General features: G+C 44.0%; 7 protein-coding genes and 2 non-coding genes across 14 annotated transcripts in view; 7 read left to right on the top strand and 2 right to left on the bottom strand.

Moving 5' to 3' along the window:
• Window positions 1-43646, top strand: part of zmiz2 (zinc finger, MIZ-type containing 2) — a 48605-nt gene extending 4959 nt beyond the window's left edge. Inside the window, 22 exon segments of the mRNA XM_046290298.1 lie at window positions 4118-4206; window positions 6989-7103; window positions 7504-7694; window positions 12089-12260; window positions 12579-12830; window positions 12930-12959; window positions 12961-13002; window positions 13005-13118; window positions 13957-14034; window positions 14644-14685; window positions 14687-14859; window positions 15124-15270; window positions 15425-15503; window positions 16497-16649; window positions 17059-17164; window positions 17306-17463; window positions 17609-17676; window positions 17761-17829; window positions 22725-22966; window positions 33875-33990; window positions 42083-42301; window positions 43091-43646. Of these exon segments, the coding sequence (XP_046146254.1) occupies window positions 4157-4206; window positions 6989-7103; window positions 7504-7694; window positions 12089-12260; window positions 12579-12830; window positions 12930-12959; window positions 12961-13002; window positions 13005-13118; window positions 13957-14034; window positions 14644-14685; window positions 14687-14859; window positions 15124-15270; window positions 15425-15503; window positions 16497-16649; window positions 17059-17164; window positions 17306-17463; window positions 17609-17676; window positions 17761-17829; window positions 22725-22966; window positions 33875-33990; window positions 42083-42301; window positions 43091-43198 (2724 nt within the window). The 5' untranslated portion in view covers window positions 4118-4156 and the 3' untranslated portion in view covers window positions 43199-43646.
• Window positions 43647-46618: 2972 nt separating this feature from the next.
• ppiab (peptidylprolyl isomerase Ab (cyclophilin A)) lies at window positions 46619-51829 on the top strand. The gene is made up of 5 exons (XM_046290297.1): window positions 46619-46788; window positions 49230-49260; window positions 49951-50039; window positions 50401-50573; window positions 51404-51829. Exons 1-5 carry the CDS (start codon window positions 46720-46722, stop codon window positions 51534-51536), a joined length of 495 nt encoding a protein of 164 aa, XP_046146253.1. The 5' UTR covers window positions 46619-46719; the 3' UTR covers window positions 51537-51829.
• On the top strand, window positions 49310-49391 carry LOC123989641. The gene has a single exon (XR_006830597.1). It is a non-coding gene; the product is annotated as a small nucleolar RNA SNORD35 (small nucleolar RNA).
• LOC123989642 lies at window positions 50638-50719 on the top strand. Its single transcript, XR_006830598.1, has one exon. It is a non-coding gene; the product is annotated as a small nucleolar RNA SNORD35 (small nucleolar RNA).
• A 3857-nt stretch (window positions 51830-55686) lies between the features above and the next one.
• LOC123989351 (RING finger protein 122) lies at window positions 55687-70245 on the bottom strand. Of its 3 annotated transcripts, none has more exons than XM_046290300.1 (6): window positions 70058-70245; window positions 67869-68058; window positions 59065-59110; window positions 58718-58759; window positions 58528-58610; window positions 55687-57003 (listed from the first exon to the last, which is right to left on the bottom strand). In XM_046290300.1, exons 2-6 carry the CDS (start codon window positions 67976-67978, stop codon window positions 56889-56891), a joined length of 396 nt encoding a protein of 131 aa, XP_046146256.1. In that variant the 5' UTR covers window positions 67979-68058; window positions 70058-70245; the 3' UTR covers window positions 55687-56888. The 3 variants fall into 3 exon arrangements, with proteins under 3 accessions (XP_046146256.1, XP_046146257.1, XP_046146255.1); XM_046290301.1 differs by lacking the exon at window positions 70058-70245 and adding an exon at window positions 69544-70039 and having other exon boundaries at window positions 58528-58607; XM_046290299.1 differs by lacking the exon at window positions 70058-70245 and adding an exon at window positions 69544-70037.
• A 13103-nt stretch (window positions 70246-83348) lies between these two features.
• On the bottom strand, window positions 83349-85984 carry LOC124047944 (dual specificity protein phosphatase 26-like). 3 transcript variants are annotated; one of them, XM_046368295.1, is made up of 4 exons: window positions 85868-85984; window positions 85087-85277; window positions 84701-84912; window positions 83349-84243 (listed from the first exon to the last, which is right to left on the bottom strand). In XM_046368295.1, exons 2-4 carry the CDS (start codon window positions 85263-85265, stop codon window positions 84005-84007), a joined length of 630 nt encoding a protein of 209 aa, XP_046224251.1. In that variant the 5' UTR covers window positions 85266-85277; window positions 85868-85984; the 3' UTR covers window positions 83349-84004. The 3 variants fall into 3 exon arrangements, with proteins under 3 accessions (XP_046224251.1, XP_046224250.1, XP_046224253.1); XM_046368294.1 differs by having other exon boundaries at window positions 85087-85280; window positions 85868-85978; XM_046368297.1 differs by lacking the exon at window positions 85868-85984 and adding an exon at window positions 85810-85862 and having other exon boundaries at window positions 85087-85280.
• Window positions 85119-93137, top strand: LOC124047943 (CMRF35-like molecule 1). Of its 2 annotated transcripts, XR_006841145.1 has the most exons (8): window positions 85119-85283; window positions 89391-89552; window positions 89977-89984; window positions 90928-91239; window positions 91606-91725; window positions 91873-91981; window positions 92060-92571; window positions 92635-93137. XR_006841145.1 is itself a non-coding variant. In XM_046368293.1 (7 exons), the coding sequence occupies exons 1-7, from the start codon at window positions 85255-85257 to the stop codon at window positions 92181-92183; spliced, it is 864 nt and encodes a 287-aa protein (XP_046224249.1). In that variant the 5' UTR covers window positions 85119-85254; the 3' UTR covers window positions 92184-92610. The 2 variants fall into 2 exon arrangements, 1 of the variants encoding a protein (XP_046224249.1); XM_046368293.1 differs by lacking the exon at window positions 92635-93137 and having other exon boundaries at window positions 92060-92610.
• A 7027-nt stretch (window positions 93138-100164) lies between these two features.
• LOC124047945 (U6 snRNA-associated Sm-like protein LSm1) lies at window positions 100165-104852 on the top strand. Its single transcript, XM_046368298.1, has 4 exons — window positions 100165-100372; window positions 100819-100887; window positions 100981-101096; window positions 104249-104852. The coding sequence occupies exons 1-4, from the start codon at window positions 100303-100305 to the stop codon at window positions 104435-104437; spliced, it is 444 nt and encodes a 147-aa protein (XP_046224254.1). The 5' UTR covers window positions 100165-100302; the 3' UTR covers window positions 104438-104852.
• Window positions 104853-113862: 9010 nt separating this feature from the next.
• LOC123989352 (carboxyl-terminal PDZ ligand of neuronal nitric oxide synthase protein-like) lies at window positions 113863-115656 on the top strand. Its single transcript, XM_046290302.1, has 2 exons — window positions 113863-114537; window positions 115360-115656. Exons 1-2 carry the CDS (start codon window positions 114433-114435, stop codon window positions 115534-115536), a joined length of 282 nt encoding a protein of 93 aa, XP_046146258.1. The 5' UTR covers window positions 113863-114432; the 3' UTR covers window positions 115537-115656.
• The last annotated feature ends 15211 nt before the right edge of the window (window positions 115657-130867 follow it).

Genomic DNA, 130867 nt, shown 5'->3' on the forward strand with positions numbered 1-130867 from the left:
CCAAACTGCAAATAATTCTAGACTAAAACTGATGTTTTTGGTTCTTCCCGATTGTTTAAGTGAAATACTGACAATTTATGGCATTTCTGTGTCTTCGGCTATTTTCACATTTTCGGGCAAGTGACCATAATTTTCTGGCAACCTGAAAAAATGATCCTGACTACCCCGATGGGCAATTGCCTTTCAGGCCTAAATGTCAATCCACACACAATTATGGGTTAAGTCCATATGACAATGTGTGTATCTGTGTCTAGAATGATGATAATGTTTACAATGGTACCTCTGGTGATTGACAGTATGATCGATGGCACTGGACTCATTTCCCTCTTCACTTGTTTCTCTTCACCTTTTCCACACCCCTCCTCCAGATATCCTTCTCAGTGAGTGGGTCAGCAGCATACCACCCTGCATCCCACTGCTTGCTTGTCTCTGAAGCTAAGCAGGATAGGTCCTGGTCAGTCCATAGATGGGAGACAAGATGCTGCTAGAAGTGGTGTTGGAGGGCCAATAGGAGGCACTCTTTCATTTGGCCTAGAATAAAATATCCCAATGCCCCAGGGCAGTAATAGGGAACGTTGCCCTGTGTATGGTGCCGTCTTTCAGATGGGATGTTAAACGGGTGTCCTGAATGTAGGGTTGTTAACCCCGCTGTCTTGGCTAAATTCCCTATCTGGCCCTCATACCATCATGGTCACCTAATCATCCCCAGCTTCCAATTGGCTTATTTGTCTCCCCTGTAACTATTCCCCAGGTTCTTGCTGTAAATGAGAATGTGTTCTCAATCAACTTACCTGGTCAAGTAAGGGTTAAAAGTGAAAGGGTGAAAGCCACCTAATCCTGGACTGCTGGTCTGGTATGTGAGTCATTGGAGTCCATTCATCTGGCTGTGAGTCTGCCATGCAGGCACACAGACAAACAGTCACAGGGATTGAGGACACACAACCTTCTCCAAGGTCTTTTGTTCCAGCCCCACGGAAACACAACTGATTCAACTAATTAAATGAGACATCACTATACTGAGAAATGGAGCCTTTGTTCATGTTTTTTCAGGGCCCCCATACTATACAATGAGGATGAGGAAGTGATTTGCTGTTTGGGGTAAGTTTCTCAAAAACAAGTTAAATTACAAAAAAGGTATCAAGATCCTTCCTTAACGTGCCATTTACATAAAAAATAAAAGATTTGGTTGAAAAAAAGCCAACTTTTCCATTAAGGTCTTGATGATCAGTTGATTATTTAAATCATGTGTTAGTGCTGGGCCGAAACAATAGCCTGCACACTCTGTAGCCCTCCAGGACTAGGGTTGAAGACCAGCCAGGGCTTGTTCTTACAAAGCATCTGAGTAAGAGTGCTGATCTAGGATCAGTTTTGCCTTTTAGATCATAATTATAAGGAGGGAATGTGTGGATCCTAGATCAGTACTCTACTCTGTGAATGTGGGCCCACACCACTGCTCTGGGTGGTTTGGTCTCTTGGGTGGTATGTAAGTGTGTGTTTGTACTGTTATTACACAACAACATCAATTAGCAAGTCATGAGCCAGAGCCAAGTTTCCATGTACATTCAGCAGAGCAGTAAGGGAATCCATCAGTGTGTTTCTCAGCCCTGGGTCCTATTCATTAGGTACGAAACGGAAGGAAACTGGGAAGTACTATCTGAACTTGTCCAATAAGAAGCCAGTGTCCTAATTAATACAACCCTGCTGGTGACAAGCAGTAAACACTGTGACCTTGGAATGGAGAGGGTGAGAGTGAGAGAGAACATTGGTTTACTGTAGTAGAGGTGTAAACAGGGGCTATGCAGAACAAACTGGAGCTTCACTTCAGATGTTTGAAGTCTTTATGTTGAGATCCGCTATAAAGCACTATTATATAAAAAAATAAAAAATATTTTCAAACATTCATTTAGCAGACGCTCTTATCCAGAGCCACTTACAGTATGACTGCATACATTTCCATACCTTTTCTTACTGGTCCCCTGTGGGAATAGAACCCGCAACCCTGGAGTTGCAAGCACCATGCTCTACCAACTGAACCAAACGGGACTATCTCATCTGAAGTCAGGCTGGGGACAGGGGTCATAGTTCAGCCTATGATAATGCCTGATTCACACCAATTAGTGGTGCGCAGTGTGACTGCACGTCAGTTATCTTTTCATCAGATGCCTCCATCACCCAACCTGCTGTCACAGTACGTTTTCCATGGAGAACCATGAATCGCAGTAGTATAAATTGCTTTTCGGCCCACGTGTGGGAAAAACTCCTAGCCTGTGTTTACACAGTCACCCCAATTCTAATGTATTGGCATATCTGATACCAATCTGATCTTTTCCCCATTGTCTAACCAGCAGAAACCACATGGAAACGGATCATTGGAGTTCTGATTTCAATCTGATCTTTTCCCCATTGTCTAACCAGCAGAAACCACATGGAAACGGATCATTGGAGTTCTGATTTCAATCCTGATACAATTCTGGTTCATATGTGACGATCATTTTTTTGTTGCTCTGAAGTGTTTTGTCGTTTTTTTTGTGTGTTTTTTTTGCACATGACCTGTTGTTGCATGACAACCACCCAAAAATGTAAAGGAACAGTGATAGGAAATTATAATTGCATCTGTGTGCTATTTCAAAGGTCATGCACAAATCTTAGTAATGCAATATCTGATATGGGCCACATATATAAAACTGATTGTAGACAGTTAGAAAAATTATAATCTGAATTTGGTTCTTAGCTTGCATTTACACAGCCATCCTAAGTCGTGTATTTAGATTCAGCTTTATGTGAGCGGTATCTGGAGGTCTCAGTGTTTAATGACATAAGGTGCCTCATCTAAATACTCCCGGCGAGTGACAGTGTGACTGCTCCTAGTGGCTCGCAGTGGGTGACAGACAGACAGGATATGATAGATATGCAAACCTGTGTGTCAGACCGTGTGAGTCAGAGATGTGGGTGGGACTCCCTCTCTAACACACTTAACTGTTGTTCGACTCCATGAAACCCCCTCAGACAGCAGGGACGCAACACACATGTTGGCTATATAGGAGGCAAAACGGGGTGGTGGCTGTACAGTCGGATGGTGTTTTTGTCTGAGAGAGATGGGAGGAGGATGGGGTGAGGGAATGAGAAATGGAAGAGAGGGAGAATTGGGAAGAGAGTGAGGGAAGGAGAACACCCACACTCGCGCACACAAGGTTGAAGGGAACTAATATCCATAGAGAAGGTTTCTGTCTGGTAACTGTCACTCTATATACCCCCCCCCCACACACACACACCCCTCTTCAATCTGCAGGGTGTCTGACCCAATTCTGTGAGGAGAGGAGACGAAGAAGAAAGAGATGGCTCTAATGTTGGCAACAAATTAGCCTGTCAGTTAGCGGAGCTTACCCTGGAATGAAGAGTAATTTACAGATAAAGAGAGGCAGAAAGGGAGGGTGAAGAAGAGAGACTGGGATGGAGGGAAGGGAACGGTGATGGAGGGAAAGTTATATTGAAGGCGTGTGATCCTAAAACTGAGAAATGGCAGTGCAAGAGAAGCCCCCTCTCTCTCTCTCTCTCTCTCTCTCTCTCTCTCTCAGCCCTTAACGAGCTGTGTGTGTGTAGGCAGCCTCTTCATGGCTGGTCTCTTCAATTCCTGCTGCTGCCCCTCCCTTCTATGAGAAGCTTTATGCCAGGCAGTGATAGGCTACCGCTCTGAGACACAAACACACGGATATGCACACGTAGAGACAGAGGCTAAAAGGGAGAGGAGGGTAACTTGTGTGGGCTATGATTGTGAAATCACTGCTTCAGTTCAATGCTATGAGACTAATTTTGCTCTCAATTCATTTCAATTAAATTCAATTGACATGATATTGGTGATGACAAGGAAACGATAATACATGGAATAATAAATTATCACAAAATAATTAGGCCTATTCAGAATACGAATGAAACACAAATGACACACCATTTCAATACTCTCTCTCTCTGTCTCTCTGTCTCTCTCTCTCTCTCTCTCTCTCTCTCTCTCTCTCTCTCTCTCTCTCTCTCTCTCTCTCTCTCTCTCTCTCTCTCTCTCTGTCTCTCTCTCTCTCTCTCTCTCTCTCTCTCTCTCTCTGTCTCTCTCTCTCTCTCTCAGGCTGCCTGTCAGGGTCTTGTTGACCTCCCCGTTCCTCCGATGAACCCCCTCAACTCCATGAAACCCGGTCTGCCTCCCACTCCGCACAGGTACACACACAGACAGAGTGACTCATAGAGGGAGTGCTGAGCTGATTGTCAGTTGGCTTCTGGTTGGCTTTGACCTCTCACCTATCCTGCTATTGGCTGATCTCTGGGATCTGACTGCCGATTTGCTGCTGCTGGCCCGAGTGCTAGTTTCCTGTTTAAGAGTTCACTTCCTGTGGTTTCAGGGGGGGAAGTGGTTTCGAGAGCGTAACCTTATCCGCACACACACACACACACACAAGGGTTGGGCTCAGTTCAATTTAATGTCTCATAAATTCCAATTCAATTCTTTCATTTTAATTAGTAAACAGGATACGTAATTGAAATTTGAATTAAAGGAAATATAATTGAATTCAGTGAAATTCAATGGCATTAAAATGCCTGTTCTATTATATATTAAGTGTGGTCTTTATAAATATACCAGTCAAAAGTTTGGACACACCTACTCATTCAAGGGTTTTTCTTTATTTTTTTACTATTTTCTACATTGTAGAATAATAGTGAAAACATCAGAACTATGAAATAACACACATGGGATCTGTGGTAACCAAAAAAGTGTTTTCTTTGTGGTTTCTTTGCAGCAATTTGGCCATGAAACCTGATTCCCGCAGTCTCACATGAACAGTTGAGGTTGAGGTATTTGTTCATTGAACACAGTTAAGCATTTTATTTGGGCTGCAATTTCTAAGGCTGGTAACTCTAATGAACCTATCCTCTGCAGCAGAGGTAACTCTGGGTCTTCCATTCCTGTAGTGGTCTTCATGAGAGCCAGTTTCATCATAGTGCTTGATAGTTTGATTGACCTTCATAGCTTAAAATAATGATTAACTGTCATTTCACTTTGCTTATTTGAGCTGTTCTTGCCATAATATGGACTTGTTCTTTTACCATATAGGGTTATCTTCTGTATACCACCCCTACCTTGTCACAGTAGAACTGATTGTCTCAAACACATTAAGAAGGAAAGAAATTCCACAAATGAAGTTTTAGCAAGGCACTCCTGTTAATTGGAATGCATTCGAGGTGACTACCTCATGAAGCTGGTTGAGAAAAGTGTTCTGGTTTTGGTTACTACATGATTCCTTATATGTTTTGATGTCTTATTATTATTCTACAATGTATAAAGAAAGAAAAAAACCTGTCATGAGTAGGTGTCCAACATTTTGACTGGTACTGTACATAAAACATCAAACATGTTATATACATATCATTTTGGGGGGAAATAATTGATTTGCAGAACAAACTCTTAAAATGAACAATATCTGTATGCAAATATTCTATTTCATTAATAATTTAAATATGGGGAAAATACATTTCCCAGAATGCATTAGCCTAACCTTAAAGTTGACCCAAAGCCTTCAAGAAGAAGCAAAACAAATGAAATAGTTGGTAGACATTTTATTGGCTATTCTATGCACCAAGTGTCACGCCTTGGTCTTAGTATTTTGTGTTTTCTTTAATTCATTGTTCAGGCCAGGGTGTGACATGGGGTTATTGTATTTTCGTATTGGGGTTTGTAGTATTTGGGATCGCGGCTGAGTAGGGGTGTTGTATAGGCTTGGCTGCCTGAGGCGGTTCTCAATCAGAGTCAGGTGATTCTCGTTGTCTCTGATTGGGAACCTTATTTAGGTAGCCGGGGTTTCACTGTGTATTTCGTGGGTGACTGTTCCTGTCTCTGTGTAGTTTCACCAGATAGGCTGTAATTAGGTTTCACGTTCCGTTTGTTGTTTTGTATTTTGTATAGTTATTTCATGTGTCACTTTTTCCATTAAAGTCATGAGTAACCACCACGCTGCATTTCGGTCCGACTCTCTTTCTACAAACGAAGAACAACGTTACACCAAGGTTAGAGTACATGAACACAGTTTCAGAGAAAAGTGATATATATATTCTTTGGTATCTGGAAGTGTTACGTGTCACATTCAATTAAACTAGTGTTATTATTTATTTATAAATATATTTTACCCCCTTTTTTTCCTCCCAATTTCAATTATGATCTTGTCACATCGCTGCAACTTCCCAACGGGCTCGGGAGAGGCGACGGTTGAGCCATGCGTCCTCCAAAACATGACCCGTCAAACCGCTCTCCTTAATTAACATCCGCCCTCTTAACCCGGAAGCCACATGGGAGGCTGAAACTCTTATGCTTTGACTGAGTGGAATTACACTTACACTCCTGCCATTGGTGTGGCCAATTTTGAATTTTAATTCATGAGTTGAATAGGAGTCAATTCCAAATTTATGAATTGAGCCCAACTCTGACACACACACACTCTCAGGAGCCTCCTCTCCCTCGGAAGGGCTGCTCATACTGGTTTCTAAGTAACTGCTTTGTTGTTGTTATGGAAACGTTGTTGAGTGCCTCTTGAGGATGTGATGTGGTACAAGCCATTCAACTCCTACAAATACACCCACTTGTCTTTCTCTTCAACAAACTAACAATAACTGCTTCCTCTCCTTCATCTGCACAGATCTGACAAATTATGATAGGTGAGAGAGCATTATGGTGGTGTACAGTTACCTACCAGGTATTGCTTTCACCTGTCCAGGTTCCATATGTAGCAAGCGTCTCAGAGTAGGAGTGCTGATCTAGGATCACATCCCCTTTCCATGTTCATTTTTTAAAATCTGAAACGTAAGACTGATACTAAATTGGCAACCCTACTCTGAGATGTTTGATGCACATTACAGACCCAGGTCTTGATGCACATTACAGACCCAGGTCTGTAAGCCGTGCCCGTACATGACTCCATACCATAATATCCCTGCTTCCTGTCTCCCTTAGTGACGGTAACTTCCTGTATGACTCTGCCTCCTGGCAACAAGGCACCAATCAGCAGCCAGGCGCCCTCTCTGTGGTAACCACTGTCTGGGGCGTGACCAATCCCTCGCACAGCCAGGTAACAGACCAGGCCAATTATGTCTCCTTCCTCACCACCCCACCCCCCTTCTCTCATCCATCCTGCTATGATTATCATCTTTTCCATCCATCAGCCAACCCTCTTCCATCCCCCACTCCTACGTCCATGTATTTAACCTTGTTTGAAGGAGAGCAAATATCTTTGGCAGCATTCCAGGCCGCCTACATAGCAGTTGTTCACCAAATCTGACAAGGCCTGGATTGTGTTTTAACATGTTAGTAACCGCATCAGTGATATTCCAATCCTGCTACAATGTAGATGACACAGCTTTTCATTATTTGTTCATTTGTATAGTATATGTGCCTTGCAGACTGTATGGAATGTCAATTTCTTTTACCTGTATCCACTACCTATCCACTTCCTGTGTTACCCCGTCTAGGTGTTTGGCGCGCCCATGGGTCCGGGCGGGAACTCTGGAGGTCACATGATGCAGGGTAGCGGTGGCGGTGGGGGGATGAGTCCCGGTGTGAACCACCAGTACCAGAGCTATGGAGATAAGGGCTACGGACAACCAGGTCTCTACGGACGCCCCAACACCGCCTATAACCAAGCACCACCATATGGACAGAGGTAAACACCTTTTGACCTGTTTTTATGGTATATGTTCACCAGGGTCGTGTTCATTAGGCATCAAATGGAAGAAAACGGAGTACTACCTAGGGTATTCACTAGGCATGAAATGGAAGGAAAGAATTGACTGAAATAGGGAAGGACTACCTGGAACATTGCACCGAATACATCTGTTTAACCTATAGCTATTGTAAGCAGTAATCATGAGCCTATAAACCAGAGTGGTGGTGTGCAATAGTAGGATGACCACTTAGTGCAGGGTGAGTTGCATAATCAGCTCCAATGTAAATAACATGAGTACGTCTGATAAGCTTCCCAGTAAATAATTAAAAACAATCAACGCAGAAAGGTGCTTAAAAATAGCCCATTTTAATATATGTAGTCTAAGAAACAAGATCCAGGAAGTCAATAACTTGCTTGTAACAGATGACATTCATATTCTCTGAAATCTCTGAAACTCACTTAGATAATACCTTTGATGTTACAGTGGTAGCAATACATGGTTATAACAAAAAAAAGACAGAAATGCCAACGGAGGTGGTGTTGCTGTCGATATTCAGAACCACATTCCTGTAACGCTTAGAGACAATCTAATGTTAAATACTGTTGAAGTAATATGGCTACAGGTTCATCTGCCTCATCTAAAGCCCATTATTGTGGGAAGCTGCTATAGATGACCAAGTGTTAACAGTCAGTATCTAGATAATATGTGTGAAATGCTTGATAATGTATGTGATATCAACAGAGAGGTATATTTTCTGGGTAATTTTTAAATATTGACTGGCCTGCAACCTGGATCAGGTTGTCCGTCAACCTACCAGGGTAGTTACAAACAGCACAGGAATTAAATCATCAACATCTATTGATCACATTTTTACTAATGCTGCAGATATTTGCTTTAAAGGAGTATCCAAATCCATAGGATGTAGTGATCACAATATAATAGCCATATCTAGGAAAACCAAAGTTCCAAAGGCTGGGCTTAATATAGTGAATAAGAGGTCATACAATAAGTTTTTTAGTGATTCATATGTTGATGACGTAAAGAATATTTGCTGGTTTGTGGTGTGTAATGAGGAGCAACCAGACGGTGCACATTTATGAAACGACTTATTCCAGTTAATAATAAGCACGCGGTGGTCTAAGGCACTGCATCGCAGTGCTAGCTGTGCCACCAGAGACTCTGGGTTCGAGCCCAGGCTCTGTCGCAGCCGACCGGGAGGTCCATGGGGCGACGCACAATTGGCCTAGCATTGTCCGGGTTAATGAGGGTTTGGACGGTAGGGATATCCTTGTCTCATCGTGCACTAGCGACTCCTGCGGCGGGCTGGGCGCAGTGCACGCTGACCAGGTCGCTAGGTGCACGGTGTTTCCTCTGACACATTGGTGCGGCTGGCTTCCGGGTTGGATGCGCGCTGTATTAAGAAGCAGTGCTGCTTGGTTGGGTTGTGTTTCGGAGGACACATGGCTCTTGACCTTCGTCTCTCCCGAGCCCGTACGGGAGTTGTAGCGATGAGACAAGACAGTAACTACTAACAATTGGATACTATGAAATTGGGGAGCAAAGGGGGGTAAAAAAATAAATAATAATAAGCACCCATTAAGAAAATGACTGTTAAAAAATGTTAAATCCCCTTGGCTTGATGAGGAATTGAATTGTATGGTTGAAAGGGACCAACTGATTGGCAAACATACTGCAAATAAAGAAATCATGTGACTAACCTAAATAAACTAGACTAGGAAACTAGTCTAGTTTAAAGATAAATTATATAAAGAATGATAGTAAAAAGCCAACTTGGCTCCATTTATTGAATAAGATGGCTCATTCATCACAAAGCCCACTGATATCGCAAACTACTTTAATTACTTTTTCATTGGCAAGAGAAGCAAACTTAGGGATGACATGCCAGCAACAAACTCTGAAGCTACACATCCAAGTATATCAGACCAAATTATGAAAGACGAGAATTGTACTTTTGAATTCCGTATGGAAGACAAGCCACCAGGGTCTGACAATCTGGATGGAAAATTACTGAGGACAATAGCAGACTATATTGCCACTCCTATTTGCCACATCTTTAATTTAACCCTACTAGAGAGGGTGTACCCTCAGGCCTGGAGGGAAGCTAAAGTCATTACGCTACCCAAGAAAAGTAAAAACCCCTTTACTGTCTCAAATAGTCGACCAATCAGCCTGTTACCAACCCTTAGTAAACTTATGGAAAAAATTGTGTTTGACCAGATACAATGCTATTTTACAGTAAACAAACAGACAGCAGAATTTCGGCATGCTTATAGGGAAAGGACATTCAACAAGCACAGCACTTACACAAATGACTGATTGGCTGAGAGAAATTGATGATAAAATGATTGTTGGGGCTGTCTTGTTAGACTTCAGTGCAGCTTTTGACATTATCAATCATAGTCTGCTGCTGGAAAAACGTATGTGTTATGGCTTTTCACCCCCTGCTATAATGTGGATAAAGAGTTACTTGTCTAACAGAACACAGAGGAATTCTTTAATGGAAGCCTATAAAATATAATAGAGTTAGAATCAGGAATTCCCCAGGGTAGCTGTTTAGGCCCCTTTTTTCAATTTTTACTAACGACATGCCACTGACTTTGAGTAAAGCCAGAGTTTCTATATATATGCGGATGACTCAACACTATACACGTCAGCTACTACAGTGACTGAAATGACTGCAATACTCAACAAAGAGCTGCAGTTAGTTTCAGAGTGGGTGGCAAGGAATAAGTTAGCCCTAAATATTTCTATAACTAAAAGCATTGTATTTGGAACAAAACACTCACTAAACCCTAAACCTCAACTAAATCTTGTAATAGATCATGTGGAAATTGAGCAAATTGAGATGACCAAACTGCTTGGAGTAACACTAGATTGTAAACTGTCATGGTAAAAACATATTGATGCAGTAGTAGCTAAGATGAGAAGTCTGTCTAGAATAAAGCGATGTTCTGCCTTAACAACACTCTACAAGGCAGGGTCCTACAGGCCCTAGTTTTGCGCAGCTTGACTACTGTTCAGTCGTGTGGTCAGATGCCATGAAAAGGAAAATTTAGGAAAATTGCATTTGGCTCAGAACATGGATGTACACAGAGAGCTAATATTAATAATATGCATGTCAATCTCTCCCGGCTGATGGTGGAGGAGAGATGGACTTCATCACTACTTGTATTTATGAGCGGTATTGACATGTTGAATGCACCGAGCTGTCTGGCAAACAGCTCAGACACCCATGCATACCCAACAAGACATGCCACAAGAGGTCTCTTCACAGTCCCCAAGTCCAGAACAGACTATGGGAGGCACACAATACTACATAGAGCCATGACTACATGGAACTCTATTATACATCAAGTAACTGACACCAGCAGTAAAATTAGATTTAAAAAACACCTTATGGAACAGCGGGGACTGTGAAGCAACACAAACATTGGCACAGACGCATGCATACACACACACACACACGCACTATACACACACACATCGATATATTACTGTAGATATGTGGTGGAGTAGGAGCCTGAGGGCGCACTGCGTTGTGAAATCTGTGAATGTAATGTTTTAAAATTATATAAACTGCCATAATTTTGCTGGACCCCAGGGAGAGTAGCTGCTGCTGCTTTTACAGCAGCTTATGGGGATCCATAATAAATACAAATACAATAAGGTTGTGCTAATGAATACAACCCTGAACTTTTCTTCTCCATTGCAGAATGTGTAAAGTTTCATTAGCCGAATGAACACAACCCAGGGCTCCAGTCAGTCAGACACAAGGGGAGAATTTGAATTGCATTTGATTTGGTTTCCTCTTCCTCTCAAAGCCCATTTGTTGAGAAGGACAGAGCAGAGGTCCCTAACCTCTGATCTTGTCATCCAATTGGTTTTGAGAAGGAATCAAGGAAATGCCATAGAGTTTCTCCCATGGAGACTCTACTGGTGGAGGAAGGTTTATTTATGCTGTGTGAGTCATAGTGCTATGGGAAGATCCACGTTCTCTCCTCGTCTGCTTCTCAATACCCATTGGATGAGAAAGACTGAGGTCCCTCCCCTCTGGCCTTGACCTCCAATGGGTTTTGAGAAAGAGAGGAGGAGAGGGGACGTGAGGAGTATGCAATTGAGATCTTCCCTATGTCGCTGTGTGTGTCTGTCAAAGCAGCAGGCTGCGTCACTGCTGTCTGGGGGGGGTTCTTCATCGAGTCAGAACAAGAGCTACGTGTATCAGAGAGGGAGTCCCACCCACATCTCTGAGCAAGACGCACGCACTCACACACACACAATCAACACTCATTGTGCTTGGCCACTATGGAGTGAGTTGCAAATAATTCACCCTTTCTCTCCCCCTCTCTCTCTCCCTCTCTCTGTATCTTAGTTACTCTAATAATGGTGGTGGTGGAGGGGGAATGGGCCAACGCCCCCCCTCTGACTTCACCCAGGCTGCCGCCGCTGCTGTTGCCGCCGCCGCTGCCACTGCAACCGCCACTGCCACGGCAACAGTTGCCGCCATCCAGGAGAAGCAGAACCAGGAAATGAACTACGGCCAGGTAAGAGGCTCCACCTTACCGTGTGTGTGTGAGCAGGAAACTGCTTACCTGGACAGCTTTCCTCTAAATAGTGGGCTATTTCTTAAACAATTTATTGGGGGGATATTGTTAGAGCTCGTTACACACCCTGCCTGAACTAGCTCTGCCACACCCACACACGCTCCAGACTCTTGATTAGAGGGAGAACATAAGTATTTTTTAGCAGACTGTTTACACGTCTACAGAATCTGTCTCTGAGGGGAAACCACACTGTAAGTCCTATCTCTTCATCGGTCTGTTTCTCTCCTTTTTTTCCACTTTTTTTGTTTCTGTCTTCAGATGGGCGGAGGACCCTCCTCCTACAGTACCCAGTTCCTGTCCCACCCGGGCCCCCAGCAGGGTGGGCCCCGGGGCCCCCCGGGGATGAGCCCCAGTGGGATGGTCCAGTCCCGGCCTGGACAGCACCCCTCAATGGGGGGCATGGGGTACCCCTCGCACCCCTCCCAGGGTCAGGGCCAGAGGATGTCCCAGCAGCACCAAGGCTACCCAGCAGGTCAACAACAGGGGCTCAAACGCCCCTACCAATCTGAGGTACACTTAGAATATACACAGAGCAAACACATGCAAGACGCTAACACGCGTCAACATGAGCTTACAAACTCCCCCTCCTCTCCCCCTGTCCCTCCCCAGGGTTTCCCAGGGCAGCAACAGTATGGTTCAGGGGGGCATGTCTCCGTACCATGGTGGCCAGCCCCTCCAGTACCCCCCCCCGGACCCCAGCAGCGCCCGCCCCAGTCCCCATCATACCACCCCAACCAGCGCATGCCCCCCATGGCACAGTACCAGCAAGGACCACCCAACCCGGCACAGTACTACAAGGTAAACTGTGAGATCACACTCCTGTGTTTAGGTTAACTTGTGAAAGGGGCTAGCAGCAATGCAGCCGACCCAAGATCACACACGTCCTCCATTTAATAGGGGTTCGATATCCGCTTACGCCTTATTTTACTTCCCTTTCATCTCTCACATTTTTGTTCACAAATAAAAGCTTTTAAAATATGAAAGTGGAATGGAATTCTGTTTTCCTTACTTTAAATACATATATTTTTATTAAGTATTTTATATTTTTATTAAGTATTTTACATCTGTCATTTAGCAGATGCTATTATCCGGAGCGAATTACATGAGCAATTAGGGTTAAGTGCCAACACCAACAGATTTTGCCACTTTCTCTGCTCAGGGTTTTGAACCAGTGACCTTTTCAATTACTGGCCAAATGCTCTTAATCGCTACATGTTACTGACCGCTACCTCTTAGTGTCTGTGGTGATGCCGATCTTGTGCTGATATTTTTTCATGTTTTATTTAACCCTTATTTTACCAGGTAAGTTGACTGAGAACAAATTCTCATTTACAGCAACGATCTGGGGAATAGTTACAGGGGAGAGGAAGGGGGATGAATGCACCAACTGGAAGCTGGGGATGATTAGGTGGCCATGATGATATGAGGGACAGATTGGGAATTTAGCCAGGACACCTAGGATAACACCCCTACTCTTACGATAAGTGCCATGGGATCTTTAGTGATGGCTCCATACACAGGGCAATGTCCCCAATCTCTGCCCTGGGGCATTGGGATATATATTTTTAGAATAGAGTTAAGAGTGCCTCCTACTGGCACTCCAACACAACTGATTATTGTGTGTGTGTTTAAACAGGAGCAGCAGTACAATGGGCAGCAGGGTAACATGCCACCAGGAGGCTACAATGCCTTCACACAGGCTGCTGTCAATGCGGTAAGCCACCTTGTGTGTGTAGCTTAGCGGTGTGGAGGAGATGGTCCTTTGCTTTGGAATGTTTGGGTCCTTTGCAAATGTAATTTTATAATATAATTGTAATTGGCGATCCAAATAAAGAACATGTTAGGCTGTGGCACATAGGGATTTTGTGTCAGCTATTAGATTGAGCTAAATGTTTTTTCAATGCAAGTCATACGTTGACATATGATGGACAATGGAGATGATTGTCTGTAAAAATAAATAAAAAATCACAATTGATGTATGCTACTCATCTAAAAATAGTTGACAATTAAATAATTAATATACAATTGAATCTGTGTTCATGCATGTCTTTATAGCCGTAGTGTTATACAGTAACTGATTCAGAGGGGTTGGGTTAAATGCGGAAGACAAATTTCAGTTGATTGCATTCAGTTGTACAACTGACAAGGTATCCACCTTTCATTCATTCGTACAACTGACAAGGTATCCACCTTTCATTCAGTTGTACAACTGACAAGGTATCCATCCACCTTTCATTCAGTTGTACAACTGACAAGGCATCCACCTTTCACTTTATGTATTGTAGCCTTATGATGATATCTTCTATTTAAAACTCTCCCTCAGCAGGGTGGCCGAGTGATGCCGGGGTACCCCAGTTCTCCTTTGGGGGGGTAACCCAACCCCTCCCATGACTCCAGGCAGCATGCCCCCCTACCTGTCACCCGGTGGGCCTGGACCGGACACCAAGCCCCCCTACCTCCCCCAAGGCCCTGACATCAAGCCCCCCTACCTCCCCCAAGGCCCTGACATCAAGCCCAACATCAACTCCCTACAGCCCCCCCACTGGTGAGATACTTACTGCAGCACACACTCCTTTATCATGTTATTGGACTAATGGAAATGTATTGAGAGAGACCTGGGTCGTGTTCATTAGACACCAAACCAGGAAAAAATGAAATGAAAAGAGACTGCCTGGACGTGTCCAGTAAGAAATGGACATTTTTGTTTTCCTTTGCAAAATGTTCCTTTGTGTTCCTTAATGAACATGACCCTGGGACCAATTCATAGGTTACGTACCTGTGCACTCTCATTCCCCTCCCCCTGTTTAGGTAACCCTAGCGACGACCTGCGGCTGACCTTCCCGGTGCGCGACGGCGTGGTGCTGGAGCCGTTCCGATTGGAGCACAACCTGGCAGTCAGCAACCATGCCTTCCAGCTGCGAGACTCTGTCTACAAAACCCTCATGATGAGGTCAGAGCCCACCGCCTCTCAACCAATCACTCAGCCGTTTCTGTGACGTGATCCAGTGTTTTTTAATACCGTGGAGTTTAGAGTTTTACCACATTATTAATTAATGACACTGGTGTGTGTGTGTGCGTGAATCTTTTGACTGTGTGTGTCCTAGGCCTGACCTGGAGCTGCAGTTTAAGTGTTATCACCATGAGGACCGGCAGATGAACACTAACTGGCCCGCTTCCGTACAGGTACAATCACACTTACAGGTACAATCACACGTACAGGTACAATTACATGTACAATCACACGTACAGGTACAGTCACATGTACAGGTATATTCAAATATATACACACACACAGACACACACAGAGAGAGAGAGAGAGCGATCAAAGCATAACAGACGTTTCCCATGATAGCAGGTTTTTTTTTCACATACAACTGGATCTATGTGCATGTACACACATCCAAATCAGAATGGGTTAGGCTGGGATTACGCTCCACTAAGCGCTCTCACTTATGGTTGCGTAAAGTTACAAATTCTGGCATGCACCGAAATCTCAAAGTTGTTGTGGAATCTCAGCAGAGTTCATCTAGTGCAAGGGTGGGCAGTTCCAGTCCTCAATGGCCTGATTGGTGTCACATGTTTGCCCCAGCGAAAACACCTGACTCCAATAATCACCTAATCATGATATTCAGTTTAGAATGCCATTTGATTAATCAGCTGTGTTTGCTAGGGACGGAGAAAGTGTGACACCAATCAAGCCCTCGAGGACTGGAATTGCCCACCCCTAATCTAGTGTTAATCCAGCCTTGGTTTCTGGGTTAACAAGTTGATGAAAGACAACTGTGAATTAGCTAGCCATTTGAGCCACAGGGTAGCATTCAGGGTAGCATTCAGTAGGGTACAAGGTACTGAACATTGTAGATAGAAATACATCAATGAAACTGATGATTCCTTACTCAATATCTCTACTCTGGATGTCTGTTCTACACAACATATTTCTGTTCAAGCGTTCCACAATGCTGCACCCTATACTGAAGGTGGCCCAAGGCCCATGTTCATAAATCGTCTCAGAGTAGGAGTGTTTCTCTAGGATCCGTTTGTCCTTTTAGCTCATAACGAATACGATCATATGGACAGCGGTTACCTGATCATAGATCAGCACTCCTGCTCTGAGGCCAGTGTGACGACTGTGACTAGCGTGTTAGCCGACCCTCCATTCACCTGTCTGTCATGTAGGTTTCTGGTCCTTGCTTACAGGTGAGTGTGAACGCCACACCGCTCACCATCGAGAGGGGCGACAACAAGACGTCCCACAAGCCCCTCTACCTCAAGCAGGTGTGTCAGCCGGGACGCAACACCATCCAGATCACCGTCACCGCTTGCTGCTGCGTAAGTGGGGGGTGCATGGGACATGTTTTGCATAGTGGGCAAAACTGTTTGCATTAATGACGTCATGGTTAGGTGGTATACTGGTTCTATAAGCATGTTTTGTTAACGTCTTTATAAAATCTTTATCTGGTCAGAAAACTAAAATATGAGGTCTTAGCAACAACGTCTTGATCTTGTCATGAAAAATCTTTCTTTACCTGGTTGTAACAGAGACAGGTTGGATGGAATCTGGTTTTATGATATCTTAACAACCAGTTTACAGCCAGAAAAGTACTTCACCTGGCAAATTTTGCATGCTGGATGTGCACATCTGTTGGTCTATAAGTGTTCTGCAGGATCCAAATGAACCTCCCCCTGTCTCTCTCTCTCCCCCATCCCTTTCTTCCCATCTCACTCTGTCTCCCTCCAGTCCCACCTGTTTGTGTTGCAGCTGGTCCACAGGCCATCAGTACGCTCAGTTCTGCAAGGTTTAATGAAGAAGAGATTACTGCCCGCAGAGCACTGTGTGTCTAAGAGTGAGTGGAACACACACACACACACACAAACACACACTTGATTGACTGCATGGTTGGTGCTCAGAAAGACAGACTTTGTCGCAATTCTCACCTATTTTCTGGCCTGCCTTGTCTCCTCCCCCGCCATGTCCCTCTCCTCAGTTAAGAGGAACTTCAATAGTGGGACCATCCCTGGAACCACAGGGCTGAACGGAGAGGATGGTGTGGAGCAGACAGCCATCAAAGTCTCTCTGAAATGTCCCATCACCTTCAGACGCATCCAGCTGCCCGCACGGGGACACGACTGTAGACATATCCAGGTGAGCGAGACACACGCACACTGGTGAAAACATACACATACTCCCACAAGAACTTACATACTATAACTCTAAACATCCAGGTGAGAGACTAGAGACACACACACACACACACCCTAAACGTCTGTCTGTCTCTCTCTCTCTGCAGTGTTTTGACCTGGAGTCGTACCTGCAGTTGAACTGTGAGAGAGGGACCTGGAGATGCCCTGTGTGCAAGTAGGTTAACACAACCATTTGCTGTTTTTCCCATAGGTAGACCTGTTGTTTCTTAGTTAACCTGACCGTGTCTCCACTCCACAGTAAGAGCGCTCTACTGGAGGGACTAGAAGTGGACCAGTACATTCTGGGGATTCTAATTTACATACAGAAGTAAGTGTGTGTGTGTGTGTGGGGGGGGGGGGGGGGGGGGTCATTCTATCCTTGTGGGGACCTAAAATCCCCCAAAGTCCCCACAAGAATAGTAAAACAAGGACAATTCTCCCTCATAGGGACATTTCCCACATCCCCATGAGGACAAATGCTAGCTTAAGCTTAGGGTTTAGAATTCCAGTAAGGGTGAGGGGTTCATGGTTAGGTCAGGTTAGGTTAGGGGTGAATGATAAGGGTCGGGTTAGGGGTGAATGGTAAGGGTTGGGTCGGGTTAGTGGTGAATGGTAAGGGTCGGGTTAGGGGTGAATGGTAAGGGTCGGGTTAGGGGTGAATGGTAAGGGTTGGGGTAGGGGTGAATGGTAAGGGTTGGGGTAGGGGTGAATGGTAAGGGTTGGGGTAGGGGTGAATGGTAAGGGTTGGGGTAGGGGTGAATGGTAAGGGTTGGGGTAGGGGTGAATGGTAAGGGTTGGGGTAGGGGTTGGGGGTTGGGGTAGGGGTGAATGGTAAGGGTTGGGGTAGGGGTGAATGGTAAGGGTTGGGGTAGGGGTGAATGGTAAGGGTTGGGGTAGGGGTGAATGGTAAGGGTTGGGGTAGGGGTGAATGGTAAGGGTTGGGGTAGGGGTGAATGGTAAGGGTTGGGGTAGGGGTGAATGGTAAGGGTTGGGGTAGGGGTGAATGGTAAGGGTTGGGGTAGGGGTGAATGGTAAGGGTTGGGGTAGGGGTGAATGGTAAGGGTTGGGGTAGGGGTGAATGGTAAGGGTTGGGGTAGGGGTGAATGGTAGGGGTGAATGGGTTGGGGTAGGGGTGAATGGTAAGGGTTGGGGTAGGGGTGAATGGTTGGGGTAGGGTTGGGGTAGGGGTGAATGGTAAGGGTTGGGGTAGGGGTGAATGGTTAGGGTAGGGTTGGGGTAGGGGTGAATGGTAAGGGTTGGGGTAGGGGTGAATGGTTGGGGTAGGGGTGAATGGTTGGGGTAGGGGTGAATGGTTGGGGTAGGGGTGAATGGTTAGGGTAGGGGTGAATGGTTAGGGTAGGGGTGAATGGTTGGGGTAGGGGTGAATGGTTGGGGTAGGGGTGAATGGTTGGGGTAGGGGTGAATGGTGAATGGGGTGAATGGTTGGGGTAGGGGTGAATGGTTGGGGTAGGGGTGAATGGTTGGGGTAGGGGTGAATGGTTGGGGTAGGGGTGAATGGTTGGGGTAGGGGTGAATGGTTGGGGTAGGGGTGAATGGTTGGGGTAGGGGTGAATGGTTGGGGTAGGGGTGAATGGTTGGGGTAGGGGTGAATGGTTGGGGTAGGGGTGAATGGTTGGGGTAGGGGTGAATGGTTGGGGTAGGGGTGAATGGTTGGGGTAGGGGTGAATGGTTGGGGTAGGGGTGAATGGTTGGGGTAGGGGTGAATGGTTGGGGTAGGGGTGAATGGTTGGGGTAGGGGTGAATGGTTGGGGTAGGGGTGAATGGTTGGGGTAGGGGTGAATTGGGGTAGGGGTGAATGGGGTTGGGGTAGGGTGAATGGTTGGGGTAGGGGTGAATGGTTGGGGTAGGGGTGAATGGTTGGGGTAGGGGTGAATGGTTGGGGTAGGGGTGAATGGTTGGGGTAGGGGTGAATGGTTGGGGTAGGGGTGAATGGTTGGGGTAGGGGTGAATGGTTGGGGTAGGGGTGAATGGTTGGGGTAGGGGTGAATGGTTGGGGTAGGGGTGAAATGGTTGGGGTAGGGGTGAATGGTTGGGGTAGGGGTGAATGGTTGGGGTAGGGGTGAATGGTTGGGGTAGGGGTGAATGGTTGGGGTAGGGGTGAATGGTAATGGGGGGTAGGGGTGAATGGTAGGGGTAGGGGTGAATGGTAGGGGTAGGGGTGAATGGTTGGGGTAGGGGTGAATGGTAGGGGTAGGGGTGAATGGTAGGGGTAGGGGTGAATGGTAAGGGTAGGGGTGAATGGTAAGGGTAGGGGTGAATGGTAAGGGTAGGGGTGAATGGTAAGGGTAGGGGTGAATGGTAAGGGTAGGGGTGAATGGTAAGGGTAGGGGTGAATGGTAAGGGTAGGGGTGAATGGTAAGGGTAGGGGTGAATGGTAAGGGTAGGGGTGAATGGTAAGGGTAGGGGTGAATGGTAGGGTTGGGGTGAATGGTAAGGGTTGGGGTGAATGGTAAGGGTTGGGGTGAATGGTAAGGGTTGGGGTGAATGGTAAGGGTTGGGGTGAATGGTAAGGGTTGGGGTGAATGGTAAGGGTTGGGGTGAATGGTAAGGGTTGGGGTGAATGGTAAGGGTTGGGGTGAATGGTAAGGGTTGGGGTGAATGGTAAGGGTAGGGGTGAATGGTAAGGGTAGGGGTGAATGGTAAGGGTTGGGGTGAATGGTAAGGGTTGGGGTGAATGGTAAGGGTTGGGGTGAATGGTAAGGGTTGGGGTGAATGGTAAGGGTTGGGGTGAATGGTAAGGGTTGGGGTGAATGGTAAGGGTTGGGGTGAATGGTAAGGGTTGGGGTGAATGGTAAGGGTTGGGGTGAATGGTAAGGGTTGGGGTGAATGGTAAGGGTTGGGGTGAATGGTAAGGGTTGGGGTGAATGGTAAGGGTTGGGGTGAATGGTAAGGGTTGGGGTGAATGGTAAGGGTTGGGGTGAATGGTAAGGGTTGGGGTGAATGGTAAGGGTTGGGGTGAATGGTAAGGGTTGGGGTGAATGGTAAGGGTTGGGGTGAATGAATGGTAAGGGTTGGGGTGAATGGTAAGGGTTGGGGTGAATGGTAAGGGTTGGGGTGAATGGTAAGGGTTGGGGTGAATGGTAAGGGTTGGGGTGAATGGTAAGGGTTGGGGTGAATGGTAAGGGTTGGGGTGAATGGTAAGGGTTGGGGTGAATGGTAAGGGTTGGGGTGAATGGTAAGGGTTGGGGTGAATGGTAAGGGTTGGGGTGAATGGTAAGGGTTGGGGTGAATGGTAAGGGTGGTAGGGTTGTGAATGGTAAGGGTTGGGGTGAATGGTAAGGGTAGGGGTGAATGGTAAGGGTGAATGGGGGTGAATGGTAAGGGGGGTAGGGTGAATGGTAAGGGTAGGGGTGAATGGTAAGGGTAGGGGTGAATGGTAAGGGTAGGGGTGAATGGTAAGGGTAGGGGTGAATGGGGTGAATGGTAAGGGTAGGGGTGAATGGTAAGGGTAGGGGTGAATGGTAAGGGTGAATGGTAGGGGTGAATGGTAAGGGTAGGGGTGAATGGTAAGGGTAGGGGTGAATGGTAAGGGTAGGGGTGAATGGTAAGGGTGAATGGGGTGAATGGTAAGGGTAGGGGTGAATGGTAAGGGTAGGGGTGAATGGTAAGGGTAGGGGTGAATGGTAAGGGTTGGGGTGAATGGTAAGGGTTGGGGTGAATGGTAAGGGTAGGGGTGAATGGTAAGGGTTGGGGTGAATGGTAAGGGTTGGGGTGAATGGTAAGGGTTGGGGTGAATGGTAAGGGTTGGGGTGAATGGTAAGGGTTGGGGTGAATGGTAAGGGTTGGGGTGAATGGTAAGGGTTGGGGTGAATGGTAAGGGTTGGGGTGAATGGTAAGGGTTGGGGTGAATGGTAAGGGTTGGGGTGAATGGTAAGGGTTGGGGTGAATGGTAAGGGTTGGGGTGAATGGTAAGGGTTGGGGTGAATGGTAAGGGTTGGGGTGAATGGTAAGGGTTGGGGTGAATGGTAAGGGTTGGGGTGAATGGTAAGGGTTGGGGTGAATGGTAAGGGTTGGGGTGAATGGTAAGGGTTGGGGTGAATGGTAAGGGTTGGGGTGAATGGTAAGGGTTGGGGTGAATGGTAAGGGTTGGGGTGAATGGTAAGGGTTGGGGTGAATGGTAAGGGTTGGGGTGAATGGTAAGGGTTGGGGTGAATGGTAAGGGTTGGGGTGAATGGTAAGGGTTGGGGTGAATGGTAAGGGTTGGGGTGAATGGTAAGGGTTGGGGTGAATGGTAAGGGTTGGGGTGAATGGTAAGGGTTGGGGTGAATGGTAAGGGTTGGGGTGAATGGTAAGGGTTGGGGTGAATGGTAAGGGTTGGGGTGAATGGTAAGGGTTGGGGTGAATGGTAATTGGGGTGAATGGTAAGGGTTGGGGTTGGGGTGAATGGTAAGGGTTGGGGTAGGGGTGAATGGTAAGGGTTGGGGTGAATGGGGGTGAATGGTAAGGGTTGGGGTAGGGGTGAATGGTAAGGGTTGGGGTGAGGGGTTGAATGGTAAGGGTTGGGGTAGGGGTGAATGGTAAGGGTTGGGGTAGGGGTGAATGGTAAGGGTTGGGGTAGGGGTGAATGGTAAGGGTTGGGGTAGGGGTGAATGGTAAGGGTTGGGGTAGGGGTGAATGGTAAGGGTTGGGGTAGGGGTGAATGGTAAGGGTTGGGGTAGGGGTGAATGGTAAGGGTTGGGGTAGGGGTGAATGGTAAGGGTTGGGGTAGGGGTGAATGGTAAGGGTTGGGGTAGGGGTGAATGGTAAGGGTTGGGGTAGGGGTGAACGGTAAGGGTTGGGGTAGGGGTGAACGGTAAGGGTCGGGGTCAGGTTAGGGGTTAGGAAAAATAGGATTTTGAATGGGAATCAGTTTTAGGTCCCCACAAGGATAGAAGAAAATAATGTGTGTCTGTGTACACATCCCCTACTACAGGGGTGTTCATATCTGGACCTGGAGGACCAGACTACTGCTGGTTTTCTGTTCTACCTGATAATGAATTACACCCACCTGGTGTCCATTTAAAAGGGAAGAATTAAAATACATCAGAAGTGGAACTAGCTTTGAGGTCTAGATCTGAATTTGCCTGTCCTATGCCCATTTTTAGTTCATTAACTTAGCCAGAATGAGGTCTAAAGTTAGGTGTCCTTGAAATGGGCCCTTCATCTTTCTCACCTTCTTTCTCTTCATCCACTAACCTTTCTCTCCTCCTCTTCCCTCCTCAGCTCGGACTATGAGGAGATCACCATTGACCCAGTGTGTGGCTGGAGGCCGGTGCCCATTAAACCAGACATCCACATAAAGGAGGAAGCAGACGGGCCTGTGTTGAAGCGCTGCCGGACGGTCAGCCCCAGTCACATGATGATGCCCAATGTCATGGAGATGATTGCTGCCCTGGGACCGGCCTCCTCGCCCTACCAGGGTCTACCACCTGGGGGCAGGAACACACCTGACTACAACAGCCAAGGTAGGGAGGAGACAGGCACACACATTCAGTACCAGTCAAAAGTTTACACACCTACTCATTACAGGGTTTTTCTTAAAACATCAAAGCAATTAAATAACATATGGAATCATGTAGTTACCAAAAAAGTGTTAAACAAATCAAAATATATTTTCTTTTTGAGATTCTTCAAATAGCCACCCTTTGCCTTGATGACAGATTTGCACACTCTTGACATTCTCTCAACCAGCTTCATGAGGTAGTCATCTGGAATGCATTTCAATTAACAGATGTGACTTGTTATAAGCTAATTTGTGTAATTTCTTTCCTTCTTAATGGTTTGAGCCAGTCAGTTGTGTTGTAACAAGGTAGGGGTGATATACAGAAGATAGCCCTGTTTGGTAAAATACCAAGCCCATATTATGGCAAGAACAGCTCAAATAAGCAAAGTCCATCATTACTTTAAGACAAGAAGGTCAGGCAATACGGAACATTTCAAGAACTTTGAAAGTTTCTTGAAGTGCAGTCGCAAGTGCTATGATGAAACTGGCTCTCATGAGGACCGCCGAAGGAAAGGAGGACGGTTACCTCTACTGCAGAGGATACGTTCATGAGATTTAACTGCACCTCAGATGGCAGCCCAAATACAGTGCCTTGCGAAAGTATTCGGCCCCCTTGAACTTTGCGACCTTTTGCCACATTTCAGGCTTCAAACATAAAGATATAAAACCGTATGTTTTTGTGAAGAATCAACAACAAGTGGGACACAATCATGAAGTGGAACGACATTTATTGGATATTTCAAACTTTTTTTAACAAATCAAAAACTGAAAAATTGGGCGTGCAAAATTATTCAGCCCCCTTAAGTTAATACTTTGTAGCGCAACCTTTTGCTGCGATTACAGCTGTAAGTCGCTTGGGGTATGTCTCTATCAGTTTTGCACATCGAGAGACTGACATTTTTTCCCATTCCTCCTTGCAAAACAGCTCGAGCTCAGTGAGGTTGGATGGAGAGCATTTTTCAGTTCTTTCCACAGATTCTCGATTGGATTCAAGTATGGACTTTGACTTGGCCATTCTAACACCTGGATATGTTTATTTTTGAACCATTCCATTGTAGATTTTGCTTTATGTTTTGGATCATTGTCTTGTTGGAAGACAAATCTCCGCCCCAGTCTCTTTTGCAGACTCCATCAGGTTTTCTTTCAGAATGGTCCTGTATTTGGCTCCATCCATCTTCCCATCAATTTTAACCATCTTCCCTGTCCCTGCTGAAGAAAAGCAGGCCCAAACCATGATGCTGCCACCACCATGTTTGACAGTGGGAATGGTGTGTTCAGGGTGATGAGCTGTGTTGCTTTTACGACAAACATAACATTTTGCATTGTTGCCAAAAAGTTCAATTTTGGTTTCATCTGACCAGAGCACCTTCTTCCACATGTTTGGTGTGTCTCCCAGGTGGCTTGTTTTAAACAACACTTTTTATGGATATCTTTAAGAAATGGCTTTCTTCATGCCACTCTTCCATAAAGGCCAGATTTGTGCAATATACGACTGATTGTTGTCCTGTGGACAGAGTCTCCCACCTCAGCTGTAGATCTCTGCAGTTCATCCAGAGTGATCATGGGCCTTTTGGCTGCATCTCTGATCAGTCTTCTCCTTGTATGAGCTGAAAGTTTAGAGGGACGGCCAGGTCTTTGTTGATTTGCAGTGGTCTGATACTCCTTCCATTTCAATATTATCGCTTGCACAGTGCTCCTTGGGATGTTTAAAGCTTGGGAAATCTTTTTGTATCCAAATCCGGCTTTAAACTTCTTCACAACAGTATCTCGGACCTGCCTGGTGTGTTCCTTGTTCTTCATGATGCTTTCTGCGCTTTTAACGGACCTCTGAGACTATCACAGTGCAGGTGCATTTATACGGAGACTTTATTACACACAGGTGGATTGTATTTATCATCATTAGTCATTTAGGTCAACATGGGATCATTCAGAGATCCTCACTGAACTTCTGGAGAGAGTTTGCTGCACTGAAAGTAAAGGGGCTGAATAATTTTGCACGCCCAATTTTTCAGTTTTTGATTTGTTAAAAAAGTTTGGAATATCCAATAAATGTCGTTCCACTTCATGATTGTGTCCCACTTGTTGTTGATTCTTCACAAAAAAATACAGTTTTATATCTTTGTTTGAAGCTTGAAATGTGGCAAAAGGTCGCAAAGTTCAAGGGGGCCGAATACTTTCGCAAGGCACTGTAAATGCTTCACAGAGTTCAAGTAACCGACACATCTCAACATCAGCTGTTCAGAGGAGACTGCGTGAATCAGGCCTTCATGGTTGAATTGCTGCAAAGGAACCACAACTAAAGGACACCAATAAGAAGAAGAGACTTTCTTGGGCCAAGAAACACGAGCAATGGACAGTAGACCATTGGAAAGCTGGTCTAATGGAAATTTGATATTTTTCGTTCCAACTGCTGTGTCTTTTTGAGACGCAGAATATGTGAACGGATGACTGCTGCATGTGTGGTTCCCACCGTGAAGCATGGAGGAGGAGGTGGAGGTGCTTTGCTGGTGACACTGATTTATTTAGAATTCAAGGCACACTTAACCAGCACAGCATTCTGCAGCGATACGCCATCCTAGCTGGTTTGTGCTTAGTGGGACTATCAATTGTTTTTCAACAGCACAATGACCCAACACACCTCCAGGCTGTGTAAGGGCTATTTGACCAAGAAGGAGAGTAATGAAGTGCTGCATCAGATGACCTGGCCTCCACAATCACCCGACCTCAACTGTAGAAAAGGCCCATGGAGTTGGTGGAATAATCCTTTAATGCATTGCCATTTACTCAGCTGGGCCAGAGGCGCTTTAATTAGGTCAGGTGGAAATGTCCGACAGATCTCAACTCCATGAAAGGAGGAAATTGCCATCGCCTGATCTCGCTGCTTTCACTTCCTTAACTCCATCTGATCCAGAAGTTCTGTGCGTCCATGAATCCACCACAGACTACTCAGTAAATATACCACGTTATGGTTAAAGGAATTCCTGCCTCAGTCTCATCCATTCCTCTGACACGTGACCACATGTTCACCTTCACTGTCAGTCATCCTACCTGTCCAGCTACCCACACAGATTCCACTAATCTTTCAATGGTCCTTCGAGCCGGATGATGACTGAACCAAAGACTGGTGAAATGGAGGCAGAGAGGGAAGAATTGTCTCCACTGGAAGGAAGAAGAGAGGAGAAGAGAGCAGCTGAGGGAAAGGTCTTGGAACAAAGGAAATATCCAGGAGCTAAGCCTAAAGCAACAAAGGCTTCATCCTCAACAACCAGCAGCACCAGAAGAACCAGGCAAGCACCTGGTTATGTTAAAGATTATGTGGTCGAGTTTCCGACATCAAAGAGCAAGCCCCCCAGAGCTCAAAGTGCTGCTGGATCAACTATACGTTTCAGCCATCAACCATCTCCTTTGAGCCAAGGACCGGAAACTGCTTTGGAGCAGGAAAGTGGTCTACATGACGAACCTATGGAGGAGATAACTCCCAGGTCGAACAGCTTCCTGAGGCAGGCTCCGCTCACCCCTTAACTAATGGGAAATCGTTGAAGCACTCCGGACGGGGTGGGAGTTCGACCAGTGGATACCCCTTTAGAAGTGGCCATGGCAGCCGCCATTCACTAGCCCTCAGTGATTCACAGACCGCTGTCCTACAAGAGAGGATGAAACTATTAGCTTTGGAGGAAATTGAGCGTCAGATTGAGGAGGAACGACAGGCTGATGAACGATGTCACCAATTGGATGTGCAGGCCCGTAGAGCTCTACAGGAACGGGAATTCATTGCCAAGGACCTGGCACAGCAGCGACGGCACCGTCAAGTCAGAAGGGAATTGGAGGAGGCACGGATGGTCTCATCCTTCCTGGAGAGGAACGAACAGGGAGTTGACCTGACTACCCCTCCACATGGACCTGACCTGTCTGCCCCTCTGGTACATTATGGCACACAGTCTCCGGAGGCTCCGGGATCAACAGCCAACACGGAGCACGGCTGCCACAAATAGAGGGTCTGGGACAGTAGGGGACCGGCCCAATGAGGCCACAGTGGGCTCATCAGAAGTCCCGGTTTTAACCTTCACGCAACCAGAAGAGGGAGCCAACATTATGAAACTTCTAGTGGCCTCAGCCTATGGAATTCCCAGACCCAAACTGCCATACTTTGAAAACGGAAAGGAGAGTGAATTTGTCCTTTTGGAAATTGCATTGGAGAGCCTACTGGGTATTCACAGTCATCTGTCAGAATGCTACAAATACCAAGTACTAATGGATCATTTGCGGTTTCCCACTGCATACAGGCTGGCCCAATCCTTTATGCACTCCACAACACCATACACTATATATAGCTCTCCAGGCCCTGAAGGCGAGATATGGTGAGCCACGTCAGCTAGTCCAGAATGAACTAAACAACATCCTGAACACGTCTCCAATTAAAATGGGAGACCATGCTGCCTTCCAAGAATTCTCCCTGGCTGTCCAATCCCTGACCTCGATGCTCCAATCCGTTGAAGGAGAAAACGGGAACGAGCTGAAATGTGGCTCCCACGTAGACAGACTTCTTAGCAAACTTCCAGTCTACCTCAGAGACAGTTTCATTGAACATTGTTTGAATAAGGGCATCCTGAAAGAGGGCTCGAGAAGCACCTATGCTCTTAGAGACCTGGCCGCATGGTTGGAGGTGAAGGCGTAGGCGAAGAGCATCGCTCACCAGGCCACAATCTCAGCCATAGCCACCGGGGGAAGGAAGGAGTTTGAAAGCCAGGAGGGACAGAAAAGGCCAAATCCCACTACCATGTACTTAAATAGTGAGGCCGGGGAGGAACCCGGGAAGAAGACCCCTCTCAAGAGCAAGAACATCAAATTCCAGCCTTACTGCCCATATTGCAATAGTGAGGGGCACATCCTTGGCTCATGCCCCAGGGTAAAAAAAACTCACTCAAACTCAATTGAAGGCCTGGATCACTTCAGGCGAGCGATGCTACAAGTGTGCCCGTAGCCATAAGGCGGAGACCTGCACATTGAGGAAACCCTGCAACCACTGTAAAGAAATCCATCTCACCGTGTTGCATGATCTAATTCCCCAAGCACAGAAGGAGCAGAGTATGCTCATGGTAGGAGCTGTACCTCGACCAGAAGAACCAGTCTCCAAGGGTCATGTTGAAGGTGGTCACGGTCACTCGGCAAAGTGAAGGGAGAAGCATTGATACATTCGCAATTCTAGATGATGGGTCAGAAAGAACAATCATTCTCACGGCGGCCACCCGTCAGCTTAACCTGGAGGGGACCCCGAGACCCTTAATCTCAGAACGGTGCGACATGATGTTATCCAAATGAAAGGCTCTGCTGTAACCTTTAGCATTTCACCTTCAGCAAACAGGGACGTGGCCTATAACATCACCAATTCCTTCACGGCAGATGGCTTGAATCTCACAGCGCACTTCTGCCCGGTAAGTGTTCTACAGAAACAATATCTTCATTTATGAGGATTGCCTCTTCCTAACCTGGCCAGAGTAGCGCCACTTATCCTGATTTGGGTCAGACCACCCACATCTCGTCACCCCGACTGAGCCTATACGAGCTGGACCAGAAGGAGGGCCCATTGCTGTCCATACATCCTTGGGTTGGGCTGTGCAAGGTCCATCCCATCTACTTCTCTCCACCCAAACTGTACAGTCACAGCAAGTTCTCTTCACCAGAAGCAATCCAGATGCAGCCACTGACCTCCTTCGGAATGTTGAGATGCTCTGGAAGATGGACACCTTCTCCAACCGGAAGCTACAGGAGGTCACTCGCTCGAAACATGACTCCTATGCATTGGACCTCCTGGAGAAGAGCACCACCACCACTGAAATGGATGGCCACTGCTACGGGTGCCCAACCATCCTCCTCTGGCAACCACGACACAGGCTGTACTCTCACTACTGCGTGGAACGGAGCGACGCCTGGTGAAGAATCCTGAGCTTGCAGAAGTTCATAACCGAGAGATTCATAACCTTGTGAAGGCAGGCTACGTCACGGAAGTGACAGCTCATGAAGAGGGAAACGCACTCCGTGAATCCTGGTATCTCCCTCACCATGTTATCCAGCAACATGGTGGGAAGTATAGATTTTTGTCTTCAACTGTTCATTCCAAGCTGCTGGTCAAATCCTGAATGACTGTCTACTCCCCGGACCAACCTTGGGTCCTTCCTTGCTCGGTGTCCTTCTCCGGTTCCGGCAGCACTCTACAGCCATCAGTGGAGACATCAAAGCCATGTTTCATCAGATTTGTTTACTGCCTTCCGACACCACACTGCTCCGGTTCATATGGCGAGATATGGAACGAGATGCAGAGCCCACAATCTATGAATGGCATTTGGCACCACCTGCAGTCCTTGCTGTGACATACGCTCTGCAGAGACACGCACGGAAGCATCCAAACAGTGACCCAGAAGTATTGGATTCAGTGGAAAATGCCTTCTATGTGGATAACTGCTTACAGAGCATCCCATCCACGGCTGAAGCGAAAGCACTCCTTGATAAAGTACGGAATCTCCTGTCCAAAGGGGGATTTGAGGTCCGACAGTGGGCTAGTAACTGAGCGGAGGTTATCCAGCACCTCCCGCCACAAGCTAGGTCCAGTAGCAGTGAACTATGGCTAACGCAGTCTGGTGCTAACCCAGAAGAGCCCACTTTAGGACTGAGGTGGAGCTGCATACCGGATACCCTGGGGTATAAGCACCGCTCATTCCCGAGTACCGAAACCCCCACTCTGCGCACCATCTATCGGACCCTGGCCAGTCAATATGATCCCCTTGGGTATATCCTGCCATACACAACATGGGCCAAAGTCTTAGTCCAGGTCCTGTGGCAGACCAAGAGGGACTGGGATGAACCAATCCACCCGGCTGACCTAGTGGAACGATGGATCTGTTGGGAAACTGAGTTAACGGAGCTCTCTGATGTCAAATCAAATCAAATTTATTTATATAGCCCTTCGTACATCAGCTGATATCTCAAAGTGCTGTACAGAAACCCAGCCTAAAACCCCAAACGGCAAACAATGCAGGTGTAAAAGCACGGTGGCTAGGAAAAACTCCCTAGAAAGGCCAAAACCTAGGAAGAAACCTAGAGAGGAACCGGGCTATGTGGGGTGGCCAGTCCTCTTCTGGCTGTGCCGGGTAGAGATTGTAACAGAACATGACCAAGATGTTCAAATGTTCATAAATGACCAGCATGGTCAAATAATAATAAGGCAGAACAGTTGAAACTGAAGCAGCAGCACAGTCAGGTGGACTGGGGACAGCAAGGAGCCATCATGTCAGGTAGTCCTGGGGCACGGTCCTAGGGCTCAGGTCCTCTGAGAGAGAGAAAGAAAGAGAGAATTAGAGAGAGCATATGTGGGGTGGCCAGTCCTCTTCTGGCTGTGCCGGGTGGAGATTATAACAGAACGTGGCCAAGATGTTCAAATGTTCATAAATGACCAGCATGGTTGAATAATAGTAAGGCAGAACAGTTGAAACTGGAGCAGGAGCATGGCCAGGTGGACTGGGGACAGCAAGCAGTCCTCATGTCAGGTAGTCCTGGGACATGGTCCTAGGGCCCAGGCCAGTTGAAACTGGAGCAGCAGCATGGCCAGGTGGACTGGGGACAGCAAGGAGTCATCATGTCAGGTAGTCCTGGGGCATGGTCCTAGGGCTCAGGTCCTCCGAGAGAGAGAAAGAAAGAGAGAAGGAGAGAATTAGAGAACGCACACTTAGATTCACACAGGACACCTGAATAGGACAGGAGAAGTACTCCAGATAAACAAACTGACCCTAGCCACCCGACACATAAACTACTGCAGCATAAATACTGGAGGCTGAGACAGGAGGGGTCAGGAGACACTGTGGCCCCATCCGAGGACACCCCCGGACAGGGCCAAACAGGAAGGATATAACCCCACCCACTTTGCCAAAGCACAGCCCCCACACCACTAGAGGGAAATCTTCAACCACCAACTTACCATCCTGAGACAAGGCCGTCCAAATGCCAAGATGTTATGTACCATCCTGTGCTGACCAACTGGGATCATGCCTGGAACTGCATGTGTTCTGTGACGCTTCGGAGTGAGCTTATGCGGCGGTTTCCTATCTTAGAGTTGAGGATAAGGCAGGCCACACCCATGTCTCCTTTGTCATGGCCAGGTCCAGGGTCGCACCCAAGAAGCAGTTGTCAATGCCTGGAACTCAGTGCTGCCCTTTCCGGAGCCCAGTTGGCCTCTACCTTGCGAGCCGAGCCCACCTTGCCAATCCAAAGGGTCATCTACTGGAGTGATTTGACCACTGTATTGACCTGGCTCAAGTCGGAGTCCTGCAGGTGTTCGTTGGAACTCTCATTGCGGAAATCCAAGACCGAACAGAAGTCCAGGACAGGAGGTATGTTGATGTCATCAGCAGGATTGTTTATGCTATTACTAGAGGTAAAACCCTTCAGGAACTGGCTCAACCCCATCGCTGGAGCTTGGGACCACCATTCTTGTCCCAACCAGAGAACGAGTGGCCGACAGCCCCCAGGCGTGCGGCCCCTCCGCAACCAACTGAAGCTCATGAGTTAAGGAAGTCCGCCCAATGCTACAGCATCTCTACGGAACCAACAACGGCTCTCCCTGACCTAACACGATCTCAAACACTGCCGGATCTGATCGCCGCCACAAACCAGACCTCAGACGGGGTGGCTTCTATACCCACCTCCCTCGCGGCAGATACACTACTCCTCCAGCAAGCACAAGCAGTTCGCTTTCCTGAGGTGTTAAAAGCTCTGAAAGCCGGTAGGGAAGTGGCTAAGGACAGCAGTCTTCTCTCTCTTGCCCCAGAATATGATCCAATCCTTGGAGTGATCAGTGTCGGAGGGAGGCTGTGCCAAGCAGAGGTTTTGGACCCAGATGCTATCCACCCAATTATGCTTGACTCCAGACACCCTCGAGTTATGATGAGCGGCTTCTCCACCCAGGGCCAGAGAGGGTCTATGGGGAGATGAGGCGGAAGTACTGGATAATTGGAGGATGAGGAGCCATTCGTAAGCACCAATACGCCTGCGTAGAATGTCAGAAATGGCGGGCCGGAGCTGCGGTGCCCAAAATGGCAGATTTACCCCCTGCTCGCTTGCGCCTCCTTAAACCACCCTTCTGGTCAACAGGAGTAGATTGCTTTGACCCCTTGATGATCAAGTTAGGTCGTTGTGTGGAAAAGCGCTGGAGCATTCTATTCAAGTGTTTGACAACCAGATGTGTCCACCTGGACCTACTGGAGAGTTTGGATACGGAAGCCTTCCTCATGGCCCTACGGCGGTTTATCTCCCGACGGGGGAAACCCTACGAGATCCTGGCTGACAGAGTTACGAACTTCAAGGCAGGAGAAGCCAGGTTGGAGGAAGCCTTCCAAGCCATAGAACCCAGCCTCCAGGATCAGCTGATGGACCAACAAATCTCATTCAAATTTAACCCTCCGGACGCTCCTCATTTTGGAGGAACGTGGGAGCGAGAGATCAAATCTGTAAAGACGTCCTTACGAGTCGTCCTGGGGGACCAAACTGTCTTGAGGACCGTCCTGATAGAGGTGGAAGGGATTCTGAACTCCAAACCCTTGGTAAATCTCTCTGCAGACATCGCTGACCCCGATCCGGTTACACCGAATATGCTCTTGATGGGATGCCGAGATGCGTCACTTCTTCAAGCCATGTATGCTGATACCAACCTCGTAGGCAGACGCCGTTGGCGACACAGCCAAATCTTAGCTGACCATTTTTGGGCCCGATTCATTCGGGATTACCTACAAAGTCTACAGCACAGAGGGAAATGGCGGAGAGAAATGGCCAGCCTGGAAACTGGCCAAGTAGTAATGATGGTGGACCCTCAGCTGCCTCGAGCCTCCTGGCCGGTGGTCCGTATAACTAAGACCATGCCTGGGACCGATGGTCGTGTTAGAGGAGTGGAGATCCAGGTGAAGAACCGGACATATATCCGGCCAGTTGCCCGACTAATTCCTCTCCCTGAGATGACAGAGGACGGGGAGCAATGAGCCTTTTTGAGGAGTGTGGAATTTAACAAATTCCCGGGGTGGCTGTAGAAAAAGCCCATGGAGTTGGTGGAATAATCCTTTAATGCATTGCAATTTACTCAGCTGGGCCAGGGGCGCTTTAATTAGGTCAGGTGGAAATGTCCGACAGATCTCAACTCCATAAAAGGAGGAAATTGCCATCGCCTGACCTCGCTGCTTTCACTTCCTTAATTCCATCTGATCCAAAAGTTATGTGCGTCCATGAATCCACCACAGACTACTCAGTAAATATACCACTTTATGGTTAAAGGAATTCCTGCCTCAGTCTCATCCATTCCTCTGTCACCTGACACGTGACCACCTGTTCACCTTCACTGTCAGTCATCCTACCTGTCCAGCTACCCACACATATTCCACTAATCTTTCATCAACCCAATTGAGATGTTTTGGGATGAGTTGGGCCGCAGCGTGAATGAAAAGAAGCCAACAAGTGCTCCGCATATGTGGGAAGTCCTTCAAGACTGTTGGAAAAGCATTCCAGGTGAAGCTGGTTGAGAGAATGCCAAGAGTGTAAAGCTGTCATCAAGGCAAAGGGTGGCTACTTTGAAGAGTCTCAAATATAAAATATATACATTTTTGGTTACTACATGATTTCATATGTGTTATTTCATAGTTTTGATATCTTCACTATTATTCTACAATGTGGACAATAGTCAAAAATAAAGGCAAACTTGTGAATGAGTAGGTGTGTCCTATATTTTGACTGGTACTGCACAGCAAATTAATTATATTGCCTCCTATTAGTTACAATTGAAATAGTTTTTTGCAACAGAAGACTTCCACCTGTCTGTCGTGTGTTGTTCATCCAGCAGGTCAAGGATACTCCAGCCAGTCAGGCTTCTCTGAGTTTCCCAACACCCCTGGAACTCCAACCCTGAGAGACTTCACCTCCCCTGGACCACCTAACATCTACCAGCAGGACCAGGTAAACACACACACACAGATCCCCTCAGGCTACAGTGATATGGTTCCGGGGTAGATTCCATTTCAAGGCAGTCAGGGTCTGAAAGTGAATGGCCTAATGTCTGACAGGGTTAGAAAGGCAGTGAAGAAACACACACAAACACAGGGTCAAAGTACACACTGATGTTCCTACATCACAGGCTCCAATTAGGTCACTTAATGGTTAACAGCAGAGCTGAACGAAATGGGTGAACATGAAAGTCCAAATGGACTCTGAAATACTTCGAAAGCATTGGCAAAAAATGTTATCCAGAAACGAGCACTTAATCTTCTAATTTATTTTCCATTATTTTTTCAGTTAATGGAATGAATTAGTTTGATTTGATATAATCGATATGCATATAAAGTTGTTTCAGTCCAGGAAAGCGAACTATACACATGATGTTTATCTGTTCGGAATGTGAACCACGCAATATTCTGGGTGCCGTGTCTTAATTAGACTTCCCATTATCTCCCTTGGATTTACTAAATGATGTGCACAGGGCTCTACAGTGTGACCATTTTACTCGCATATGCGCCTAAATATTTTGCTGTGTGACCTAGAATTTGTGTTTAGGAGCACCAGTGCGCCTAGAAAGATTGAAGGATTCTAGATGTAATATCTCAAATATTTTTCATTGTGCTCCTAAATTACTGTGCGCTTACATTATTCAGCTTTTTCACACATGTGCTACTTGTAAAAAGGGTCAGCGTAAGTGTGATACATCCACTAGAATAATATATTTAAGCAATATACAACGGGTGCGTCTAATCCTGAATTCTCATTGGTTAAACCGCATTCCAGCTGGTTTCTATTCCACAAGTAACCACTGGCTAAATCTATGACGTTAAAATGCCTATTTAATCTGTTCCATCAGACTGCGCAATCCACTGTCTCATCAACCCAGCCAAGCAATTTATCAACTTGATCTCCGCTATAAAAATAATCTAGACATTATCTCACATTTCTTCTAGACTAATATTTAGGTTTCAACAGCTGAAATATGTATAAACCTTGCTGTCTGTCACTCTGACATTTGCAAAATTGTTTCAATATTCAAATTCGGTCTCGAACAACAGTGTCCTGGCGAGCACATTTTCTATGCCAGGTGAAATCGTGTATCATTGGCTCATTGTTATGGATGTACAGTGCATTCGGAAAGCCTTCAGACTCCTTTTAATATACAGCTTTATTCAACAACAAAAAGTATGTTAAACCATTCTCATCAATCAACACACAATACCCCATACTGACAATGCGAAAACAGTTTTTATTTTTTTTATTTTACAAATGTATTAAAAATAAAAACAAACCTTATTTGCATAAGTATTCAGCCCCTTTGCTATGAGACTCAAAATTGAGTTCAGGTACATCCTGTTTCCATTGATCATCCTTGAGATGTTTCTACAACTTGATTGGAGTCCACCCGTGGTAAATTCAATTGATTGGACATGATTTGGAAAGGCACACACCTGTCCATATAAGGTCCCACAGTTGACAGTGCATGTCAGAGCAAAAACCAAGCCATGAGGTTGAAGGAATGGGGAAGGGTACCAAAAAATGTCTGCAGCATTGAAGTTCCCCAAGAACACAGTGGCCTCCATTTTTAAATGGAAGAAGTTTGGAACCACCAAGACTTTTCCTAGAGCTGGCCGCCCGGCCGAACTGAGCAATCGAGGGAGAAAGGCCTTGGTCAGAGAGGTGACCAAGAACCCGATGGTCACTCTGACAGAGCTCCAGAGTTCCTCTGTGGAGATGGTTGTCCTTCTGGAAAGTTCTCCCATCTCTGCAGCACTCCACCAATCAGGTCTTTATGGTAGTGGCCAGACGGAAGCCACTCCTCAGTAAAAGGAACATGACAGCCCGCTTGGAGTTTGCCAAAAGGCACCTAAAGGACTCTGACTATTTTTTTTATTTATCTCACCTTTATTTAACCAGGTAGGCTAGTTGAGAACAGGTTCTCATTTGCAACTGCGACCTGGCCAAGATAAAGCATAGCAGTATGAACAGACAACACAGAGTTACACATGGAGTAAACAATTAACAAGTCAATAACACAGAGAAAAAAAGGGGAGTCTATACAATGTGTGCAAAAGGCATGAGGAGGTAGGCGAATAATTACAATATTGCAGATTAACAATGGAGTGATAAATGATCATGTACAGGTAGAGATATTGGTGTGCAAAAGAGCAGAAAAGTAAATAAATAAAAACTGTGGGGATGAGGTAGGTGAAAATGGGTGTGCTATTTACCAATAGATTATGTACAGCTGCAGCGATCGGTTAGCTGCTCAGCTAGCTGATGTTTGAAGTTGGTGAGGGAGATAAGTCTCCAACTTCAGCGATTTTTGCAATTCGTTCCAGTCACAGGCAGCGGAGTACTGGAACGAAAGGCGGCCGAATGAGGTGTTGGCTTTAGGGATGATCAATGAGATACACCTGCTGGAGCGCGTGCTACGGATGGGTGTTGCCATCGTGACCAGTGAGCTGAGATAAGGCGGAGCTTTGCCTAGCATGGCCTTGTAGATGACCTGAAGCCAGTGGGTCTGGCGACAAATATGTAGCGAGGGCCAGCCGACTAGAGCATACAAGTCGCAGTGGTGGGTAGTATAAGGTGCTTTAGTGACAAAATGGATGGCACTGTGGTAAACTGCATCCAGTTTGCTGAGTAGAGTGTTGGAAGCAATTTTGTAGATGACGTCGCCGAAGTCGAGGATCGGTAGGATAGTCAGTTTTACTAGGGTAAGCTTGGCAGCGTGAGTGAAGGAGGCTTTGTTGCGGAATAGAAAGCCGATTCTTGATTTGATTTTCGATTGGAGATGTTTGATATGGGTCTGGAAGGAGAGTTTGCAGTCTAGCCAGACACCTAGGTACTTATAGGTGTCCACATATTCAAGGTCGGAGCCATCCAGTGTGGTGATGCTAGTCGGGCATGCGGGTGCAGGCAGCGATCGGTTGAAAAGCATGCATTTGGTTTTACTAGCGTTTAAGAGCAGTTGGAGGCCACGGAAGGAGTGTTGTATGGCATTGAAGCTCGATTGGAGGTTAGATAGCACAGTGTCCAATGACGGGCCGAAAGTGTATACAATGGTGTCGTCTGCGTAGAGGTGGATCAGGGAATCTCCCGCAGCAAGAGCAACATCATTGATATATACAGAGAAAAGAAACAAGATTCTCTGATCTGATGAAACCAAGATTGAACTCTTTGGCCTGAATGCTAAGCGTCATGCCCTTCAGCAAACCTGTCAACATTGCTACGGTGAAGCATGGGGGTGGCTGCATAATGCTGTAGGGATGTTGTTGTTTTTTAGCTGCAAGGAATGGGAGACTAGTCAGAATCGAGGAAAGGATGAACGAGGCAAAGAACAGAGAGATCATTGATGAAAACCTGTTCCAGGGCACGTAGGACCTCACTGGGGTGAAGGTTCACCTTCCAACAAGACAACAACCCTAAGCACACATCTAAGGCAATGCAGGAGTAGCTTCGGGACAAGTTTCTGAATGTCCTTGAGCGGCCCTGCCAGATCCCGGACTTGAACCTTATCGAACATCTCTGGAGAGACCTGAAAATAGCTGTGCAGCTATTTCAACCTGATGGAGCTTGAGAGGATCTGCAGAGAAGAATGGGAGAAACTCCCCAAATAAAGGTGTGCCAAGCTTGTGGTGTCATACCCAAGAAGACTTGAGGCTGTAATTGCTGCCAAAGGTGCTTCAACAAAGGCTGTAACGTAGCAAAATGTGTGAAAAGTCAAGGGGTCTGAATACTTTATGATGTTATGTTTGTATCCAAACAAATGTCACTAGAAAAGAGCTTATGCAAATTCAGCTACTTTGTTGTTATACTGGCTGCACTGTTTGACGTAACTAAGTTAGCTGTAGTTAGCCAATAGAACAAACGACCATCGGGCTTGGGTAGCAACCCTAGATTTGTGTCAGGACTGTATCTTGTGGAAAGTTTTTAAATAGTATGAATAAATTCATCAAAATATATTTTTTTAATGAAAATGTTAATCATTATTTGAACATGTTGATAACCGGTTGTATAAAAGTGATAGTGCCCTCGAAGCTGATGTTTGCTGGATATATTGGCATGTTTTGCCTGCCTTTGACTTAATCTCGGGCTGAACAACACCCATGCCAATATATTCTCCAAACACCGGCTTCTCAGGTATCATCACTAAAGTAAGGCCTGAGTGGGTATGCTATCTGTCCAATATACCACGGTTAAGGGCTGTTCTTTTGCACGACGCAACAGAGTGCCTTAATACAGCCCTTAGCCGTGATGTATTAGGTGCCTTAATGCTATTATAAACTGGTCACCAACGTAATTAGAGCAGTGAAAAAATATATTTTGTCTTACCCGTGGTATACGGTCTGATATACCACAGATGTCAGCCAATCAGCATTCAGGACTCGAATCACCCAAGTTTTTTAAATAATATCCTATATATTATTCTACCAGCCTGTACCATTGACACCAGGCAGGATGGGCCATGGATTCATGCTGCTTACGCCAAATCCTAACTCTACCATCAGCATGATGCAACAGGAACCGGGATTTGTAGTACCAGGCAACAGCAACAAATAATTCCACTCAATGAATTGTCCAGTGTTGGTCATTGTGTGCCCACTGGAGCCGCCACTTCCTGTTTTTAGCTGATAGGAGTGGAACCCGGTGTGGTCGTCTGCTGCCCAACCGTGACAAAGACTAACGAGTTGTGCATTCCGTGATGATGCTCTGCATACCATTGTTGTACTGTGCCGTCATTTGCCTGTTTGTGGCCCACTTGCACAATTCTTGCCATTCTCCTTCAACCTCTCATCAACACACTGTTTTCGCCCAAAGGACTGCCGCTGACTGGATTTTTTTTGTTTGTCACACCATTCTCTGAACACCCTACACAATGTCATTTGTGAAAAGCCCAGGAGGCTGGCTGTTTCTGAGATACTGGATCTGGCGCACCTGGCACCGACAATCATACCACACTCAAAGTTGCTTAGGCCACTTGTTTTGCCCATTCGTACGTTTAATCAAACAGTGACTGAATGCCTCGATGCCTGTCTACCTGCTTTATATAGCAAGCCGTGGCCACCACGTGACTCACTGTCTGTAGGAACGAACCATTTTTGTGAACAGGGTTGTATACCTTATGAACTGGCCACTGAGCTGCTTATTATTATTATAGTGTGTGTGTGTACATATGTATGTGGTATGTATGTATACACACACAGTGGGGAGAACAAGTATTTGATACACTGCCGATTTAGCAGGTTTTCCTACTTACAAAGCATGTAGAGGTCTAATTTTTATCATAGATTCACTTCAACTGTGAGAGACGTAATCTAAAACAAAAATCCAGAAAATCACATTGTATGATATTTAAGTAATTCATTTGCATTTTATTGCATGACATAAGTATTTGATACATCAGAAAAGCAGAACCTAGTATTTGGTACATAAAACTTTGTTTGCAATTACAGAGATCATACGTTTCCTGTAGTTCTTGACCAGGTTTGCACACACTGCAGCAGGGATTTTGGCCCACTCCTCCATACAGACCTTCTCCAGATCCTTCAGGTTTTGGGGCTGTCGCTGGGCAATACGGACTTTCAGCTCCCTCCAAAGATTTTCTATTGGGTTCAGGTCTGGAGACTGGCTAGGCCACTCCAGGACCTTGAGGTGCTTCTTACGGAGCCACTCTTTAGTTGCCCTGGCTGTGTGTTTCGGGTCGTTGTCATGCTGGAAGACCCAGCCACAACCCATCTTCATCTTACTGAGGAAAGGAGGTTGTTGGCCAAGATCTCGCTATACATGGCCCCATCCTTCCTCCCCTCAATTACGGTGCAGTCGTCCTGTCCCCTTTGCAGAAAAGCATCCCCAAAGAATGATGTTTCCACCTCCATGCTTCACATTTGGGAAGGTGTTCTTGGGGTTGTACTCATCCTTTCTCCTCCAAACACGGCGAGTGGAGTTCAGACCAAAAAGCTCTATTTTCGTTGCATCAGACCGCATGACCTTCTCCCATCCCTCCTCTGGATCATCCAGATGGTCATTGGCAAACTTCAGATGGGCCTGGACATGCGCTGGCTTGAGCAGGGGGACACTGCGTGCCCTGCAGGATTTTAATCCATGACGGCGTAGTATGTTACTAATGGGTTTCTTTGAGACTGTGGTCCCAGCTCTCTTTAGGGAATTGACCAGGTCCTGCCGTGTAGTTCTGGGCTGATCCCTCACCTTCCTCATGATCATTGATGCCCCACGATGTGAGATCTTGCATGGAGCCCCAGACCGAGTGTGATTGACCGTCATCTTGAACTTCTTCCATTTTCTAATAATTGCGCCAACAGTTGTTGCCTTCTCGCCAAGCTGCTTGCCTATTGTCCTGTAGCCCATCCCAGCCTTGTGCAGGTCTACAATTTTATCCCTGATGTCCTTACACAGCTCTCTGGTCTTGGCCATTGTGGAGAGGTTGGAGTCTGTTTGATTGAGTGTGGACAGGTGTCTTTTATACAGGTAATGAGTTCAAACAGGTGCAGTTAATACAGGTAATGAGTGGAGAACAGGAGTGCTTCTTAAAGAAAAACAGGACTGTGAGAGATTGAATTCTTACTGGTTGGTAGGTGATCAAATACTTATGTTATGCAATAAAATGCAAATGAATTACTAAAAATCATACAATGTGATTTTCTGGATTTTTGTTTTAGATTCCTTCTCTCACAGTTTAAGTGTACCTATGATAAAAATTACAGACGTCTACATGCTTTGTAAGTAGGAAAAGGGAATGAATATGAGAGTGTATGGGGTGAAGGAAAAGCAGCCAACAGGTGCTCAGCTTATGAGGGAACTCCTTCAAGACTGTTGGAGAAGCATTCGTCATGAAGCTGGATGAGGGAATGCCAAGAGTGTGCAAGCTGTCATCAATATATATATATTTTTTTTGGTTACTTACATGAATCCGTATTTGTTATTTTGTAGTTTGGATATCTTCACTATTATTCTACAATGTAGAAAATAGTAAAAAAAATAAAGAAAACACCTTGAATGAGTAGGTGTCCAAACTTTTGACTGGGACTGTATATTATGCTATATGTAATACTGCCGTTAACTTCAATGGAATGTGCCCTTATCCGATGCACACTTGTTAGGACTAAATTCTCTAATATATTATAATTGCAAAGCATACTTTTAAATATGTACATATTGGACATCTTAAAGTGTCTGACAGTCGGTGACTAAAAGTAGCAGTAGTATGGTAATGGAGTATCTCCTGAGAATGTGTCTAATATCAGATGACTATCTCGTGCTTCCAATTACACACATCGAGTACGTCCCAAATGGCACCCTATTCCCTATAGTACACTACATATGAACAGAGCCCTACCGCCCTGGTCAATAGTAGTGAACTATATAGGGAATTGGGTGCCATTTGAGATTCAACCATAGACTCTCCTTGACACAGTAGAGTAGTAAGTCAGAGACACACAAACTCTGCCTTGCTGTGGTTCCAATGGTGCAGTTGGTTAGAGAAGGGTGCTTGAAACAGCAGTTAGGTGGATCCTGAGTAGGGTGAATATCGTGTGTTTGTGTTCACCGTAAGTGGCTTTGAATAAAGGCATCAGCTGATTGACCATGTTACATTAGTTTAGCCTGAAGCTACTTTGTGTGCGTGCGCACGTTTATATAAAGTGATGTATTTATCTATGTTCTCTAAGAGTGACTGTCATGCCCTTCTGGCTTGTGTGTACAGTGAAGAGCCTTTTGACTGGGCCTGGAGGAGACAGCATTTACACACACACTCTTACAAACACACACACACACCTGCAGGCGCTCACGCCTGTCACAGACAGCTGCTCAGCTGTCCAAGAAAGTATTTTAGAGAGGGCACAAAGCATCCACCATTCCTCCTCTTCACTTCTCTCTCTCTTGTCACACACACAGACTGTGGAGAAAAAGTTGAAGGATTCATTCGCACCTGCCCTGAACGTAACCTCCAAATAACATCATACAATGTGAAACTCTGTTCTCTTTCTCCCTTCCTATCCCTCTCTTCCCCTTCTCTTTCGCTCTCCATCAGATGTCCCACTCTGGCCGTATGGACCCTTCCCATAATGCCCTGCAGCAACAACAGCAGCAGCACCAGCAGGGTGTCCACGGTAACCAGAGTATCGGAGGCGGCGTTGGCGGACAGATGCAGCAGCGGAACTCCAATACCCAGAATGCCCGGCTGCAGACGGAGGGTTCGTTCGGCCTGGGTGGAGCGGGAGGAGGAGAGGGAGCGGATCACACCCTGGACGTAAGTCACTACCTTAGCCCTGTCACACCCATATGGAAATGGTGTCCGATACCAATAACTGATATTTTCTAGACACAATGATAGCCGATACAGATATGGCAAAAACAAGTTTTCTCTTTGTGAGATTTGGGCAACGGCTGAGATAGACAACATCCACTTTGCAAATCTGTAAGGTACACATTGGTTTGAAAATGCAACACCAATGAGGAAGTGGTTATGATTCATGCAGGTTTAAGTTAAGTGTGTACATGTGATGCATGCGATGCCATTACCAAGTCCTATATTGGGCATAAATCCTAAGTGATATTGCTGGTGGGACATTGGATCTGGGCCCATGTGGGTGGTTTTATACTAACCCCCACCCTCCCTCTTTCACTGGGGACGGGGTGAACCGGTTGCAGGGGAGGAACTTCCACAGATCATTCTACTTCGACAACCGTAAGACAACCATAAGACAACCGTTAGACAACCGTAAGGCAACCACACAGAAAGCCAGCTAGCTGCTCGTTCAGCGATACTGTAGATTTGAGTTATATTGGGCATGTCGAACTGAAGCTATCTGAAGCTACCTTCACTCTTGGAAAGAGCTTGTTTTTTGCCACATCCATGTGCCACAAACAAACCTTTCTCTCTCTCTTTCTCTCTCTACCCCTTTCTCTCTGCTTTTTCAAAATCCATTTATTTTAATTCAAGACGCTTTATTGGCATGAAAAGCGAAGGAAAATGTTAAAGCAACAATAACAACAACACTTTCTCTCCCTTCTCTTTCTCTTTGTGCCCCCTCTCCAGCTTCTCCCTGAGCTGACCAATCCAGATGAGCTGTTGTCCTACCTAGGTCCTCCAGATCTACCTAGCAACAGCAACGATGACCTGCTCTCTCTGTTCGAGAACAACTGAAGACTCACTTTCTTCCTCGTTTAGGGACAGCTTCATCCTATTGAGAGGGGGGAGGGGACGGGACAGAGGGATTCATGTTTTTATACCCCATGCCTGCCCATCCCTACCCTCTGTGGACCAGACCAACAGGAAGGTGCAGAGGGTAGTGAGAGACAGACATGACTTTCTCTGTCTGGAAACTCTGTCAAGACTAGTGTTTTTAGACTCATTATAAAGCATCCCTTTGCACTCTGGATCCATCAAATAAATGAAAAACGAATAATCCAGTGAAAATGGGACTGCCTGCACTGGCCAGCCACTATAACTGTAATGTTCTTAAAAAATCACAAGCTGAAGGATTTTCAACTTTTTAAAGGACCTTTTTAGAAACCAGAAAAATTAAGTGTTATGTTGACTTTCCATTGTGTATTTATGATTGTGGAACTTGTCAATAAACGAGAAACAGACAGTGGATCTCTGACATGACATTACATTACTTAGTGTCATAAATAAAACTAAGAGTTGGTGTTGTTCATTCTAAATGGGAGTTATGAATGCTGAAATTAAGATATGTAGTGTTTACACCAGGGCCCGGTTTCCCAAAAACATCGAAGGCTAAATTAATCGTTAGAACCTTCATAGGAGGATAGTTAAATGTATTGAGCTTTTTCCCACCTGATTTATCGCCTGCCTCCGACCGCTAGTAGAACAGCTAAGTGCTTAGAATCTTTTTACCCTCCCGCGTCACTTTATTACACCGATCTCGCTAATCATAGAATCACATGGTTTATCCATCTCTATGACCGCCGAAAACTTCAGTACAAAGTTGAATACAAATACTAAGTTGCCAATGTCTTTGCAATTGATACAAACAAGCAACGTATGAAAATGTTTCAAATAAAACCGAGATGACTATTCAAATAAAAAGTAGGCTATAGACCTATTATAGTCATATTGAAATATATTTGTGATGTTCAATCGAGTTCTATTTTGCTACTTTTAGGCTAGGCTACTGTCTGTAATTAGTCAATATAATGCATGTGTAGCCTAACGTGCTTAATGATGTGCCAAATAGAATAAGCTGCGTCAATATTTGCAGCAGTAGGCGGTAATATTTCTCTAGGAGCTTATCCGTGGTCATTTTTGTGAAATAATTCTGTTAAGGTAAGATTTGGATGGAGAAAGCTGATCTGAGAGCAGCGCTCCCGTTCTTTCGATCCTATCGGTATCGACAAGTGCTCCAATGATTCATTTAGCGACCGTTCACTCTACGTTGTGTTTTGGGAAACGCGTTACCTATTCGATGTTGTAGGAAATGTGCATTATTTAACGCCTGGAACAGACCAACATTGCAGTTGCATCAACGCTACATAATACATTCTGCAGTCCAACTTTTTCATTATGTAATCCAAAGTTGTTACTTGGTATATGAGCAACAAATGTTTAACATTCATCTTTTGCTACTGTTTGTTCAAACGCGCTGCAGCATTCCATTGTAAATGAATGTACTTCTGGTGTACCAAAATGCAATGAAGCAGTTGGTCTGCTCCAGGCATAAAACCATTAAGCCAAGTTCCATTAGGAAACTGGGCCCTGGGTAATGCCAACAGTACACACCTTAATGTCTCTATACAGATGAGGTCATACAAAGCTAGCACACAAAAGGAGATGGGAGGGGTTTTTGAGACAGAGAGGTGTCTCATATCAGGCCAGTTGGTAAATAAGGAAACTACTAGATGTTTGAATAGTTTGTTTTTCCCTGAGAGGGAGTCAGAAGCCAGACATGGGGAACTCACCTTCAATCTGTCTCTGGCACTCCTCCCTTCTCACTCTGTCTCTCTTTTATAACTATACTGCAGAGACATTTAAACATGCACAAATATACACACACTTTCAAGACCATGGGAATGGATCGAAGCATCCCCAGTGAACTCCTGTGAATTGATGGAGGACAGGTGGACAAATTATGCTCACCATGTGTTTCCCATATGTCAAGGAGTGAATGTGTATTCTCCCTCCATTCCTTCTTCCCTCTCTTCCTCTCCAGTAACACACATTTAAAACCGCCTATTTCCAAGGTTTAAACAGCCTTTATGCTTCCTCTCTCTGGGTCCTTAGCCTGAGGGGACTATCTGTCTGTTCCCACCCCTCTGAGGTTGTCATTGGTTTGTAGGCCTAACTGTTTAGAGCACCAGATGTTGGATGTGCAATGTTTAGTTTAAGAACATCTGTATTCAATTCATTTTTTAAATAATCATGATAATATTGTTGTTATTAGAGTAATTAAAGTGTTGGTGAAGCTGTGCACATCTGTCCTATATGTGTTTAAACTAACCGAGGCTATGAGTTAGGAAATGTGTCATTCATGTCAGAAGACATATGGGGGGGGGCTGTAATTCACACATTTTCCGATCATAATTAGTAAAATTATATGGATTATATGGACCAGATCCTAGATAAGCATTCCTACCCTGAGATGCTTTGTGAATTATGGGCCATGGTTACTATATGAGACATGAACAGCACATGCTATGTAATCATTTTTTATGGTTTATTATTCTCTAGATGATGATGCTTAGAGGCTAATGTCAGCTAATAATACAGTTAATGAAATGTTGAATTGTCCTATTTAACTGCACACCAGTTTTTCTAAAGATGATTTCCATATTTTCCATCCGTTTTCTAAGTAAAAAATGTAACTTCTGAATGATTAAGTTTCCCTAGTTTTCTATTTACTGTATTCGGTCCCCGTAGCTGGTGTAGCAGGGTAGGCTACAGGAAAGAACACCCTGATGTCATTCCATGTTCAGCAGAACTCAGGCTCGAGTCAGCAACCCGATACAATCGATTCATCCGCAACATTTCAGGCGTGGCCCCCAACGCATGCTGTGGCATCACGCAGACACACACACACACAGCATTTTTTCAAATATGACAATCAGAAGATTATTCACAATGCAACATAAAAGCTTTGTATTTTATTAAAATCATTCGTGATGATGTCGCATACATTCCGTGAGCGTTTTTGTCCAGCGGTGATCGATAGAAACAGGCCATTCCCGACCCGTTGCACCATACAGATCCATTGATAACTCACATTTATATTTGAGCCATAATGGCGATTTTATTCGGCGGGAGACGCCCTGGAATCTACCAACGCGCCACCACCAGAACACACCCACATTTCCCCTGGCAGCGCATTGGGCAGAATGCGAGATCGTCATATGTATGAACCACAATGGGCCAATCGAGATGTAAATCACTAGTCCATCCCCTAAACCTTGCTGATCAAACGGGTGTGCAGGGGAAGTGACCATTGTTCTAATTTATTCACCCGCAAGACCTTTAATTGGTTAAATCCGATGTCACTCAGCAGCCCCAGTCTTCTTATTGGTTCTCATTGCCTCCGGGGGCTTCCCTTGGTGCGCATATATATCTCGTATAAACGGCAGCATTTCCGTTCCGATTCAGCTGCGGCACCGTCCTGTATCTACTGTCTGCACTCGTGTAGTTTCACAAAAAAATAAAGTTTAATCCCAATCATGCCTAACCCCAGAGTTTACTTCGACATCACTATCGGCGATACCCCCGCCGGAAGGATTGAAATGGAGGTAAGGAGGAAAGCAGATCTGCTTTTTGGACTCAATTAACTTTCTGCTCAACTTAACTTTTAAAATAATTTAATTTCTCGTTCGGTTTATTTTAACTCGCTGCCAGGTAGATGACTGCACCCGGGATGCTGTCAGACGTGGTCCACGTGTTCTAACATGTTAGCTACCTTACGAACAATTCAACTTTAACTTCATTGAAAGCTTAACACGTCTCATACTTAACGAACACTCACTCACCTCGCTTGATATGCCTACATTTTAAACTGTCAATTGATTGTGTTTTATTTGCTGTTAGCGTTGACTGGCCTTTAACGCGGTATGTGTTACATTTTCACACCGGTACTCTTAAGTAAATCGCATTTCTTTCGGAAGCAGAGTTTGAAAAACTTGCCGCCGTGGTGTAAAATATGTCCATCGCTTTCGTTAACTTAGTCACAGTTTGCCACAGTCTTAGCCATGTGAACATTATGTTGGAATTACGTTGATTCGATTAACATAACTAGCTAGGTAATGTGCTGTAGCTAACTAGTCACCGCACATGCTATTTTAGCCGGTCGCCATTTTCAGCATCCCCTTTTCGTCGCGCCAGATGCCATTTTGAAAAAGGAGGGGATGCAGGTTTGGAAGGGAACAACGTACCAGAAAGCATTGACCGCAGTCCATGCTTTGATTACGTAAAATCGTTAAATTGAATACATTTAGATTGATGCATCTGAATTATATTAATGCTGTCTACCAGCCATATTTGCACTGGCCCAAGGATTGTGGCCTATGCGCCCTCAGTATAACCGCAGCACATCAGATAACAATTGGTATTCATCGTTATTAAGTAAGCTGTATTTTGCTAAATACCAGACATTCAGTCATCTGGCCATGTGGTAAAATATCGCTGCTATTGCCATTGCGACTGGTTCAATTACATTCAAACAAGGCCCTGGTTCAAGGCCCGTGCATATCCCTAGTGCCCATTAATTTCACTGAGATCTCGTTTTACGTTACAATTTGTGACAGAATCTCCAGATTTCGTTGACTGAAGTTGTAGGTGCAGCGTTGGCACCAGATTGCACGCGTGTACCGGTTCTTGCCCCTTCCAGGAGCACGTGGACATGAAGACACGCTTGTCCACCCGCAAGGCCTCAGCGACATCCAGGAGAATAAAATGCCATTCCTACGTCAAATTCAACATTACCTTCCAAACGGCAAAAGTGACTAGTGGCGATTCTTGTAGCGCTGACTTCAGTGTTTTGTACAATTTGATCTCCCAGCCTTTTGTCATCCTTTGGGAGGGAGCACGTGTCCATGTAGCGGACTCCATTGTTTGACGCAGAGGCCATGCCGACGCCAGCAACAGGCATTGCCCGTTGGTGCTTGCCAAACTAACAAGTTGGCCAGAAAGCCCGGTAGAGCTCGGTCAATAAGATTCGGGATCATTTGTCCATGGGACACAACTGCCCTTAAATAAGCCTTTATGGTGCTTGGCCACTTGGTCCTACAGCATTGGTCAGCTCTAGCGGTGGAGTGGGTTGGCCTTATCACAGTCAATGGTCTATGATAGTGCAAATGTTTATTTTAATGAATCTATGGTCCTATTGTAAGATTGGACAAGGTCAGCAGTGGGATTAGGTTGTAAAAATCAAGCATTGGAAATAGGTGGGGTTTAGCCATTGATTTTGTGGCTGTGTTAACTGGTGACTTCCCTTTTCTGCATTGAACTTGTTCCTGAGTGGAAAAGTACTGGCTCCAGATGTGGGTGTGTCTGGGGCTAGGAGGGAGGAGAGCTGCTGTGTAGGCTGCCGCATGGTGTTCCATGCAGAGGCCCTCCCACCACTGTAGCTGCCCATTGGCAGTAAAGGCATGTTGTGAAGGGGCCTGTATGTTGCTGTTATCACTTCAGATGTTGACACTTGTCAGGATTATAATATAGATGTCTAGGTGCCAGTCACACTGTCTTCCCATCCCTCCTAATGCATTCAAAATGTGTTAACTGATCCTAGATTAGTGCCGTAAGGAAAAATATCATTTAAGCTTTTACTGTGAGTGGTTAGTTGATAGCGTGTTGTGAGCAGTTGTATTGTAAAAGGCAATATGAGATGGTGCACACTGCTCTGATTCTGACATCATTGCCTGAAGATGTTTGCTTGTCTGTTGCAATGGACTGTCACGTGATATGTTGGAAATGAACAGCTTCTGTAGCTTCACCTCAGCGTAACACCAATCTTGTTCTCACATGGGAGCTCTGGTGGATCTTAACAGAGTGAATCTAGAACACATCACCTTGAACCAAAGGTCTTGCCCATGTCTGCCTTGGTTCCTGTAGTCAATGCTTTAAGTCTTTCCCTTCCAGCCTTGCCTTGCCCGCATGTTCAGTGTCAGGCTTTCTCTGCATGCTGTTTTTGCTCCTCATTGATTGTGTACTAATGTAAAGCCATCTTTTCTTGCAGCTTTTTGCAGATGTTGTCCCCAAGACTGCAGGTAAGATCGCTTAAATGATTGCAATTTCTTGAATAATTCACACATTCTCTGCAAATGATGTTTCTCACGATGGTCTTCCAAGCCTTGTGGTGGTGACGACACTGCCTAATGGCAACAACTGATGCAGTCATCTTCCCAATGCTCCTCAGCCCCTTCCAAAGGTGCCTCTGTCATGCCCCCCCAGATATACAATGAACTGCTGATGCATGTAAATTCAAAAGGGCAGGTCTGCTTCCGATAAGTCAGCAGGAGCATTGTGTGGCCCGCTGTGCTGTGAATGGGTATACTCGGCAGAGTGTGGCCCCTGCCTATTGTTAGTCCTCGTGGCCTGGTTGACAGCCTGTGAATTAGGCCCTGCAGAGATGGCCTATTTGCTGCCTCTGCAATAGACTGGGGTTGTGATGCACACGTGGTTAGCTAGCGACAATATTCTAGGGATGTCAAACATATGGGCCAATCTGTTTGACTCAATGATTCTACTTTTCAGTAATTAATGTAGCTGCAATGCTTTATCACCCCAAAAGCATTGACTTCTACATCAAATCTGTTTCAAAGATATAATGAAGTGTACTTGAAACCAACCTTTTCAGTTTAATATTTCAATGATCAGAGAACCCCTGCATTTTGGCTTGATGCAGCCTTTAAGCTGCTATGCAGTCACTGATCGTGACGTTGCCTGTTTTCCCCCAGAGAACTTCCGTGCCCTGTGCACTGGGGACAAGGGGTTTGGCTACAAGGGCTCCAGCTTCCATCGCATCATCCCCGGTTTCATGTGCCAGGTGAGCGGGGTAGTATGACCTGAACCTAGATCAACGTGTATATTCCAAGATGCTTTCTGAATACAGGCTCTGATCTGACGACGTTGCCAAATGCAACACTGATGCAGTTCCAACACTCCAAAAAAATTTTTTAGAAAACAGGATCCTTTTAAAAAAGCGAGTTATACAAATAAAATTACCATGATCTCACTGACTGTCCTGATTGCTTAGCCTACATACAAGATTATGTAGGCTAGGCAATGTTTGTTATGATTTCCTTTTCTTGTGCAAAATTGTGTTTTTACTGCGTTGTTGGGGAAGGGCTTGTAAGTGAGCATGTTTCATGACATGTGACAATGTTAATTTCTTTCCTTACCTTCAGGGCGGAGACTTCACCAACCACAATGGAACTGGGGGCAAGTCCATCTACGGCAATAAGTTTGCTGACGAGAACTTCACCCTGAAGCACACAGGCATGGGCTGTCTTTCCATGGCCAACGCTGGCCCTAATACCAACGGGTCCCAGTTCTTTATCTGCACTGCCAACACTGACTGGTGAGGCATGCGGACACGCAGTTCACACTGACATGCAGTAGAAATTGAATGCACATTTACATTCTGCAAGTGATGTTTCTCACGATGGTCTTCCAAGCCTTGTGGTTGTGACGACACTGCCTAATGGCAACAACTGATGCAGTCCAACCTTCCAACACTCCTCAGCCCCTTCAATGGTGCCTCTGATACATGCGTGCACTACTCGTGCTGTCTAAACAGGCAAATTGGTTCTGATTTTTTTTAATCACTTGTTTTGATGATCAGATCTGAAAGGAATGGGTCAAAAGACCAATTGGTAGAAGGAAGTTGAGAATTGGGCTTGCCTGTGTAAACAGCCTAGTGCTCTGAAGTGACTGACAAACACCAACAATCAAACTGACTGGCAAGATACTTCCTCCACACTGGCAGCACACTAGTGTCCTTCAGGGAAATGCACCACTGCCTGAATGTTCATCAAGAAATATGGCTGTTATTGGAGTTCTATAATGATGTTACCAGTCATTATGGATGAAGACTAAAGATATGTTTATACTCTATTTATTTTCAGGATGTTATCGTTGATACATTAGCCCTGGTCCTGCTGTAGTTCCCACTGCTAGGGTAACATGCCAGGGAGAAGGTGCAAGAGAATGTCTATTTTGAGTAGTTGTACATTTACTTTCGTCAGGCAATCGTTAACCCCAATTCCAGATTTGTCACAGCCCTATGGCTACAAACATTCTATTTTGTTTGCCTTAAACCTCAGGAATCCTGTCTGCTAGTTCAGGAAGAACACTGCCATACCCCCTCAGCATTGGTGCCCACTGACTCTTACCTCTTTCCGTCTGTAGGCTGAACGGCAAGCACGTTGTGTTTGGCAAGGTGGTCGAGGGCCTCAACATCATCGCTAGCATGGAGAAGAAGGGTTCCAGCAGTGGCAAGTGTTCCGCCAAGGTCGCCATCGCTGACTGTGGAGAGCTCTGAGCGTCCCTCCCACCCCTCCTTCACATAGCTTTGAGCCTTTCCTCCCTTGTTCCCTCCATGCAGCTCTAATCATCAACCTCTCCTTACTTTCCCTTGATCTCTCCCTCCCCAGAATCAAAAATATTCCCTAATATTGATTAGTTTTTTTTACCATTCCTCTCCCTTAGGGAACGGTTTGTCCTGTGTCTGAACTTGTTTCATTTGTGGCTTGCCTTTATTTTGCATTTTGAATTGTCCCATGTGGACCACTTTTGTTTAACAAAATCAGAATAAAGTGGCAAAAGAATCCTTAACTGACTGCATAAGAGTGGATGTGTGAATTTGAAGTGTTTGGTATTTGGCACTACATACAAGTAGTCAATATTTGCTGTGGTAGTGGGTTTCTATCTGGTAATGTAATTTCAGTTATTCAACAACCAGCTCAATGTATGTTACTCTTGTATGCTTCCCTGTCTGGGAGTTCATTACCCAGTTAATATCCTACAAATTCTGAAATGGTTCTTTCAAACAATATCATCAACAGTAACTGGGGTATGGCACCCCTCATGTTCGTGTCTATCCCTGGCCCACCTGATTAGGTGACCTGGGTTGAGCCGATGTCAAGTCATGCTCTACCAATACAGCACACTTGCTTCAGTTATCAACTGCTTTGCTCTTTTACTCACCCTGGAGACTTAGTTGGTAATGTACTTAAATGTAAATGTAAAGTACCTTTTTCTAGAGGACATACAAAAACCTGTAGGCTAAAATTCCTGAGTGTTTGCTTTCATGCAATTCACATCTTTCACCACCGGAGGTGAGCCGAGTCTTACTATTTAGTACTATGCTTTAAAGGTCCAATGCAGCTCTTTGCTACTCATTTCACAATTAACTACATACTGTGATTTGTTTTCAATGTGAATGGTAAACAAAGCTTAGCAAGATTGAATTTATCAAGTTTGGATTTGATCAAAATTTCTTCCTGGTGAGAAATGGACTGAAAGGCTCGTACACTAAATGGGCGTTATTGCCATTTTCAGGGTGGAAATGGAACAAATCGTGCTGACTGGGCTGGAAATGTGAGTTATCTAGAACTGTAAGCACATGGTTACCCTCAAACATCCCTGCAGCTTTTCCACTTTACTGACAGTCTTTAGTAGATGCTAAAGACAAATGTGAAGCTTGATTACAAGCCCATGCTAAAATATTTCTCAGTTCTGTTTTAATACTGTTATTTGGTTTAAAATCACAGGTGTTGTGCAGCATGTCCTTTACAACAGACACTGAAGGGCAACCTGTTACTGTCGGCCAGGTAACATGCCACTCAGTGTCTTGACCCATATACCCGTTGTGACTTAAGTGTCAAACCCAACATTCCATTTTACCACCAAAGAAGTTTCCTTTTGAAAGCTGTTTTCTTAAATCGTTTAATGCTTTTGTCTTGTATATATTTTAAATAACTAGAAAATACACAACGCGCTGTCCTTTCAGTGCCACTACTTGGACTAAATACTGACACGTCAAGCATTATGCCCATATTCATACAAGCCAGTCACATATGCCCTTATGTCAGTAAGAGGGTGGTTTGTCCCGGTCCTCAGCAAGAGCGTATTGGGGTAGGTGCGTGGCAGACATCAATGTGTGCGCAATTACAGTAATGTAATACATTTCATATAACAATGTTGACGTGTAGCCTATGGTGTAATAGAATGATTTGTTTTGACGCTTGGTGGCTCCAGGAAGTATTCGGCCCATTTTGACCGTTTCCATATTTTACGTTCCATCCGTATCCTAAAATTGATTCAATAGTTTACACACAATACCCCATAATGACAAAGCAAAGAGCTTTTTAGAAATTCATGCTAACTGAAATAACACATTAACATAAGTATTCAGACTCGTTACTCAGTACTTTGTTGAAGCACGTTTGGCGTCGATTACAGCATGGAGTCTTGCGTATTGTGCTACAAGCTTGGCACACCTGTATTTGGGAAGTTTCTCCTATTCTTCTCTACAGATTCTCTCAAGCTCTGTCATGATGGATGGGGAGCGTTGCAGCACAGCTATTTTCAGGTCTCTCCGGAGATGTTTGATGGGGTTAAAATCTGGGCTCTGGCTGGGCCACTCAAGGATATTCAGAGACTTGTCCCGAAGCCACTCGTGTTGTTTTGGCTGTGTGCTTATGGTCATTGTCCTGTTGGAAGTTGAACCTTTACCCCAGTCTGGGGTCCTGAGAGCTCTGGAGCAGGATTTCATCAAGGATCTTTACTTTGCTCCATTCATCTTTGCCTCGATCCTGATAAGTCTGTCCCTTTTGCTGAAACACATCCCCACAGCATGAAACACATACCCACAGCATGAAACAGCCACCACAATGCTTCACCGTAGGGATGGTGCCAGGTTTTCTCCAAATGTGGCGCTTGGCATTCAGGCCAAAGAGTTAAATCTTGGGTTTCATCAGACCGGAGAATCTTGTGTAGGTGCCTATTGGCAAACTCCAAGGGGGCTTTCATGTGACTTACTGAGGAGTGATTCTGTCTTGCCACTACCATAAAGGCCTGATTGGTGGAGTGCTGCAGAAATGGTTGTCATTCTGGAAGGTTCTCCCATCTCCACAGAGGAACTCTAGAGCTCTGAGTGACCATCAGGTGGTTCCAAACATTTTGCATTTAAGAATGAGGGAGGCCACTGTTATTGGGGACCTTCAATGCTGCACATTTTTTGATACCCTTCCCCAGATCTGTGCCTCAACACAATCCTCTCGGAGCTCTACGGACGATTACTTTGACCTCATGGCTTAGTTTTTGCTCTGACATGCACTGTCAACTGTGGGACCATGTATAGACATGTCCAATCAATTGAATTTACCACAGGTGTGTCTACAACTTCATTGGAGTCCATCTCAAGGATGATCAATGGAATCGCGATGCACCTGAGCTCAATTTTGACTCTCATAGCAAAGGGGCTGAAAACTTTTAAGTTTTTGTTTTGTTTTAAATTTGCCCCCAAAAATACATGTTTTCACGGTCATTATGGGGTATTGTGTATAGACTGCTGAGGAAACACATTTATTGAATACATTTTAGAACGTGGCTGTAACGTACAAAATGTGGGAAAAGTCAAAGGGCCTGAATACTTTCTGAAGGCACTACATGTAGGTGTCATAAACAGCCATAAAATAACTACCGTGGTAGGTTATGTTGGTTTTTACATGCTTATGTAGGTCTCGTAACCAGCCCTAAAATGTGTCATGACAGTGTTATGACTATATTATAACTGGTTATGACAAGTTATGTCAGCTGTTATTACATTTACATTTAAGTCATTTAGCAGACGCTCTTATCCAGAGCGACTTACAAATTGGTGCATTCACTTATGACATGTTAAGACTGTCATAACGTGTTATGATGCTGTGTGTCAAGTCATGTGTTACCCAAAGCTGTATATTCTGTCATTGTTATGTGAGATGTGAAGCTCCTGTAGTCTATAGCTCACTATTGATCAACTTCATCTATTTTATCTGTTCTAGTTGTTTCAGAGGATCATATTACTGGGCCTATCGACTTATAGCTCGAGTTTTGTTTGTCCCTTAACCCTCAGGAATTAGGTCATTGCTTGATGACCATGGTAGAAAGAACCAAACTGTCCATATTGAGCCATCTATTTTAAATCTAGGGCTGGGATTAGGAGTGAGATTAAGAGTAAAGGTTAGGCCAAATAGTTAAAATCATTACGTTTGAAAAGTGCTCTGCTTCTGTCGTCTTCAGCATGGTCAGAAAGTGATATAGCCTACCTCAAGACTTGGGCTGTTTGAAATGGCATTCTATTTCTACTGCACCATGGGATTAGAGTGCCATTTTGGAAACAATCATATTAATTGATTTCTGGTGCGTAGTGTTCTGACCTAAACCCAGGAATGACATGACTCATACAGGCCACCGTCTGCATCAATGGGACTGTCCTCTAGTGACACTCCTGATAGCTACAGGAAGGTACGAGTCACTATCTGGTCATGGTAGAGAGGACGGAAGAGATTTCTAATCACAAAAATGATTTTAACCCCTAAAAGATTTGCTTGTCAGTTCTGACGATATTGTTGCTTTTGTTCGCTTTGTCAATTCAAGAAAAGCGACTTGTTCGTTCACACACCACAAACACGGTTGGACATGGATCAAAACAGGACACGTTGTATTTTCAGATATTTACAAAAGCAGATATTGTACACATGGGGAATGTTTACTTTGCCATTGGGCAGTACCTGTGCTTCAGTACACATCCCTAGACAGAAAGGAATTGTTCCAAATCTCCCTTCACTTTAAATATAATTAACTGGAAAGGCTTGTTTGGCAAGGAAATACTAGTCAGGATAAAAAAGTTGTTGGTCCCTCCTACAGTTCATAACAGGAGTATGTCACACCCACTTAATATAAGCAGGATGCAGACCTGACACACAGACACACACACAGACCTGACAGACAGACTAGACATGTGACACAGTCAGAAAAAAATGTATCACAATGATGATACCTGTATGTCATCATCCCCAGGGTGTAACATACTGGACATTGCAGATAGATATGCCATGAACAGAGCTGACAATTCCTCACTCCAGATTTCAGAAAGGCATGTCTGGTCTACATCATATATTTCTATCTGGGCATTCAGCAATACATCCCATGAGTTCTCAAGCTCTCTCTTCACAGATAGCCCCTCTTCCAGACAGTGACAGGGTTGAGAGCAGCGTTTTTGTCCCAGATTGTGTGGCTTTGTGAATCTGTTGTTCATGAAGAAGTCTGTTGAATAGTGGGTGTGCGTATTGTAGAGGCTCGGCAGTCACTCATTAAATGACTGATTCTACATGATAAGGTGTAGCATGACATACTACAGTACCCATAATGGTAATAATTGTGGGTGCTTATATTTGTCCTATTTCATTTGTTTTTTTTGCAGATCCCAACTCTCCCTGGGACACCCCCAGAGAGTGGGGTCACAGCCAGGGTCGGCCGTTATCAACAGCAACCCTGGAGTAATTAGGGTTGCTCCTTTTTCAAGGGCACGTCGACAGATTTACACCGTGGTCAGCTCGGGGATTCAAACAAGCAACCTGGCCCAACGCTCTAACTGATGGGCTACCTGCCGCCCGTGTGTCACATCTCCTTATCAATACATGGGAGTGTGAAGTCTGAAGATATGTTTCCCTATAGTTATGTTGTCATGTGGTTTCGTCAATGGTCCCTAATAATAGATTGTCAGGTCATTTTGCTTCAGCAATGTATAGTCTGTACCGGGACCTCTAAACCAGTCTGTTCCGGTCGTACCACCATAGCAACATCCTACACTAGTCCTTTCCAGCTGTATCGCCATAGCAACCCACTACACCAGTTCATCCAGTAGTGTGCCCAGGCTGTGGCGTTGTTCAGGTGGCCCAGCGATGTGCCGGTTACACATGGGACACACACAGCGCACCTCCAGCCACTTCACCAGGCATCTGCAGAGGCAGGCAAATAGTCAGTACAACACATACATACAGTACCAGTCAAAAGTTTGGACACACCTACTCATTCAAGGGTTTTTCTTTATTTTGACTATTTTCTACATTGTAGAATAATAGTGAAGACATCAAATCTATTAAATTACACATATGGAATCATGTAGTAAGCAAAAAAGTGTTAAACAATTACAGTATATATTTTATAGTATTCAAAGTAGCCACCCTTTGCCTTGATGACAGCTTTGCACACTCTTGGCATTCTCTTAACCAGCTTCATGAGGTAGTCTCCTGGAACGCATTTCAATTAACGGGTGTGCCTTGTTAAAAGTTCATTTATGGAATTTCTTTCCTTCTTAATGTGTTTGAGGCAATCAGTTGTGTTGTAACAAGGTAAGGGGGTTTATAGAATATAGCCCTATTTGGTAAAAGATCAAGTCCATATTATGTCAAGATCAGCTCAAATAAGCAAAGAGAAACAACAGTCCATCATTACTTTAAGACATGGTCAGTCAATACGGAACATTTCAAAAACTTTGAACGTTTCTTAAAGTGCAGTCGCAAAAACCATCAAGAGCTATGATGACACTGGCTCTTATGAGGACCACCACAGGAAAGGAAGACCCAGAGTTACCTCTGCTGCAGAGAATAAGTTCATTAGAGTTACTAGTCTCAGAAATTGCAGCCCAATTAAATGGACATTTGACTGGTGGAAATCTGTCCTTTGGTCTGATGAGTCCAAATTTGAGATTTTTGGTTCCAACCGCCGTGTCTTTGTGAACGTAGAGTAGGTGAACGGATGATCTCTGCCTGTGTGTTTCCCACAGTGAAGCATGGAGGAGGAGGTGGGGGTGCTATGCTGGTGACACTGATTTATTTAGAATTCAAGGCACACTTAACCAGCATGGCTACCACATCATCATGCAGTGATACGCCATCCCATCTGGTTTGGACTATCATTTGTTTTACAACAGGACAATGACCCAGCACACCTCCAGGCTGTGTAAGGGCTATTTGACCAAGAAGGAAAGTGATGGTGTGCTGGATCAGATGACCTGGCCTCCACAATCACCCGACCTCAACCCAATTGAGATGTTTTGGGATGAGTTGGACCGCAGAGGGAAGCCAAAAAGTGCTCAGCATATGATGGAACTCCTTCAAGACTATTGGAAAAGCATTCCAGGTGAAGATGGTTGAGAGCATGCCAAGAGTGTGTAAAGCTCCAATCAAGGCAAAAGGTGGCTATTTTGAAGAATCTAAAATATATTTTGATGTGTTAATTCATAGTTTTGATGTCTTCACTATTATTCTACAATGTAGAAAATAGTAAAAAAAAAAATTAAACTTGAATGATTAGGTACTGGTACTGTGTATGTACGCATGCACACACACACACCAAGCAATTTCACCAGGCACCTGTAGGACAAAAAACACCCCAGTAACACACAAGAAACACCCCAGTAACACACACACACACAGGCACATCATTTATATCTGCTTAGTGTGTGGTGAGGTGACACTTGCCTCCGGTGAAAGGCATGTTGGCATGGCAACACTCCTAGCTCATCTTTCACTCTGAAGTCCTCCAAGCACACTGCACATGTCTGCTGTGATTGAGAGAAGGGGAGGGAGAGCAATGGGGAGAGAGAAAAATAAACCAGGGGATGAGAGAGAGCGAGACAGAGAGAGAGACGAAACAGGTGACAGAACTAACCCCGTGTAGATTGAGTTTCTTTGTATCCCCTTTGAACACCACCTGTGAAAAAGCATAATTGATTAGAGCTATAATTGCGAGATAAACATAGAATGAAACACATTTTTAGTTCAAAAGATGAAGGGATGTTTGATGACTAAAATATAATTTGGATGTTTCTGCACTCATCACACGGGGGCCTGAGACACTGAGAATTGAGATGGCATTCCAGGCAGATTTTTTTGCAGTTACAATAGATTTCTCTAATGCATTCCTGAGATGTTAAAACACTTCTCCAGGTGCTTCTGAAGATCTGCACAGCACGACTGCACTAAAGGTGATTTTGAATTGACCCCGAGTTAGCTTACCGCTTTATATCCAAACCTCTCTCGTTGGGCCTGGTGTCTCAGTTTACTGGGAGGAGAGAGCAGAAATGGAGAGACTGTTAGTACAACTGAGTGAGAAGACAGACAGACAGACAGACACACACACACACACATACATATGAATCAACCTGTTTGAGTGACATCCGCTGACACTGGCAGCTTCCAAGATCAATATACACAGAGATAGTTATGATGACATTTGTCATCTCAGTCTTGGGATTGACCAAGTTCAATATTTTTTCATTAATTCTGTGTACAAATAACCATATACGGTACTACTTGTTTATCCAAAAGATAAATCTTAGTAAAGAGGCACGCGCTCACTGTGCCCACTCAGTTTCAGTGGGCCCCCTTTTCTCTCCTCTCTGCCACGGTGAAAGGACCACATTGTGGAGCAGAGAGGGTCATACCCTGGACACCGTGCTGTGTTGTGCACAGGTAGCCTAGTGGTTAGAGTGTTGGACTAGTAACTGAAAGGTTGCAAGGTCAAATCCCTAAGCTGACAAGGTAAAAACATGTCGTTCTGCCCCTGAACAAGGCAGTTAACCCACTGTTCCTAGGCAATCATTGAAAATAAGAATTTGTTGTTAACGGACTTGCCTAGTAAAAAAGTCTCAAGAGCTCTTCAGACACCAGAGCAGTCTCCAGCTCACAGTCATATATCCTCTTTGTCACAAGAGAAACACACCATACTTTTAGTTCCAGCCTGAGGCTGCTGCCTGAAGCCTTAAATAGACTCAAACTATGCTGATAAGCATTTGCAACTGATTGTTTGAGTTGGGAAGTACTTAAGGACAGAGAGAACCTAGGGAGGGGTGAGGAGGGGGTCAGAAGGGGATCTCCCATGCCAACAATTTTAGAGAAACCTTAGTCACAGTAACAGTAATAACAGTCTCACACACACACTCACATCCATAGATGGATTCTCATAACTCAGGTCCCATCACTTACAGTGCCTTCAGAATGTATTCAAACCCCATTACTTTTATACATTTTGTTACAGCCTGAATTTTAAATTGTTTAAATTGAGATTTTTGAATGAATTCATCTCCCAGTCTCTGGTGAAAAGCCGACTGAACCAGGTTTTCCTCTAGGATTTTGCCTGTGCTTAACTCCATTCCATTATTTTTTTATCCTGAATTTTTTTTATCCTTTTACTTACAAACATACCCATAACATGATGCAGCCACCACTACACTCTGGCATGCTGAAGAAGTGTGCACTTCACGGATGAATCCCGGTTTCAAATGTATGGGCCAGATGGCAGACAGTGTGTATGGCATTGTGTGGGCGAGCGGTTTGCTGATGTCAATGTTGTGAACAGAGTGGCCTATGGTGGAGGTGGGGTTATGGTATGAGCAGGCATAAGAAGTGGATAACAATCACGATTGCATTTTACCGATGGCAATTTGAATGCACAGAAATACCGTGACAAAATCTTGAAACCCATAGTCGTGCCATTCATCCACCCGCCATCACCTCATATACGCATGATAATGCACTGCCCCATGTCGCAAGGATCTGTACACAATTCCTGGAAACTGAAAATGTCCCAGTTCTTCCATGGCCTGCGTACCCACCAAACATGTCACCATTTGAGCATGTTTGGGATGCTCTGGAACAATGTGTAAAACAGCGTGTTCCAGTTCCCGCCAATATCCAGCAACATCGCACAGCCATTGAAGAGGAGTAGGACACCATTTCAGGCCACAATCAACAGCCTGATCAACTCTATGCGAAGGAGATGTGTCACGCTGAAGGAGGTAAATGGTGGTCACACCAGATACTGACTGGTTTTCTGATCCACGCCCCTACCTTTTTTAAAGTTCTGTGACCAACAGATGCATATCTGTATTCCCAGTCATATGAAATCCATAGATTAGGGCCTTTTGAATTTATTTAAATTGACTGATTTCCTTATGTAAACTGTAACTCAGTAAAATATTTAAAATAAAAACGTGTTTTTGCGTTAATTCCACGACGCGGTTAGCTTGCACTCACAGCCAATGTAAAAATCCACGATTCTAACATAGGTCTATTCAGGGAAAACAGGGTGATGAGGGAGTCGCTACTAGACATAGTTGTAACATGCGTGAAAATCTAATATTTTCTGGGATTCCTGAGGATGCATCCAATAATCCAGAGGGGGCGATCAGAGAGTTCATGCAATCCGCCTTGAAACTTCCTCTAGAGACTGTAAACAAGGTGTCTTTCCACCGAGTACACAGACTTGCAGCAACAAGACCAAGGGTCCCCGACCAATCATCGCAAAATTTGAACACTACCAACCAAAGGAACTGATCAAAAGCAGGGAAATGGAGCTTAAAGGGACCAAATTCGGTCTCAATGACCAATTTCCACGGAGATAAATGAACGTCGCAAGAGGCTGTTTCCTGAGCAGAGGCATCAGAGGGAGAGGGGTAAACTGCCTTTCCCATTGTGGATAAACTCTTTATAGATGGACAGCTATTCCGAGACAGCTCCATAACACAGTGGCTGTACTAAATCCTATAGGGACTTCAGGTTACGAAAAAAAGAAAGTATAGAAACTGTAAAAATATCTGAACACTATGAAGTGGATATGATCATACATGTACTCAATTACATGCTCACTTACACATGGATTTATACATGCACACTTGATCTCGCTCTCTTCTCTCACTCTCTCCTCTTCTCTCTCTATTGTCGAGAACTGGTCTATAATTGAATGTTTCTTGTTTGTTTATCTTTTCTATGTCTTTGTCTACATGTTTATATACGTTTACAACCAGCAAGGGGAAGATATCAGAATAGGGACATTGGGGAATGATAACATATTGTACGGGATACATGTGTACTGTAGTGAAGCCGTCTCTATAGTAATGCAAGGTCTCTTTCATGATCATGTGAAACATCAATTGCTATGGAAATGCTGGGATGTGTTTTTCAATGGTGTTAAATGTAATTATGAGGCAACTATGACGGTGATACAATTATCATCCTGAATATTAAGGCTATACGCACAGCATGCTACACACATAGACACTCAACCATGCAAATTGGCAGTTATTATTTATTTGGACATCACACATTATAGTCTTACTCTTATACAGATATTGTACACACTCTCACTAAATCACATCCAATACCATACACATCAACCTACTCAGATTTACTACATACATAATATCTTGTCTCAATGTTCTACCATCTGTGGTATTGGCTCACAGGCAAACAGGCAAGGGAATAAAACAAATATTGCTAGAACCTATTTTTTGAATTCTAAATATCAGACATTTGAAAGGTCTAATTTTGACCGTCATAATAACTTTTATGGCAATAACTTTACAAGCACTAATGATGGTCAATTTAGACTTGAGAATAGTATCTAGTTATGGTAAGGGGTGAAATAAGTATAGCCAGTTATAACTAACGGTTTAGCTGAGCATAATAAAAGAACATGAGTCTTTATGTAGCTAAAAGAAAAGGAATATAACATATACTGTTTACAGGAAACTCACTACATATTTAGATGAAGTTGCGTGGATAAAGGAATGGGGTGGTGAAATCATTAACAGTCATGGACAAAGGAACTCAAAAGGTGTGATGATATTAATTAACAAAAATGGCGATCTGAATCTGCAAATAGTCAGGAAAGATTCGCAAGGAAGGTGGATCTTTTTGAATATGAAAGTGGACAAAAAAAGAGATTTGTCTTATTAATCTATGGTTCAAATCAGGATGATCTATACTTCTATGAAAATATTTATACCAATTTATTGAAGTTACAGGCAACAAATTATCAAATCATTATGGTAGGAGACTATAACAGTGTTAAGTACCTCAATGGACCGTAAAGGAAATCCCTCTACAAACTATCATCACTGTGCCCTTAAGAAAATTTCTGGTGTCCTTTGACAGCTCTTTGGTCTTGGCCATAGTGGAGTGTGACTGATTGAGGTTGTGGACAGGTGTCTTTTAAACTGATAACAAGTTCAAACAGGTGCCATTAATACAGGTAACGAGTAGAGGACAGAGGAGCCTCTTAAAGAAGTTACAGGTCTGTGAGAGCCAGAAACCTTGCTTGTTTGTAGGTGACCAAATACTTATTTTCCACCATAATTCATTTAAAAAATCCTACAATGTGATTGTCTGGATTTTTTCCCCCTCATTTTGTCTGTCATAGTTGAAGTGTACCTATGGTGAAAATTACAGACCTCTCTCATCTTTTTAAGTGGGAGAACTTGCACAATTGGTGGCTGACTAAATACTTTTTTTGCCCCACTGTAGGTTCAACAAATCCCTTTATTGTTTGGGATACCTTTAAATGTACCTTCAGAGAAACTTATATTCAATATTCATCAATAAAAAGGCAGCTTCTGGCTAAAGAGACAGGACTAACAAGGGATCTCTGATACTACAGAGATAAAAAATAAGTGAGAGGAAAAACAAAAAGAACTTGAGGAACTTATTCAAGAACGATCTAATGTAATCTATTACAAAAATAGAGCAAAGTGAATGGAATATGGAGAAAAATGAACAAAATTCTTCCTGAATCTCCAACAAAGGAACGCTACCAAAAATAATTTGTAGAAACTCGTTACTGAATACAGACTCATCTATAATTCTCCAAATTATATTTTGAGAGGAAGCTAAGTATTTTAAGCAGATGTTCTCTTTTCCATCTCATCCTCTCCCACTGAATGAAGATTACGTTAAGGAATTCTTTCCAAATAATACAAAAAATTGAAAATTAACAAATGTACAGAAAGATCCGTGCGAAGGCCAAATTACAGAGGAAGAACTTTGAGGCTATTAAATCCTTTCAGTCTGGAAAAACCCCAGGGCTTGATGGCATACTGGTAGAGGTATATCATGCCTTTTTTATATACTAAAAGCTCAATTGTTAGATTGTTTTAACTACTCATATAGAAATGGTAGTCTGTCAGGTATTTAGCTGGAAGGTCTGATTTCACTATTATTAAAACAAGACTCAGACGGCAAAGATATAGACCCAGTAATATTAGCGAAATGCATAGCACTCAGAATTTTTTTTTTTTTACCAGGTATTGTTCATCCTGATCAGACAGTTTTTTTTACGTGGATGATACATTGGAGATTACTAGAACTACCGAGAAATAATAGATCATGAAACATCTAAGAAGCCAGGCCTGATATTTATAGCGGATTTTGAAAAGTTATTTGATAAAGTAAGACTGGATTTTATTTATGAATGCTAGGATTTTTTCAATTTCGGTGATTGTCTTATAAAATGGGTAAAAGTAATGTATAGCAACCCCAGGGGTAAAATAGTTAATAACGGCTACTTCTCAGAGTTTTGATTTGTCAAGAGGAGTGAAACAAGGGTGTCCGCTGTCACCATATCTATTCGTTATGAGCACCGAAATGCCACCGAAACATTAGAGGATTAGAAATCCAAGGCTTAAAAACAGAGGTGTGCATGTATGCCGATATCTCAACTTTTATATTAAGTGTGCAAGCTAGATCCCTGCAATGTCTAATTGTAGATCTAGATAACTTTTCTGGACTCAAATATAATTATGATAAGTGTACAATAAATACGTATTGGATCTTTAAAAAATACAACTTTTACATTACCCTGCAGTTTACTTATAAAATGGGCTGACGGTGAAGTAGACATACTTGGTATTCATATCACAAAATATATAAATAAGCTCTCCACAATGAATTTCAATACAAAACTTATAAAAATAGACAAGATCCTGCAAACATGGAGAGGTAAATACCTGTCTATTTATGGAAAAATTGCCCTGATTAACTCCTTAGTCATATCTCAGTTTACTCACTTATGTGTCACGCCCTGTTGGTAGAGATCCTTTAATTCTCTATGTTTTTTTGGTCAGGCTGTGATTCAGGTGGGAAAGTCTATGCTTTCTGGTTCTTTGTTTTTGGCCGGGTATGATTCTCAATCAGGGACAGCTGTCTATCGTTGTCTCTGATTGGGAATCATACTTAGGCAGCCTTTTTTCCTTTCTCATTTGTGGGTTGTTGTCTTCGTTTAATGCATGTATAGCCTTACGGAGCTTCACGTTAGTTTTTGTTGTTTTGTTGGCGATATTTAAAAATAAAGAAAAATGTAGGCTCACCACGCTGCACCTTGGTCCGGTCATTTTCATGATGATGTTCGTGACATTATGGCGCTGCCTACTCCTGATGATTTGTTTTTCAAATCATATGACAAAAAATATTTATCTTCATCTGGGACGCTAAACTAGACAAAATAAAGCATGCCTATCTATATAATGAATAGGGTGGGTTGAGATGATTAAATATAAAAGCACTAAACCTCTTTAAAGCGTCACTATTCAAAAGTTTTACTTAAACCCTAAATGGTTCTCAAGTAGATTACCAAGAAAAGCCATTGTTTAAAAATGGCCTTTTTGCATTTGTGCAGATTGCCATGTCTCATTTTCGATTCATTGAAAATTATACTTTTTTCAACGTATCTCTTTTTCAAACAAGCATTGCAGAGCTGGCTACAATTTCAATTTCATCTCCCTGAAAAGATAGAACAAATATTACAACAAATATTATGGCTGAACTCAAATGTGCTGGTTGACAAAATACCTGTCTTTATGGGAAAGATGTTTGAAATGTGTTTTTTGTTCTTAAATTATATTGTAAATTGGAATGGTAGAGTTAGGTCTTTCATGGAGTTATCAGAATTGTATGGGAATGTCTGCTCAATCCAAGAGTACAACCAATTGATTACAGCATTACCCCAAAAATGGAGGAGGCTGGTGGCAGTGTGAGGAGGTAGGGAACTGGTGTCTGCCCAATATAAAGTATCAAAACTGGCAGAGGAATAAAAATAGCATGAATTGGAAGATATATCAGTAACATTTGAGGACCAGGATGTTGACAACTGTGCCATACAGATTGAAAAATAGTTTGTAATAGATTTTTGATGTACCGATTCCATGGTACAGGGTCTATGAGTTGAGAAATTACGCAAGATTCAAAACTTCATGCTTTTCAGCTAAAATTATTTTATAGAATTCTTGCCACCAACAAAATGTTGAATATTTGGGGCACAAAATAATCAAAGCTCTGCAGATTTTGTTGTAAGGATACAGAATCAATAGAACATTTATTTTGGTATTGCCCTCAGATAGCCTGTTTCTGGTTTCAGGTTCAGGAAAGGCAAAAAATGAACAACATTGAACCAAAATTGACCCTAGAAATGGTACTGTTAGGAGATCTGGAGAGACCGGGTCAATCAATTACTAATATACTAATACTCTTAGTAAAAGTATTTATCTTCAACTCATAATCTATGGATTCTATTTGATTAGATAGATTGAAATCATACATTAAACATCACAGCATAGTTGAAAGATATCTTGCATAGAAATCCGAAGAGGGTGGCCAACAGAGACAGGTGGGATGGGCTGAGGAAAGCTGAGGGTTGTGATGTGGAATTGGAGACAGGTGGAAGTGGAGTTGCTGGCCGGAGGTAGAATGACAGCCAAAGATATAAGTATAAAAAATAAATTCAAACTAATAGATAATAAAACGTTTGTTTGAATAACACTGAGGGGCAGTTGTCTTTTTTGTGTTTTTTTTTTTTTTTTACAGCTAATGCCAGTTTGCCTGAGGCTATGCAGGTGTTTGTTAAACTAGGCAAGTCAGTTAAGAACAAATTCTTATTTACAATGGCAGCCTAGGAACAGTGGGTTAACTGCCTTGTTCAGGGGCACATTTTTACCTGGTCAACTCAGGGATTTAATCTAACAAACTTTGGGACACTGGCCCAATGCTCTAACCACTAGGCTACCTTCCGGTTACTGGCCCAATGCTCTAACCACTAGGCTACCTTCCGGTTACTGGTCCAATGCTCTATAACCACGAGGCTACCTTCCGGTTACTGGTCCAATGCTCTATAACCACTAGGCTACCTTCCGGTTACTGGTCCAATGCTCTATAACCACTAGGCTACCTTCCGGTTACTGGCCCAATGCTCTATAACCACTAGGCTACCTTCCGGTTACTGGTCCAATGCTCTATAACCACTAGGCTACCTTCCGGTTACTGGTCCAATGCTCTATAACCACTAGGCTACCTTCCGGTTACTGGTCCATTGCTCTATAACCACTAGGCTACCTTCCGGTTACTGGTCCAATGCTCTATAACCACTAGGCTACCTTCCGGTTACTGGTCCAATGCTCTATAACCACTAGGCTACCTTCCGGTTACTGGTCCAATGCTCTATAACCACTAGGCTACCTTCCGGTTACTGGTCCAATGCTCTATAACCACTAGGCTACCTTCCGGTTACTGGTCCAATGCTCTATAACCACTAGGCTACCTTCCGCATATACATACGCTTGCATTGTTGTTTTCTGTCTTCCTTTGTCTTTTTCTTTATTCTCTTTAGTTAATTTTCTTGGTTGTTGGTGCATTGGGGGGGTTCTTGGGGGTGGGAAATGTAATTAATTGTATTTTGTATTATCATTATTTATTTATTCTTGGGTTTGGGGAACTGTGGGGGACCTTGGAGGGTTCGGGTCCCCGTTTTTGGCCTTGTGGGAGATCTGTCGATGTGCCCTTGAGCAGGGCTTTGACCCTGGCTGCCTCTGTGTGTCACTCTGAATGGGAGTCTGTTGGATGACTGGTGTGGTGCAGTTGTTGAGCGGCTTCACTACAAGTATATTGTATGTTTTGGATATTCAATTAAAATAAAACATTTGTAAAAAGAAATGTTGAAATTGTTGCGTTTATATTTGTGTTCAGTGTAGATAGCTAGATAGGAGGGATATGTTTACCTGATGAAGTAGCAGCAGAAGATGAGGCTCAGGACGAAAACAAAGACTCCGGTCCCGAAGATGACCATATAAATGTTGAGAGGAAGGTTCTGGAATGCCACGGTAGACATGACCCCTGATCTCTTGCCTCCGACCTGCTGTGACCTCTGATCTTTCACCTCTGACGGTTAACCAGACACACACATACACCCTGGAGAGAGACACATTATTCATTTTTTATGTTCATCACAAATAATGAAAAGCACATACAGTAACCATAACACAAAAACACAGACACACACACAGAAACAGTATGTAACCCAGGCTGTCTCTGTTGGTGGGTGAGGGTTCAGGCAACAAGCCCTGGTAAAAGCAGGAAGTGATACAGTCTGGCTGTTGTGCAGTTGCCAGGATATAGACTCTGATGGTATAAGGATGCTCTTAGACACTGATGAAAGGTCAGTTAGTATCTAATGGAAAGTTAGTAAGGATTGGGGGAGGAATGATGATCATATATCTCTGATTGTTGTCTATCTATGGGCTTACTGATGCCCTAGTCCTATGTAAGACTTTACAGCACTAATGCCTCTAGAGATATTGTCAGGCAAGTACAACAACCTACACACACACACACACACTGACCTAGGCAGGCCATTGGCTACAGACACTGTTTACATGCCTAAGCTATATTAGTCAAGAGGCACATGGTCAGTTCATTGGCTAAGAGAACAGAGATCACAGGGGTGCACTCAGCCTCCAACCCAAAATGGTTTTATTTATTTCACCTTTATTTAACCAGATAGGCAAGTTGAGAATAAGTTATCATTTACAATTGCGACCTGGCAAATAAGGAAGGGGTTAACTATTAATGTCAATGTTATGCATTACCTCTCAGGCAGAGTATAAAAGCCCTCTGGGTGTGGGTGCGTACACACACACACACACACACACACACACACACACACACACACACACACACACACACACACACACACACACACACACACACACACACACACACACACACACACACACACACACACACACACACACACACACACACACACACACACACACACACACACACACACACACACACACCAGGTTTATGGTGTGTGTCTGCACACTAATGGGCAGATGTTGGTGTGGGTCACTGTTGGAAGAGAAACTGGATATGAGACTCATTTCGAAACATTTCATCCAGTTTCTTTGCTAAGAGTATCTGAAGATAAATGTATAGGTGTGTGTAATATAAAGGAGGTAATCATTCTGAAGAAAGTTTACTCTTATCGTAAACTTGCCATAAACACACTTGGATATCAAGAACTGTCTGCGCACAAAAGTTAAGTTGTGCACACTGCACATTCACGGTGACGTCAAGTCACCAAGGGACAATGACATGATAACATCATGAAGATCTTAGCCTATTATGTATTTATCAACGGAGGATATGTATCGTCGACGTTCCAATGTATTAGAAAATATAATATATACTGAATCCATGTAATTCTAGTGTTATCCGCTAAAATTGCGCATTATCATACAGTTTCTCATTAAAAAAAGTCAAATGTTGTCAGCTCATAAATCTTCTTGCATGGCCATCAAAAACATGTCATATCACACAGCGATTAAGTCAATCTTTTGAAAAACAAGAAACGTTCAGAGAAACAAATGTGTCCTATGCTTAAATGCTTACCGTTATAAATTAGAAAGCACATCAATAGCGCAGACTTTCCCTCGATGGTAGAACCTTTTCTATTCTTCATCAATAACACTGGATCGTCGTGTCTGGCTCGTCCGGCAGCGCGTCACATCTCACATCTGGACTATTCTCTGTCTTTCTTTCTTTCTCTCTCTTTCTCTCTCTCTCTCTCTCTCGCTCTCTCTCTCTGGCCCTCTTTTACAATGTCCCACCCCAAAAAGACAAACGATTAAAAAAAATATTCTTCCCACTGGGCAACAACTGGATGAATCAACGTGGTTTCCACGTCATTTCAAGGTTTGCAAAACGCCAACAACGTAAGGGAATTTATGTTCTCCCGTTGATTTCACGTCCAATGCACGTTAGTTGACAACTCAAGCAAATCGAAACTAGATGTTGAACTTATGTTTGTGCAAGTGGCTTGCCATGAGGTATTAAATGTGAGACAAAAAAAGATTTCGAAAAAAAGTTGACAGGCAAGTAATGAGTGATGTGTATCGTGTCTTACCACATCTGTGCTGGGTTGCATCTGTAGACAATTTGGCTTGAGGGTTATACATCTGTCGTTATTATCCTAAGGACACAAGTCCTGCCTTGGTATCGTCATACACATCATTACCGTTACAGCTACAATTGCTGCTAATGTGGATGAATGCGAGGATTGGAAACAATTCCTTTTCCTTGCCTCCGCTCTCCTTCCCCGCCCTTTCACAATGAGAGAGACGCGGGGAGGCGCGTACACTTCTGAGACAGAGCTTGAAGTTCAGACAGTGCATTATTTTCGGTGCTGCTAAGCTGATGATATGCATTATGATGCATATATTGAACATAGTACACAGCGTTGTACGAGATCTTCAGTTTCTTGACAATTTTTCGCATGGAATAGCCTTCATTTCTCAGAACAAGAATAGACTGACAAGTTTCAGAAGAAAGTTATTTGTTTCTGGCCATTTTGAGCCTGTAATCGAACCCACAAATGCTGATGCTCCAGATATTCAACTAGTCTAAAGGACAGTTTTATTGCTTCTTTAAATCAGGACAACAGTTTTCAGCTGTGCTAACATATTTGGAAAAGGGTTTTCTAATGATCAATTAGCCTTTTAAAATGATACACATGGATTAGCTAACACAAACTGTCATTGGAAAACAGCGGTGATGGTTGCTGATAACTGGCCTCTGTACACCTATGTAGATATTCCATTAAAAATCATCCTTTTCCAGCTACAATAGTAATGTTGTGAATTACTATTGTAGCTGGAAACGGCTGATTTTTAATGGAATATATACATAGGTGCACAGAGGCCCGTTATCAGCAACCATTGTCTACACTGTATTTCTGATACATTTTATGTTATTTTAATGGATAAAAAATGTGTTTTTCTTTCAAAAACAGGGACATTTCTAAGTGACCCCAAACTTTTGAACAGTAGTGTACCTATAAAACAGATACCATTTTATACTGTACAACAACATTTTACACCAGGTGAAAACGTTTTCACTAGTGGACAATGTTTCATCATCTCACTGTACTATGTACCAATCTGTACCAATCTCATCTAAGAACTTGTACCACGATGAAACACTGCTGTCAAGTCTCAACTATGTATATGAGCAGGAAATGACCCATGGCCTTGTACTGCTGTCTGCTACATGTCAGAAGAGGAACCCAAATACCACCACCAACATCTTAAACTGTCCTCAGGATGTTTGCGATATGCCAGTTTGGTTCCTGCATAGCTGAATGTTTTAGCCCAGTGGTTCCAAGACTGTTCAGTGCTGTTGAGCTAACATACACAGTCAAACAGACGTATGTGTCTAGAATGGAGTCTAAAGCCGTGGCCCTGACCTCCAGTCCATGCAGTATGAGACCCGTTTCAACATATCATATCATATTCTTCAATCAAGATTTCAGTTGAATCAGGCTTGGCGCCTATGTTCTTTCTACATGAAGAGCAAAAAGCCTGCAAAGTGATATACCCTTTACAATCCATCACTTGGTAAAAGAAGACGACAGCACCAGTGAACATATCTCACATACTGTCACGCCCTGACCTTAGAGATCCTTATTTATTCTCTATGTTTGGTTAGGTCAGGGTGCGACTCGGGTGGGAAAATCTATGTTTTCTATTTCTTTGTTGTTTTTTCCTAGTGTGGTTCCCAATCAGAGGCAGCTGTCTATCGTTGTCTCTGATTGGGGATCATATAATAGTTGTCATTTTCTGTTTGGGTTTTGTGGGGTGTTGTTTTCCGTTTAGTATCTGTGCCTGACGGAACTGTTTGCTTTCGTTTTTGTTTTCGTTATTTTTGTTTGAGTGATTCTTGACAATAAAAATCATGAACGCTTTCCACGCTGTGCTTTGGTCCACACTTCCTTACGACGCCGAGCGTTACATATACATTCAAGGCCTGATGGGGGATGGATGAAGACAAGTGGCTTTCAACCACCGTAGCAACTTGGGGAAGCTTATGGTTGATTGTCATGCAGCCAAATGATGATGATGAGGCTACATGACCTTGGAGCCAATAATAACCATGTGGCAATTATGGTAACTGTGTTCATTCTATAAAACACAAATTGCCTCTAAACACGCTCAGCTTTTAGTCTGGGGTAAAGCTGCATCCATCCAATACAAGCCAAGTCGCTCTGGATAAGAGCGTCTGCTAAATGACTTAAATGTAATGTAAATGTCTAATCATGGACAATAGAGCCATACACAGACAATAGAGTCATACAATAGAGTCTTACACATAGACAATAGAGTCATACAATAGAGTCTTACACATAGACAATAGAGTCATACAATATTGTGTGTAGTGGTGATGTCAGCACAGTGATCACATTTCATCCTGTGACAGGAAGGAGACAATTAGACAAAGATCTGCCATGTCCTCTGTTTCCTCTGACGAGGATATAAAAAATAATGACAGCAACACAATATGGCTCAACTCGCCACATCTGGATGTCAGTGGGCAGGGTTGTGACCAGGGCCAGTCCTGGCCATTCTGCCCTCCTAGGCCAGACAAAAAAAATTGCCACCCATACAAGAATAGTCCCAGTCTAAAATACTTATTTTTCCAGTCATTGAAGTTCGGTTCCATTTCGGTTCTGAACGAAATGTTGAAAATACGTATTTTCCTGACGTTGAAATCAGGTTAATTTTCAGTTCTGAATTAGAGTTGAAAAGACATAATTTATAGACATAATTTTACGTATGTTTGGGCCAAATCAAGGCTGGTCTCGACCAGACAAAATCTGAACTAATCATAGACGTCTGCACCAAAAAAAGACATCGGGTCTGGACAGGACCAAAAAAAGACATCGGGTCTGGACAGGACCAAAAAAAGACATACAGTCTGGACAGGACCAAAAAAAGAAATCGGGTCTGGACAGGACCAAAAAAAGACATCCAGTCTGGACAGGACCAAAAAAAGACATCCAGTCTGGACAGGACCAAAAAAAGACATACAGTCTGGACAGGACCAAAAAAAGAAATCGGGTCTGGACAGGACCAAAAAAAGACATCCAGTCTGGACAGGACCAAAAAAAGACATGCAGTCTGGACAGGACCAAAAAAAGACATCGGGTCTGGACAGGACCAAAAAAAGACATCGGGTCTGGACAGGACCAAAAAAAGACATCGGGTCTGGACAGGACCAAAAAAAGACATCGGGTCTGGACAGGACCAAAAAAAGACATCCAGTCTGGACAGGACCAAAAAAAGACATCGGGTCTGGACAGGACCAAAAAAAGACATCGGGTCTGGACAGGACCAAAAAAAGACATCCAGTCTGGACAGGACCAAAAAAAGACATCGGGTCTGGACAGGACTAAAAAAAGACATCCAGTCTGGACAGGACCAAAAAAAGACATCCAGTCTGGACAGGACCAAAAAAAGACATCCAAAATGCGTCAGTCCGTTCTTACTGAAGTATAGCCTACAGTGTCACCTGAAATTACATTTTAGGAATGGCCATCTATATCAAATAAAAGTTTATTTGTCACTGTCACGTGACTACGGTGGGCATTCTAGTTTCTTTATTTCTATGTTTTCTATTTCTTTGTGTTTGGCCAGGTGTGGTTCTCAATCAGAGGCAGCTCTCTATCGTTGTCTATGATTGAGAATCATACTTAGCTAGCCTTTTTCCCACCTGGGTTTGTGGGTAGTTGTTTTCTGTTTTGTGTCTGCACCAGACAGAACTGTTTTGTTTTGTTCCACTTTGTTATTTTGTGTCAGTGTTCAATTTGAATAAATTATCATGAACACGTACCACGCTGCGCTTTGGTCCTCTTCTTCAGATGAGCGTTACAGAACTACCCACCACCAAAGGACCAAGCAGCGTGGTAGAGAGGACTCCTGGACATGGGAGGAGATCCTGGATGGTAAGGGACCCTGGAGGCAGGCTGGGGAGTATCGCCGTCCAAGGGAGGAACTGGAGGCAGCAAAGGCAGAGCGGAAACGTTATGAGGAAACACGGCTAGCAAGGAAGCCCGAGAGGCAGCCCCAAAAAGCATTTTGGGGGGCACACGGGGAGTGTGGCAGAGTCAGGAATCAGACCTAAGCCAACTCCCCGTGCTTACCGTGGCGAGCATGGGACTGGTCAGGCCCCGTGCTATGGGGTGATGCGCACTGTGTCTCGGATGAGCATTCACAGGCCAGTGTGCTCGGTGCCAGCGTCCCGCATTTGCCAGGTGGAAGTGGGCTTCCAGCCAGAATGGGTTGTGCCAGCTCTGCCCTCGAGATCTCCAGTGCGCCTCCACGGCCCAGTGTATCCGGTGCCTCGGCCAAGGAAGAAGTCTACTGTATGTCTCCCCAGCCTGGTGAGTCCTGTGCCTGCTCCCAGAGCCAGGCCACCTTTGTGTCTCTCCACTCCAGAGATGGCCTCCAGTCCGGGGCCTCCAGAGACGGCCTCCAGTCCAGGGCCTCCAGAGATGGCCTCCAGTCCAGGGCCCGCAGCGAGAGTACCCAGTCCGGGGCCCGCAACGAGGGTTCCCAGGCGGGGCCCGCAACGAGGGTTCCCAGTCCGGGGCCTGCAACGAGGGTGCCCAGTCCTGGGCCCGCTACGAGGGTCCCCAGTCTGGGGTCGGCGGCGAGGGTCCCCACACTAGAGGCGCCACCAAAGTGGGGGGAGCCAGAGGCGGAGGGGGGCTACGTCCCGCACCAGAGCCGCCGCCATAAAGGAAGCCCACCCGGACCCTCCCCTTTAGAGTCAGGTTTTGCGGCCGGAGTCCGCACCTTTCGGGGAGGGAGGGGTACTGTCATGCCCTGGCCATAGAGAGGTTTTTATTCTCTATTTTGGTTAGGCCAGGGAGTGACTAGGATGGGCATTCTAGTTTCTTTATTTCTATGTTTTCTATTTCTTTGTGTTTGGCCAGGTGTGGTTCTCAATCAGAGACAGCTCTCTATCGTTGTCTATGATTGAGAATCATACTTAGGTAGCCTTTTTCCCACCTGGGTTTGTGGGTAGTTGTTTTCTGTTTTGTGTCTGCACCAGACAGAACTGTTTTGTTTTGTTCCACTTTGTTATTTTGTGTCAGTGTTCAATTTTAATAGATTATCATGAACACGTACCACGCTGTGCTTTGGTCCTCTTCTTCAGAAGAGCGTTATAGTCACGTGCGCCGAATACAACAGGTGTACACTTTACAGTGGTCCTAAAGGTCCTAAATGACATCATAACTGCCATTGATAAGAGACATTACTGTGCAGCCGTATTCATCAACCTGGCCAAGGCTTTCGACTCTGTCAATCAACACATTCTTATTGGCAGACTCGACAGCCTTGGTTTCTCAAATGATTGCCTCGCCTGGTCTACCAACTACTTCTCTGATAGAGTTCAGTGTGTCAAATCGGAGGGCTTGTTGTCCGGACCTCTGGCAGTCTCTATGGGGGTGCCACAGGGTTCAATCCTTGGGCCGTCTCTTCTCTGTATACATCAATGATGTTGCTCTTGCTGCTGGTCATTCTCTGGTACACCTCTTCGCAGACGACACCATTCTGTATACTTCTGCCCCTCTTTGGACACTGCGTTAACTAACCTCCAGACGAGCTTCCGTGGCCTCCAACTGCTCTTAAGTGCAGGGGAAACTAAATGCATGCTATTCAACCTATCCCTGCCCGCACCTGCTCGCCCATCCAGCACTACTCTGGACGGCTGTGACTTAGAATACGTGGACAACTACAAATACCTAGGTGTCTGGTTAGACTGTAAACTCTCCTTCCAGACTCACATTAAGCATCTCCAATCCAAAGTTAAATCTAGAATTGGCTTCCTATATCGCAACAAAGCATACTTCACTCATGCTGCCAAACATACCCTCGTAAAACTGACCATCCTACCGATCCTCAACTTCGGTGATGTCATCTATAAAATAACCTCCAATACTCTACTCAACAAACTGGATGCAGTCTATCACAGTGCCATCCGTTTTGTCACCAAAGCCCCATACACTACCCATCATTGCCTCCTGTACGCTCTTGTTGGTTGGCCCTCGCTTCATACTCATCGCCAAACCCACTGGCTACAGGTCATCTACAAGTCTCTGCTAGGTAAAGCCCCGCCTTATCTCAGCTCACTGGTCACCATAGCAGCACCCACTCGTAACACGCGCTCCAGCAGATATATCTCACTGGTCACTCCCAAAGCCAATTCCTCCTCTGGTCGTCTTTCCTTCCAGTTCTCTGCTGCCAATGACTGGAACAAACTGCAAAACTCTCTGAAGTTGGAGACTCATATCTCCCTCACTAGCTTTAAGCACCAGATGTCAGTGCAGCTCACAGATCACAGCACCTGTGCATAGCCCATCTGTAAACAGCCCATCTATCTACCTACCTCAACCCCATACAGTATTTATTTATTTATTTATCTTGCTCCTTTGCACCCCAGTATATCTACGTGTACATTCATCTTCTGCACATCTACCATTCCAGTGTTTCAATTGCTATATTGTAATTACTTCGCCACCATGGCCTATTTATTGCCTTAACTCCCTTAACTTACCTCATTTGCACTCACTGTATATAGACCTTTTGTTTTCTTTTGTTCTGCTGTATTATTGACTATGTTTTGTTTATTCCATGTGCAACTCTGTGTTGTTGTATGTGTCGAATTGCTACGTTTTCTCTTGGCCAGGTCGCAGTTGCAAATGAGAACTTGTTCTCAACTAGCCTACCTGGTTAAATAAAGGTGAAATAAAATAAATAAATAAAACAATTAAATGTTTACTTACAGGCTCTAACCAATAGTGCAAAAAAGGTATTAGGTGAACAATAGGTAAGTAAAGAAATAAAAACAACAGTAAAAAGACAGGCTATATACAGTAATGAGGCTATAAAAGTAGAGAGGCTACATACAGACACCGGTTAGTCGAGCTGATTGAGGTAGTATTTACATGTAGATATGGTTAAAGTGACTATGCATATGTGATGAACAGAGAGTAGCAGTAGCGTAAAAGAGAGGTTGGCCTACTGTTTGGAAACACCAAAAAAAGACAGCTGGTTCGTACAGGACCAAAAAAAGACATTGGCGTCAGTCCGTGCTTACTGGGGTGTAGCCTACCATGTCAGCTAGCAGTGGAATTTTATGAATGCCCATCCATGTGGTAGGCCCATCCATGTGGTAGGCCCATCCATGTGGTAGGCCCATCCATGTGGAAGGCCCATCCATGTGGTAGGCCCATCCATGTGGAAGGCCCATCCATGTGGTAGGCCCATCCATGTGGTAGGCCCATCCATGTGGTAGGCCCATCCATGTGGTAGGCCCATCCATGTGGTAGGCCCATCCATGTGGAAGGCCCATCCATGTGGTAGGCCCATCCATGTGGTAGGCCCATCCATGTGGTAGGCCCATCCATGTGGTAGGCCCATCCATGTGGTAGGCCCATCCATGTGGTAGGCCCATCCATGTGGTAGGCCCATTGTTTTGTAAAACAGGCCGTTGTATTGGATTTATTCGTCCGGATTCCTGTGACTAATCAATTTCGCTATTTAAGCTCTGAATATCAGCTACCCGACTTTATCAGGAGGAGTTATCCTGAGCCTATTTGCAATGTATTTACACAGCGGGAAATGCAGAAGTATTTTCTTTTTAGCTATGATCAGCTGGTAAAATGTGTATGGATACGAACTTAAAACAACTGATCATGAACATTTAGCCCACTGGATCAAACTCCTGGACAGCAGTTGTGAGTAGCCTGACCATCCATTCCATATTGTCCATTTGACTTTGACTTGTCTTGTTTTTAGAATATGTTGTCTGTCAGGTTATTGAATTATTACACAGGTTAAACAGTCAGGTTATTGAACTACACTTAAGGCGACAACCTCTCTGCTCATTTAGTTCTTTATATACAATTTCACAGACCGAGGACACAGAAATAACAAAGCTAAAAAAAATATTCAAGAATTCCTATAGAAAGGGTCTCTATACGAAATGGAAAGGTAGAAGTGTAGAGTATAAACAGACACAGAGACATACAGGATCAATAACCTCACCGAACCCTACAGATACACACTACATAGGGACAGAATGACAAGATCACAGTTATAGAGGCCTGTAAACAAACCTCTGCACACAAGGGACGGACTGGGACCAGAATCAGCCCATTTTTCCCTCAAGGCCCCCATTATCAGCCAAATAATGATAATTCTGTATGTGCAAAACCCTAAATGTTCTGCTGTACACAAGATACATACGAGTCAACAGATCACTTCAACACTCCACTGACTGAGCACGATCACATCCTCAAATCCAACTCTTACATACTGTACTGTACATCTATCAACAGTTTGCTACATTAGCGGCAGGGTAGCCTAGTGGTTAGAGCATTGGACTAGTAACCGGAAGGTTGCAAGTTCAAACCCCCGAGCTGACAAGGTACAAATCTGTCGTTCTGCCCCTGAACAGGCAGTTAACCCACTGTTCCTAGGCCGTCATTGAAAATAAGAATTTGTTCTTAACTGACTTACCTAGTTAAATTAAAAAATTAAATAACTTCTCACACCTAATACTGAAGTACAACTGTAGTAATACTATAGTAAACCTGTAGTAATAACATAGTAAAACTATAGTAATACTATAGTACACCTGAAGTAATATCTAGGGTTGCAATGGGTCGGAAACTTTCCATAATTCTTCCATTGGAAGTTAAGGAATTTGGGGAATTTTGTTTAACCTGTTGAGTGTAGGGGGCAGTACTTTGATGTTTGGATGAAAAACTGTTAGGAATTTTATGAATAATGACTAAACAATATATACATTTGAAATAGAACTATAACTGTTTTATTATATCTGATTAACAATATTAATTCATAAGGAAGGGATTTGTCACGACTCCGACCGAAAGTGGCTCCCCTTCCCCTTTGGGTGGCGCTCCGCGGTCATCGTCGCCGGCCTACTAGCTGCCACTGATTCTTTCCTCCCCCTAATTGTGTGTTTATTGGTTACACCTGTTATGAGTTTGTGGTAATTAGTTGGGCTTTATTAGTCAGCCGGTTTGACATGTTTCTACGAACTTAACGGTTACTATTTTGAATTTTCGAATGCCCGTCATGACCTGCATGAACCTGTGGATTTCTGAACAAAACGCACCAACCAAATGGAGGTTTTTGGATATAAAAATAATCTTTATCGAACAAAAGGAACATTTATTGTGTAACTGGGAGTCTCGTGAGTGCAAACATCCGAAGATCAAAGGTAAGCGATTCATTTTATTGCTTTTCTGACTTTTGTGACCAATCTACTTTGCTGCTAGCTGTTTGTAATGTTTTGTCTGCTGAGAGAGATGTCCTAACATAAACGCTTGGATAGCTTTTGCTATAAAGCTTTTTTGAAATCTGAAACGCCAGGTGGAATAACAACAAGCTAAGCTGTGTTTTGCTATATTGCACTTGTGATTTCATAAAAATTAATTATTTTTAGTAATTCAATTTGAATTTGGCACTCTGCAATTCAGCGGATGTTGACGAAAATTATCCCCATAATGGAATAGGTGCAACAAGAAGTTAAATTCATCAAAAAAGTTAGCTTATAACAGTGAACCTTTTTTGTGGGATACACATAAGGCAATTCTAGGTCTCATGGAATATTTTGGTTAAACTATCCGCAATTCAATGAAATTTCAACCCTCTGCATGCACAGTGCATTCTTCCATCACATGTACATCTGATTCTCAAGACCTTGCACACGAATGAGATGCTATTCAACCTATACTACTAGACTGTCTGAGCTGAGTTTTGATTACAATACTGGGTAGGGTGAATATATTTTATATGACATACAGTATTTTGGGAGAGAGTGGTAAGCAGCCTGAAACTCCTAAAACCTAAAGCAGTAGCTATTGTACGGATTGAGGGAGACAATGCCATCCTGTCTGATGTTGAGACTCTGCTTGCTGATGTAAGAGAAGAAATCCGTACCGCCCTGCCCACTTCACTGTTGCGCCAAGCAGAGGAAACTGCAGTTGTGAAATACATCAAGAAGCGTGAAGACCTCTGCCTGAATCCCATACACGCCGCAGCGTACATGTTGGACCCCAAGTATGTTGACAAGGGCATCCTGTCTGGTGCAGAGTTCAACAAGACCTTTGGTGTCATCACTACCATGTCTTACCACCTTGGCCTGGAGGAGGACAAGTTTCTTGGCAGTCTGGCGAAGCACACTTCCAAGGAAGGGCTTTGGGATGGACATGCAATAATGCAGTCGTGCCAACATATCTCATCAGCTACCTGGTGGAAGGGACTTTGTGGATCTGAGGCTCTTTCCCCTGTTGCCTCCATCATCCACCAAATCCCACCAACATCAGCCGCCTCAGAGTGCAACTGGTCCTTGTTTGGGAACACACACACCAAAGCACGCAACAGGCTGACCAATACAAGGGTAAACAAATTGGTGGCCACCTGTGAAAATTTGAGGCTTTTTGAGCCAAACTTTGAGCCATCCTCAACAAGGTTGGAAAGTGACAGTGAAGATGAGGCCTCAGAGTCTGATGTTCAAGAGGTGGACATTGAGGAGATCCAGGGAGAAGACATTGAAGCCTGAAAGGAAGACAACCAAAGCTTTAGTTTCTAGACTATCCATTTTCCAGATGTATGTTGAAAATGTTTTTGGGAGATGCAATGGATCATTGAGGATCATTCAATATTCCCTTTCTTTTGTTGTTCAGTGAAATCATCCCATGTGAAGTCAACTCATTTAATTAAAGTTCAATTCGTAACTAAATTGTTTTTTTTCCATTTCTATTGGAAGGATTTAATAATTTCCAATTATGTCTATGATAAGTTAAAAGGTTTATGCTTCTGTCTCCATATTATATGGTAAATATATCCAATGCAAAAAACATCAACATTTAAATGGTATTAATATTCATTTGCATATATTCCCCTTAATTCCCATATATTCCCCTTAATTGCCATATATTCCTGTTAATTCCCACGGAAAGTTTTCACCTCTGAATATTCCCCAAAATGTGCAAACCTAGTAATATCATAGTAATACTATAGTACACCTGTATTAATAACATAGTAATACTATAGTAATACTGTAGGTGCAACTCTAACATCCTGGCACTGTTTAGAGATGGTATATCAAATGGTATGTTGAGACCAGACATAAAGTATGTGTCACACACATAGAGGCTACTTGAGGTATTCATAATCAACGAACAGGAATATTTTCAGTTGGAGTAAATGTCAGCATTGGATAATCAATCATTCTGACTTGTCATCTATTCCATACGCAAGCCTTCTTGACTTTGTCTGCATGCAGGGTTGAGGTCCATATCAATTCTGCTAATTAACATTCCTATTTTTTTGTATATATACTTTTTAATCTTTATTTAACTAGGCAGGTTAAGTTAAAAGCAAATTCTTATTTACAATGACGGCCTACCCCGGCCAACGCTGGCCCAATGCGCATCGCCCTATGGGACTCCCAATCACAGCCAGATGTGATACAGCCTGGATTCAAACCAGGTACTGTCGTGATGCCTTTTGCACTGAGATGCAGTGCCTTAGACCGGTGTGCCACCCAGGAGCATATATTGAAAACTACTCCAAATAATTGGCACTTGCTGAATGAACTGAACTGAAATGGGATTGAGGAGCGGTAGAGGAGCGGTAGAGATACTCTCAATGATCGGCTATGAAAAGCCAACTGACATTTACTCCTGGGGTGCTGACTTGCTGCACCCTCGATAACTACTGTGATTATTATTATTTGACTATGCTGGTCATTTACGAACATTTGAACATCTTGGCCATGTTCTGTTATAATCTCAGCACAGCACAGCCAGAAAAGGACTGGCCACCCCTCATAGCCTGGTTCCTCTCTAGGTTTCTTCCTAGGTTTTGGCCTTTCTATGGAGTTTTTCCTAGCCACTGTGCTTCTACACCTGCATTGCTTGCTGTTTGGGGTTTTAGGCTGGGTTTCTGTACAGCACTTTGAGATATGAGCTGATGTAAGAAGGGCTATGTAAATACATTTGATTTGATTTGATTGAGCTCAAAACAGCTTGCCATTATGCAAAGTAAATCCCCAAGGTTCAGCTGGTACAGAAGCCTAGCACATAAAATAACAAAAAACACAGTAGGTAGTAGGTAGCTACAGATGTAGTATTTTAATTTGACTTGTATTGTCACAGCAAAATAATCTGTGTGTGCCTATGTATTCACCCCCTTTGCTATGACGCCCCAAAATTAGATTGTGCAACCAATTACCTTCATAAGTCACATAATTAGTTAAATAAAGTCCACCGGTGTGCAATCTAAGTGTCACATGATCTATCACATGATCTCAGTATATATACACCTGTTCTGAAAGGACCCAGAGTCTGCAACACCACTAAGCAAGGGGCACCACCAAGCAAGCAGCACCATGAAGACCAAGGAGCTCTCCAAACAGGTCAGTTGTGGAGAAGTACAGATCAGGGTTGGGTTATAAACAAATATCAGAAACTTTGAACATCCCACAGAGCATCATTATCCATTACTAAAAAATGGAATGAATATGGCACCACAACAAACCTGCCAAGAAAGGGCCGCCCACCAAAACTCACGTACAAAGCAAGGAGGGCATTAATTCAATCTCCGCTGTGGAGCTTTGCAGCTCCTTCTGGATTATCTTTGGTCTCTTTGTTTTATCTCTGATTATCTGTCCACAGGACCACATTAAGCTGTACACTCAACAGAGCTTTACAAAAGAGTGGCCAGAAAAAAGCCATTGCTTAAAGAAAAAAATAAGCAAACACGTCTCGTGTTCGCCATAAGGCATGTGGGAGACTCCCCAAAAATATGGAAGAAGGTACTCTGGTCAGATGAGACTAAAATTGAGCTTTTTGTCCATCAAGGAAAACGCAATGTCTATAAAGACTGACGCCGGACAGGAGAAGCAGGAGTGAGGAGTCAGAAATGTATTCGGGAACAGACAAGGAAACAAGACAGGAACAGCATCAGAACACGGGTAAAACGGACATGAGACAATTAATCCCAGAGCAGGGAACAGAGCTTGGGAACAGAGCTTGGGAACAGACAGATATAGGGAAGGTAATGACACAAGTAATTGAGTCCACGTGAGTCCAATGATCGCTGATGCATGTTACGGGGGGAAGGCAGGTGTGCGTAGTGATTGTGGCTTGAGTGCGTAATGCACTCACCGAGAACACCATCCCCAGCATGATGCTGCCATGGTGGTGGCAGAATCATGCTGTGGGGAAGTTTTTTATCGTCAGGGACTGGGAAACTGGTCAGAATTGAAGGAATGATGGATGGTGCTAAAAACAGGGAAATTATTGAGGGAAACCTGTTTCAGTCTTCCAGAGATTTGAGACTGTGATGGAGGTTCACCTTCCAGCAGGACAATGATACTAAACATACTGCTAAAGCAACACTCGAGTAGTTTAAGGGGAAACATTTAAATGTCTTGGAATGGCCATTTGGGAATGATATGATTGTACATGTCATCAAAATGTCTCCATGTCTCTACTGCACTGTATAGGTTGAAGTTACTTCTATATAAGGCATGATTTATATCCCATTGATACGCAATTCTACCATATAGTTAGTACTGTATAACTGACCACAATACCTGGGCCTGTTAGTCAAGACCCAGGCGCTTTTATCCAAAGATAAAAAGGGGAACAGACAACTATTGTCACACGACCACACAGCAGGAAATACATTCTGCCTGACGTTTGAATTATATCCATTTCTGGTTGTAAACTGTTTTTCTGGTTTTGAAGATGTCATAAAACCAGATTCCGACCAATTGGTCTCTGTTTCAACCAGGTAAAGACGCCTTTTTCATGACGAGATGAAGACATGGGAAAGACAATGACACACACGTTGCTGATGTATTTTTCTGGTTGAAAAAATGGTTTACCCTGGTTAACCCAGGTTTTGTAGATGGGTTAGCATTGTTACAACTCTAAAGTAGTGTATTTAGCTGTGTTAGCCTGTTAGCTCTAAAGAGAGGTTGGAGAGGTCGGGGAGGTTGGGGAGTGTAGAGCCTTGCGGTTGTCCCGGAGGATGCTGTCCAGGCCGTTGAGCTGGCGTAGGAAGCCCCGGTTGGGGATTACGCCACGGTGGTCCTTCACTGCCTTGATGGCCTCCACCAGGGTCAGGTTCTGACGGATCATCAGGTAGGCCAGAACCAGCGTGGCCGAACGACTCACACCCACCGCACAGTGCACCAGCACCTTACCTAGAGGGGAGGGGGGGGTAAGGTAAGGAGAGAGAAGTAGGGTAGGAGGGAGAGAGAAAGAGAGGGAAGGAAGGAGGGAGAGAGAGGGAGGGAGGGAGGTACAGAAAGAGAAAGAAGAGAAGGAGAGAGAGAGAGAGAGAGAGAGAGAGAGAGATGAGGACGTGTTGACCTCCAGGGCAATTATACACACACAGGAACATCTGAACAGATCAACAGGTGTGGGATGAATATTTGTAGATGGTGTGCACCTAAGTACGTGTTAAGGTGTATGTGTGTGCAGATGTGAAGGTGTGTATGTGTATGTGTTTTTGTGTGTGTGTGTCTGCGTGAACTACTGCATGCGAGGGGGGCCATGCTTGAATTGTTGCAGGTGAATCGATTGTGCTGACTCAAGCCTCGGTTTTGCTGAGTGTGTTGAGTGTATGTGTGTGAGAGAGAGGAAGACATATTGACTCACCAGCGCTGCTGAGGGCTCTGTGTATGAACTCTGCAGCGGGGTAGAAGTTGACACTCATGTCGAAGGAGGGCGTGTCGTGGGCCTCGATGCCCTGGTAGGTGATGTCCATGCCAGCGTAGTACTCCGCCCCGCCGCGCCACTTACTCTGGGCACAGTTCAGGATGTGGGTGATGCCAAGCCGTGCCAGCTCACGCCGGTCTGATGCAATGTCTCTGCAGTACAGTTGTGTTGGGGAGGGCAATCAGTAAATTGATCAATTATTCAAGCAACCAATGACCAAATTAGCTGAAATTCAGATAGAGGCCTATCTCTTATGTCTAAAAAATGTTTGGATATCATATTAGACTTAGGAAAAAGCCCAATGTTTTGCAGCCTAGGTTACTCACTGGTCTCCAATGTAGAGCCTGGGCCAGACCTCGTCGGCATGGTTACACGCTGTTTTCCCAGTGTAGAGGAGCCGTTCCAGCTCAGACACTGTTAGCACCGGGGACCCGCGCCCCGAATCTTTCCTGTTGGGAGATCTCGAGCTGCTCCGGGACCGGGAGAACCGGGACATGAACGCCATCTGGGACGTGTGCTTCTGGTAGAAAAAGAATACATTTTTGTTGGTTGCGTTCCAGACCATCAATATCACAGCAGCATGCGCATATGACAAGATTGGTTTATCAGCTCTGTTAATGGTTCCTAAGACGTTAAATGCTTCTCAAGCCATTATGAGATATGTTTATCTACACAACGTTACTTTGTTAACAATATTTAATACTCGATATGTAATTGCCAAAAACGTGGCCCACTCATGTAGCCTATGAGTGAATAGATTTCGTTAATCAGAAAACATATTTTTGTTGTTGCGTGCATATGCTGGTGAAATCACCATCAGATAACACAATTGGCTTGCAGAGCAAAAACATAGTTATATGAACATATAAAGAATATCCACGTTTTAACGGTGGGCGACATTTATCTCTGCAATAATACGAGAGCGAATAATCAACATTAAAGCGCATCTATTTCTCTGATTCGCTTGAATTTCTTTGATGTCTATTTATTCTCGAGTTTATGCTTGATGCTACACAGTATTAATTAGAGTTATCTACACAATGCCTTACATCTTCTAACAACAGTACAAACCGGAGGAAAAAAAATCCCACAATAAGAATCATTCACCTTCTTCCTTCTCGTTTCACTTTCTATCTCTCGAGCGTCACCCCTCCTCTCCTCTCCTCACGCGACTACAGGGCGCCCATACTATCCGCCATGTTCCTCGCCTATTGAACATGATACAGCAACAGTGGGATGTAAAATGATGTAAAAATCATCAATAAACCCGGACCATATTTGACCATAAACAGGGTCACAGCAACACATTACTTACCAGGCAAATTTAAGATAACACACATTTTTCCTCAATATTGTAGCATACCTATGTTATTACTTTATTATGTTTACGAAACATTGTTTTGATAGCAACTAATTCGATTATTAGATTATATTACAGAAAGGGGCTTTTCACGAATGATACTGACCAATAAAACATTTAGTATAATAATATTCAATAAAGGCTGCTATAGATTATGAAGGGTACAATAGTTTAGACCAAAACACAACAACATGGCAGGTAGCCTAACTGTCAAGAGGTTGGTCCAGTAACTGAAAGGTTGCTGATTCGAATCCCAAGCTAACTAGGTGAATAATCTGTTGATGTGCCCTTGAGCAAGGCACTTAAACCTAATTGCGCCTGTAAGTTACTTGTCTACTAAATGACTAAAATGTTACTTGGCAAAGATGCCCTTTATCAGTCAGATGAACTTGTGGATACCATTTGTATGTCTCTGTGTGCAGTATGAAGGAAGTTAGAGGTACACTACATCACCAAAAGTATGTGGACACCCCTTCAAATTGGTGGATTTGGCTATTTCAGACACACCCGTTGCTGACAGCTGTATAAAATCAAGCACACGGCCATGCAATCTCCATAGACAAACACTGGCAGTAGAATGACCTTACTGAAGAGCTCAGTGAATTTCAACATGGCACTGTCATAGGATGCAACCTGATAGAACTGCCCCGGTCAACTGTAAGCGCTGTTATTGTGAAGTAGAAACAATTAGGAGCAAAGTGATAGGCCTCAGAAGCTCACAGAATGCACCGCAGAGTGCTGAAGCACGTAGAGCGGTTCCAGTCGTAGTCCCAAACTGCCAAGGTAGCAAGGTCAGCATAAGAGCTGTTCGTTGGGACAATAATGAAATGGGTTTCCATGGCCACGCAGCCGCACACAAGCCTAAGATCACCATGTGCAATGCCAAGCGTCGGCTGGAGTGATGTAAAGCTCGCCGCCATTGGACTCTGGAGCAGTGGAAACGTGTTCTCTGGAGGGATGGATCACGCTTCACCATCTGGCAGTCCGATGGACGAATTGTGCTTTAGCGGATGCCAGGAGAGCGCTACCTGCCCCCATGATTCGGGCTAGGCACATTAGTTCCAGTGAAGGGAAATCTATTGTATTAAAAATATTTTAAAATCCCCCCTTTTTCGTGATATCCAATTGGTAGATGCAGTCTTGTTCCATTGCTGCAACTCCCGTTTGGACTCAGGAGAGGCGAAGGTCGAGAGCCATGCGTCCTCTGAAACACGACCCTGCCAAGCCACACTGCTTCTTGACACAATCCTCGCTTAACCCGGATGTCAGCCACACCAATGTGTCGGAGGAAACACAACTGGTGATCGTGTCAGAGTGCATGCTAAGGCACAATGGGACAAGGACATCCCAGACAGCCAAACCCTTCCCTAACCCAGACGATGCTGGACCAATTGTGCACCGCCTCATGGGTATCCCAGTCGACTGCGACACAGCCCAGGATCAAACCCAGGTCTGTAGTGACACCTCAAGCACTGCGATGCAGGACACAATAGTGCAGTGCCTTAGACCACTGTGCCACTCAGGAGGCCCAGTGAAGGGAAATCTTAAAGCTATAGCATACAATGACATTCTAGGCGATTCTATGCTTCCAACTTTGTAGAAACAGTTTGGGAAGGTCCTTTCATGTTTCAGTATGACAATGCTCCCGTGCACAAAGTGAGGTCCATATAGAAATGGTTTGTCGAGACCATTGTGGAAGAACTTGAATGGCCTGGACAGAGCCCTGACCTCAACCCCATTGAACAACTTTGGGATGAATTGGAACACCAACTGCGAGCCAGGCCTAATCGCACAACATCAGTGCCCGAACTCACTAATGCTCTTGTGGCTGAATGGAAGCAAGTCACTACAGCAATGTTCCAACATCTAGTGGAAAGCCATCCCAGAAAAGTGGAGGCTGTTATAGCAGTAAAGGGGGGACCAACTTCATATTAATGCCTATGATTTTGGAATGAGATGTTTAACCAGTAGGTTTCCACATACTTTTGGCCATGTAGTGTATTTTTATGAGCCAATGCGAACTAGCGTTAGTGCAATGGCTGGAAGTCAGTCATGGTGCTAACACTAGTTAGCAACTTCCTTCAAACAGCATGCAGAGACCTAAAAATGGTATCCACGACTTAGTCTGACTCTGGGAAGTAGAAATCCCAAAGTATCCCTGTAAGGACCAGGACAGCCACCATGTAAATCATTTTTGAAGAAGAATCGCAGGTGGTTTTATCAGAATTGAATAACGTAGTGTGTGTGAGTTGAACAAAATTACATTCGGTTGTTGCAATGCAGGATGAAAATATGCCTATTTATTGAAGCTTCATTTAAGAATCGTGGTGTGTTGCACCATCTTGTGTTTAGATAAAGTACTGCATGCACACAGACTATTCACTGCAAAGTAGTTGCAGTGGTGGAAAAGGTACCCAATTGTCATACTTTAGTAAAAGTAAAGATACCTTAACAGAAAGTGACTCAAGTAAAAGTGAAAGTCACCCAGTAAAATACTACTTGAGTAAAAGTCTAAAAGTATTTGGTTCAAAATATACTTAAGTATCAAAAGTAAATGTAATTGATAAAATATACCTAAGTATCAAAAGTAAAAGTATAAATAATTTCAAATTCAGTGACCCTATCAGAGCAGGTCTGCTCTCCAGTACCACAGAACAAGCCTTGGAGAGAAGATAACCAGAGAGGATCTGACTTGCTATGTTATACGGCAGGGTAGCCTAGTGGTTAGAGCGTTGGACTAGTAACCGGAAGGGTGCAACGTCAAACCCCTGAGCTAAAAAGGTATAAATCTGTCGTTCTACCCCTGAACAGTTAACCCACTGTTCCTAGGCCGTCATTGAAAATAAGAATTTGTTCTTAACTGACCTGCCTAGTTAGATAAAGCTTTAAAAAATACCTAGAAGATATACCATAGGATCTGACTTGCTATGGTATTTTTTAAACCTTTATTTTAATAGGCAAGTCAGTTTTTTATTTACAATGACAGCCTAGGAACCGTGTTCAGGGGCAGAACGACAGATTTGTACCTTGTCAGCTCAGGGGTTTGAACTTGCAACCTTCCAATTACTAGTCCAACACTCTAACCACTAGGCTACCCTACCACCCCATTATATATAGTTTATTATCACAAGTTTTGTCTTGAAAAAGTCAGGGACTGATTGCTGAAGATGCTATTATTGACATAACTATCCATGAAAGTGCTATAGGCTACTGTACCTCAACACATTTAGCTTGTCACTTTAAAAACAAAAAAATAATCTATTCCTCAAGCTCTTCCAGGACAGCCTCAACTTTGTCCTGTCAGACCTCAACATGCAGTTGTTGGATGGGGCTCACAACAGCCTTCACGACCCCCACCTACGGTCCTTCTACAGCCCGCAGGACAGGCAGGAGAGACTGTTTAAGGCTGGCTGTAGAACCACTGATCAAAAGGTAGAATATACACACACACTACGTTATTGTTGCTATCTTACCCACATGTGCAGTGTAAAGGACTAAAACAGAAATGTCTGATGTTTTGAGGCCTCCTTTGTAGCTAGGTGCTCTGTTCCCGGAGTGTAAGCATATTGGATAAAGAAACAAATTAACTCTACGTAAATAAAGAATGAAATTCAGGTGACTGGACGACTTGGGTTACAACTAGCCTAGATAAGATATTACTTCCTGCCACAGATGGGGGCAGGTGCGCACAAATAGAACCAGGAAGAGAGTTACAGACATGGATGTTTAAGTAAAGTCATTGTCTTTGGTGCTTTGGTCCTTCACACACACGTTTGTGCACAGGTACTATATAACACGCAGACACAAGCTCACACATGGCTTCTCGTCTCTCCTTCTCCCTCCTCATCTTCTCCAGACTCTCAGGTAAGGGCACCATGTTTCTCTGAAGTGATTGTGCTCCATGAACTTAGGAACATGCTGACATTGAAGACAGGAGCAGCAGGTGGCTTCTGTTGGTTTCATACAAGAAAGTTGTATCTATATTTTAGATGTGAATATGTTTTAATCAACCCTGATTTATTTTTAAATACACTACTAGTCAAAAGTTTTAGAACACCTACTCATTCAAGAGTTTTTCTATATTTTTACTATTTTCTACATTGTAGAATGATAGTGAAGACATCAAACCTATGGAATCATGTAGTAAGCAAAACAAGTGTTAAGCAAATCAAAATATATTTTATATTTGAGATTCTTCAAAGTAGCCACCCTTTGCCTTGATGACAGTTTTGCACATTATTGGCATTCTCTCAACCACCTTCATGGGGTAGTCACCTGGAATGCATTTCAATTAACAGGTGTGCCTTCTTAAAATAACTTTGAACGTTTCTTCATGTGTAGTTAGAGGAAAAGCAGCCAAGAAGTGCTCAACATATGTGGGAACTCCTTCAAGACTATTGGAAAAGCATTCCAGGTGAAGCTGGTTGAGAGAATGCCAAGAATGTGCAAAGCTGTCATCAAGGCAAAGGGTGGCTATTTGAATAACCTCAAATATAAAATATATTTTGATTTGTTAAACACTTTTTTGGTTACTACATGATTCCACATGTGTTATTTCATAGCTTTGATGTCTACACTATTATTCTACAATGTAGAAAATAGTAAAAATAAAGAAAAACTCTTGAATGAGTAGGTGTTCAAAAACTTTTGACCGGTAGTGTGTATATATACGGTATAGCCCGAGAAATGTTCACTTACAGTTACCATGGAAAAGGGTACATCATTCCTGCACTGACAAGAAAAAGAACCCTAAAATCACAAGACATCTTAACATCTAATTGAATGTTTTCTGTTTCTATGTCTACAGGAACGGACGGGATTAGGTTGATGTCTGTGTGGACAGGAGACTCCATCGCCATCCCATGTATCTATCATCAGGATTACCTAAACCATGTCAAATACTGGTGTAAAGGGGATTCCTGGATTACATGCTCTTATGTGGTACGCACTGACCATCCCAACAGCAGTGGTAAAACCTCAATATCTGATGCCGTCAATCTGAGAACCTTTACTGTGACTATGAAAAGTCTAGAACAAAGAGATTCTGATATTTACTGGTGTGTAGTGGAGAAGAACGGACCAGATGAATGGCTAGAATTGTTCAAACTAGTCATTACATGTAAGAAGATCCCTGCACTGCTTGTGTCTGTGTTTAGTAAAGCACAATGAATAATGCTCAGTAATGTCTAATGAATAGTCCTGTTGATGAGTGTGTCACTGACATTCTTAGACAATTACTGACATTATTGCTTCATTTTCTGATAACTATCAACTAGCAAACTGACCCAAGAAATGTAGATAAAATGTTGAATGGCATAAATATCAGTACTGTAGAAGAATGACATTTGAAATACAATTCTGTGTCAGTCTATTTTGATAATGAAACTTACACATCACGTAACTTAGTGGTCTGTTGAATTAAGAGTCTTGAATGGACGTTGTTTTTCTGCTCCTGAGTTCTTGTGCTCTGAACCTCTCTATTCAGACTGTCCTATTGTTGACCAAGAGGAGACTGGAGTTGAGGGGGGTAGTGTTTTTACATCAATACCAACTATTCAAGAGATGTTTGCAGTTCAAACCACAACACAGTTTACCACCACCATCAGTAAGTACTGCGCATTCTCTTTTCACACAATATTGTGAATCAGTAATGCGAAAACTTCCCATTTTGATGTAGGTTCTGCTTTATATTCACACTTTGATCCTAGTCTGTGAAGTACTGATACTACGTTTTTTTCTTAAACATTGACAGCAATGCCAATGCCAACTACCCAAGAGCTCGCAGTTATGATGGGAGAATATGCACTATCCTCTTCCACCTCGCAGGCCTCAGTCAACAACACACACCATGGAGTCCAGCGGTAGGCTACACTATCCTATAGTCATTATGCAAAGATTTCATTTAATTACTATCTCAAAGCAATGCTATTCTTCTACAGATGGGAGCGAACATTATTCTACCTGCCGAAAACTGTTAATGCAGTGGTCTTCCTCTTGTGCACCATCATGGCTGTGGTGAAGTATAGGACAAACCGACTCCGAGGTCAAACTGAGGATGAGTAGAAACCTCTGAGGTGCCGCTTGGAGTATCACTTCACACACCACTGTGGACACACTCTCACATTCACTCACTATGGAAAAGTTATTCAATGTGTTTAACAGACATCTCAAGTGTTTCATGGTTAGCCTATATCTCAAGTGTTTCATGGTTAGCCTATATCTCAAGTGTTTCATGGTTAGCCTATATCTCAAGTGTTTCATGGTTAGCCTATATCTCAAGTGTTTCATGGTTAGCCTATATCTCAAGTGTTTCATGGTTAGCCTATATCTCAAGTGTTTCATGGTTAGCCTATATCTCAAGTGTTTCATGGTTAGCCTATATCTCAAGTGTTTCATGGTTAGCCTATATCTCAAGTGTTTCATGGTTAGCCTATATCTCAAGTGTTTCATGGTTAAGCCTATATCTCAAGTGTTTCATGGTTAGCCTATATCTCAAGTGTTTCATGGTTTTCAGGTTAGCCTATATCTCAAGTGTTTCATGGTTAGCCTATATCTCAAGTGTTTCATGGTTAGCCTATATCTCAAGTGTTTCATGGTTAAGCCTATATCTCAAGTGTTTCATGGTTAGCCTATATCTCAAGTGTTTCATGGTTAGCCTATATCTCAAGTGTTTCATGGTTAGCCTATATCTCAAGTGTTTCATGGTTAGCCTATATCTCAAGTGTTTCATGGTTAGCCTATGTGTACTTGTAAAATGGAACTCATGAAAGTGTTGTTGACAGATAGTTATTAAGTTGATTCATAGTTGATATTTGGTCATTTTGCATCCTAGGGACATTTTGAAGTTATATATCTTGAAAACTTGATTGCTGACAAGCAAAACATTTTGGGACGATGTCAACAATGGACTAATGAAACAAATACCAAAAGACAGTTTCTGGGTGGAGTTTTCCTTTAACAAATCCCATTCTGTCTATGTTCTCCAGCTTTATAAATGGAATATGAATGCCTTGCTAATAAACCATTTTAAAGACACTACTAATGATGTGAGCTCTATGTTCTGTGGGTTTGTGTGGGAAATTCTGATGAATCAAAAGTAGTTTCCTGACTTGGAGTGAACAATATAATGTACTGTATAGCTCGGTGGTAATGTATCATGACATCATGGAATGAGTTGACCTAAAACCATCAGTCCTCCGGTAAAGCAGCTTCATGTTAGAGGACATTGCGGTTTTGGAGCTATGTCTATGACCAGGGTTTGTTTCCTGTGTGGATACAGACTATGTTTATTGTATCTATTACTATTTATTTAGTCTCAAGATCTGTGTATTTTTTTAGGCAAAGGGAGTTCATATCTGGACTTTATCTAAATGTCTTAGAACCACATTAAGACTGGGTTGTGGGTGTCTGTGGCAGTGTGAGCTGGGGTTCTGTCTCTCTCTCCTTCATGTCTGTAGTGTGAGCTGGGTTTCTGTCTCTCTCTCTCCTTCATGTCTGTAGTGTGAGCTGGGGTTCGGTCTCTCTCTCTCCTTCATGTCTGTAGTGTGAGCTAGGGTTCTGTCTCTCTCTCTTCTCTCCTTCATGTCTGCAGTGTGAGCTGGGGTTCTGCCTCTCTCTCTCCTTCATGTCTGCAGTGTGAGCTGGGGTTCTGTCTCTCTCTCCTTCATGTCTGCAGTGTGAGCTGGGGTTCTGTCTCTCTCTCTCCTTCATGTCTGTAGTGTGAGCTGGGGTTCGGTCTCTCTCTCTCCTTCATGTCTGTAGTGTGAGCTAGGGTTCTGTCTCTCTCTCTTCTCTCCTTCATGTCTGCAGTGTGAGCTAGGGTTCTGTCTCTCTCTCTTCTCTCCTTCATGTCTGCAGTGTGAGCTGGGGTTCTGCCTCTTTCTCTCCTTCATGTCTGCAGTGTGAGCTGGGGTTCTGTCTCTCTCTCCTTCATGTCTGCAGTGTGAGCTGGGGTTCTGCCTCTCTCTCTCCTTCATGTCTGCAATGTGAGCTGGGGTTCTGTCTCTCTCTCTCCTTCATGTCTGTAGTGTGAGCTGGGGTTCTGTAGATCTCTCTCTTCCATCTCTGCAGTATGAACTGGGGTTCTGTAGATCTCTCCCTCTTCCATCCCTGCAGTATGAGCTGGGGTTCTGTAGATCTCTCTCTCTCTTCCATCTCTGCAGTGTGAGCTGGGGTTCTGTAGATCTCTCTCTCTTCCATCTCTGCAGTGTGAGCTGGGGTTCTGTAGATCTCTCTCTCTCTTCCATCTCTGCAGTGTGAGCTGGGGTTCTGTAGATCTCTCTCTCTCTTCCATCTCTGCAGTGTGAGCTGGGGTTCTGTAGATCTCTCTCTCTTCCATCTCTGCAGTGTGAGCTGAGTATCTGGGTTTCCTACTCATTCCCTCTCTCCATCTCTCAGGGCCCAAACCCTGAGCATCAAATTGAAAAGATGTTCAGCAGTACAGTGATTCCTCCGCAGCTCAGGACAACTCAGAGGGTAAAAACATTGAACCAAAGACCACAAACTCCTCTGCACACTCCACTGACTTGCATCCACTAAAAGACCATGCTGCTTGCCTACAGAGCAGCAAGGGGATCTACCCCTCCCTGTCTTCAGGCTATGTTCAAACTCTACACCCCAACCTGAGTACTCTGTTCTGCCACCTCTTCTCTCTTGGTCCTTCTACCCCTATGGTAGGGCAGCCCCCGTCAGCCCAGACAAATCTCTTCTTTGTCCTGGCACTCCAATGGTGGAACAAGCTTCTCCTTGCCCCTCTTCCGAAAACATCTGAAACCATACCTCTTAAAAGAGTATCTTAAATAATCCTGCAGGCCCCCCCAAAAAAATAAATAATAACTTGCCTTTTGTGAACAAACACTCATACTTGAGTTTTTTCCCCACTAGCAATGACTTTGTCTATAGCAACTTTATTGAGAAAAAAGGTACTTACTATGATTGAGATATGTGGTTTTCCCACCTAGCTAACTGTAAGTCACTCTGGATAAGAGTGTCTGCTAAATTACTCAAATGCCAATGTAAACTATAGGCCTAAGCACTAACAGATAGTTAAGCACACCCTTCAATTATACCGAGTTAGTTTGAGGATATAAATGTAGGCCTATAAGATGTTTACCTACTTAGGATATATCCATGGAAATTGAATTTGGCGACTAGTGCCCCCAACTCTCCATTTGCTGTCAGACAGGTTATCTGCATGCATCCATCTTTGTGAAATCATGAGTAGGCCTACTGTACACTGACTGTACAAAACATTAGGAACACTTTTAGGTAAAAAAAATAAATAATCTGTTTTGCTTGTTATTTTGGCATTAATACGTGTCACATATCAGTTTGCAAACAATGTAAAAAATAATAATAATTAATTAAGTTAATAAAGCCGCATACAAACATTGTCTCTTTTTTGTTTTCTTGAGTAAGGCAGATGCAAAATTGTGTTTCAGCCTAGCTCAGTGCTTTCTGTGGTGGTGGGGCTAGCCAGCAGAAAATTCAAAGCGTTGCGCCTGATTGGCTCAGTTTTCTCTCATGATTGGCTCAGTTTTCTGTCACTCATGGGACAGTACGTCATCCCCAATTCTAAGGTTAGAGCTCTAAAATTTTAGCCCCTTGAGTTCTGCCATAGAGTTACATTAGAAGCGCCCATCCAAGAAGGCTCAAGGTCATTGGCCACAGATAGAATGACATCAAATCACGTTATATTTACAGTAGCTTTGATTGGACTGATCATGTCAACATCTTACTTTCAAAGTCTTAGCTAGCTGTCATCATCAGTTATCATCAAGTCGACAATCTACTGGCAAATCCTTTTTAATCCTTGTCATTGAATATAAATAATGAAGAGAAATTATAGATAAAAAGTATCCATGCTCATTGGCCATTGTACATAAAGATTACACAACAATGAGTAGTTTGGAATGAATCAGTGGCTAACTGCAAGCATTGCAAAAAAACACTAATGTTAGCCTGCTATTCAATGGAATGGCTGTGTTTTTTCAGAGTTCCAACCATAAATCCAGAGAATTGCAGACTTTCATGTCAAAGTTTGAGACAAAATTTGCCCACCAAGGACCGCTGCGCCACCTTCACAAAATGTATTGTATGCTGCTGCATAAATGATGTTATATACAAGGGAGAAATGTATAATGTAGCTAAGAAAGTAATACTAAGTGTACGTGTGTTGTGTAGTAAGCTGTTAGTCACCAATGTGCCTCACCCTAATAATTTGGTCTATTTTCACCAACGCGGTATTGTAAACACATAACGTTAGTAGTTGTGGTAATGGCTTCACACAACATTCTATAATATAATTGTGTTATTTAACGCGTCAAATAGCGTTATATGACGTGTATCTTTTTTGACACGTAAAGACCTAAACAACATTCAATGTGCCTAATAATTGTGTCTATTTTCACCTCTTAATTTCACCTACTGTTCTAACTTGGTGGTGCACAAATAGCCTATAACCTGTTTTAGAGAAATGTACTCATCAAATATTGTAAGAGCTTTCATTGTCTGTTTATATACCCCATTTATTTATCCTATGGTACTGACTGGTACAGGGAGTACGTTGTAAGAACGGCCCATGTTCTGAATTCTATCGTTGTACATTTCAAAAGTGCTGAACACATAGTTATATTGACTATGTCCGTCGTCACTTGCTCATTAATGTCTTAATCGAAATGACGGATTGCCTCTTATCTGCTCGTCGTCCCCTTATGCCATAGTTTGAACATCTCAATTGTCAGTAGAAACCACATTTGTTTAAGCAACTCAGCCGTATCAGCTATGTTTTAAAAAAAGGCAGTAATGAAGCTGAATGAACTGTTTCCCTGCCAGACAAGGCTCAGATGATAGCCAGGTGTAGCAGTGGTAGGTTGTTGGGACTCTGCTGTTGGGATTCTGCTGTTGGGACAGCTTTATGTTGGCCCTAACAGTTTATGGACACCGTTTGTCACTGTTATAGTGTAATTAATGTATTGTTTAGTGTTGTGTTGTGTAGTGGCTTTTCTGGCAAGCATCCCACATTTTTTGTGTGTTTGCCCCACCAAGATTTACATGCTAAAATCGCCACTGTGTAGGGGCATGGACTATACAAGGTATTGAAAGCATTCCACAGGGATGCTAGTCCAATGCTTCCCACAGCTGTGTCAAGTTGGTTGGATGTCCTTTGGGTGGTGGACCATTCTTGATACACACGGGAAACTGTTGAGTGTGAAAAACCCAGCAGTGTTGCCGTTCAAAGGCACTTAAATCTTTTGTCTTGCCCATTCACCCTCTGAATGTCACACACACACAATCCATTTCTCAATTGTTTCAAGGCTTAACATCCTTTTCCTCCCCTTCAACAACACTGATTGACGTGGATTTAACAGGTGACATCAATATGTAATGGTAAGAGTAGGTGTTTCTAATGTTTTGTACACTCAGTGTATGTTCCAGCAGAGGAAGGCAGATGTTTGGGTTAAATGAGTCCATATGGTATAGTCTCTGAGGGAACTTAGGGAAGCATGTGTAGACCAATAGAAGCAGGAAGAAAGTTTAAGACAGTAATATATTTGTATTTGATAAAAGTAGATAATGGCCAGAATTTCCATCCATGGTCAAACTCTTAACATGTACACATGATTATACTCTCTTTTTATTTATTTTTTATTTTATTTTTTTATTTCACCTTTATTTAACCAGGTAGGCTAGTTGAGAACAAGTTCTCATTTGCAACTGCGACCTGGCCAAGATAAAGCATAGCAGTGTGAACAGACAACACAGAGTTACACATGGAGTAAACAATTAACAAGTCAATAACACAGTAGGAAAAAAAAGGGTATCTATATACATTGTGTGCAAAAGGCATGAGGAGGTCTGCGAATAATTACAATTTTGCAGATTAACACTGGAGTGATAAATGATCAGATGGTCATGTACGGGTAGAGATATTGGTGTGCAAAAGAGCAGAAAAATAAATAAATGAAAACAGTATGGGGATGAGGTAGGTAAAAATGGGTGGGCTATTTACCGATAGACTATGTACAGCTGCACCGATCGGTTAGCTGCTCAGATAGCAGATGTTTGAAGTTGGTGAGAGAGATAAAACTCTCCAACTTCAGCGATTTTTGCAATTCGTTCCAGTCACAGGCAGCAGAGAACTGGAACGAAAGGCGGCCAAATGAGGTGTTCGCTTCAGGGATGATCAGTGAGATACACCTGCTGGAGCGCGTGCTACGGATGGGTGTTGGCATCGTGACCAGTGAACTGAGATAAGGTGGAGCTTTACCTAGCATGGACTTGTAGATGACCTGGAGCCAGTGGGTCTGGCGACGAATATGTAGCGAGGGCCAGCCGACTAGAGCATACAGGTCCCAGTGGTGGGTGGTATAAGGTGCTTTAGTGACAAAACGGATGGCACTGTGATAAACTGCATCCAGTTTGCTGAGTAGAGTGTTGGAAGCAATTTTGTAGATGACATCGCCGAAGTCGAGGATCGGTAGGATAGTCAGTTTTACTAGGGTAAGTTTGGCGGCGTGAGTGAAGGAGGCTTTGTTGCGGAATAGAAAGCAGACTCTAGATTTGATTTTCGATTGGAGATGTTTGATATGAGTCTGGAAGGAGAGTTTACAGTCTAGCCAGACATCTAGGTACTTATAGAAGTCCACATATTCAAGGTCGGAACCATCCAGGGTGGTGATGCTGGTCAGGCGTGCGGGTGCAGGCAGCGAACGGTTGAAAAGCAAGCATTTGGTTTTACTAGCGTTTAAGAGCAGTTGGAGGCCACGGAAGGAGTGTTGTATGGCATTGAAGCTCGTTTGGAGGTTAGATAGCACAGTGTCCAAGGACGGGCCGTAAGTATATAGAATGGTGTCGTCTGCGTAGAGGTGGATCAGGGAATCGCCCGCAGCAAGAGCAACATCATTGAGGCGTAACTGTGGAATGAGATGATGAAACCAATCAAGTATGGTACTGGGTCGTCCCGAGTTACCACAGCCTCAAAGTCATAATTATGGCTAAACTCCACCTATTTGTACAAGTTCTCTACTCAAAATCAGATTTTAAGCCTAACCCTAAACTTAACCCTAACTTTAACCACACTGCTAACCTTACCCAGTGGCAGTTCGAGCTTGTATGGCTCCCTGGGCGAACCCCCCCTCCCAAAACACCATTCAGCACTAACTTGAATTTTTATTCAGACATTTGGAACAACACAAATAAATAATCAAAACATTTAAAACTATATAAATATATATATAAATAAGACTCGTAAATATAAAAAACGGTACCTTGGGCTTCCAGTGGGGAGACCTGAGGTCAACCTACTCTCGCCCCCGCCTCCGCCCCATCTCATACTTCTGAGTGGGAGACCTTCCCAGGCAGTAGCCTGCCTCGCTCACAAACTAGAAGAAACAGGGCACCTACTCCGACAAGGTTAATTGACCAACAGCCCCACATGGTGACATGATACCATTGACATGAAGTGGGGAGGCAGGGTAGCCTAGTGGTTAGAGCGTTGGACTAGCAACTGAAAGGTTGCAAGAACAAATCCCTGAGCTGACAGGGTAAACATCTGTCGTTCTGCCCCTGAACAAGGCAATTAACCCACTGTTCTGAGGCTGTCATTGAAAATAAGAATGTGTTCTTAACTGACTAGCCTAGTTAAATAAAGGTAAAATGAATGATAAAAAACGATCGCGTAAATGACACCATTCTGAACATAATTCGTGCAGCGCCCCTGTGCCATACCCGGCAAGATGCCGCACTGTGCGCCTGCCTATGTCACCTATGCCTAAATCCGACACTGTTTATGCCTAACACTAACCTTAAATTTGGACAATTTTTACTTTGTGGCTGTGGTAACTAGTGACAACCATGGTGTTGTACGGGGATAAGAAGTGGGTGGATTTTTGTTGTTGAAGATTATATAATTACTGGTGTCTATTTGGGTTTAATATTATAACCTACAGACAAATACATCTATTCTGTAATTACACTCTAGAATTAAAACTTCAAGCGGCGTCAAATTTGGTTAGACCAATAGTAGCAGAGAACGGGGCTACCCAACTGTCTTGTGCGTACATTACATAACAGGAAGTGTTTCACTATGGCCCAAACCGAACTGCACGAGAGTCCGATGGCCTGAAAGGACAGTGACACAACAGCAAATAATCCCTCTAAATTCGCACCAAACATCGTGTACATGCGATTTACAAGCCGACCAAAAATGAACTACATGCCAGGAACAGCCAGCCTCATCGAGGATATCGATAGTAAGTCGATGCCGCTGCATGGCCATTCCAAGGCATGCTAACACCGCTAGCCGGTGTTGTGTCGAGATGCACCGGTTTTTACCATTGGTTGGTTCTGGTAGAGGGTTTTAGAAATAATGTCCATTGATATATTTGTTAGATAACAGCTTGTAAAGCAGCGCCATCATGACATGCAAACACATGGCATTTACCAGAGGACTTGATGTGTGCGCCTGACACTAAGATGAGTGCACACCTGAACACTGTTATCAAATCAACTGTCAACATAGCTACCTCCCTAGGTCAGGGGCAAAGGCTGTAGGCCGCGCTTGTAAGCAGAGCATGACCAGTAGGCTACTAATCTAACCATCAATCTCTTTTCATAAAACCCCAACAAAAATGCACAGTTAAAACCATAGTAATTGCATCAAATATACAATGATTTTGCTGCCTGTTTGAATTGACAGAAAAACATCTCGTCCTGCTCCGAGATGGAAGAACGTTGATCGGCTTTCTCAGAAGCATTGATCAGTTTGGTATGTAAGTATTCCAACCATTGCATTGCAATACCATAGTATTGCATACAACATAGTCGGAAAGCAACCAAGCATTTTTTTTTGTGTGTGTAGCCAACCTGGTGCTGCAGCAGACGGTGGAGAGGATCCACGTGGGCAAGAGGTATGGAGACATCCCTCGAGGAATCTTTATCGTCAGGGGAGAGAACGTAGTCCTCCTGGGGGAGATCGTAAGTCTGCAACAAACACACAGATCCCCTTACACTCCAAGTATGTGTAGTTGTAAAGTTGTAATTCTTATTTACAATGACAACCTACCCCAGCCAAACCCGGACGATGCTGGGACAATTGTGCGCTGCCCTATGCGACTCCCAATCACGGCCTGGATTTGAACCAGGGTGTCTGTAGTGACGCCTTTAGCACCGAGATGCAGTGCCTCAGACCGCTACGCCACTCGGGAATGGGTATATGAGAAGTGAATCGGCCAAATGGGAAGATTTGTAGCCACTCAAGACCGTTTATTTGTGGCTGATTGGGCTGCACTACGAGTCGATAGTAAGCCTCCGACCAGTACTCCAGTGTTGTGCCTGCTGACTTGAAGTGATTCCTACTGGGTGTCGGGTCGCTGGCAGTAGCTACGTGGCCATTTTCTTTCCCCCTCACAGGATTTTATTTCAAGTATGATAGCAGCCTACACAAGAAAGAACTAATATTGATAACCATCTAGTTGTCACCTTGATACATCCAGTACCAGTCAAACGTTTTGAGAGTAATGGTGAAGATGGCAAAACTATGAAATAACACATGGAATCATGTAGTAATGTTTCTTCGAAGTAGCCACCCTTTGCCTTGATGACAGCTTTGCACACTCTTGGCATTTTCTCAACCAGCTTCATGAGGTAGTCACCTGGAATGTATTTTAATCAACAGGTGTGCCTTGTTAAAAGTTAATATGTGGAATTGATTTCCTCAATGTGTTTGAGCAAATCAGTTGTGTTGTGACAAGTTAGGGGGATATACAGAATATAACCCTGTTTGGTAAAAGACCAAGGCCATATTATGGCAAGAACAGCTCAAATAAGCAAAGAGAAACGACAGACCATCATTACTTTAAGACATGAAAGTCAGTCAACCTGGAAAATTTCAAGAACATTGAACATTTCTTCAAGTTGTAAAAACCATCAAACGCTATGATGAAACTGGCACTCATGAGGACCGCCACAGGAAAGGAAGACCCAGAGTTACCTCTGATGCAGAGGATACATTCATTAGTTACCAGCCTCAGAAATTGCAGTCCCAATAAATGCTTCAGAGTTCAAGTAACAGACACATCTCAACATCAACTGTTCAGAGGAGACTGCGTGAATCAGGCCTTCATGTTCGAATTGCTGCATAGAAACCACTACTAAAGGACACCAATATTAAGAAGAGACTTGCTTGGGCCAAGAAACACGAGCAATGGACATTAGACTGGTTCAAAACTGTCCTTTGTTCTGATGAGTCCAAATTTGAGATTTTTGATTCCAACTACCGTGCCTTTGTGAGACACAGAGTAGGTGAACGGATGATCTCCACATGTGGTTCCCACCGTGAAGCATGGAGGAGGAGGTGTGATGGTGTGGGGGTGCTTTGCTGGTGACACTGTCTGTGATTTATTTAGAATTCAAGGCACACTTAACCAGCATGGCTACGAAATAATTCTGCAGCGATACACCATCACATCTGGTTTGCGCATTTGTTCTTCAACAGGACAATGACCCAACACGCCACCAGGCTGTGTAATGGCTTTGACCAAGAAGGAGAGTGATGGAGTGATGCATCAGATGACCAGGCTTCTACAATCACTCAACCTAAACCCAATTGAGAGGGTTTGGAATGAGTTGGACTGTGGAGTGAAGGAAAAGCAGCCAAACTGTGCCTAGCATATGTGGGAACTCCTTCAAGACTGTTTGAAAAGCATTCCAGGTGAAGCTGGCTTGAGAAGATAACAGCTCTGCACACTCTTGGTATTAAAGGCCAAGGGTGGCTACTTTGAGAAACCTAAAATCTATTTTGATTGGTTTAACACTTTTTGGTTACTACATGATTCCATATGTTATTTCATAGTTTTGATAGAGAAACCCTTGAATGAGTAGGCGTGTCAACTTTTGACTGGTACTGTATATACAGTCTACTACTCAATGGGGAGGACATGAATGGCAACAACACCGGGACACAGTGCCCTTTGCTCCCACTTGACAAGTGCTACTGTCTGGCAATGCCGCGGGAAGTAGCTACCTATTAGCCAATATCAGAGTGGCAGTCACAGTAAGCACACGCATACAACGCATGAAGCAACAGTAGACCCATCGATACTAAAAAATAAACTTGTCAGTTTTATAACTGAACATTTACAATTATTTGTCTAAAACTAACAGTGAAATACGACTCGGACACATACGACTCAGGCTTCTTAACAGAAGTCTGAACTCTTGCGGTAAGGTAGCTCAATGTAAGGTAATTTCATGGTAGGAAACAGAAGAACAATTAAAAGTATTCCTCTTTAAGGAATACCTAGGATAGGATAAAGTAATCCTTCTCACCCCCCTTAAAAGATTTAGATGCACTATTGTAAAGTGGCTGTTCTACTGGATGTCATAAGGTGAATGCACCAATTTGTAAGTCGCTCTGGATAAGAGCGTCTGCTAAATGACTTAAATGTAAATGTAAATGTTAAACACAGCTCAGTCAAAACCATCTAACCTAAAGCAGACCACAAAAAAAACATGTAATACATGTTTTAAATTGTATTTTTACTCGCCCACTGCTTTGCTTTCCACGCGCCCACTGCTTTGCTTTCCACGCGCCCACTGCTTTGCTTTCCACGCGCCCACTGCTATGCTTTCCACGCGCCCACTGCTTTGCTTTCCACGCGCCCACTGCTTTGCTTTCCACGCGCCCACTGCTTTGCTTTCCACGCGCCCACTGCTTTGCTTTCCACGCGCCCACTGCTTTGCTTTCCACGCGCCCACTGCTTTGCTTTCCACGCGCCCACTGCTTTGCTTTCCACGCGCCCACTGCTTTGCTTTCCACGCGCCCACTGCTTTGCTTTCCACGCGCCCACTGCTTTGCTTTCCACGCGCCCACTGCTTTGCTTTCCACGCGCCCACTGCTTTGCTTTCCACGCGCCCACTGCTTTGCTTTCCACGCGCCCACTGATTTGCTTTCCACGCGTCCACTGATTTGCTTTCCACTCGCCCACTGATTTGCTTTCCACTCGCCCACTGATTTGCTTTCCACACGCTCAATCGCCTATTCTCCGGTCGCCATATTGCGATGCAACTTCCCCCTTCTCCTACACACACAAACACTGATGTCTGAATGTGTGTCTACTCCTGTGAAGGACCTGGAGAAGGAGAGTGACACCAGTCTGCAGCAGGTGTGTATTGAGGACATCCTGGAGGAACAGCGACTGCAGCAGCAGAGCAGGCAGGAGGCAGAGAAGACCAAACACCTGGCCCTGAAGGAGAGAGGCCTGGTCATGCCCAGACCAGACATCATGGACGACTATGGAGTACAGCATCAATACTGACCGGTACATACAAACACCTGGCCCTGAAGGAGAGAGGCCTGGTCATGCCCAGACCAGACATCATGGACGACTATGGAGTACAGCATCAATACTGACCGATACATACAAACACGGTCAATAGGTAATGATCCAAGTTCACTGTCTTTACTTTACCTTTGAGAGGGAATCCCCAATGTACTGGGCACCTTATGACGAAGCACCTTATTTCACATTCAGAGTTTTATATTATGTTTCCCTAAGAGTATCATGGCACTGACATAAATGTACAGGGTTTTTGTTTGAACCATTATTTTAAACTATTTTGTGAGGTGTAATGAAAACTACATTTTGATTTGTACAGAAGTGAAAAGAGGATTTATCAAAGTTGTACATCACTGGAAAGGCCTTTGTTTGTATTAAACACTTTTATTTTTTAGAACATGGTGTGTCGTGTGTTATAGCTGGTTGTGTTTTAGTTTAGCTGTAGTTTTATGTTTGAGTAGCTAGGTCTATCGGAGTTACCAGTCCAAGATGTGCCGAAACCTCACTGGTGTACCTGCTGCTGAGCCTCCTTTTGGAGCAGATCTATATCTAACCAGTAGAGGGCGTGCCTGCACTACTTTAGCCATGCGTCTGTACTCTCCTCTTTCTGCATATGTCTGTTTTAACATTTTTATTTTATTTTATTTAACCTTTATTTAACTAGGCAAATCAGTTAAGAACAAATTCTTATTTACAATGACGGCCAAACCCTAACCCGGATGACGCTGGGCCAATTGTCCACCGCCCTATGGGATTCCCATTCACAGCCGGTTGTGATACAGCCTGGAATCGAACCAGGTTTTGTAGTGACGCCTTCGACCACTGCGTCACTCGGGAGCCCCTGGTGCTCGTGTCACTAAAGAAATTTGCAGCTAAAATGTGAGATATCAATTGATTAGGCTCATTACACATGTATATGACACCTGAGTAAACTTGTGATTGATTACAATTAAATTCAAGCCTGATCTGATAAAAAGCTTAAGACCTGATTCTAAATGCTATCCAATGAATTATTGGTAGCTTATAATAAATGTAACACATATTTTAAATTAGTGTGTGTGTGTGTGTGTGTGTGTGTGTGTGTGTGTGAAAAAAAATCAGGCCATACTCACTCCATACATCCCTTCATCATTCACCCTGGGAACAGCTTCACCTCTTCTTTTTCTGATTCTTCTGTATCTTGAATGCTAACATCATAGTTGGTACTGTTCACACTGTGTGCTACATTGTTACTAAGCTATTTTACCCTCACTGTAGAAAAAAGGTTCCTTATAGAACCAAAAGGGGTATTGTTTGCTTCATATATGGAACTCCTAAAAGTTATAAATATACCCCTTTTATAGGGTTCTTTGATCCGAACCAAAATGGTTCCATATAGAAGCCTGTGCAATTTATGAATTGTCTACTGCTATTTAATAGTCATCATTTGAGTAAAGAATATCGGCAATGTTTTTTAGAATTGATTGTCATTATATGCAAAGATAGTTTGGAAATATGCACAGATTTGTACCTTGTCAGCTCGGGGAATCGAACTTGCAACCTTTCAGTTACTAGTCCAGCGCTCTAACCATTAGGCTACCTGCCGTCTAATGATAGGCCATGTCAACTTTACCAATGCAATATGATATACCTTGTCCATTAGTGTCTTTTGCTCTGTTCTTACCAATAAGCAAGTTATTTTTCAATTTGTTAAGGTAAGCAAAGTTGATTTATTTAATTCAAATATATGAATCCAAAGTCATATGATAAACTATAGGCTAGATAGTGTTTTGAGCACGTTTGTAAGCAGCTAGCTAGACAGAAAAGGCTACTTTTATTCGCCACTTTACAAGTTAGCCAGCTAACTCTCAAATAAACTTCATTTTTTTATTGTGGGATATGTCAAAAAGAGCTACATACCCAGCCTGACATTGGAAAATAGTTAATTGTTTATTTTATTTCCGTATTTCAGTGTGGAGTCTATTGAGGGACTAGCCTATGTTTCATGAAGCCAATACAAGACTGTTGCTGACTGAGAGGAGGTAGATTATGTATCAATTAATTATAATAAATGATGTATAATAAGAACTCGATTTGGCTTCAGCAAGCCTCCAGAGGCTCTGCAATTGCATCAGTATGATACCTACGGATCGCATCTTCAGAGCGAGCATAAATGGTCTATAATCCGCAAATATAAAAAATGGCTGTAGGCCATTGAGAAACAGATGAAGATTTGTTTTGACAGGGGGTGCAGGAGTTTTTTCAGCAGATATGTTTCTGCTTATAATTTGACATTTTGGTCGGCAGGTTGTTAGTCAACTTGTCTATAATTACAGTTGAAGTCTGATGTTTACATACACTTCAAAACACATTTTTCAACCACTCCACAAATTTATTGTTAACAATCTATAGTTTTGGCAAGTCTGTTAGGACATCTACTTTGTGCATGACACAAGTCATTTACCCAACAATTGTTTACAGACGGAGTATTTCATTTATAATTCACTGTATCACAATTCCAATGGGTCAGAAGTGTACATACATCATAGCTTTATAAGCTTCTGACATCATTTGAGTCAATTGGAGGTGTACTTGAGGATGTATTTCAAGGCCTACCTTCAAACTCAGTGCCTTGTTGCTTGACATCATGGGAAAATTAAAAAGAATCAGCCAAGACCTCAGAAAAAAATTGTAGACCTCCACAAGTCTGGTTCATCCTTGGAAGCAATTTCCAAACGCCTGAAGGTACCACGTCCATCTGTACAAACAATAGTACGCAAGTATAAACGCCACGGGACCACGCAGCTCTCATACTGCTCAGGAAGGAGATGCGTTCTGTCTCCTAGAGATTAATGTACTTTGGTGTGAAAAGTGCAAATCAATCCCAGAACAACAGCACAGGACATTGTGTGAAGATGCTGGAGGAAATGGGTACAAAAGTATCTATATCCACAGTGAAACGAGTCCTATATCGACATAACCTGAAAGGCCGTTCAGCAGTCAGAAGAACCCACTGCTCCACAACCGCCATAAAGCCAGACTCTTTTTGGAAAAATATCCTCTGGTCTGATGAAACAAAAATAGAACTGTTTGGCCATAATGACCATCAAGCCAAAGAACACCATCCCAACCGTGAAGCACGGGGGTGGCAGCATCATGTTGTGTGGGTGCTTTGCTGCAGGAGGTGCTGGTGCACTTCACAAAATAGATGGCATCATGAGGTATGAAAATGATGTGGATATATTGAAGCAACATCTCAAGACATCAATCAGGAAGTTAAAGCTTGGTCGCAAATGGTCTTCCAAATGGATAATAACCCCAATCATACTTCCAAAGTTGTGGCAAAATGGCTTAAGGACAACAAAGTCAAGGTATTGGAGTGGCCATCACAAAGCCCTGACCTCAATCCTGTCGAATTTCTGGGCAGAACTGAAAAAGCACATGCAAGCAAGGAGGCCTACAAACTTGACTCAGTTACACCAGCTCTGTCAGGAGGAATGGGGCAAAATTCACCCAACGTATTGTGGGAAACTTGTTGAAGGCAACTTGAAACATTTGACCCAAGTTAAACAATTTAAAGGCAATGCAACCAAATACTAATTGAGTGTATGTAAACTTCTGACACACTGGGAATGTGATGAAATAAATAAATAATTATCTCTCCTATTATTTTGACATGTCAAATTCTTAAAATAAATTGGTGATCCTAACGGACCTAAAACAGGATATTTTTACTAGGATTAAATGTCAGGAATTGTGCAAAACTGAGTTTAAATGTATTTGGCTAAGGTGTATGTAAACTTCCGACTTCAACTGTATATACATGCAGCTTCTCTTCTGTCAGTAGCCTATATGTTGCCCTAGAAGACTAAAATAAAGCCTTGCTCACTGGAATGTCATATATTGATGGAATGAATGCTTCAATCAAGTTGATGTTGTTAAAGTAATCTTTGCTTCTTTCACAGAGGAAAGATGTTTAGGGACTGGGGAGAATACAATAACTAAATAACAGGAAAGATGTTTAGGGACTGGGGAGAATGCAATAACTAAATAACAGGAAATATGTTTAGGGACTGGGGAGAATGCAATAACTAAATAACAGGAAAGATGTTTAGGGACTGGGGAGAATGCAATAACTAAATAACAGGAAAGATGTTTAGGGACTGGGGAGAATGCAATAACTAAATAACAGGAAAGATGTGTAGGGACTGGGGAGAATGCAATAACTAAATAACAGGAAAGATGTTTAGGGACTGGGGAGAATGCAATAACTAAATAACAGGAAAGATGTTTAGGGACTGGGGAGAATGCAATAACTAAATAACAGGAAAGATGTTAAGGGACTGGGGAGAATGCAATAACTAAATAACAGGAAATATATTTAGGGACTGGGGAGAATGCAATAACTAAATAACAGGAAAGATGTTTAGGGACTGGGGAGAATGCAATAACTAAATAACAGGAAAGATGTTTAGGGACTGGGGAGAATGCAATAACTAAATAACAGGAAAGATGTTTAGGGACTGGGGAGAATGCAATAACTAAAAAACAGGAAAGATGTTTAGGGACTGGGGAGAATGCAATAACTAAATAACAGGAAAGATGTTTAGGGACTGGGGAGAATGCAATAACTAAAAAACAGGAAAGATGTTTAGGGACTGGGGAGAATGCAATAACTAAAAAACAGGAAAGATGTTTAGGGACTGGGGAGAATGCAATAACTAAATAACAGGAAAGATGTTTAGGGACTGGGGAGAATGCAATAACTGAATAACAGGAAAGATGTTTAGGGACTGGGGAGAATGCAATAACTAAATAACAGGAAAGATGTTTAGGGACTGGGGAGAATGCAATAACTAAATAACAGGAAAGATGTTTAGGGACTGGGGAGAATGCAATAACTGAATAATAGGAAAGATGTTTAGGGACTGGGGAGAATGCAATAACTAAATAACAGGAAAGATGTTTAGGGACTGGGGAGAATGCAATAACTAAAAATATATTATATTATATTATATAATATTATATTATTATATTATAAAATGACTCAACATGTTTCTGATAAGATTTAATGTCTGCTTGGATGGATACTTGATTTGGTCAAAATACTTTCAGCTTTCATGATGCTGATAAAGATAGGGACTGTCTGTAAAGGTGCTAACTGCACATATTCGTTCTCTCAAGATGTTGAAAGAAATAAATATTTCTCAACACCTGTTCCCAAGTCTAAATGTAGGCTACATTTTGGTGTAGGCCTATAATTGTATTGCAAAAAAAAGCTTAATTATGCAGGAGTAAAAATGAAGGCTATGCAAGAGGTTATAGACCTACTGTCAGTGTCCAGATCTCAGTTTCCATTGAACCCATCTGAACAGAAAAGGATTCAGTTCCCTTGACGTGCCATAGGCCTATTTGAAGTCCCCGTCTTGTGACTTCCAAATTCGTATAGCGCGCCTCATCATCATCACACAAAACATAGCTGGCACTGCAGCCATTATCTTTTACCATTCACCAACTCTCCATTTTGCAGCTTTTCTCATATTGAATTAAACTGACTTTCTGCCCATTCCCAAAAGCTTTTGGTGATTGGTGTGTGGGCTATTTGGTGCGTAGCTACAGTTTGACCCTAAAGCTTAAGTTTGCACAATAATGCCAGAAAGCCTAAAAATAATGAAAGAAAAAGCTCAATGTAGCCTATAGTTAGACTATTGTTTTCTCTTTATTCAAGCTGCCCGCCACACACCGGCCCTTCATCCACACAGTATTTAATGACCCTAAACCCGCCCACCACGCGGATATAACTGCGGGGACTGCGGTTTATGAGTCAACCTGCAAATCAACCCTACTTGGAAGTTGGTTCAACCACCGTCCTCTTGTGTCATCAAGCAGGAATGGATTGGCAGTTGTTTTTTAAAATCAGAATTGCAGTCAACTGTTGAATTGACTGAAATGTTCTATATATAGAGTGTATGCTTTTATTAAGCACATTATTTCCTGTTGCTTCCAGCTAGCATTTAGTTTGCTAGCTGGAAGCGGGTGTGTAAGAACCTTGGTCTTTACCACTCAGGCCTCTGCAACTGTCACGTTGTTCGTAATAATGGTCGGACCAAGGCTGTATGTTGAGTGTATGTTGACTTCCACATATTTTAATGAAAGTGAAACTAAGCAATGACAAAAACAAATAAACAATAAACTAACCACGAACCGTGACTACAGATATGCTATGTGCACGAACTCAAAACACACATTCAAACAATATCCCATAACCCACAGGTGGAAAAAATGGAACTTAAGTATGATCCCCAATTAGAGACAACGATTACCAGCTGCCTCTAATTGGGAATCATACACAAACCCTAACATAGAAAATAAACATAGAACCCCACATAGAAATAATAAACTAGACTAAAACCCCTAGTCAAGTCCTGGCCTACTCTACCATAGAAAATATAGGCTTTCTATGGTCAGGACGTGACAGCAACACTATTGCAAAATATGAATTAGCAGTTAGCAGTTGATTTGTAAAATCCCCATTAGGCCTACACTTTGGGGTAGGGAAAGAACCAATGATGTATATAAACCCTGGATTGACAGGGGCGCTGTATTGAAGCCACCGTACAGCCATCTTAGTACTCCTCCTTTAAAAAAAATATTTTGGAAGCCATGTTTATTCTATTACACACACCCTAATGCATACTTTTAAATTATATTATGTGAGCCAAACATTGTGTATATGTGTGTATATATACACTGCTAAAAAAAATAAAGGGAACACTTACACAATGTAACTCCAAGTCAATCACACTTCTGTGAAATCAAACTGTCCACTTTGGAAACAACTGATTGACAATACATTTCACATGCTGTTGTGCAAAGGGAATAGACAACAGGTGGAAATTATAGGCAATTAGCAACACACCCCCAATAAAGGAGTGGTTCTGCATGTGATGACCACAGACCACTTCTCAGTTCCTATGCTTCCTGGCTGATGTTTTGGTCACTTTTGAATGCTGGCGGTGCTTTCACTCTAGTGGTAGCATGAGACGGAGTCTACAACCCACACAAGTTGCTCAGGTAGTGCAGCTCATCCAGGATGGCACATCAATGCGAGCTGTGGCAAGAAGGTTTGCTGTGTCTGTCAGCGTAGTGTCCAGAGCATGGAGACAGGAGACAGGCCAGTACATCAGGAGACGTGGAGGAGGCCGTAGGAGGGAAACAACCCAGCAGCAGGACCGCTACCTCCGCCTTTGTGCAAGGAGGAGCAGGAGGAGCACTGCCAGAGCCCTGCAAAATGACCTCCAGCAGGCCACAAATGTGCATGTGTCTGCTCAAACGGTCAGAAACAGACTCCATGAGGGTGGTATGAGGGCCCGACGTCCACAGGTGGGGGTTGTGCTTACAGCCCAACACCGTGCAGGACGTTTGGCATTTGCCAGAGAACACCAAGATTGGCAAATTCGCCACTGGCGCCCTGTGCTCTTCACAGATGAAAGCAGGTTCACACTGAGCACATGTGACAGACGTGACAGTCTGGAGATGCCGTGGAGAACGTTCTGGTGCCTGCAACATCCTCCAGAATGACCGGTTTGGCGGTGGGTCAGTCATGGTGTGGGGTGGCATTTATTTGGGGGGCTGCACAGCCCTCCATGTGCTCGCCAGAGGTAGCCTGACTGCCATTAGGTACCGAGATGAGATCCTCAGACCCCTTGTGAGACCATATGCTGGTGCAGTTGGCCCTGGGTTCCTCCTAATGCAAGACAATGCTAGACCTCATGTGGCTGGAGTGTGTCAGCAGTTCCTGCAAGAGGAAGGCATTGATGCTATGGAGTGGCCCGCCCGTTCCCCAGACCTGAATCCAATTGAGCACATCTGGGACATCATGTCTCGCTCCATCCACCAACGCCACGTTGCACCACAGACTGTCCAGGAGTTGCTTTAGTCCAGGTCTGGGAGGAGATCCCTCAGGAGACCATCCGCCACCTCATCAGGAGCATGCCCAGGCGTTGTAAGGAGGTCATACAGGCACATGGAGGCCACACACACTACTGAGCCTCATTTTGACTTGTTTTAAGGACATTACATCAAAGTTGGATCAGCTTGTAGTGTGGTTTTCCACTTTAATTTTGAGTGTGACTCCAAATCCAGACCTCCATGGGTTGATAAATTTGATTTCCATTGATAATTTTTATGTGATTTTGTTGTCAGCACATTCAACTATGTAAGGAAAAAAGTATTTAATAACAATATTTAATTCATTCAGATCTAGGATGTGTTTTTTTAGTGTTCCCTTTATTTTTTTGAGCAGTGTATATACATACATACATACATACATACATACATACATACATACATACATACATACATACATACATACATACACACACACACACACACACACACACACACACACACACACACACACACACACACACACACACACACACACACACACACACACACACACACACACACACACACACACACACACACACACACACACACACACATACATACATAATGACAAAACAAAAAGCAAGTTTTTCGAAATATGACATTTATAAACATTCAGATCCTTTACACTGTACTTTGTTGAAGCACCTTTAGCAGCAATTACAGCCTTGAGTCTTCTTGGGTATGATGCTACAAACTTGGCACACCTGTATTTGGGGAGTTTCTCCAATTCTTCTCTGCAGATCCTCTCAAGCTCTGTCAGGTTGGATGGGGAGCGTTGAAGCACAGCTATTTTCAGGTCTCTCCAGAGATGTTCGAGCGTGTTACAGTCTGGGCTCTGGCTGGGCCGCTCAAGGTCATTGAGACTTGTCCCGAAGCCACTCCTGCGTTGTCTTGGCTGTGTGCTTATGGTTGTTGTCCTGTTGGAAGGTGAACCTTCATTTTGCTCTTGAAACATTTAATTGAAACACTGTCGAATTCCATTCATTTCTATGGAGGACTGCTACTACTGGGGAGGGCCAATATGGCCCCTTAAATGCCAATATATAGCACAGCAATCAGGGTTTATATGCATCATTGGATAGAACCCTCAAGGTTATTTGCCTTCACTGGGTAGGTAGTCCTATCTATCCTATCAATCCTATCCTATCAAATATATCTATCCTTCCTTTTTAAGTAAAGGATTATTTAATCTCCTCCAAAGAACCAAAACGTTATGTATAGAACCCCAAATAACCTTTTTTTCTAAGAGCATAAGCTCTACAGTTGCTACATTGTAGGCAGTGGTGTAGTGGTACGGGTCATCAAAAGTTGGCTTCAATAGGCTCTTCACCAGGGTAAGTTTTTACCATCTGAAATCAATAAAGTCAAAAACCATGTTACACTGTGATATGATTTTAAAGAAACGGCCTTGACAGGACAGAAAGGTTGGGACATCTACTATTATTTATGGTTGAGTGTTTATTTTGTCGACGCTTCCAAAAAACACTGGGTTACGTCATTGTATTGGAACTTTGCTCCAATCAGGACTCGCTCTGAACTAACGTCTATGGCTTTGAAGCGGGAGGGCTCAGCGTCAACGCTACCAGCAATGGCCGAGATTCAAAAACACCGGCAAAGCGACATCCACCAGCAAGCGGCCAACAGCCACCTGCAACAGACCCATGCTAGGGCTACCTGAGAGAAGTTACTATTGTGGTTTAGTATTGGACAGTCTATGGGTTGATTATGTTAGCTAAGCAGAGAACCCTATATTGACAAAAGGAGTGTCAGCAGCAAGACTAGGCGCTCTTGGAATAAAAGAAAAAGAGGCGCCCAAATCTGTCCCTTCGGTGGACGGGTCCCCTCTCTGGGCTTTGAGCGGCACTCTCGCGGAGCTATCGCAACAATGGACTCAGGTCTCCACGGGGAGCTCACTCTGTGTGCCACATCTCAGTGGGTCAGTGGTAGATATGCCTCGTAACGTGTGTTTCCCATGTTAACATCGTTCTCTGGTAGTGTTTCCTTCACTCGCGTTTGGTAGGTCCAGAGGAATAGGACTGAAGATGCCTGGACGGAACAGGTACAATCTGGTGGACGATGTCGCGGATTCGCGGGTCCCCCTCCATAACGAAGAAGCGTACCAACACGGGATACATTTTCAAGCTAAGGTGAAATGTATATGTACATTTTCTAGAATAAACAAGGCACTTTGATGTTTTCCCTGTATTCATTGTCTTTCCCGTTGAGCGTCTTGAAACAGTTCTGCCGCTGCGTTATATTTTGATGTCCAACTTGAAAGGTCTCATTTGGGTTCGGACTAGCCGATCATTTAATTTGACATGGTTGCGTTATGAAACTCAGGACAGGTGCACGTTTGTGGTAACGACGTGACTTATTTCCAGTGACTTTAGATCATTTGTCAAATTTCCCCCACCCCATATGTTGCAAATGTGCTTTCTAGGTGTAAGTTTTCCAAACCTGCAAACATTCACATTTCCCTCCATTTCTGTAGCCTACTTTCACCAGAGTACTCAATATTGACGGTTCTTACTCAAACTATTGTTAATGAATTAGTCAAAAGGAGGCAAAACAGAAAACACAGAACATTATATACATTTAAGTTTGTAAAACACATATAACAAATCCCAATGTTTGAAGATTTGAGATGCATCCTACAAGATGCTTATAATAAAACAAGTGTGTATAGCAGTATAATATCAGTCAAAAAATCTATAACTAGTTATATAGTCCTAAACAATATTAGAAGGCTACATATAATGACTTATTGGTTGCAATCGGCTACTAGGCTATGCATAACCACTTACACAGGATAATTGCAAGGAGAGGTGTCATGCATTATATAGTGTTATCAAAACATACTGTTGTGTTTTGTTGCGTCTATAACTGTATGCTGGGTGTATTGTCCTATCTAGAACTGGGTTTTGTATATCTGTCTTATCTATAACATATGTCTTGTGTGTGTTGTTCAGTATGTCGGCAGTCTGGATGTTCCCAGGCCCAACAGTCGTATGGAGATCGTAGCAGCCATGAGGAGGATCAGGGTAAGACACACATCATCAACACTGATCTGCTTCTCTGCTGTTGTTATTCTGAGAGCATCCACCCACTGCACAGATCACATAAAAACCAACTTGTGTGACATGTGAACCCACAATAATACTGTACATCCTCTCCAACAGCAGAACTGACATGCATTTATCCTCTCTCTCTTTCTCTCTCTCTCTCTCATTCTCTCTCTCTCTCTCTCTCTCTCTCTCTCTCTCTCTCTCTCTCTCTCTCTCTCTCTCTCTCTCTCTCTCTCTCTCTCTCTCTCTCTCTCTCTGTCTCTCTCTCTCTCTGTCTCTCTCAATTCAATTCAATTCAAGGGCTTTATTGGCATGGGAAACATGTGTTAACATTGCCAAAGCAAGTGAGGTAGACAACATACAAAGTGAATATATAAAGTGAAAAACAACAAAAATTAACAGTAAACATTACACATACAGAAGTTTAAAAACAGTAAAGACATTACAAATGTCATATTATATATATATATACAATGTACAAATAGTTAAATGACACAAGATAAAATGAATAAGCATAAATATGGGTTGTATTTACAATGGTGTTTGTTCTTCACTGGTTGCCCTTTTCTCATGGCAACAGGTCACAAATCTTGCTGCTGTGATGGCACACTGTGGAATTTCACCCAAAAGATATGGGAGTTTTTCAAAATTGGATTTGTTTTCAAATTCTTTGTGGATCTGTGTAATCTGGGGGAAATATGTCTCTCTAATATGGTCATACATTGGGCAGGAGGTTAGGAAGTGCAGCTCAGTTTCCACCTCATTTTGTGGGCAGTGAGCACATAGCCTGTCTTCTCTTGAGAGCCATGTCTGCCTACGGCGGCCTTTCTCAATAGCAAGGCTATGCTCACTGAGTCTGTACATAGTCAAAGCTTTCCTTAATTTTGGGTCAGTCACAGTGGTCAGGTATTCTGCCGCTGTGTACTCTCTGTGTAGGGCCAAATAGCATTCTAGTTTGCTCTGTTTTTTTGTTAATTCTTTCCAATGTGTTAAGTAATTATCTTTTTGTTTTCTCATGATTTGGTTGGGTCTAATTGTGCTGTTGTCCTGGGGCTCTGTAGGGTGTGTTTGTGAACAGAGCCCCAGGACCAGCTTGCTTAGGGGACTCTTCTCCAGGTTCATCTCTCTGTAGGTGATGGCTTTGTTATGGAAGGTTTGTGAATCGCTTCCTTTTAGGTGGTTGTAGAATTTAACGGCTCTTTTCTGGATTTTGATAATTAGTGGGTATCGGCCTAATTCTGCTCTGCATGCATTATTTGGTGTTTTACGTTGTACACGGAGGATATTTTTTTTTCTCTCTCTCTCATTCTCTCTCTCTCTCATTCTCTCTCTCATTCTCTCTCTCTGTCTCTCTCTCTTTCTGTCTCTCTCTCTCATTCTCACTCATTCTCACTCATTCTCTCTCTCTCTCTCTCTCTCTCTCTCTCTCTCTCTCTCTCTCTCTCTCTCTCTCTCATTCTCTCTCTCTCTCATTCTCTCTCTCTCATTCTCTCTCTCTCTCTCTCTCTCTCTCTCTCTCTCTCTCTCTCTCTCTCTCTCTCTCTCTCTCTCTCTCATTCATTCTCTCGCTCTCTCATTCTCTCTCTCTCTCTCGCTCTCTCTCTCATTCTCTCTCTCGCTCTCTCTCTCTCATTCTCACTCACACACTCACTCACTCACTCACTCACTCACTCACTCACTCACTCACTCACTCACTCACTCACTCACTCACTCACTCACTCACTCACTCACTCACTCACTCACTCACATACACTTATAGAGATGCTGGAGTGGTGGTTGACATGCCTGATGAAGAAGTCTATCCTTTTCTCTTTTCTCTTGGCCTGGCATTTTTCTATACAGCTGTTTGTTCCTTTGAGAATCAAATCATTATTATTGGTCACATACACGTGTTTAGCAGATGTTATTGCGGGTGTAGCGAAATGCTTGTGTTTCTAGCTTTGGCAGTGCAGTAATATATAATAAGTAATAACTAACAATTTCACAACATATACCCAATACACACACACCTAAGTACAGGAATGATGAATTCAGAATATATAAATACAGTGGCAAGGAAAAGTATGTGAACCCTTTGGAAATATCTGGATTTCTGCATAAATTGGTCATCAAATTTGATCTGATCTTCATCTGCTGTTTCCTGAAGTCCACGATCATCTCCTTTGTTTTGTTGACATTGAGTGAGAGGTTATTTTCCTGGCAGCACACCCCCAGAGCCCTCACCTCCTCCCTGTAGGCTGTCTCGTCATTGTTGGTAATCAAGCCTACTGCTGTTGTGTCATCTGCAAACTTGATGATTGACAACACTGTGTGTCGGTGGTGTTCACAATGGCCTTTCAAAATGTAGCTGTTTATGGGACAACTAAGCTCACCCTCTCATATGGGCTTACTGTGACAGGCCAGGGATATGTGTATTCTGCCGAAATGCGAAGGGATAGAGTGTAAGGCGAGAGAGATGTCTTGCATATACACTACTGAAGGGTATCGTGAGTGTGAGATAGGAAGGTGTGTGTGGCGTTTTCATTGCCGTGGATAGTGGCATGATTATTATTGTGCTCTGCTGAATCATTGCTGCCGTTATCGTTTAGCCTTACCCTTTCATTTGCCCAAGTTTTCCCAACAGGAAGACTTGTGTAAAGGTTTTAGAACGACACAGGTCAGAACATGTAAAAAGTAACTGAGAGAGTGACTGAGTAACCGTGAGTCAGCCGGTAGGCTGAGACATGACAAGGCTGTTACTAAAGCCTGACTTAACACCATGCATGGAGCAGACCCAGTGGAAATAACAGACAGATTAGTGAGCAGCTCTGACTGCAGTCTGTCAACATCTGTTATTGCAGGTTTGAGTGTATTGTATTTACAGTGAGCTTTCTTCAGCCGCCCTCTTGACAAGAGTGGTGGTGATAACAAGTCCTCTGTGATGTGGACGCCGAGCAACTTAAAACTTGTGACTCTCTACTACAGTCCCATTGATGTGGATCGGGGCATGTTCCACCTCTACTTCCTGAAGTCAACAATCAACTCCTTTGTTTTGCTGACGTTGAGGGAGAGGTTGTCTTTTCTTGGATGTAGGGCTGTGACGTCTTGGGATTTGAGGTTATGGTAATTGGCCAGGCCAGTGTACATGGTCACTGGGACATATCAGACTCAGACTCAAACATGTACATTTTTATCTGCAACTTCACTATTACCATTACACTTCGTTATTATCAGTAGCATTTTATAATTATTATTATTATTACCTCTAAATATTAGTTGAGTATACTAAAGTAGTAGAATAAAGTATACTACTTTAGTAATAATAATAAAAAAATGTCAGATTGGAGAGGATTGTCAAATTTTTGTATTGACGCAACTTAATGCATAGGCCAGGGTTCCCCCAATTGGCGACCCGTGGGCCGAATTTGGCCAGTGGGTGATTTTATTTGGGCCCCCAAGTTTTCTAATAATTGTTGGACATAAGACTGTAAGAACACCTGCAAATCAGCTCCAAGTGATTTTTATTTTGGAAACTGTTCCAAATTATTCCCACACTGTCACGATCGTCGTAGTGAGGAGACCAAAGTGCAGCGTGATGTGAATACATCTTTTTAATGAAAGACGAAAAAACACGAAGTACACTAAACAAACAAACAAAATAACAAGACGAACGTGACCTCTATCAAAACTGAATGCAAACATGCAACATCACATAGACAATAACTCACAAACCACAATACAAAACAGGCTACCTAAATATGGTTCCCAATCAGAGACAACGACAAACACCTGCCACTGATTGAGAACTATATCAGGCCAAAACACATAGAAAAAGACAAACTAGACATGCAACATAGAATGCCCACTCATATCACAACCTGACCAAACAAAACATAGAAACAAACAACTCAAATAATGATCAGAGTGTGACAGTAACCCCCCCCCTAAGGTGCGGACTCTGACCGCAAAACCTAAACCTATAGGGGAGGGTCTGGGTGGGCATCTAGCCACGGGTCTGGCTCTGGCGCGGGACGTGGACCCCACTCCACCATAGTCATTTCCCTCTTCAAGGGCCTCTTTAGAGTGGCGACCCTCGCCTCCGACCTTGGGTCTAAGACCCTAATTAAAGGCCCCACTGGACTGAGGGGCAGCTCCGAACTGAGGGGCAGCTCCGGACTGAGGGGCAGCTCCGGACTGAGGGGCAGCTCCGGACTGAGGGGAAGCTCCGGACTGAGGGGCAGCTCCGGACTGAGGGGCAGCTCCGGACTGAGGGGCAGCTCCGGACTGGCTGAAGGTCCTGGGCGCTCCTGGCTGGCTGAAGGCCCTGGCGGCTCCTGGCTGGCCGACGGCTCTGGCAGGTCCTGGCTGACCGACGGCTCTGGCGGCTCGGGACAGACGGGAGACTCTGGCGGCTCGGGACAGACGGGAGACTCTGGCGGCTCGGGACAGACGGGAGACTCTGGCGGCTGGGGACAGACGGGAGACTCTGGCGGCTGGGGACAGACGGGAGACTCTGGCGGCTGGGGACAGACGGGAGACTCTGGCGGCTGGGGACAGACGGGAGACTCTGGCGGCTGGGGACAGACGGGAGACTCTGGCGGCTGGGGACAGACGGGAGACTCTGGCGGCTGGGGACAGACGGGAGACTCTGGCGGCTGGGGACAGACGGGAGACTCTGGCGGCTGGGGACAGACGGGAGACTCTGGCGGCTGGGGACAGACGGGAGACTCTGGCGGCTGGGGACAGACGGGAGACTCTGGCGGCTGGGGACAGACGGGAGACTCTGGCGGCTGGGGACAGACGGGAGACTCTGGCGGCTGGGGACAGACGGGAGACTCTGGCGGCTGGGGACAGACGGGAGACTCTGGCGGCTGGGGACAGACGGGGCTGGGGAGACTCTGGCGGCTGGGGACAGACGGGAGACTCTGGCGGCTGGGGACAGACGGGAGACTCTGGCGGCTGGGGACAGACGGGAGACTCTGGCGGCTGGGGACAGACGGGAGACTCTGGCGGCTGGGGACAGACGGGAGACTCTGGCGGCTGGGGACAGACGGGAGACTCCGGCGGCTGGGGACAGACGGGAGACTCCGGCGGCTGGGGACAGACGGGAGACTCCGGCGGCTGGGGACAGACGGGAGACTCCGGCGGCTGGGGACAGACGGGAGACTCCGGCGGCTGGGGACAGACGGGAGACTCCGGCGGACCGGGACAGACGGGAGACTCCGGCGGACCGGGACAGACGGGAGACTCCGCGGACCGGGACAGACGGGAGACTCCGGCGGACCGGGACAGACGGGAGACTCCGGCGGACCGGGACAGACGGGAGACTCCGGCGGACCGGGACAGACGGGAGACTCTGGCGGACCGGGACAGACGGGAGACTCTGGCGGACCGGGACAGACGGGAGACTCTGGCGGACCGGGACAGACGGGAGACTCTGGCGGACCGGGACAGACGGGAGACTCTGGCGGACCGGGACAGACGGGAGACTCTGGCGCCTCGGGACAGACGGGAGACTCTGGCGGCGCTGGGCAGAAGGAAGGCTCTGGCGGCAATGGACAGGCGGAAGCACCTGTAGAGATGAGACTGAGAGGCAGCCTTGTGCGAGGAGCTGCCACCGGAGGGCTGGTGCGTGGAGGTGGTACCGGATAGACCGGACCGTGAAGGCGCACTGGGGATCTTGAGCACCGAGCCTGCCCAACCTTACCTAGGTGGAATAGCCTGCACTGGGCTGTGCTGGCGAACCGGGGACACTATGTGTAAGGCTGGTGCCATGTATGCCGGCCCAAGGAGATGCACTGGAGACCAGATGCGTAGAGCCGGCTTCATGACACCTGGCTCGATGCCCGCTCAAGCCCGGCCGATACGAGGAGCTGGAATGTACCGAACCGGGCTATGCACACGCACCGGGGACACAGTGCGCTCCACTGCATAACACGGTGCCTGCCCGGTTCCTGTCTCTCTCCGGTAAGCACAGGAAGTTGGCGCAGGTCCCCTACCTGTGTGCCTCCCCCCAATACATTTTTGGGGCTGCCTCTCGGGCTTCCAGCCACACTGCCGTGCTGCCTCCTCATACCGGCGCCTCTCTGCCTTCGCTGCCTCCAGCTCTGCTTTGGGGCGGCAATATTCCCCTGGCTGTGCCAAGGGTCCTTCGCCATCCAGAATCTCCTCCCAAGTCCAGGAGTCCTGCGTTCTTTGCTACTGCTGCTAATGGCCGTTACCACGCTGGTCCTTTGTTGGTGGTTTATTCTGTCACGATCGTCGTATTGAGGAGACCTATATATGTATAGGGGTAAGGTGACAGGGATACTGGGGTGATGGAGGTAGATATGTATAGGGGTAAGGTGACTAAGCAACAGGATATAAGATAAACAGAGTAGCAGCATCTTGCATGTGAGTGGGTGTGCGGGTGTGTCAGTATAAATGTATGTGCATATTATGTGTGAGTGAGTGTTTGTGTGTGTTGGAGTGATAGAGTGTGTGAGTGTGTAGGGCCCTGTGAGTGTGCATAGAGACAGTGCAGTACTGAAATCAAAGGTAAATAAAGATTCAAGGTGAACTCGGTCCTTGTAGCTATTTTGTTAGCTATTTATCCATTTGGGGATAGAAGCTGTTCAAAGTAATTCATTTTTTGTCCTGAATACAAAGTCTTATGTTTGGGGTTAATCCAATACAACACATAACTGAATACCACTCTTCATATTTTCAGGCATAGTGGTGGCTGCATCATGTTATGGGTATGCTTGTAATAGTTAAGTACTGGGTCGGTTTCCAGGATTAAAAAAATTAATGGAATGGAGATAAGCACAGGCAAAATCCTAGAGGAAAACCTGGTGAAGTCTACTTTCCACCAGACACTGGGATATGAATTCACCTTTCAGCAGGACAATAACATAAAACACAAAGCCAAATCTACACTGGAGTTGCTTAGCAAGTAGACTGTGAATGTTCCTGAGTGGCCAAGTTAGTTTTTATTTATTTAAATCTAGTTGAAAATATATGGCAAGACCTGCAATTTGTTGTCTAGCAATGATCAACAAACAATTTGAAGAATTGTGAAAAGAATAATGGGCAAATGTTGCACAATCCAGGTGTGGAAAGCTCTTAGAGAAATACCTAGAAAAACTCACAGCTGTAATCGCTGCCAAAGGTGCTTCTACAAAGTATTGACTTTGGGGTGTGGATAATACTTATGTAAATGAGATATTTCTGTATTTAACTTTCAATACCTTTTTAAAAAAATGTCTAAAAACATGTTTTCACTTTGTGTAGATGGATGAGAAAAAAATCTATATAATCCATTTTGAATTCAGGCTGTAACACAACTCAGGCACTGTATATGTGATCGTTTACACATCTAACAAGGTTTAAAATTATGTTTTTGTCAAATGTTTTACCTGTTTGGGCTTCTTGCGGTCAATTTGCAGTCTACAAATGATTTGTAATCATGTTCCGGTCCCCTGACCATTTGCTCAAGAACAAAATCGGGCCGCGGCTGAATCTAGTTGATGATCCCTGGCATAGGCTATCAGACTCAAAAGAAACATCTGCAATTTCACTATTCCACTTCGTTATTGTTTTATCCTTTTCTTTCCCTTTTCAGTCATTTTTCGTAGGTGTCCATTTTGTTTAAATGTATGATACTGTTGTTTTGAGGTTATAAATGCCTATTTAAATTAAGGTTAAATAAACATAAACAAATCAAATAAAGACCCTATGTAAAAAGGGGAGATCACAATTCGGTTTGTACACTTGTTAACATGGATATGCTTCTTAATAAAACCTATTTGAAACAAGCCATTACACTTCCTTGTTATTAAGGTTATTACTTATAAATATGAATCTACAAATGAAGAAATGCCAGGCAGGAGAGTATCCATCGCATTTTTATATTGACACAGCATTAGAGCATGACGGAGCCAAAATAAAGATAGGCCTACTTGTCCTTGTCTGTTGGCTTTCTTGGAAAAAGGAAAATAAATATGGATCCTATTATGACGCACAAATCCATTCACGTGAAGTCTGATGTTTTTCCCCAAAATTGTACCGAAATATTCGCATAATGTCACAAATCCTGCTGCTGGGACTGTTCTTCAAATCGAATGTATTTATATAGCCCTTCGTACATCAGCTGATATCTCAAAGTGCTGTACAGAAACCCAGCCTAAAACCCCAAACAGCAAGCAATGCAGGTGTAGAAGCACAGTGGCTAGGAAAAACTCCCTAGAAAGGCCAAAACCTAGGAAGAAACCTAGAGAGGAACCAGGCTATGAGGGGTGGCCAGTCCTCTGCTGGCTGTGCCGGGTGGAGATTATAACAGAACATGGCCAAGATGTTCAAATGATCATAAATGACCAGCATGGTCCAATAATAATCACAGGCAGAACAGTTGAAACTGGAGCAGCAGCACGGCCAGGTGGACTGGGGACAGCAAGGAGTCATCATGCCAGGTAGTCCTGAGGCATGGTCCTAGGGCTCAGGTCCTCTGAGAGAGAGAAAGAAAGAGAGAAAGAGAGAATTAGAGAGAGCATACTTAAATTCACACAGGACACCGGATAAGACAGGAGAAGTACTCCAGATATAACAAACTGACCCTAGCCCCTGACACATAAACTACTGCAGCATAAATACTGGAGGCTGAGACAGGAGGGGTCAGGAGACACTGTGGCCCCATCCGATGACACCCCCGGACAGGGCCAAACAGGAAGGATATAACCCCACCCACTTTGCCAAAGCACAGCCCCCACACCACTAGAGGGATATCTTCAACCACCAACTTACCATCCTGAGACAAGGTTGAGTATAGCCCACAAAGATCTCCGCCACAGCACAACCCAAGGGGGCGCACCAATCCAGACTCTTCAAATAGAGTACGCCGTAATGAGATAAATAATGTAGCCTAAGCTTCTGAAAACAGGCCTTTTACAAGATTACATCATGACAGGAGCGTTTGATTTTTATTAAAGAGATGGAGTCCAGACAGACTACTTTAGGAAACTTTCTGAATTGACATATCGGCCTATAGAGATAATCAGCAAACTTACACCCCCGTAAAAGGACCCGTCAATCAAAGTCACCAGCGTATGTCAGACACATGCAAATACTTCTAATTTCCTTAAAACCCAACAAAAGAACCTAGGCCTACCATAGGCTTTCCGAAAGTCAGCTATAAGATAATGAATTGACAAGGAAAGTATGAAGGGGAGAGAGACAGCTATGCGATAGTATGAAATTAATAATCATCATAAAAATAGAAACAAATACACGCAGCATGTCCATAGCCTATTTATCGCCGTTGATTCATCTAGAAATTAAGAACAGATTTCGTATCAAACTATAACATGCCAGGTTGGAGAGGTTTGGTGCATTGTCCATTTGACACGACATTGGCTCGTTACAGGCCTCAGAGACAGAACAGCCTTGTCGACTGCTGTTAAATAATTTATGAATAGTCAGACACATCCAAACTTTTTTAAAAGAAGACTAATTTATTTATTTACTAGCAAGCATTTGAAAACGTGCATTGTATAAAAGAAAGTCCAAACATCAAGTGTCATAGCCTGTAATCTAGCGCTTCTACACCGCTGCACATCTAGAGGTTTAACTGCTGGAGCATCAGATGACTGCTGGAAAGAGGAGGAGATGTGCAAGGTTTAATAGACTGTTAGCAAAACAATTGCTTATAACCATTAGTGAATACTCCCGCTATTAGGTAAAGTTAATAATAAAAACTATGTTTTTCCAAAGGCCTATTTAAACAGTTTTGATCATTATTTTATTTTGATGACGGTCTTCATCCATAACCATCAGTTACACAGTTAAATTAAATGACAACCACAGCCCCAGTTGGAGGTTAGAGTGTATTGCAGGGGTTCTTAAACTTTTTCAGCCTGGGACCCAAATGAGAAATTCTGTGTTTTACATTTACATTTACGTCATTTAGCAGATGCTCTTATCCAGAGCGACTTACAAATTGGTGCATTCACCTTATGACATCCAGTGGAACAGTCACTTTACAATAGTGCATCTAAATCTTAAAGGGGGGGGGGGGGGGGTGAGAAGGATTACTTTATCCTATTCTAGGTATTCCTTAAAGAGGTGGGGTTTCAGGTGTCTCCGGAAGGTGGTGATTGACTCCGCTGTCCTGGCGTTGTGAGGGAGTTTGTTCCACCATTGGGGGGGCCAGAGCAGCGAACAGTTTTGACTGGGCTGAGCGGGAACTGTACTTCCTCAGTGGTAGGGAGGCGAGCAGGCCAGAGGTGGATGAACGCAGTGCCCTTGTTTGGGTGTAGGGCCTGATCAGAGCCTGGAGGTACTGAGGTGCCGTTCCCCTCACAGCTCCGTAGGCAAGCACCATGGTCTTGTAGCGGATGCGAGCTTCAACTGGAAGCCAGTGGAGAGAGCGGAGGAGCGGGGTGACGTGAGAGAACTTGGGAAGGTTGAACACCAGACGGGCTGCGGCGTTCTGGATGAGTTGTAGGGGTTTAATGGCACAGGCAGGGAGCCCAGCCAACAGCGAGTTGCAGTAATCCAGACGGGAGATGACAAGTGCCTGGATTAGGACCTGCGCCGCTTCCTGTGTGAGGCAGGGTCATACTCTGCGGATGTTGTAGAGCATGAACCTACAGGAACGGGCCACCGCCTTGATGTTAGTTGAGAACGACAGGGTGTTGTCCAGGATCACGCCAAGGTTCTTAGCGCTCTGGGAGAAGGACACAATGGAGTTGTCAACCGTGATGGTGAGATCATGGAACGGGCAGTCCTTCCCCGGGAGGAAGAGCAGCTCCGTCTTGCCGAGGTTCAGCTTGAGGTGGTGATCCGTCATCCACACTGATATGTCTGCCAGACATGCAGAGATGCGATTCGCCACCTGGTCATCAGAAGGGGGAAAGGAGAAGATTAATTGTGTGTCGTCTGCATAGCAATGATAGGAGAGACCATGTGAGGTTATGACAGAGCCAAGTGACTTGGTGTATAGCGAGAATAGGAGAGGGCCTAGAACAGAGCCCTGGGGGACACCAGTGGTGAGAGCGCGTGGTGAGGAGACAGATTCTCGCCACGCCACCTGGTAGGAGCGACCTGTCAGGTAGGACGCAATCCAAGCATGGGCCGCGCCGGAGATGCCCAACTCGGAGAGGGTGGAGAGGAGGATCTGATGGTTCACAGTATCGAAGGCAGCCGATAGGTCTAGAAGGATGAGAGCAGAGGAGAGAGAGTTAGCTTTAGCGGTGCGGAGCGCCTCCGTGATACAGAGAAGAGCAGTCTCAGTTGAATGACTAGTCTTGAAACCTGACTGATTTGGATCAAGAAGGTCATTCTGAGAGAGATAGCGGGAGAGCTGGCCAAGGACGGCACGTTCAAGAGTTTTGGAGAGAAAAGAAAGAAGGGATACTGGTCTGTAGTTGTTGACATCGGAGGGATCGAGTGTAGGTTTTTTCAGGAGGGGTGCAACTCTCGCTCTCTTGAAGACGGAAGGGACGTAGCCAGCGGTCAGGGATGAGTTGATGAGCGAGGTGAGGTAAGGGAGAAGGTCTCCAGAAATGGTCTGGAGAAGAGAGGAGGGGATAGGGTCAAGCGGGCAGGTTGTTGGGCGGCCGGACGTCACAAGACGCGAGATTTCATCTGGAGAGAGAGGGGAGAAAGAGGTCAGAGCACAGGGTAGGGCAGTGTGAGCAGAACCAGAGGTGTCGTTTGACTTAGCAAACGAGGATCGGATGTCGTCGACCTTCTTTTCAAAATGGTTGACGAAGTCATCTGCAGAGAGGGAGGAGGGGGGGAGGGGGAGGAGGATTCAGGAGGGAGGAGAAGGTGGCAAAGAGCTTCCTAGGGTTAGAGGCAGAAGCTTGGAATTTAGAGTGGTAGAAAGTGGCTTTAGCAGCAGAGACAGAAGAGGAAAATGTAGAGAGGAGGGAGCGAAAGGATGCCAGGTCCGCAGGGAGGCGAGTTTTCCTCCATTTCCGCTCGGCTGCCCGGAGCCCTGTTTTCCTGGGACCCAAGTTTATGAAAACATGTAAATATCGGTACATTTCATTGCCCTTATGCCTAAAACAAATGCAATTTAGACAAAAACAAATAAAAATGATATGAAATACCCATATAAGTAGCTATTCATGTTTATGTTTTTCCTAGGTCTAGGTTGGACCTGTTGCTGTTAAAATACAATAAATCATTTTCATTCTGAACTGGAATAAACTGATTGATCACATCACACAAATGTGTAACAGAACACACACACATACCATTTTTGATAGGGCAACCCTAAGTAACAGTACAGATAAAATGATCAGGCCTACTGTACATCTTACTGTAGACATTATTGTTGAGGTGTGTGGCTTGTTGAAGTTTTCAACAAGCATTCTGGGCTCAGTTTTTCACAGTGCAACACCGGGGTCATGCTCAGCATTGACACTGTTTCTGTACTTGAGAGACCGGACTTGCATAAGTATGTGGTGCCAAACTGGACCAGAACATCTACTGCTTTCTCAGTCAGGCAGGAGATCGCTTCCTACTGTAGATGAACAACCCAGAACATCTACTGCTTTCTCAGTCAGGCAGGAGATCGCTTCCTACTGTAGATGAACAACCCAGAACATCTACTGCTTTCTCAGTCAGGCAGGAGACTGCTTCCTGCTGTAGATGAGCAACCCAGAACATCTACTGCTTTCTCAGTCAGGCAGGAGATCGCTTCCTACTGTCGATGAACAACCCAGAACATCTACTGCTTTCTCAGTCAGGCAGGAGATCGCTTCCTACTGTAGATGAACAACCCAGAACATCTACTGCTTTCTCAGTCAGGCAGGAGATCGCTTCCTACTGTAGATGAACAACCCAGAACATCTACTGCTTTCTCAGTCAGGCAGGAGATCGCTTCCTACTGTAGATGAACAACCCAGAACATCTACTGCTTTCTCAGTCAGGCAGGATATCGCTTCCTACTGTAGATGAACAACCCATAACATCTACTGCTTTCTCAGTCAGGCAGGAGATCGCTTCCTACTGTAGATGAACAACCCAGAACATCTACTGCTTTCTCAGTCAGGCAGGAGATCGCTTCCTACTGTAGATGAGCAACCCAGAACATCTACTGCTTTCTCAGTCAGGCAGGAGATCGCTTCCTGCTGTAGATGAACAACCCAGAACTGTGTGAGTGTTTGCCTCAAAAAGCATCTTGCTTCAATCAGTTTATTCCACTTCAGAATAAAAATGATTACTTGTATTTTAACAGCAAAAGTTCCAACCTAGACTTTCTTCAACAATAATTTCTACAGTAAAGTAGAAGTAGTACAGTAGGCCTGATCATGTTTCATCTTCATCTGTACTGTTACTTAGGGTTCCTCTAGCTAGCTAATGTTAGCTAGCTAGCTATTAGCTGTGTACAAGGGGATTGTTTGAAAGAGAAACTCACATCTACTACTATGAGAGATAGTACTCCCATATTTCTGCTTATCACCTGTCATAAAATGACAACAAATGTCTTGGTAGCTGACTTACTTTTCCACGTTGAAGCACTGTTTCCTGAAGCATTCTGCCCTGTTCTCAATGAACTCCCTGGGTTTACCATCATGTTGTGGATGTTTGGTCAGGATGTGTCATTTTCATTTGTTCGTTTTGAGAGACTCATTACTAATCACTTCCCGCACAAAACACATTGTGGGCGCTCCTCATTATTTTACAAAGTTTGTATGAAACCAGGAGAGAGAGATTCATTCCTGTATTTGCGTTTCATGACGATTGAGCTCAGTCAGAACTTGTGGCTAGCTTGAGTCCTTCGATGAGTTCTTCGGCTAGCTTTATTCCTTCGATGACAGTGGTGAGGGATTTGCGAGTGGGAATGACAGGACAATGGTGAGGGATGGCGAGTGGGAATGACAGGACAGTGGTGAGGGATGGCGAGTGGGAATAACAGGACAGTGGTGAGGGATGGCGATTGGGAATGACAGGACAGAGGTGAGGGATGTCGAATGGGAATGACAGGACAGTGGTGAGGGATGGCGAGTGGGAATAACAGGACAGTGGCTGACAGCGCATCACCTGCTGCTGAATGACAGCCTGCAGAAACTGCAGAAAAAAGATCTGGTTAACCACGAAGCACACGCACATCTCCCTCCCACTCGCGCAGCTGCCAAACTCAGCAGAGACACCGCTGCTGAACAGAGAGCGCAGTTGCACTTGGCCAAGTCAATTCCAGTAATTGATTAAATATTTATAAATTTACTATGACCCTCTTTGGGTCGCGACCAATACTTTTAGAAAGGCTGGTACAGTGGGGCAAAAAAGTATTTAGTCAGCCACCAATTGTGCAAGTTCTCCCACTTAAAAAGATGAGAGGCCTGTCATTTTCATCATAGGTACACTTCAACTATGACAGACAAAATTAGAAAAAAAATCCAGAAAATCACATTGTAGGATTTTTAATGAATTTATTTGCAAATTATGGTGGAAAATAAGTATTTGGTCAATAACAAAAGTTTATCTCAATACTTTGTTATATACCCTTTGTTGGCAAATGACAGAGGTCAAACGTTTTCTGTAAGTCTTCACAAGGTTTTCACACACTGTTACTGGTATTTTGGCCCATTCCTCCATGCAGATCTCCTCTAAAGCAGTGATGTTTTGGGGCTGTTGCTGGGCAACACAGACTTTCAACTCCCTCAAAGATTTTCTATGGGGTTGCATTCTTCGCCCTCCAAACACGACGAGTTGAGTTTTTAACAAAAAGTTATATTTTGGTTTCATCTGACCATATGACATTCTCCCAATCTTCTTCTGGATCATCCAAATGCTCTCTAGCAAACTTCAGACGGGCCTGGACATGTACTGGCTTAAGCAGGGGGACACGTCTGGCACTGTAGGATTTGAGTCCCTGGCAGCGTAGTGTGTTACTGATGGTAGGCTTTGTTACTTTGGTCCCAGCTCTCTGCAGGTCATTCACTAGGTCTCCCCGTGTGGTTCTGGGATTTTTGCTTGTGATCATATTGACCCCACGGCGTGAGATCTTGCGTGGAGCCCCAGATCGAGGGAGATTATCAGTGGTCTTGTATGCCTTCCATTTCCTAATAATTGCTCCCACAGTTGATTTCTTCAAACCAAGCTGCTTACCTATTGCAGATTCAGTCTTCCCAGCCTGGTGCAGGTCTACAATTTTGTTTCTGGTGTCCTTTGACATAGCTCTTTGGTCTTGGCCATAATGGAGTTTGGAGTGTGACTGTTTGAGGTTGTGGACAGGTGTCTTTTATACCGATAACAAGTTCAAACAAGTGCCATTAATACAGGTAACGAGTGGAGGGCAGAGGATCCTCTTAAAGAAGTTACAGGTCTGTGAGAACCAGAAATGTAGCTTGTTTGTAGGTGACCAAATACTTATTTTCCACCATAATTTGTAAATACATTCATAAAAAAATCCTACAATGTGATTTTCTGGATTTTTTTCTCC

The sequence above is a fragment of the Oncorhynchus gorbuscha genome, linkage group LG11 (assembly GCF_021184085.1).
Source record: "Oncorhynchus gorbuscha isolate QuinsamMale2020 ecotype Even-year linkage group LG11, OgorEven_v1.0, whole genome shotgun sequence".
Lineage (NCBI taxonomy): Eukaryota > Metazoa > Chordata > Actinopteri > Salmoniformes > Salmonidae > Oncorhynchus > Oncorhynchus gorbuscha.

What these genes read in the sequence shown, in the direction of transcription:
- LOC124047944 (XM_046368295.1), bottom strand. Translation starts at nt 85,265, where the DNA reads ATGGCGTTCATGTCCCGGTTCTCCCGGTCCCGGAGCAGCTCGAGATCT. An exon ending in AGGCTCTACATTGGAGACCA is followed by an intron (nt 84,913 to 85,086) that starts GTGAGTAACCTA and finishes ACTGTACTGCAG; the next exon opens with AGACATTGCATCAGACCGGC. An exon ending in CAGAGCCCTCAGCAGCGCTG is followed by an intron (nt 84,244 to 84,700) that starts GTGAGTCAATAT and finishes CCTCCCCTCTAG; the next exon opens with GTAAGGTGCTGGTGCACTGT.
- LOC124047945 (XM_046368298.1), top strand. Translation starts at nt 100,303, where the DNA reads ATGCGATTTACAAGCCGACCAAAAATGAACTACATGCCAGGAACAGCC. An exon ending in CAGAAGCATTGATCAGTTTG is followed by an intron (nt 100,888 to 100,980) that starts GTATGTAAGTAT and finishes TTGTGTGTGTAG; the next exon opens with CCAACCTGGTGCTGCAGCAG. An exon ending in TAGTCCTCCTGGGGGAGATC is followed by an intron (nt 101,097 to 104,248) that starts GTAAGTCTGCAA and finishes ACTCCTGTGAAG; the next exon opens with GACCTGGAGAAGGAGAGTGA.
- ppiab (XM_046290297.1), top strand. Translation starts at nt 46,720, where the DNA reads ATGCCTAACCCCAGAGTTTACTTCGACATCACTATCGGCGATACCCCC. An exon ending in TGTTGTCCCCAAGACTGCAG is followed by an intron (nt 49,261 to 49,950) that starts GTAAGATCGCTT and finishes GTTTTCCCCCAG; the next exon opens with AGAACTTCCGTGCCCTGTGC. An exon ending in TGCACTGCCAACACTGACTG is followed by an intron (nt 50,574 to 51,403) that starts GTGAGGCATGCG and finishes TTCCGTCTGTAG; the next exon opens with GCTGAACGGCAAGCACGTTG.
- LOC123989351 (XM_046290300.1), bottom strand. Translation starts at nt 67,978, where the DNA reads ATGTCTACCGTGGCATTCCAGAACCTTCCTCTCAACATTTATATGGTC. An exon ending in TTCTGCTGCTACTTCATCAG is followed by an intron (nt 59,111 to 67,868) that starts GTAAACATATCC and finishes CTCTCCTCCCAG; the next exon opens with TAAACTGAGACACCAGGCCC. An exon ending in AGAAACTCAATCTACACGGG is followed by an intron (nt 58,611 to 58,717) that starts GTTAGTTCTGTC and finishes TCTCAATCACAG; the next exon opens with CAGACATGTGCAGTGTGCTT.
- LOC124047943 (XM_046368293.1), top strand. Translation starts at nt 85,255, where the DNA reads ATGAACGCCATCTGGGACGTGTGCTTCTG. An exon ending in ATCTGGGACGTGTGCTTCTG is followed by an intron (nt 85,284 to 89,390) that starts GTAGAAAAAGAA and finishes CTATTCCTCAAG; the next exon opens with CTCTTCCAGGACAGCCTCAA. An exon ending in ACACACCATGGAGTCCAGCG is followed by an intron (nt 91,982 to 92,059) that starts GTAGGCTACACT and finishes ATTCTTCTACAG; the next exon opens with ATGGGAGCGAACATTATTCT.
- LOC123989352 (XM_046290302.1), top strand. Translation starts at nt 114,433, where the DNA reads ATGCCTGGACGGAACAGGTACAATCTGGTGGACGATGTCGCGGATTCG. An exon ending in GGATACATTTTCAAGCTAAG is followed by an intron (nt 114,538 to 115,359) that starts GTGAAATGTATA and finishes TGTGTTGTTCAG; the next exon opens with TATGTCGGCAGTCTGGATGT.